Here is a 121,896-nt window from a genome sequence, read left to right as displayed (position 1 = left end):
GGGTTCAGGCTCTGATCCAGAGTGTTCACTGAGGGAGGGAGAGAAGTGATGAGAGTACCAACGCTCCCGAAGTAGGTTATCCAGACGGATGGCCATCGCAATGAGTGCATCCAAGGAGAGCTTTTTGTTGCAACAGGCCAGTTCCATCTAGACCTCCTCGCGCAGACCTCTTCTGAGTAGTGTACGAAGCGCCGGCTCATTCCATCCACTGGATGCTGCTACTGTCCGGAAGGTGAGCTCGTACTCGGCAGCCGTCTGGTCCCCCTGCCGTAATTGGAGTAGGCACTCACCTCCCTATCTGCCCTCCGGGGGGGATGATCGAATACACATTTAAACAGAGCCATGAACCCCTCATAAGAATCTAGCTCCTCTTCTCCTCTCTCCCAGACAGCCATGGTCTTTTCCAACACCCGCCCAGTCAGTAGAGAAATAACCATGGCAACATTGGACCTCCTGGTGGTGGGAGCTCCCATTTGGTGCGTAAAGTAGAGTGAGCACTGAAGTAGGAAGCCACAGCATTTAGATGGGGTGCTGTCTTACTTATTCTGTTATAATCTCCACCCGGCACAGCCAGAAGAGGACTGGCCACCCCTCATAGCCTGGTTCCTCTCTAGGTTTCTTCCTAGGTTTTGGCCTTTCTAGGAAGTTTTTCTAGCCACCGTGCTTCTACACCTGCATTGCTTGCTGTTTGGAGTTTTAGGCTGGGTTTCTGTACAGCACTTTGATATATCAGCTGATGTAAGAAGGGCTATATAAATACATTTGATTTGATTTTTGATTTGATTATTTATCCGGGATGGACAAACGGGCATCACTGACCTGAGCAGGTTGATGAATGGGCTGTTGTGCTGACTCGCTGGGTCGACTGGTTGTAGAGTATCCTCCGCTAGTTGACGACAATGCCTCCCAGGTGTGTTCGAGACATTGCACACTGCAAAGAACCTCTTCCATAGCCATCCCCAGTTGTGCCAGCTGGTCATGGTGTTGACTTAAAAGGTATCCCTGCTCGTCCACGGTCTGGGAGATATTCTGTTTTCCTGCTGCTTCCATTGTTTGAGTCAATATTCTGTAACAGAGACACTGAGAGTCAAGAAGCAGGTGCAGTTGAAACATAAAAAAATAAAACCATGAAACGAGACAACATAACAGTAGGGTCTATGCATAAACACAGGAACAATACTTCCTGAGGAAAGAACCAAAGGGATAGACAGATATAGGTGAGGTAATGGAGTCCAGGTGAGTATCATGATGACGTGAAGGTGCACGTAATGATTGATGCCAGGTGTGCGTAATGATGAATCCCAGGACCGGTCGTAAGTATACCGGCGACGTCGAAGGGAGGGGAGGAGCGGGAGTAGACGTGACAATTTGTATTTTGTTCATTATTTGGGCTGATATACAGCCAGAGCAGTGGGTGGTGGCATGCGCCTGTGACATTTGTTTGCAGACCGCCATAGTATCAAAGAAGACCCCGTTTGTAATCTGACATAAACATTAGAAGAAGAAGACAACGAGTGTTAATTTTTCTTTACCATATATTTGTCTTTATATAACAAAATATTGTTAAATAGGAATAAATAATTTAAGCTGTTTTTGGATTGAAATGGCTAACTACTGTAACGTTATTTATTTACTTACATCAACTTACATCAACCTTTTGTTTAGCTAATGATAGCTAGCTAGATAATGGTTTTTGTAGCTTTCTGTTTGTATGTAGCTTGCACTTCCATGGAATCCCTCGAGGAGTGTTATTTTATCTTTCCAAACAGGCAAAGTACTATGAAGGCACTACTGATCTCGACAAGAGGCGCAACAATCGTAGGGGGCAGAAATTCACTATTCAGGGTAACGTTAAGCAGTTAACTTCTATTACATAACTGGAAGGATTTAGCTATGAACAAACATTTTTCAACAACCATTTTCCATCTAGGTAGTTGGTCATCTAGAAGTTGCTAGTTATACACTTAGTTATGTCTGTCATATTGAGGAATCTAGCTATAAGTTAACCCTGATCAATCAAATGGATAGGTCTAAGCAATTATGGTCTTTCCAACTGCCCTTAACTAGGTGTCTTTGCTAGGCAGACACACAGTCAGAGAAAGGGGGAGAGAAAGAGAGGATGAAAGTGAGAGTGAAATAGAGAGGTGGGAAAAGAGTGAAAGACAGAGAGAGATGTGGGGAGAGAAACAGATAAAGACAGTCATACAAAATTACTTAGACTTGAGTATTTCAACAACTCTTCAAACTTGTTCGGCACATGTACCTATGGTGGAAGGATGGCCAGCCACACAGGAGGGTGATTTTCACTGAGGAGAAGGAGGCCATGCTGACTGAGATGCATGTTGGCCGTTTCAGAGTGAAGCTCATGATTTCCAAAATAAACATACACTTCTTTTAGCATGGGATTGTCAAGGATGTGGACAGTTGGGCAAGTGAAATAACCTTTTGTTTATTCGATCACATTCTATTATATCTGAAATGATTATGATTTCGATGAATGTCATATTCGAGAGAATACAATGATTCAATTTATCACCTTGTGCTTAAAGGTCAGTACCTGTCTAGCCTGACAGAGGTTTGAGAGGGTGAAGACTGTTGCATAGGAGTTGAAGCCCATCAGTTGTTTCATCATGGCACATGGTCGGTAAGTGTCACAGTTCAAGTTTTGCCCTGATAAGTTTTTTTGTACTGGTTGCTTTATTTGACCACAGCAGAGTTCAATATTATAGATTGTGTGTCATTATCCTTACAAATATGAAAATCTGCATACTGAATGACACAGATACGGGTAAGAATGAAGTAATCTTCTCTCTAAGACTTTATATGTTAGGGGTGGACCTCATCAGACCCTTCACGAAATCCAGGAATGGCAACTGCTGGTGTCTGACGGTGACCGATTATTTTACCAAGTGGGTGGAGGCAATACCCACTAGGGTCTGTAAAGGAAGAGAACGTGCTTAACTCTTAATTCTGGGTCGGGAGGCCCAAAAATGTATTTTCTTTTGCAGGATACCCATCAAGGACGAGACTGGCGAGGCCACCTCCAAGGCGATGATGGATATCTTCAACACCCACGGTTCTCCTGACGTCATCTTGAGTGACCGAGGTCGTCAACTCTGGAACGAGATACAGATGTTATAGGTTATATTCTGTCACCAATGGTTTGTTTAAGTTTTTTTTACAATTAGTTTTAGTTTTTCAATGGTACATAATGAGACATTTCAATATCTTCCATTGTCAATAGATATCCCTTTCCTACCCCCTCCTCCAGGTTTGGATGAACGGACCAACCAGACCCTCAAGACTGCCAAGGGCAAGTCCCTTGACTGGTTCCAGGAATGGTGGGAGGACATTTACATTTAAGTCATTTAGCAGACGCTCTTATCCAGAGCGACTTACAAATTGGTGCATTCACCTTATGATATCCAGTGGAACAACCACTTTACAATAGTGCATCTAAATCTTTTAAGGGGGGGGGGGGGGGGGGGTGTTAGAAGGATTACTTTATCCTATCCTAGGTATTCCTTAAAGAGGTGGGGTTTCAGGTGTCTCCGGAAGGAGACCGGACAACCTGGACAACCTGAAGGTAATTCTCTTTACACACAACATCAGCGTCCAGGCCTCCAGAGCACTCACCCTATTGCCTGCTGTATGGACGGGAGCTGCACCTGTTGACTGAGGTAAACAATGCAATTGTATATACAATTATTGGATATACTGTAGTATTTCAACTTTGTGATTGACTTAATGTTGTTTGTATATTGCCATTTTTGTATAACATGCTTTCAGATCACTGAAACTCCATCTGATATGGTGGAAGCTATCGAACCAGATCAGAATGCCTTCAAGGACCACCTTCAGGCACAGGCTGAGAAGGATGTGGAGGTTTTTTGACCCGGTAAAAATTATTGTCTGCTGTAAATCTATTTTCTGGCCCTCTGAGAGATACGTAAGTGATGTATTTGTAATAATATGAAATATAAATTGCATTTATTTCTATTATTAATCAAGGTGAGATTGAACATGGACAAGGCGCAGGAGAAACAGAAGGAAAGCTACCGGAGGATATTCAAGGAGGGGACCAAGAGCGTCGACATCTGGGCGAATGACTTGGTTTTGAAGAAGGACGAATGGAAGGCAAGACCTGGGAAACCTTGCTTCTCTTTCGCTCCTACAGTAGATGGGGTCACCATCAGTTAAGGTGAATATAAAAAATCTCAGATGATGACTATTTGTATTTTCCTCCTCGTGGTGGGCGGCATCGCCATGCTGTCAGCAGTACCAACACTGGCCCGGGGGTTTCTCCAAATAGTCAATATGAAGGCTAACTACTGGGTCACGCTAAGTAACCACCGCTGCCAGGTAGGTACTGTTAAGGTGTATGACTCAAGTGGATATGACACCACCCCTGAGTTTTTCTCAACTCACCGCTCTCATCTTTTCCAGGGACCATCCCTTACCTCCCTCATCCACCCCACTGACATAACAAATTACAGATGGGTATCCTTTCTTTTCTGTCTGCCATTAACAATATTGCATGTCTAATCAAACTTTTAAATTAAATCATTGAATAACTGTATTTTTACAAACCTGATGAACCTGTAACCTGTGTGTTTGCTTGTTTACGTCTCTGTCTCCTCCCCTGTTCCCTTTACTCTGCTCCTGTTCTCCAGGACCTAGGGGTTCTGCCTAACACCCAGAAATGGATCCAGCTGGAGTCCTCCATTACCAACCACCCTCCAACTTTTCATTACATCATCTACAGCTACTGTTATTGTCATGTTGTCATTATCTGCTAAGAAATGTTCTTGCTCTATCATACTGGGCACATAATGTGAGATACACAGATTAACAAAAAAACACTAGCATTGTAAACACTCAGAACAAACAGAGCACCAGTACCTGGACTTCACTATCTCCCTCTTTGAGACCCCCTTCCGAGACTGACTACCTGTTGAGAACAAGTGACAGGCAGAACCTTCCACCCACACAGCAATGTTCTGTGTAGTTGGGTAGTATTTCAGGCTATGATTGCCATGTCAGTGTACAGAAAATCTCTGAAAGTCAATTGACACACCTGTACCAAAAAAATATAAAAGCTTATATATTTAAATCTTAAATATTGGCAGGTTGGTTTTCACAGCTGTTTCACAAGATGTTCATTACTGTAAATTGTAACGTATCCTTTGATGGTATTTGTTAGTTCAACATTATTCATTGCTGTATCCTAGGACCCACAATAGATATATTCAAACACAAGGGTGTACTAATGAGCTATACATTTTTTTGGATCATAATAGAGGATAAGGGAAGGCCAGCTCAAAATGAAAACATGCCAGCCAGACAAGCCAATGTATGGGCGGCAGGTAGCCTAGTAGTTAAGAGTGTTGGTTCAGTAACCGAAAGGTTGCTGGTTTGAATCCCCAAGCTGACTATGTGAAAAATCTGTTGATGTGCCCTTGAGCAACGCACTTAACTCTATATGCTCCTATAAGTCGCTCTGGATAAGAGCGTCTGCTAAATGACTAAAATATAAACATTTAAATGTAGGAATCAAATGTATTTGCATATGAATGGAGTGGAAGTTAGCTGACTTTGTGATCTAAGATAAGTAACATTAATGAGTCGGGGGGCCAACACTTTTTGTTTTGTTTTACCCTGATGCCTGTTTATTCATAAAAAGTAGATGATAGTAAATATCATTAATGACAATGGTTAGCCTATGTAAATGAATAGGAAAACTTTAAAAGCATATAAATAGGACTACATTTAGCCAAATTGAGAACAAATATAACATAAGGAAAAGTCAAAGGATCCTAGTCAATCTATTGTTTGTCAAATCAAGAGTAAATATAGGCCTTCATGTGTATCAAATCTGTCGGCAATTGTGGGCTAAATCATTGACAAATATAGCTGAAATGTTTAGTCTTTATCATGATCTGTCATCAAAACAGACTGGGGTGTTTTCGGTTCCGTTTAGACTAAGGATATGCGTAAGAACGCAACTGCACTGAAATGAATAGCCTGATTCAATGTGATTCTCCAGAATAACAAAGTGTTTATCTGTTAAATTGTTTGGTCTATGGATAGACCCATACCAATTCTATCTTTTTGGTCTTTTGCTGTAGGCATAGCCTACAACTAATATTCTAAATTGTGGAGCTTTTAATGAAACAACCTTATTTTCCTGTGATAATGATACTTGCTTTTCATTTAAAAATGAATGTTTTCATAAGCCTATAGGTCTACCAAGAAACCATGTTGAGTCTGAGCAAGAAACCATGTTGAGTCTGAGCAAGACCTTCGATAGGCTAGTAGACTATGCAGAAATAATCGTGGAATTAATCATTGTTATAGCCTAGATCGCTTTACATAATCTGGACCGTTGTTTTTTCTAAGGCTAAGTAAACAAGGGGTAGCATATGCTTTTTACCTGTCTCTATAACAAAGGTTAGGCCTATATCCTCACATACCCCTCAATTTGAGCCCTGCATTTAACCAGACATCTCCACAGAAACGTATAGCCTAAGGATTGCATGGTGACAGTAATTGTGTCTGTTAAATCGGTAAACTGGGTACTCTGAGGGAAAAACGAGGTCAAATCATGACAAAACTATTTTTCTAAGTCTGAGCTCCTTTTCCCAGTTCCCAGTTGTCAGAGATTGCAGAGTTATGAGTTGTTTTGAATGCGCCACTATGGATCTAGGCTACCTCTTATTTCTGAATAGGGCTACCTCCAACAAAGAAGCCATTGTGTCTGTATAGATGTGAGAAATAGGCATATTTACACAGTAATGGTTGCTGGCTGCGATATCAACTAGCCTAATATTTTTTTATTGAGGTGTTATGCCTATTTTAGATAAATTGACAAATTAAATTGATTAGATTACTCTGACAATTAAAATTATTTTTTACAAAATCATGTACTGTACATGTAGACGTTTGTAAGTGTTTCATGGTGAGATCTTTAATAATAAACGAAACAGATACTTAAACTAACACGTGACGCGTAACACATGTAGACGTTTTTAAGGTATTCATGGTAAGATCGTTCATAATAAACTTACAAGCAAACTGACACGTGACGTGTCAGTGCCATGTTACATGACGTGAACACTATGGCACACGGCGTGAACACTATGACTACATGACGTGTACGTGTCACGTGACGTGAACGCATTGGCAGTTTGACGCTTTAGAAAAAAAGTTTTCTCCGTTGACAGTCTATGTTAATTCATGGTGGTATTTTATGGCGCTAGGAAGCCATTAGGTGACTTTGTGAGAGGTATCAGTGGCTTCACGAGGCTTAATTATGTCTCTTATCACCCCCCATAACCTCTGAGCGAATTTATGTAATGCGCCCAGTCGTTTTCCAGTGCTTTGTCTTCAGTATTTCTTGATGTGCATCAGTTCTAGTGTATTAATATGTTTTATGGAAAATGGGTTAGAAATAGGGTTCTCCATAATGATAATCTAAATAGCCTACCTACAATTGGTAAAAAGTTGTCACAACATGAGCAGGTGCTTCTCTCTCTCCTCTCGCTAACGTGACTCAGCCAATAGCTGAAATGCTCCCTCAACACAAACACGCCCCTCCGACCCTCCCCACCACTCACTCACTCAGCAACAGCTGCCTCACATTCAACAACAGGTCACAATGAAATATATATTTTTAAGAGAAATGCCATGGCGGTCGCGGTGCAACTTAGAAATAGCCCAAAAATCCGCGACAAATACATTTTCAACCGCGACACCGTTTTCAAATTAGGCCAATTTACCAGGAAAACTGTGAACCGAGCAACACTGATCAGGGTAGCTGGGAAGTTGATACCATTGCAATTGCATTACTTCCACCAAGTGGAGTCCCCACAAAACGTTAAGATACTCCTACCTGAGGTCTAACAAAACAACTGTTTATCTCTAAGTTCTCCCATATATGGAATGGATGGTTGTAAAAAAATTTTTTTTTGCAGAAGTAGTTACATTTATAGATATGACACCCCCTTAACTCAAATTGCTAAAATGTGGAATATGAGTAGTCATTTGCTCTAAAATCAGAAACAAACAACATTAGGATATCTTAAAGCATTTGGAATTATATGCCTGTAACACACAGATACAATAGGCAGAAATATCAACTATGAATATTTGTGATGATTGTAAACATCACATTTTGGTAGCTGTTCAATAGACAACTTACAAGTCAAATCTGCTCTCAATCAGTGCTGTATGGTCCTGTCGGATAAAAATACATACAGCAACATGTTTTTGATGTTGTGGCTATTGTAAATCTGCTCTAAGGATAACACCACCTAAAATTTTAAAAAGTACAGAATGCCTGGCTGTAGAGTGGTGGGCCACATATGCTTATGTAACCCAATATTGAAAGCTCTGATATTTCTCAAATTTGGAATACAAGTAGTCAGTGTTCTGCCCTACATACCCCAATAAACAACATTAGGATATATTCATGTATCTTGGAAATATACACCTGTAAACACATACAATAGGCGGAAATATCAACTATGAATATTTGTAATGAATTTAACTTTTTGGTAGCTGTTCAAAAGACAACTTTCCAAGTCAAATGTTCTCATTCAGTACTGTGTGGTCTTGCCTGACAAAAATGAATACTTTACACGTTTCTTGATGTGGCTATTATAAATGGGCTCTTAGGAAAACCAGTGGGATTGTCTTTATATGGCTGCCATGATAACAATATGGCTGCCATGATAACATTTGATGGAGGTTAAATCACCTGTAAATATGAATTGTGTAAATTAGGCTTTTTTTCAGTATAAAGACTTAGTATATATCAATTTCATTTTGAATCCAATATGGCCAACAAACACCTTCGCCTGTATATAAGTAGCCCTTGTTCATTTTGTATTGTGTTATTCTGTCTTTAAAGCCATCATTTTTGTAACTCTTCCTGTTGAAAAGTGATATCCCAAGTGTAAAGACATTTTCTAGTTTTGAAAGGACTGTATGGCTGGTTTTAGTGAGAATGGTGATTGCTGCCAAAGTGCTCCTGTCAGAGAGACTCAGATTTAGGACTTCTATTTAATCAGTTTTATTATGGCAGTTCAATGATCAGAGGACATTGTTCCTAGAACCATACATACTACTACAAAGGAAGCAAGTGGCAGTTATTAAGTCAACATATCCACAACAGACAGGCTTCAATTAGCCTAGTTTACACAGTTCAACAATACACATTCACCACATAATGCTACCCCAAAAGTGCGAACAGCAGCAATACTCAAATGGCATAAATCTGGCCAATATGTTACCCTCTAAATGCTAAAACAATATATCAAATCAAATCAAATGTTATTGGTCACATACATGGTTAGCAGATGTTAATGCGAGTGTAGCGAAATGCTTGTGCTTCTAGTTCCGACTATGCAGTAATATCTAACAAGTAATCTAACAAATTCACAACAACTATCTTATGCACACAAATGTAAAGGGAAGAATAAGAATATGTACATATAAATATATGGATGAGCGATGGCCGTGCGGCAAAGACAAGATTCAGTAGATGGTATAGAATACAGTATATACATATGAGATGAGTAATGTAGGATATGTAAACATTATTAAAGTGGCGTTATTTAAAGTGACTAGTGATACCTTTATTAAGTCCATTTATTTAAGTGGCCAGAGATTTCAAGTCTGTATGTTGGCAGCAGCCTCTATGTTAGTGTTGGCTGTTTAACAGTCTGTTGGCCTTGAGATAGAAGCTGTTTTTCAGTCTCTCGGTCCCAGCTTTGATCCACCTGTCCTGCCCTCGCCTTCTGGATGATAGAGGGATGAACAGGCAGTGGCTCGGGTGGTTGTTGTCCTTTATGATCTTTTTGGCCTTCCTGTGACATTGGGTGCTGTAGGTATCCTGGCGGGCAGGTAGTTTGCCCCCGGTGTTGTGGTGTGCAGACCGCACTACCCTTTGGAGAGCCTTGCGGTTGAGGGCGAAGCAGTTGCCGTACCAGGTTGTGATACAGTCCGACAGAATGCTCTCGATTGTGCATCTATAAAAGTTTGTGAGTGTTTTAGATGACAACACATTACTCTACGTCAAAGTGTAAGTAGAAGTACTTGAATGGCAGTAAGAACTGAAATTGACAATATGCTACATGCTAAGTAGCAATAGGCAAACAATAGGGCAGTAGAGCATCAAAAGTAAGGTTCAAACATCATCTGATAAGTAAGAAACTATAGCACATATCACAGCACACAATAACAGACTACATCAGATAGAGAACAGACTTCAATCAAATGACACATACTGGAATGTCCTGGGATGATGGCTGCCAGACAATGAATTGTTTGGTGTGTGTGTCGGCCATCTTAATATGGTCAGCTGGTGACCACCATTGGATAGGCACTTTGCCACTTTGGCAGTGAACTTGGTATTAAACATGGGATAATCCGCAACACCAAGTATAAATACAGACAAAGTATACGCACTAAAGGGTCAAATATGTATTGAGCAAAAGTTGTTTTTAGACAACTGCAAATTTCAAGGAGTTGGTTTGATGGGAAGTCGTGATGTTATCGGCCTCCCCCTTGCTTGAAGAACAATAGAGGATCAATAGACAGCGAAATAGGAAAGGCCCACCCCCCCCACTTGTGCAATGTCATGACTTGTGGTGTGGTGACAGGACAACAACCTCTCCCTCAACATCAGCAAGACAAAGGATCTGATCATGGACTACTGGAAACAAAGGGGTGAGCACACCCCCATCCACATCGATGGGGCTGTAGTGGAGCAGGTCAAGGTATTAACATGGTCCACACACACCCACACAGTTGTGAGGAGGGCACAACAGTGCCTCTTCCCCCTCAGGAGGCTGAAAAATGTGGCATGGGTCCTCAGATCATCAAAAAGTTATACAGCTGCACCATTGAGAGTATCTTGACTGGCTGCATTACCGCTTGGTACAGCAACTCCAAGGCAAGACGCTACAGAGAGTGGTGAATACGGCCCAGTACACAACACTGGGGCCGAGCTCCCTTCCATCCAGGACTTCTATACCAGGCAGTGTCAGAGGAAGGCCCAAAATAAATTCAGACTCCAGACACCCAAGCCATAGACTGTTCTCTCTGCTAACGCACAGCAAGCGGTACCAGTGCACCAAGTCTGGAACCAACAGGACCCTGAACTGCTTCTAATCACAAGCCATGATACTGCTAAACAAGACTGTTAAATAGCTAATCAAATGGCTACCCGGAATACCTGCATTGACCTGTTTTTGCACTAACTCTCTTGCACCGACTCTATGGACACACACTGGACTATACCCATACAATCACATAGACTTACATATTGGATGGCTGTCATTCATATTCCATTCAGCTGAATGTAACATCGATAGGTTTATGCTACTACATGATACTGAAATTTTCCCTACACCCATCATGTTGCTACAACCTAGCCTATGAATGAAAGTTTACTACATCGGTGCACAGGTCGAGATACATTTTAGTAATCAAGGTGACAGACAGTGGTACATTCGATACCGTCTTGCAAACGCTTGCCTGCATCTAGCTGATCTAGGGTGTAATCATTAGTCCAACAGTTGCAAACAAGAGTTTCAATTGGACAATTTCAGGTATGTATCCCTGTTTTGTTCCGTTAAAGAAAAGATTTTAAACAGAATTGTCAGAATGAATACATCGCTGATCACACGCCAACACAGTTCACTTTCATAGCAGCCAAATACAAACAGCATGATCACTTTGCTCTTTGTATAATTCCTTCACGCTATCTTCCTCTCACCTTTTCCCTTCGCTTGTGGATTACAGTTCACAACAGATCAGCTGTCTGAGGCCAGGCGGAAAAACCTTTCCAAGTCAAACCTTCATATTATAACCGCTAACCTCTACACACAGCCTATATCGTTGTTACACTATTAGCTAATGTCATAGTCAACATAGCTAATATAACCCACTACAATCATGCAGTACAGTGTACAGTCAGCTAGCAGTTTAGCAGTTACACAGGTGGGCCCAGGTAGCAATAAATTAATAAAACCAAAAGCTTATCTTGACTCGGAAGAGTTCCAGTGTTGGATAGCCATAGCCAGCTAGCTAACATAGCATCCCTGTCTGTTTGAGCCGGGTGTTTTAGTAGGCTAAACTAGCTAGCTGCATTCGCTAGCTAAGTACAGTACCAGTCAAAAGTTTGGACACACCTACTAATTCAAGGGTTTTGCTTTATTTTTACTATTTTCTACATTGTAGAATAATAGTGAAGACATCAAAACTATGAAATAACACATCTTGAATAATGTAGTAACCACAAAACAAATCAAAATATATTTTATATTTGAGATTCTTCAAAGTAGCCACCCTTTGCCTTGATGACAGCTTTGCACACTCTTGGCATTCTCTCAACCAGCTTCATGAGGTAGTCACCTGGAATGCATTTCAATTAACAGGTCTGCCTTGTTAAAAGTTAATTTGTGGAATGTCTGTCCTTCTTAATGCGTTTGAGCCAATCAGTTGTGTTGTGTTAAGGTAGGGTTGGTATACAGAAGATAGCCCTATTTGGTATAAGACCAAGTACATATTATGGCAAGAACAGCTCAAATAAGCAAAGAGAGAGGATAAGTTCATTAGAGTTACCATCCTCAGAAATCGGCAATTAACTGCACCTCAGATTGCAGCCCAAATAAATGCTTCACAGAGTTCAAGTAACAGACACATGTCAACATCAACTGTTCAAATTTGAGATTTTTGGTTCCAACCGCCATGTCATTGTGAAACACACAGTAGGTGAATGAATGATCTCCACATGTGTGGTTCCCACCGTGAAGCATGGAGGAGGAGATGTGATGGTGTGGGGGTGCTTTGCTGGTGACACTGTCTGTGATTTATTTAGTATTCAAGGCACACTTAACCAGCATGGCTACCACAGCATTCTGCAGCGATACGCCATCCAATCTGGTTTGTGCTTAGTGGGACTATCATTTGTTTTTCAACAGGACAATGACCCCAAACCCACCTCCAGGCTGTGTAAGAGTTATTTGATGAAGGAGAGTGGAGTGCTGCATCAGATGACCTGGCCTCCACAATCAACCGACTTCAACCCAACTGAGATGGTTTGGGATGAGTTGGACCGCAGAGTGAAGAAAAAGCAGCCAACAAGTGCTCAGCATTTGTGGGAACTCCTTCAAGACTGTTGGAAAAGCATTCCAGGTGAAGCTGGTTGAGAGAATGCAAAGAGTGTGCCAAGCTGTCATCAAGGCAAAGGGTGGCTACTTTGAAGAATCTCAAATATAAAATATACTTTTATGGTTACTACATGATTCCATATGTTATAGCCACCCTGGTTATATCATAGTTTTGATGTCTTCCCTATTATTCTACAATGTATAAAAATAGTAAAAGTAAAGAGAAACCCTTGAATGAGTAGGTGTGTTCAAACTTTTGACTGGCACTGTAGATGATGAGTAGCTTAGTCAGAAATTCCCAGGAATGGTCAGTGCATCTCCCCTGACCCGTATGGTAAATGTAAGGAAGAAGAAAAGCCTGTCGATATTATATTGTTGTTTGAGGAGACTCTGCCTGAATATGTGAAGCATGGATATGTGAGGTATGCGGGGAGAGCATGTCCAAACCATTATAGTGTAGAAATTGTAAAGGATATGATCCCGTGTCACATGTTTGCAGACGGGAGAAGTATATTGTTGCAACTGTGGTGGGGATCATATTCTGGACATCCTTGAGTGCACTGTAGAGTGAAGGAGGTCGAGGTGTCAAGGATCTGGGCTGCGCAGCGGATCTCCTATGTGGAGGCGGTGAAGAGAGTCGAAGGGGCAAGAGGCAACAGTGTTGAAGATATGGCGGTGGATACATTGCAACCAGTTGCTAGTGTTTTAAGTCAATCAGGTGATCTGGATACACTCATTGTGAAGAAGGTGGATTTTGTGGCATTTATAGCCACAGTGATTAATTGTGTCTAAAAAGTCCAATAAGCTGGATATCATTATATCTGCAGCTGATACGTTTTTGGGGCTCCAAGACTTTACAGCAGAAGCACTACAAGGACTTTTGTCGATAGGAAATGTCCCGCCCTCACAGGAGGCTTCTGAGCCTGTGTTGGGACCTGATTATAATTATATATTTTTTTTTACAGAAAAGCAGGTTGATTTTGTTTAGTTCACTTCTTTTTGTTTGGTAGTTCGTATGATATTTTATTTATTTTTACCTAAAATGTTTTCCTTTTTTGGGATACTTATTATCCACCAGCACAGTAAGGTGCGGAATGCACATTTAATTGTTGCGAACGCCAATATGCCATAGAGAGAGAAGAATCAAATCAAGAAGAAGGAGGAGAATAAGAAAGAGAAGGGGTAGAAGAAGTAGGAGAAGGAGTAGGAGAAGGAGTAGGAGAAGGAGTAGGAGAAGGAGTAGGAGAAGGAGAAGGAGTACGACGGAAGTGAAGCTAACTTTCTGCGGAAGTCCATAAAAGAAAACAAATCCATCTATCTGTGCAAATAGGGTGTCTGTTTCCGATTTAAAACCGGTGAAGACCTCTCAAACGGTAGCTATTTTCCACAACAGTAGCCATTATCGCGACTTAAACAGCCCCGCCACGAAATACTTCATACACTGTAACATAAAATTGAATAATAACTAGCTTGTTACTATGACTCAACTTCGTAGTTAGCTGCCTAGCAGCAAATGTTAGCTACTAACGTTAAACTACCAAGGAAGCAAGCATACCTAGCTAGCTAGCTAATAGTTTAAAGGTCTACATAATCAAGTCCATTTAGCTATGCATAGTAGGCCTGTTTATTGAATTCTGGGAATTTGATAAATCACGTTAACGATGATTGTTAAAAAGAAGTTTAATCAGAGTCCAGCTAGCTACAGTAAATGGATCAGATGAGGAGTTATCCTACACGAATTCATGTTTATAATGTAGCTATCTTACAAACAAAACGCATGCATGAAACGTACAGAAAATTAGTGCCTGTTTAGGGGGGAAACGGACACATTGTAAATTCTAAGTAATAATGACTGACAGGAAAGAGGTAGATTTGGATGATATGTGTAGCCAAATTATTTCCTGATTTTCTTTCCCAATTTTGTACATTAGATGGAGTTCCTGTTTGGGAAGAGGAAGACCCCAGAGGAGATGCTGAGGCAGAACCAGAGGGCACTGAATCGGGCCATGAGAGATCTGGACAGAGAGCGACAAAGACTGGAGCAGCAGGAGAAGAAAATAATAGCTGACATTAAGAAAATGGCCAAACAAGGACAAATGGTGAGATAATGAGGGCAAATATAAGGGGCTGTTTAAAGGGGGAAAAGACTTCACGCCTTTATGTAAATTGTCATGCATCATTGTCAATTGTCTCACACTTATCCACACACCATTCTAGGATGCTGTCAAGATCATGGCGAAGGACTTGGTTCGCACAAGGCACTATGTGAAGAAATTTATTATGATGAGGGCAAATATCCAGGCAGTCAGTCTGAAAATCCAGACTCTCAAGTCAAACAACAGCATGGCACAGGCAATGAAAGGAGTTACCAAAGCCATGGCTACCATGAACAGACAGGTGTGTATCATTTCATTGTTTCATGATTCCTGTTAAAAACACGATTCAATTCTGTATCGAGACAACGTGCCAGTAGAACTGTAAGGCACTTAAAAAGCCTCAAACTTTTGTAGTCATTTTTGTTACCGGTTGAAATGTGCTAATACATTCCATTGGCTCATAACATAACATTCACTTCCCCTACACAGATGAAGTTGCCACAGATTCAGAAGATCATGATGGAGTTTGAACGACAGAGTGAGATCATGGACATGAAAGAGGAGATGATGAATGATGCCATAGATGATGCCATGGGTGATGAGGATGATGAAGAAGAGAGGTAGGGGGTTCATGACAGAGAAATTCCAGCCAAATCCTTTAAAGGATAGGTACACTTTAAATGTCATGTCATAGAAGTGTCCAGACCTTTTTTTTGCGATTTCACTTGGTTTTGAGAAACTTATACCACCGGCGATAGACTTCCTAATGCTCATTCTGCAGAGGCACAGATAAAACATGAACCATGAATGCTGATTGGTTAAAAGCGCATTCCAGCCGGTGTCTATTCCACAAGTTACCACCGGTTAAATCTATGATGTTAAAATGCCTATTTACTCTGTTCCATTTGACTGCGCAATCCACTGTCTCATCAGCCCAGGTAGGGAAGTTATAAACTTGATCTCCACCATAAAAAGCATCTAGACATTCTCACATTTCTCTTAGACTAACATTTAGTTTTCAACATCGGAGATTTGTATAAACTATACTGTCTCTCTCTGACATTTGCAACATTGTTTCAATATTCAACTGTCCCATAGTAATGAACGTGTCAGGAGTCGGGACGAGAGAGAGGCAGGCAGTTTCTCAGCCAGTTGAAATCATGAATTAGCTGGCATAATTTTTATGGATATATACAAAGAAATTTGAATTTAAAAAAGGTAACACGAAATTAAGTGCAGCTAGTTTGCAGTCTTTCCAGCTTCAGCTTGAAGTCAGTGTTAGCTGTGTTGTTGGCTAGCTCCTCTGAACAACAGTGTCCTAACGAGAGAGCACATTTTCTATGCCTGGCAAAATCGTGCCTCATTAGCTCATTGTTATGGATGTATCCAAATAAATGTAACTAGAAAACAGCTTAAATTTAAACAAATGCAGCTGCTGCTGTTATTCTGTCTTCACTGTTTGACGTGACTGTAAGTTAGCCGTAGTTGGCTAGCTAGCAAGCAAGTCATAACGTTGCCAGCCAATATGGTAATGGAACATTTAGAATGAACGACTGGGTCACGTCCATAGATACAGATCAAAAAGACTGAACGACTGGGTCCGTTCAGTCTGGCAACCGAACCAATAAAACGAACGACCAACCGGCTTGGGTAGCAACCCTAGATTTGTTTCGGGACTATATCTTGTGGAAGGATGAAATAGTATGAATAAATTCATCAAAATAAAGTTTGATTTGAATATGTTGGTAATCCGTTGTATAAAAGTGATAATGCCCGACCAAACACTGGCTTCTCGGGCATTATCACTTAATTCGAAACGGCAACACTATCAGTATAGTGATGTAAGTCTTTAGATGTTGTACACATGACATTGTGTCATTCCAAACCTTTTTTTTATTCCATTTTGAACTCGAGTGATACTTTTCCGTGTGCGCATGCGCCGGCTACATGGAGAAGTTATCATTCAAGTCCAACAAAATGGAAAATATCTATACTGAGAGAATTGCCATTTCTAAAAGGATGTATTTGGGTGTTTTTGGAGCCTTTGTTAATGTTTTATCTGCATGAAGAAGTCTATTGCGGGTGGGGTAAGTTTCTTAAGACCAAGTGAAATCGCAAAAAAAATGTCATTTACATCCAAAATACAGATTTGGTTAAAAAAAAATCTAAAAATGAAAACCTACCCCAACTCAATATGAAGACATCGTTATTTGTTAATCTTATTTTAAATTGTACAATTTATACTTTTGGCATACTTATGTTAGCTAGTAAATCTATGGAAACACTAACTCTGTTTTATTTTCAGTGATGCCGTTGTGTCCCAAGTGTTGGACGAGCTGGGTCTCAATCTCTCTGACGAACTCTCAAGTAAGGAATAAACTGAAGTTATTGTGCTTGCAGTTAGTAAGATTTACAACTGCATTCACTTTACTAAAATGCTGTAGTAGTGATACAGCTGGTCATCTCTTCATCACAGTTCCTATTGATTGATATAAATCATTTCCTTCCTGTTCATTTAGATCTGCCATCCACGGGAGGTAGCCTCTCAGTGGCAGGTGGGAAGAAAGCTGAACCCCAGCCAGCTCTGGCAGATGCAGATGCTGACCTGGAAGAGAGACTGAATAACCTCAGGAGAGACTGACACACAACAGCACTTTGGCTGCCTGGTGTTAATACAGCTAGATGTACTCAGCAACTTAGCTTTCTGTATCTATACTGAACAAAAACATAAACGCAACGTGTAAAGTGTTGGTCCCATGTTTCATGAGCTGAAATAAAAGATCCCGGACATTTTCCATACGCACAAAAAGCTTATTTCTCAATTTTGTGCACAAATTTATTTACATCCCTGTTAGTGAGTGTTCCTCCTTTGCGAAGATAATCTATCCACCTGACAGGTGTGGCATATCAAGAAGCTGATTAAACAGCATGATCATTACACAGGTGCACCTTGTGCTAGGGACGATAAAAAGACACTTTAAAATGTGCAATTTTGGCACACAATACAATGCCACAGATGTCTCAAGTTTTGAGGGAGCATGCAATTGGCATGCTGACTGCAGGAATGTCCACCAGAGCTGTTGCCAGAGAATTGAATGTTAATTTCTCTACTCTAAGCTGCCTACAACGTTGTTTTATAGAATTTGGCAGTACGTCCAACCGGCCTCACAACGGCAAACCGTGTATGGCGTTGTGTGGGTGAGTGGTTTGCTGACGTCAACGTTGTGAACAGTGCCCTGTGGTGGGGTTATGGTATGGGCAGGCATAAGCTACAGACAACAAACACAGTTGCATTTTATCGATGGCAATTTGAATGCACAAAAATGCCGCGACGAGTTCCTGAGGCCCATTTTTTTTAAGGTATCTGTGACCAACAGATGCATATCTGTAATCCAAGTCATGTGAAATCCATAGATTAGGGTCTAATGAATTTATTTCAATTGACTGATTTCCTCATTAACTGCAAATCAGTCAAATCAATGAAATTGTCTCATGTTGCTTTTATATTTTTGTTCAGTATAGATTTCCTTGTGTGGTGGAGTGGTGGATGAACACTGGAGGATTTCAGTGAGTAGTCCATGTTTTTACGGTATATGGCTTTTTGTTTGCAGGTATTGTTATCTTTTATCAATGACTGATCAGAATCATTATCCATACACAATTGTTCCAAAAAAAAAAATTGAAGCATTCTCTTTTAAAGGGAATATTTTAATGAAGTGAGTTTGAATACACCCAAAGGCATGTTATTTTTGCTTCATGGGTAAATGTAACATTATTTAAAGGAACCCAAAGTTAGTGAATTTAGACTATTCTAATAAAGTAAACCTTTTGTATATTTGATGTACAAGCATCACTACATTTGTACATTCTTACCTTTCATAGAGGTGTGCCTAAGAGCATTCACTACACATTGTCAGATATTAACATGATTTTGTAATGGTTTTACGGTTTGTGGTTTCTTGCTTGCTTTTGATTTACTTTGTATAATTATATTTGTGGGAGTTTGTATAACCTAGGTTTAGAATTAGTAATGGGACTGCGGAATGGATAAACATTTAAAAAAAAGAAGTGTTGAGTGTGGTAAAATGTGTGTACAATTTGGTAAATTTTTCTCCATGTCAAATGTCCAAGAAGGGGGCACTTACTCGATGGTGCCTGATAGAACTGAAATAGCCTTTTATCCATAAAAGTGTAGTCATCATGAGTTCCTGATAACATAATATTTATCGAAAGGTTGATTGAGGGTGTGGTTTATATTTGTAAGAAATGTCCTATTTTGCCTTTATTCAATAAACATTTTTCACATTTGACAGATGCTGGAGCTAATCATCTTCCCTCAATACCTAGAAATGTGATAACATTAATTTACATACCCTGCCCAACCCATGTAACGACACAGCGAGCTGGTGTCAGCCAGACTAACCCCACCCCCCCCTTGACCAACAAGATCAATCTCATTATAGCAGTGGTAATTATACACTAAGCTCCCATGGTGTAACCTTGCTTGCCTCTAAATTCTCATTGCTTATATGCCAATGTTGTTCAAACTCAGGTATCCCAATAGTATAATTCAAGGGGTTTTCAAAAAAAAAAGTTTGCACTCCAATTCACTGACGGATATGGCTCCATTATTAATTACCATTATCAATCAATCTCAGAGCTTGTTAATCTACAAATCGATAACTGAGGACTAGGCTTAACTGTTAGATGTTTTTTGTTTTATTCCAAAACAAACTTGTCAATTATTGTCAACATACAATCATTATCATAGAACAATAATATTGAATGTACTCAACACTTGAACGTTTAAATAAAAAAAAATAAAACAGCCATGTTTTTATATTTACATTTGTTTCTGAAGACTAATTTCACATCATTTGAAAACCACTCTGTATTTTGTGGTCTGTAGCATTGGAGGCCATTGTGCCAAAAGTAAAATGTTTAAGCGATAACACATCACCAGGAGCTACAGGTAACTACCAAAATAATGGAAACACTTGAGTAAATGAGGGATACAAAGTACTGTATATTGAAAGCAGGTGCTTCCACACAGGTGTAGTTCCTGAGTTAATTAAGCAATTAACATCCCATCATGCTTAGGGTCATGTATACAAATTCTGGGCAGGCCATTATTTTAGCTACCATGGCTAAATCCCCATAGGATGACAATGCCCCATCCACAGGGCACGAGTGGTCACTGAATGGTTTGATGCGCATGAAAATGATGTAAACCATATGCCATGGCTGTTGAAGTCCCCAGATGTAAACCCAATTGAACACTTATGGGATATTCTGTTGCGGCGCCTGAGACCGCGTTTCCCACCATCAACAAAACACCAAAGGAGGGAATTTATCGTGGAAGAATGCCATCACATCCCTCCAATAGAGCTCCAGACAGTTGGGCTGCATTAGCACACACAATCCAACTGTAATATTTTTTTCACTAGCTGGTCTTTTGACCAATCAGATCAGCCCTGAAAAATAGTTGATGTGAAAATTCTTTGATGTGATTGGTCAAAAGAACAATTAGTATAAAAAGATCACAATTCTGGCTGCCTGTGTAAACAGCCATATAGAATCTATGCCAAGGTGCAGTGAAGCTGTTCTGGCAAAAGGCTCTATTAAGACACTATGTTGGTGTTTCCTTTATTTTGGCAGTTACCAAGATTGTTAAATATAGATAGAATTTAAGAAGGAAAACACCTAGCATTAAGTTTGAGTGCTCTAGCTGATTAGGCTAAACTCTAATGCCAACAAAACCCATGTTTTCTAAACTTCACCATAGGACTGATGTCTATATCTCAGTTATCTACTGCAAGTAAGCGTATTCTGATGTACTGGAAAAATACACCAAAAAATGTAAAACTCAAGCAAATTCATCACATTAGAGAATGGGCTGGAGACAAGGCAGTTGTCTGAACAAAGCAGTGCTTTTTGAATAAAGCAGCCAAATTGTCATGCTTTTGAAATTCAAAACAGATGTTATTTCTCTTCTCTGAATTGCACTAAGCGGAAAGGATGTCGTTTCATTTACAGCTCTACCGTGTTAATAGTTGATATCGTTTGGACCAAATGTGTCATGCAGACTCACATAATAAAATTATGAAAACAGAACAAAGAAGCATACTGTAGAAGATCAAAGGTTCTCAAATTAATTGAAAAGCCAATGTCTACCAAGAAGCAGTCAAACAAACTTGTTTTCATGAAGCAAAGTATGGACAACGCAGAATATCAATAATTTTTGCATCAGAGGAGGACTTTTTAAAATCTAATATTTACTGCATTTGTAATAAAAAAAACATACATGCCGAGAAAGGATCAAACACCTTATATCCACACTTTAGTGCACAATGATAAAACCTTTCGCTTGAAGCGGTGTCCACATAAGGAAATATTATTACAGTAAATACACAAACAGGAAAAATTAATTACAGTTTCAATCAAAGCAAAACCCAGAGCATGTAAACGCCAATGGTGCTTCCAGCGCACAGGGTTAGTTGTAAATTGTACAATTCAAGCACTGCCATTCAGTCAAATCAGAAAACCGCCACTTCTCTTCTTACCCTTTAGATCACAGTCCCCAAGTTACTCAGTCAGGTGACAACTATGTAATAATGTAGTAATGATCAAAAGCTACACATTTTAGTGATGATGCAGTAATTAAGGATGACTAGGTACATTACACCAAATTCCAAAACATTAGAACATGTGCTCCCCAATTATGCTTCACAGAACGTGCTTATTACTAAATTGCTACAGTAGAGACATACTAAGTAACTATTGTGGTTTACCTTATAATCACTTAGCTGTTAGTAGGGGGACTGTTATCTGTCGAGGGGTACAGCTTTTCTTTCAGTTTGAGTAGCATGGGCAACAAATGTACCATAGATAACAAATTTGGTAGCCATTTTCCCAATGTACAGCAGCTCCTTCTCTAAGACAGCTGGCAAGTGACAACACGGAGGACAATGGTTTACTTTTCCACAGACTATTGAGAGTAGTGCATGCTACGCCAGTGACAGCCTAATCCCACAAAAGAAAAGAGAACCTTTCTGGGGAGAGAAGAGGGCTCTCTCTTTTGCTTAACACACGCAGATACCACCTCACTTCCGACAGGTACGGTGTGGCGTGTGTTTTTTGGGCACCTCGATGCGGCAGCGGCTTCGCTGCCAAGGCAGGTCAAAGTTCCTACAGAGGAAGACAATTCAGAAATACACATGTTGACTGGAGGAAGCAGGGAAAGGTTACTGGGAAAATCCGACCCCCATAACCTAAAAAGCATTTCACATTTGGTTATCATTCAGTTGGCACAGCATGTGTTAAATAAAGAGAGTCTCAATTGTTTTCAGACTCAATGTATAGAACATTGTCTCAATATGCACACATGCAGACATGTTAATAATAATAATGACTGTTGGAATGGATAAATGTATAAAAAAAACAGTGTTTAGGAAAATTGTATTGTATAGAGATTTTGTATTTTTTTGTCCATTTTCTTTAAAGGACTTGCAAAACTACCGGTATATAAATATCCTCTGGCAATAGCAGTGGTATAAAGTACTTAAGTAAAAATTATTTAAAAGTACTACTTAAGTCGTTTTTTGGGGTATCTGTACTTTACCATTTATGTTTTGGACAACTTTTACTTCACTACATTCCTAAAGAAAAGTATGTACCTTTTTCTCCATACATTTTCCCTGACACCCAAAAGTACTCATTTACATTTCGAATTCTTAGCAGGACAATAAAATGGTCTAATTCACACACTTATCAAAAGAAAATCCCTGGTCATCCCTACAGCTTCTTATCTGGTGGACTCACTAAACACATGCTTCATTTGCAATTGATGTCTGAGTGTTGGAGTGTGCCCCTGGCTATCCGTAAAAAAAAAAAAATTTAAAACAAGATTATGCCATCTGGTTTGCTTAATATAAGGAGTTTGAAATAATTTATACTTTTACTTTTGATACTTAAGTATATTTGATCAATTCCATTTACTTTTGATACTTAAGTATATTTAAAAGCAAATAATTGTAGACTTTTACTCAAGTAGTATTTTACTGGGTGACATTAACTTTTACTTGAGTCATTTTCTGTTAAGGTCTCTTTACTTTTACTCAAGTATGACAATTGGTTACTTTTTCCAACACTGGTCAATAGGTAACTTACTTGAATTACAATGTCTTCAAAATAGCATTAATGTTTTTTGAATTTACACCAGTTTGCATTCCTATTGCCCTCTTTTGTAAATCATTAGGCCTATGCCCCCTTCTTCGAGAACAGAGGAAGGAATAGGCATCAAAATACTTGCCTATGAGTGCTTGGGGTGTAAAATATTCACAGTTTGCTTAAGACTTTAAAGACATACTTGGGGGAAGAATAAATACTTGCATTTTGATGAAAGGTCTTTCTGTGAAACTCGCCCTGCCCCGCCACCTGCACCATGGTACCATCTTGAAAAATAAATTACGCATAGTACTGGATGAACTCAAGCTAGTGGACATAGTGATTTACATACCTAACTTATCCCCTAACTCAACTATACAAAGAAATGTCCAGTGACAAGCCTAACAAAAAAGCCTGCTTATATAGTCCTACAAGTGAACCTATAGGAAAATGTCAAAACCTGAATAAAAGATCAAATAGACAAACAAATAACATCTCTGCATACGAATGGTATATCACACAAACTATCTCCTTTGAATGAAAGATACACAAAAAAATGCATAGATGTGTTTGTTTGGACCAAGTGCTTGGAAAAGGGTGCCATGATGTGTGATAGGGTTGTTCCCTGCATGTTGAACAGAACCTACAATGAGCGTTGTAGTTGAAAAAGACTGACAGGACTACTGGTGGATGAAATCGAAAATACCCAAAAAACTTACTGTTGAGTAAGCTTCGGCAATGGCCGGCCAAAGGCCACCACAGGTAGGAAAGGGGTGATGATTATGGACTCGACTGGAGAAAAGAAAGAAAAGGGAGTCTCAAAATCAAGACTGTGTCTGCATGCAATGAAAACATTGCTCGTAAAACTTCAGTAAGTAAATGACAGTATTAAAGGCGTAGCAACTTTATGGTTCTGTAAAAAACAACGGATCCATGTTTAGACAGCAGATGAAGTGGCCAGTCATACCATCCTCAGTGTCCGGGTAAAATGAGGAGACCTCTGGCTCACTCTCCTGGATCCCCTTCTTCTTGTTCATGCGCTGCTGGAGGCGCTGAAACATGCGCTGCTCACGGATACGCTGAATGTCCCATCTACAAAAAACAGGATTCAGTGATAAAGAGGGATAATGAGAGAGCAAGGAATGGATGAAAACGTTAGTGGTTCGATATAGTAAATCGAGATTGCATTACAGACACAAAAAAGGAGCCGTAGTGAGTGAGGTTAGAGACTGACAATGATGAGGCATTGAGAGTAACTTGGAAGTCAGATAACCCATTTGTACCTTTTTCTTCTCTTCTCATCCAACTCCAGCTTTGCATGGCGCTTCAAAAAGACACTGTCGTCCAACATCTTGGTAAAACAACACAAACACATGGTTGATGTGGTTAAGGACCATTTGCAGGGGTAAATGCTGAGTTGAATATTGTGTGGCATTACTGGCTTTATTTCTGACTCTCAGTTTAAATTGTAAAGCCTGTGTGCTCTCCTCTCTCACCTCTGGGATGTCACTGGCAGCCTCCTCATCCAAGGGCTCCATACTGTTTTCCTTCCAGGATGGAACTGGAAAACAGAACAGTGTAAAAAAAGACATAGGACTAATAACAATACTATTTGGATTTCTACATTATTATTCATTGCGAGGCAATATTACACAGCTTAACACTTGGAACGGAACAACTGGCATGTGTGGTGGGACTACTCACTGGCTACAACCTCCTCTTTCTTCGGGGATGGGGATGGCTCACGTTGGGGGGAGGGGGGCGGCTGATGCCAGCGACACAGGTACATCTCAGTAGTAGACATGAAAGGGAGCTCCTCCATCTGATCGGTGCGCTCCGGGTCCTCTTTGCTCGGGTACAGAGTATCCCTCTCCACCGGTGACCGACCAAACCCCATCTTCTCTGGGGTCTCTTTACTGCGCAGCTCCCTCTGATATGGTGAGCCAGCTCCACACTCTGACTTAGGGGAGGTGAACTTAGAGCCTTTCCCTCCTCGTGACTTCTGGATTTTTGAGTCCAGGAAGCAAAATTTCCTGCATGAGCAGAGCAGATGTATTAGTGAATAGAAGATAGTTTGACTGAGGATAAGTGAATGCAGAGTAGTGTTTGGGGTCTGTTACCTCTTGAGGCCTTTGCCGCCTCGACTGAAGGGGATTGTCCTGGGGGTGGGAGTCTGTGGGCTGTCACACACTTCTAGATCCCACAGGTCCTCTTTATCTGGGGTCCAGGGCTCTAGTGGCTGAAATAGGCGCTTATCACGTGGGTCCTTCCTCGTCAGCTGCAAGCGACGCTCCATGCGCTCAATACGCGCCAGCAACTATGTATGCAGACATGTTTCTTTAAATGATTTGGTTCTAAACAAATGACAGCGTTACTGTCATCTACAAACAATTAGACACTTTAATATACTGTGCATACCGTCTCCTTGTCTGCTTTCAGCTCATCTATCTCCTTGTCCTTGGACTGCAGCTGTTGTTGCTGTTGTTCAATCAAGTCCAGCTGAAGGAGGAGAATCTGCCGGAGGCAGGTGGCCTGTGTGTGGGGGTTAGAAGGGGTTTTTCTGATGTTCCTCCACTTGCCCTCTGTGCTGAACTCAATGGATGCAGTGTTGACAACTCCTCCAGGGGAGACCCCTCTGGTGCTCTCATCAGTACCAGCATCCTTGGAGTTATTGTTTGAAACCAACTCTTTATTATCCATACCGTCACTCAGAAAGTGTTTACCTTTCATTGGGATTCCCTCACCCCCCATTTGTCTGACAGAGGATGACGGCACCCCTGTGCTTTCCCAATTGTCACCTTGAACCAGTGCCCCTCCTGCTTTATTTTGTGCAGCCACCACTGGGGCCCGAATTATGTATTTCTGGTCTAGGATTTTAGTTTTGCTGAGGTTCTCCCCTCCAGTGTTGTGGATGTCCCCATGTACGTCATGGACATCTATGACAAAGTCACAGGTTTCTCTCTTGATGGTTATGGAGTTCACAACATTTGCATTTCCAACTTGTGATTTGTCAAAGTCAATTCTCTCAGTGTCCAGCTTAAATCCTGCATTAGCGAACAAAGTGGATCTCATAGTCATGGCGAATACAACTCAGGTGTTATTGAACTAGCATTACAGAATAGCTGCTTATTCTGCAAAGCAGTCAAGTGTCATTGATGCCTATTCCTGTTTCATTGAGCCTGGATCAGTCTTCTTCCTGTAATATAAATAAGTTATCATCAGTATTGCAACCAACATTCATTGACTGCTATCGGGTCTAAATAAAATGTGCTGTCTAGCAAGCTAGCTAGGCACAATGTTGCTCAATGACTGGCAACCTCACTAGTTACTACAACTGATTGACACATTAAATACTGCACTGCGCCTGACTGCTGGGCACCCTTTCACCAGCTAACGTTAGCTAACTATCTAAAACTATACAACATTTCAGCTAGCAAGCTAACTGTACAGGACAAACAAGTTAGCTAGCTAGTTAACGAACACTGAGTCTCCCAGCATCTAGTTAGCGTTTAACGTTTGTAGCTAACGTTAGGTAGCTAGCTAACTAGCTTGTTACGCAGGGTATATTATTTAAAAATTGGGTAACAAATATTGCTTGCACACCCTCATGGTCCTGCCGAAGGGTTGGTAACTAGCCATTTTTACTGAAAAATACAAGGGTGAACGGGGGTAGCAGTTGGCTAGAGTGGTTCGTGCTTCTAGCAAGTGTTAGCTAGCACTTCGATATTTCCTCCATTTTAGTCCATCACGCATTGCCATTGATGAAAATCATAGCGAACAGTATTTCACTGCACTGCCACTGACTCGCTGCATGCGAAAGGGACTTGGAGGAAGTACGTAACAACCTACTGAAAATAAGTTATCATAAGTTAGCATATAGTTTCACCGAGCATGGTATTTTGTGTTATCCCTCATTTTCGTAATAGTTCTCAAACTCACCTAGTATGTTCATGTTCCACTCTTGCATACTTGTTTAAAGCGCCCAACATGGCGCATGCGTAGTTACGGCAAATGGTCATGTTTTCGTGTTTTGGGAAGAATAAAGTTGAAGAAAAGCATCAGTAGATGACATCGATGAGCTGGAAATAGGCTTGGACCACAGAGTTTTTACTTCCCTCTGTAAATATATTATAGTTTATTGACCTTTGTCAAAGAGGGTCCATACCACAGGAGGCTGCTGATGGGAGGATGGCTCATAGTAATGGCTGGAACAGAGCAAATGGAATTGAATCAAACACATGGAAAGCATGTATGTGTTTGATGTATTTGATATCATTCCACTGAGCACGTCCTCCCCAATATACTGAACAAAATAATATAACAGCAACATGCAACAATTTCCAAGATTTTGAGGTTACAGTTCATATAAGGAAACCAGTCAATTGAAATGTATTAATTAGGCCCTAATCTATGGATTTCACATGACTGGGCAGGGGCGCAGCCATGATGGGCCTGGGAGGGCATAGACCCAGCCAATCAGAATTAGTTTTCCCCACAAAAATGGATTTTTACAGATAGAAATTCTCCTCAGCACCCCCTCAGACAATCCCGCAGGTGAATAAACCATAAGCTGGATGTGGAGGTCCTGGGCTGGCGTGGTTACACGTGGTGTGCAGTTGTGAGACCGGTTGGACGTACTGCCAAATTCTCTAAAACTACGTTGGAGGTGGCTTATGATAGAGAAATTAACATTAAATTCTTTGGTAACAGCTCTGGTGGACATTCCTGCAGTCAGTATGCCAATTGCTTGCTCCCTTAAAACTTCACACGTGTGGCATTGTGTTGTGTGACAAAACTGCACATTGTAGAGTGGCCTTTTATTGTCCCCAGTACACACATATGTGTAATGATATGCCACACCTGTCAGGTAGATGGATTATTTTGGCAAAGGATACATTCTCATGTAAACAAATTTGTGCACCAAATTTTAGAGAAATAAGCTTTTTGTGCATATTGAACATTTCTGGGATCTTTCATTACAGCTCATGAAATATGGGACCAACACTTTACATGTTGCATTTATGTTTTTGTTCAGTATATATATATATATAGACCTATGTTTTGAAACCTCTTTGCCTCTGTAACTGTAGCAAACATGTTCTTACATGTCAGGTGGGTCAGGTGATTCTCTTCAATTACCAATTTCTCACACCTGTGCTTCTTTATCTTGTACTCGTAAACATTTCCATGTTTTTTAAAACTTTTAATAGTGGAGAAGATGAGGGCTCAGTTGACATTTGGCCTGCAAAAAGCAGTCATGTTCCGTCTGATGCAATTGTATACATGTATGTTTATGCTTCACAATAAAACCTATTTGAAATGATATTCAGCGTGCAAGGTAGAGATGAATGGGGAATGTTTTGTATTTTTTGCGTTCTCTGTGATGCATATTGTGAGACGCAGGTGGGCTTAACCTTGTCACACCTTTAGCAACAATATTAGACTTAAAAATAATCATCCAGCGATCATACACTGTTTACCAGGGGGCAGGGCTACCGACGTAAAGGCTCATCTGAAGAGGGTGCTGGCTAAGGCTAAAACTGGCGAGCATAGAGAGTATAGGGATATTGTTATCCACGTCGGCACCAACGATGTTAGGGTGAAACAACCAGAGGTCACCAAGCGCAACATAGCTTCAGCGTGTAAATTAGCTAGAAAGATGTGTCGGCATTGAGTAATTGTCTCTGGCCCCCTCCCAGTTAGGGGGAGTGATGAGCTCTACAGCAAAGTCTCACAACTCAATCGCTGGTTGAAAACTGTTTTCTGCCCCACCCAAAAGATAGAATTTGTAGATAATTGGCCCTCTTTCGGGGACTCACTCACAAACAGGACCAAGCCTGGCCTGCTGAGGAGTGACAGAATCCATCCTAGCTGGAGGGGTGCTCTCATCTTATCTATCAACATAGACAGGGCTCTAAATCCTCTAGCTCCACAATGAGATAGGGTGCAGGCCAGGCAGCAGGCTGTTTGCCAGCCTGCCAGCTTAGTCTGCCACTAGCACAGTCAGTGTAGTCAGCTCAGCTTTCCCCATTGAGATTGTGTCTGTGCCTCAGATCTAGGTTAGGAAAAACGAAATATGGCGGTGTTCGCCTTGACAATATCACTGGAATAAAGACCTCATCCATTCGTGTCATTATTGAAAGAGATTGTGATATCTCACATCTCAAAATAGGGCTACTTAATGTTAAATCCCTCACTTGCAAGGCAGTCATAGTCAATGAACTAATCACTGATCATAATCTTGATGTGATTGGCCTGACTGAAACAACCCTGATGAATTTACTGTGTTAAATGAGGCCTCTCCTCCTGGTTACACTGGTGACCATATCCCCTGCGCATCCTACAAAGGTGGAGGTGTTGCTAACATTTACGACAGCAAATTTAAATTTACTAAAAAATAAATGACTGCGTTTAGTCATGAAATCTATGCAGCCTACTCAATCACTTTTTATAGCTACTGTTTACAGGCCTCCTGGGCCACATACAGCATTCCTCACTGAGTTCCCTGAATTCCTATCAGACCTTGTAGTTATGGCAGATAATATTCACATGGGAAAGTCCACAGACCCACACCAAAAGGCTTTCGGAGCCATCATCGACTAAGTGGGTTATGTCCAACATGTCTCCGGACCTACTCATTGTCACAGTCATACCCTGGATCAAGCTTTGTCCCCTGGAAAAAATATTGTGGATTAAAAAAAATATCCTCATAATCCTGGACTATCAGACCACCATTTTATTACATTTGCAATCGCAACAAATAATCTGCTCAGACCCCAACCAAAGATCATCAAAAGCTGTACTATAAATTCTTGGACAACAAAAAGATTCCTAGATGCCCTTCCAAACTCCCTCCACCTACACAAAGACATCAGAGTACAAAAATCAGTTAACCACCTAACTGAGGATCTACATTTAACCTTGAGTAATACCCTAGATGCAGTCGCACCCCTAAAAATGAAAAATATTTGTCACAAGAAATTAGCTCCATGGTGTACACAAAATACTGGCGCTCCAACAAACTGGAAGTCTTCTGACTAGCTTGGAAAGACAGTACCGTGCAATATCGAAGAGCCCTCACTGCTGCTCGATCATCCATTTTTCCAACCTAATTGAGGAGAATAAGAAAAATCGAAAATGTATTTTTGATACTATCGCAAAGCTAAATAAAAAGCAGTATTCCCCAAGAGAGGATGGCTTTCATTTCAGCAGTGACAAAAAGATCCAAAGCTCAGTTGTCCTGAGTCTGCACAGGATTGCCAGGACCTAGGATCAATGGAGCCACTCAAGTTTTTTTAAATCCTGGTCATGGCCTCTATAAACCTTCAAGCTGCATACTGGACCCTATCCTAACTAAACTACTGAAAGAGCTACTTCCTGTGCTTGCCCCTGCAATGTTGAACATAATAAATGTCTCCCTATCCTCCGGATGTGTACCAAACTCACTAAAAGTGGCAGTAATAAAGCCTCTTGAAAAAGCTAATTATCGGCCTATATCGAATCTCCCATTCCTCTCCAAAATGTTTGAAAAAGCTGTTGCGCAGCAACTCACTGCCTTCCCGAAGACAAATAATGTATACGAAACGCTTCAGTCTGGTTTTAGACCCCATCATAGCACTGAGATTGCACTTGTGAAAGTGGTAAATTGCCCTTTAATGGCGTCAGACCAAGGCTCTGTGTCTGTCCTCGTGCTCCTACACCTTACTGCTGCTTTTGACACCATCGATCACCACATTCTTTTGGAGAGATTGGAAACACAGTTAATCTTGATGGTTGTACAGTCGTCTCAAATAAAACTGTGAAGGACCTCAGCGTTACTCTGGACCCTGATCTCTCTTTTGACAAACATATCAATAATATTTCAAAGACAGCTTTTTTCCATCTTTGTAACATTGAAAAAATCTGAAACTTTTTGTCAAAAAATGATGCAGAAAAGCTAATCCATGCTTTTGTCACTTCTAGATTAGACTACTGTAATGCTCTACTCTCTGGATACCCAGATAAAGCACAAAATAAACTTCAGTTAGAGCTAAACACGGCTGCTACAATCTTGACTAGAACCCCAAAATTGTATCATATTAGTGCTAGCCTCTCTACACTGGCTTCCTGTTAAGGCTAGGGCTGATTTCAAGGTTTTACTGCTGACCTACAAAGCATTACATGGGCTTGCTCCTACCTATCTCTCCGATTTGGTCCTGCTGTACATACCTACACGTACGCTATGGTCACAAGACACAGGCCTCCTTATTGTCCCTAAAATGTCTAAGCAAACAGCTGGAGGCAGGGCTTTCTCCTATAGAACTTAATTTTTATGGAATGGTCTGCCTATCCACGTGAGAGACGCAGACTCGGTCTCGACCATTAAGTCTTTACTGAAGACTCCTCTCTTCTATTACGGGGGCTGAGTCACTGGCTTACTGGTGCTCTTCCATGCCTTGAGTGGGTTGAGTCACTGGCGTGATCTTCCTGTCCGGTTTTGCGCCCCCTCGGGCTCGTGCTGTGGAGGAGATCTTCGTGGGATATACTCAGCCTTTTCTCAGGGTAGTAAGTTGGTGGTCTGTTGATATCCTGTGTGGGGTCTGTGCTTTGGCAAAGTGGGTGGGGTTATATCCTGCCTGGTTGGCCCTGTCCGGGGGTATCGTTGGATGGGGCCACAGTGTCCACCGACCCTCCCCCGTCTCAGCCTCCAGTATCTATGCTGCAATAGTCTATGTGCTGGGGAGCTAGGGTCAGTCTGTTATATCTGGTGTAATTTTCCTGTCTTGTTTGGTGTCCTGTGGGAATTTAAGTATGTTCCCTCTAATTCTCTCTCTCTCCCTCTTTTCCTCCCTTGCCTTAGGACCTGAGCCCTAGGACCATGCCTCAAGACTATATGGCCTGATGACTCCTGGCTGTCCCCAGTCCACCTGGTTGTGCTGCTGCTCCAGTTTCAACTGTTCTACCTGCGGCTATGGAATCCTGACCTGTTCACTGGACATGCTACCTTGTCCCAGACCTGACGTTTTTGACTCTCTCTCTCGCTCTCTCTGCCACACCTGCTGTCTCGACCTTTGAATGCTTGGCTGTGAAAAGCCAACTGATATTTACTCCTGAGGTACTGACCTGTTGCACCCTCTACAACCACTGTGATTATTATTTGACCCTGCTGGTCATCTATGAACTTTCAAACATATTGAAGAACAATCTGGCCTTAATGGCCATGTACTCTTATAATCTCCACCCAGCACAGCCAGAAGAGGACTGGCCACCCCTCAGAGCCTGGTTCCTCTCTAGTTTTCTTCCTAAGTTCCTGCCTTTCTAGGGAGTTTTTCCTAGCCACCATGCTTCTACATGTTTGGGGGTTTTAGGCTGGGTTTCTGTATAGCACTTTGTGACATCTGCTGATGTAAGAAGGGCTTTATAAATACATTTGATTGATTGATAGCATATTAAAACCATTACAACACCATCTGTTATATTTACGACAAATCATGTTTTTCCATCTCAAGGACCATTTTAGATTTAAATATAGCTGCATGCAACTCAAAATGTGTTACATCACTGAAAACATTAACCTTTTACTTAACTTCCATATCTTCTAGTTTGAGCATTAAGCTGTTCACTTCTCAATTGTTTCCCATCCAGCCTCATTCAGATTAGCCTAATAGCCCAGAAAGGTTTACACTGGTCATATCAAGGGTAGTTACCGCTCATCTAGAGAGCAATTTTAACCACCCTATTATCTTACTCAGCAGAGAAAAACCGACTTAATAGTTCTGAATTTATTAGAAAGCTTGCTTATCGGAAGTATGTGTATGTTATTGTCATTAATTGCCCTAATTTAGTGGAACCTAGGTGTTATTCTGGTCACGACACAAATCACCTCTGAGAAACTGTATAAAAGGACAAATGTCTTGTAGCAACTCACAAAAAGCTTGCATTTCTCAGTGAAGAATCTCCATTCTCAAGGCAAGATACTTTTCAAAATATACCCTGTTCCTGTTCAAACTATCAATTTCTACTCTATACATAAATGCTTGTTTCTAGCTTACTGGATGTGTAATACATGTTTACCTTAATAAGTAGCAGTTATTTAGAAATGAATCACAAACAAAAAATGTATATTCTGCATTGTAAGTGTAACACATTTTCCTCAATTTCAGATGTTTTTTTTTTCTCTTCCTGACTTTCTATGCCTCTCTCTTCTATTCTTTCCTCTACCTTGTTTAGTTTTGTCACCATGAAGGTAGCATTGTTTGTACTGGTGCTCCTCTGCGTGGCTGGAATGCTGCATGCTGAGGCCTCGGACCAGTCTGGAGAGAACAGGTAAGATTCCCATCCTACATTTTAGATGTCTGCTCATTTGATGTTGATGTGGTGTCCCCTGCATTATCTAATATCTCCATTCCTCTCTCATGTTTGTGTTTATGTCTTGTTGTCAGTCTCACAGAAAATGGACAGGGTTTGGGTAGAAGATATGCTGAGTCAACCATTGCCAGTGACATGAGCAAAATCATGGACTCCATGGTTCAGAAGAATTTTGTCAACTTCCTGCTCAACCAGAAGGAGAAAAAGAGCATGTAAGTAAAATTGACCATAGAGTTTGAAATGACTATAATTGCTACAGTTCAGATCTTGATATATTGTAGAAACTGAGAGCAAATTCAGTCACTAACAACGACTATAATAGAATCAAAAACTATCACAGGTCTAATGTCACTCCGGAGGAAGATCCAGGGGCTCGCTTGTACAACAATCTCCTGAAAAAGCTTGCACTGTGCATCCGCAGCAAGGGACACAGATCCATGTGAGTTCATTCTGTGAAGATATTAACTTCAAAATGAACTTCAATATGAATTGTTGCCAAATGATTTATTGTGTCATCTTATTATAAGATTTTCCAATTTGTTTCCTCACTACAGGACCCAGTGATGTTTTAAAGAATATCAGCAAATTACCAACATAGGCGAGAGAATGATGCAAAGAGAAGCCTCAAGTCAACCACAACATTATGACAATTTAGAGAAAAAATGATGCTTTCTATTTTGTTATGAATCCAGAATGTCTTACCTTTTTCATAAATCATTTCTAAGGGGAAATTAAATGATTGAACTATTAAACAAAGATTGGCCTCACTGGGTAGTCATTTCATCTAGCATTTAGCATGAGAAACATTTCACGAAAGTAACAAATGAAATGGCAAAAAATCGTACACAGTAATATTTTCACAAATGTCACACCTTTAAAAAAGGCTCCTACTGGTCATACTGAAAGAATATCACGGTCCTTTGCATTTCTTGTGAAGAAGAAGCTTCATAGACCACTAAATAGGCAACAACTAGAACCGAGTTTGCTACATGGCTTTATTATAATAATTTTTGTCCAACCGGGGTGTTAGAACAAAAATGGGCCTCCGCTCATTAGTCTCTTGCCGAGGCAGTAAGTGACAGTATTCAACTCTAGATGAATGGCAATGTCTCTCAACGGGCAGAGCGCACCTTTTCGGTTGGAAGAGAAGACGCGGGCAAATTAATGGAGGTAGGACGAAAGAAGATGTAACATATTATTAATAAATATGGAGTGGGGGATTGCACAAGCCTTCTGCAAGATCTGCTGAAGGAAAGAGAACGTGAAGACAGTGAGGGTGAATTAATTGTGGTGGCAGGTGCAGTGATGACCGCCGGGAAGGAGCTCAGTGTGGAGAGATAAGCGGTGTAGTGAGGAAGGTTGGCGCCAAGTGGAAAAAGGGGGATAATTGCTATAGTAGATCAGAGATGGAACCTGACAAGAGTATGGATGTAGTATCTACATCGGGCCTCATCCCGAGGATGAAAATGATGATTCTGGCCCAGTGGGAGTGATATTTGTGGAGAATGGATCCTTGCATTTTAGCTGATCCATATGTGGTATCAGGTTGTGTGGAGAAAATGTTGGGGACTGTTGAGTTGGTGAGAATAACTCGGAGTGGAATAGCGATGATTTATTGTGTTTCTTCAGTCCAAAGAGAGCGGGCACTCCGGATCACACGATTGGGGACAAGAAATGTGACTTACTTTGCTCTCCGGAGCAGGGAGCCGTTGAAAGGAGTGATAGCGGGGTGGCTTTAAGTGTTGAGGATCAGTTGAAATTCAAGATTCCCGGTGTCTGTGACGCCCACCGTTTGTTGCGGTGGAGAGAGTGGGGGAAACGGAGAAGACATTGTCTGTCCTGCTGAGTTTTGATGTAGTCTTTGCCCGACAAGGTCAAGTTAGGAAGTGTAAATTATCCCGTGAGAGCTTGTGTTCTGAAAATACTTACTTTATGGGCATGTTGTAGGAGGGGGATTCCAGTTGGATTAATTAACACTCCAAACAGCCTACCCGACCGCTCTGTGGTGTCCGCATAGTCCTAAAGCACACCCTACGGCGTTTAGTTTCACATTCCAATGATAAAAGGGGGGGGCAAAAATGCAATTTCAGAATGTGGGGGGAACACAGTTCCCCAGTGAAAGTTGCGCCCCTTGTGTTAGTTGTCGGGGTTCCCATGGGCCTGGAGATTGGAGGTGTCCGGTGAGAGAAAAGAAGGTTGAGGTTGTCAGGGTTAGAGTAGTACAGAAAGTGTCATATGCCGAAGCAGTGAAGAGAGTGGTAGAAGAAGATGGTTACAGGGTGAGGGATACTGAGAGGATTCCTGTGAGTAGGCAGAAACCAAGAGAGCATGATGGGAAGAATATGTGCTTCAGTAAGGTGGGCTTTTTAGCATTTATAGCCATGGTTGTCACTTGTACTGCAGAAATTGATTGGATATCACACAGAAAATAGAGGTTGTGGTGGCAGCGACTGAGAAGTACTTGGGATTGGGAGGATTTACTGCAGAACAGTTGCAGTAGGTGTTGCATGGTAGTGTTCTGTCCTCCCAGAGCCATTGGTCTGGAGTAGGATTGGATAGGGTTAAATAGTGGAATGGGGTGGTGTCTTTTTAATATATATTTATTTAGAAAGGGCTAATAGTAGGCAGGGCAATTTTTATTTTCCTTTTTCCCAATTTTGTATTACCTTATCAATAATTTTATGTAGGTAGGCCGTGAACGGCCTCACACACCAGTACAGTAGGTAGCGGTGTATCCACCTAAAAGTTGGATGTTATCCACCAACTAAATCCCAAACAAGAAGAAGAAGAAGCCATGGATGCCCTGGTGACAGTTAGTACAGAGATAGCCAAGGCCCTGACAATAAAAGAGGAGTACCAAGGCACTCTTCATATAATTAATTAAAATGCCTTTATTAGTATGGCATGTTCAATAGAAACAAAGTTGTTTAAAAACCGACGCGTTTCGGCTGCATGGCCTTCGTCAGGGAGTACAGAAAAAGGAGAATACAATGTCCTCTTTTGAAAGGCTTTTCCAATTAGCCCTAATTAGAAGAGGGAGTGGTTACCAAATTGAACACACCTAGTAAGCAATAATATACACATGAAAAGGTGAAATACTGTAGCTATGTTATCATGAGCATACAACTCCAAGCTAGAAGCATCAGAACACCCAGAGAGGCAGTTCCAACCCTAACCATGACTGGGAGAAGTGTCCAGAACAAGAAAGTAATATATTCCACAGTACACTAGACCACAGCAAAACATGAACAACAGTCCAAACATAGCTGAGGGCAATTGAGCAAAATGTCCACTAGATGACAGCAAATGGACCCATCACGACCCTACAGGAAGGGTGAGAAATCCATATCTTCATTTAAACCAGGGTACTTAGTGGCCTGTAGTTTGTAAATTCAAAAACTTTCCCTTTGGTTTAACTGTTTAAGACGGTCCCCTTTTCTAATAGAGGCCGGAACATGATCAATACCCATAGCTTGTAGGGAGGCAGGGTTGCTATGGTGTAAGGACTTGTAGTGCCTTGCCATGGGGTAGTCTTCATTGCCATGCAGCCGAAACGCGTCGGTTTTTAAACAACTTTGTTTCTATTGAACATGCCATACTAATAAAGGCATTTTAATTAATTATATGAAGAGTGCCTAGGTCCTCCTTTCTTTTTGATGACCAATTTACACCTTTTACCAAAGAGCACCTTCTATCTACCAAAATATACTATAGTGTACCTTAGTAGCGCTTCCCTTCCTCCTCTTTCTAATAAAAGAGGAGTGTTGTGTATTTTGACATTGAGACAGCTTACGATACCATGTGGAGGGAAGGGTTGTTGATCAAGTTGAGTGCATTGGGGGACGTCTGTATAACTGGATCATGGACTTGTTCGATAGAGTCATACGGGTGAGGGTGGGGTCAGAATTGTCAATGCGGTTTGAAGTGGACAGTGGTACTCCACAGCGAAGTGTCATTACTCCTGTGCTGTTCACCTTGATGATATATTACATATTTAAGGAGGTGGGACAGGGAATGGGTGTGGCATTGTATGCTGATGATGGGGCTGTATGGAAGAGAGGTGGGAATGTGAAATATGTGATGAGGAAGATGCTAGATACTGTGGGAGTTGTGGATGATTGTTCTCTAACATGGGGGTTTAGGATGTGTGTGGCCATGTCCTGCTTTATGGTGTTTTCTAGGAGGAAGGTTAAATATGTTAGGCTGCAAATGTAGGGTCAGGATATAGATAGGGTGTCTGGATTTAAGTATTTAGGTATGTGGTTTGATAAGAGGCATATGTGGAAGAGACATGTTGAGTATATTCTAATTAAGTGTAGGAAGGTGCTGAACCGCATGAAAGCAATGGCAGGTTATGGTTGGGGGTTGGATAGACAAACACTGTTGTATATGTACCAGGCATTGATCATGTCATGTTTGGATTATGGGTGCTTTTGTATATGGATCGGCAGCCCAAACAGTACTACAGCGGCTGGATAGGATACAGTCAAGGGCCCTGAAATTGTGTGTGGGTGCCTTCAGGACGACATCTGTTAAGGCTTTGCAGATGGATAGTGGGGAACTGCCACTGAGGATAAGGCAGGACAAACATCATTAGCCTACTGGACGAGGTTGAAAGGGAGTTCAGAAGGACATCCTGCGGTCACGGCAACCTGGGAATGCTGGGAGCGAGGAGGGGATAAGCAGAGGGCATACGGTAGTAGAATATTGACTGGGGGAGAGAGATAGGGCTGGCAATTGCATTGGGGAATGTTCCTGCTTGGCTGTTTCGAAAACCAAGTGAAGATGTGGACATGATTGAGGGCAGGAGAGAATGGGGTGAAGACTTGAGATGGTGTGTGGAGAGATGTATAGATAATTAGCTTTATTTGTTTTTGAGGATATAAACAGACGGTTCAAAGGATCCAGTCAGTGAAAGGGTGGGGGCTGGGATGTATATCCCATGTTTCAATGTTAGAGTATGTAAGTGGTTAACTGATTGTGTCAATGTATGCGGCAGAGTTGATGGCCATGATTATAGGTTTGAGGCTAATCTGAAAACAAGGCTCCCTAAATTTGATCAGCATATCGAATGCGCGACCCGGGCTGGCAAAACCCTGGATCATTGTTATTCTAAACTACCGCAACGCATATAAAGCCCTCCCCGCCCTCCTTTCGGAAAATCTGACCACGACTCCATTTTGTTGCTCCCAGCCTATAGACAGAAACTAAAACAGGAAGCGCCCGTGATCAGGTCTGCTCAACGCTGTTCTCGGATTCCATGCTTCAAGATTGCTTCGATCACGTGCACTGTGATATGTTCATCATAGCGTCAGACAATAACATTGATGAATGCGCTGATTCGGTGCGCGAGTTTATTAGCAAGTGCATCGGTGATGTTGTACCCACAGCTTCTATTAAAACATTCCCCAACCAGAAACCGTGGATTGATGGCAGCATTCGCGCAAAACTGAAAGCACGAACCACTGCTTTTAATCAGGGCAAGGTGACCGGAAACATGACCGAATACAAACCGTGTAGCTATTCCCTCCGCAAGGCAAACAAACAAGCTAAGCGTCAGTATAGAGACAAAGTAGAGTCGCAATTCAACGGCTCAGACACAAGAGGTATGTGGCAGGGTCTACAGTCAATCACGGACTACAAAAGGAAAACCAGCCCCGTCACGGACCACGATGTCTTGCTCCCAGACAAACTAAACAACTTCTTTGCTCGCTTTGAGGACAACACAGTGCCACTGACACGGCCCACTACCAAAACCTGCGAGCTCTCCTTCACTACAGCCAACGTGAGTAAAACATTTAAATGTGTTAACCCTTGCAAGGCTGCCAGCCCAGACGGCATCCCCAGCCGTGTCCTCAGAGGATGCGCAGACCAGCTGGCTGGTGTGTTTACGGACATATTCAATCAATCCTTATCCCAGTCTACTGTTCCCACATGCTTCAAGAGGGCCACCATTGTTCCTGTTCCCAAGAAAGCGAAGGTAACTGAGCTAAATGACTATTGCCCCGTAGCACTCACTTCCGTCATCATGAAGTGCTTTGAGAGACTAGTCAAGGACCATATCACCTCCACCCTACCTGACACCCTAGACCTACTCCAATTTGCTTACCGCCCTAATAGGCCCACAGACGACGCAATCGCAATCACACTGCACACTGCCCTAACCCATCTGGATAAGCGGAATACCTATGTAAGAATGCTGTTCATTGACTACAGCTCAGCATTTAACACCATAGTACCCTCCAAACTCGTCATTAAGCTCGAGACCCAGGGTCTCGACCCCGCCCTGTGCAACTGGGTCCTGGACTTCCTGATGGGCCGCCCCCAGGTGGTGAGGGTAGGTAACAACATCTCCACTCTGCTGATCCTCAACACTGGGGCCACACAAGGGTGCGTTCTCAGCCCTCTCCTGTACTCCCTGTTCACCCATGACTGCGTGGCCATGCACGCTTCCAACTCAATCATCAAGTTTGCAGACGACACAACAGTAGTGGGCTTGATTACCAACAACGACGAGACGGCCTACAGGGAGGAGGTGAGGGCCCTCGGAGTGTGATGTCAGGAAAATAACCTCACACTCAACGTCAACAAAACAAAGGAGATGATCGTGGACTTCAGGAAACAGGAGAGGGAGCAGCCCCCTATCCACATCGACGGGACAGCAGTGGAGAAGGTGGAAAGTTTTAAGTTCCTCGGCGTACACATCACGGACAAACTGAAATGGTCCACCCACACAGACAGCGTGGTGAAGAAGGCGCAGCAGCGCCTCTTCAACCTCAGGAGGCTGAAGAAATTTGGCTTGTCACCAAAAACACTCACAAACTTTTACCAATGCACAATCGAGAGCATCCTGTCGGGCTGCATCACCGCCTGGTACGGCAACTGCTCCGCCTACAACCGTAAGGCTCTCCAGAGGGTAGTGAGGTCTGCACAATGCATCACCGGGGGCAAACTACCTGCCCTCCAGGACACCTACACTACCCGATGTCACAGGAAGGCCAAAAAGATCATCAAGGACAACAACCACCCGAGCCACTGCCTGTTCACCCCGCTATCATCCAGAAGGCGAGGTCAATACAGGTGCATCAAAGCGGGGACCGAGAGACTGAAAAACAGCTTCTATCTCAAGGCCATCAGACTGTTAAACAGCCATCACTAACATTGAGTGGCTGCTGCCAACATACTGACTCATCTCTAGCCACTTTAATAATGAAAAAAAAATATGTAATAAATGTACCACTAGGAAGTCAAGTCCTTATTCTGGGCTAAAGGGCTCAATCTTAGGCAAAGGGAGTGGGATGCTGGTAGTAAGGGGAGGCAATTTTATAGCATGCATCAGTCAGTAAATGAAGAGGTGGGGAGTATGGGATGTGGGAGAGAGGAAGTTGTGTGGAGTAGACTACGGTTTGGGCACACAGGTTTGAATGCCATGTTGTGGATGATAGGGAGACATGAAACAGGTCTGTGTGATGAGTGTTTAGTGGAGGAAACGGTGGAGCATGTGTTGATGTTTTGGGAATTGTATGACATAGATGGGGAGAGATTGTGTGAAAGGGTTGGGGTTTGGGTGGTGTATTTCGGGGGAGGGAAGTGGTGTCTAGGGCTCTATTTCTCCTTCTTAGAGGAACAGGACTAATTAAGAGAATTTCATGTAGTTAGACCGTGACTTCCCTCACACTCCAGTACAGTAGGTGGCAGTGTATGCACCTTGAAAGTTGGATGCGTTTTGCAAACGCAATCCCAAAGAAGGAGAAGTTACTTCCGGGTAAGGAAGCAAGCGTAGTCAGTTAGCTCTCAAATGTCACAAAGAGTGTAATATTAGTCGATTTCAGAGATGTGTGCATGGAAAGTATTATTGAATAGCTACGGAATGCCGACACTCATCACGTGGCTGCAATAGCCAAAAAAGCATTTTGCGAACTAGCATGTTACTTTGACCGTTCAACTGGAAACTAGCTAGCTAGCATAACAGTAGTAGTGTCATCTTTTTGCTAGCTAACTTTAGTCATTTTTTTGACACAAACAAGATGCATAGGAGAGGAGTAGGTGCGGGAGCTATCGCCAAAAAGAAGCTTGCAGAGGTAATTTGTTTGCCGTCATGTCGTCTATAGATGAATGTGCCCATCTACAAAATGTAAATAATCAAGTCATGACATTGCAGTCATGTTCATTAGCAGCAAGAAATACAAACATCTTAGCCAAAACAATATATATTTTCTGTAGGTCAAGTATAAAGACATACTTCCGGTGTCATTTATGAATGTTCTAGCAGAGGATCAAATTGTTCAGGTAAGCCCAATAAGTCGTGTGGGTGTGCAAGTGTGTCTACTTTGGAATGCTATTTAATCCATGTAGGTAATCAACTTGCTGCCATTGTAGAAAGATCTAACCATCATGGTCTTTCAGATGCCAAAACAGCTGAAGACCTTCAAATCTAACTTTGAGGAATTTGCCAGAAAGCACAAACAAGAGATCCGTAAGAGTTCCCAGTTCCGGGTTCAGTTCCAGGAGATGTGTGCCACCATTGGAGTCGACCCACTGGCCTGTGAGGATCACAACTGTGTCGTTTTTTTTGCTCTAGCAGCCCATTAGCTAAGGGTATTGAATGTTCCTTAGTAATTTTTTATGCATGCTCCATAAGGTTCATGCGTTGTATATATTCAATGAATTGAAACGCAACCAGTTGAGGGTTTTCTGTGTCATTGACAGCTGGCAAAGGCTTTTGATCAGAGATGCTTGGTGTGGGTGACATCTATTACGAGCTGGGTGTGCAGATCATTGAAGTATGTCTGGCCCTGAAACACATAAATGGGGGTGAGACTTCTTTGGAACATAGTCATAGCAAAACACTGCATTTGTAATGTGCCTTTCATTTATGTTTTATCTCTGTTTTAGGACTTATTACTCTGGATGAGCTCTATCACAGAGTGTTGAAGGGAAGGGGGAAATTTGCTCAGGATGTGAGCCAGTGAGTACCATCAGACAAATATTTGAAATGATACATTCAATTGTGTCTCCTAAGAAATGCAGAAAGTCAACATTTATGATCATATTTAATACAATAATGCACACAACTATTCATACACTTTTGTGCAATTTCGTTATGAAGTTGAAATTGTATCTCTATTCTCCACTCCAGAGATGACTTGGTGCGGGCCATAAAGAAGCTGAAAGCCATGGGGAACGGCTTTGGGATGATTCCTGTTGGAAGCTCTTACCTTGTGCAGTCAGTGCCAGCAGAGCTCAACATGGACCACACTGTGGTACTTCAGCTGGCTGAGGTAATCCTTAATTTCACCTTTTGAATCTGTATCGTGTGTCTACCTAATCAGAAGAAGGGCTACGTTTCAGTGAGTGAGATCAGAGAGTCTCTCACGCGAGAGCGTGTCTGTCATGTGCTGGTAAGTTTAGGAGAAGGCTGTGTTGTAGTCTTGGTCTTGTCTCTGTGTCGGATATATTTTTACTTGGTCTTGACTCTCTCTCGTACAATGAGGACTCGTAATTTCTTGCCAGAGACCAGCGGAGGGAAAAATTCCTAATTATCAGCTCCCATTGTCAGCCCATAAAACTGCTTCGCCAGGCCAAATATCCACACTCCTTTCATGACACATAAATATCCTTTACTATCGTTGAGAAATATCATTAAACTTTGTCAGAATTTCCTTGATTTGGTGGTAGAGAAGAGTGGGGGAGATGGTGAACGTCCAAATTTCACACAATCAGTAAGGGGAGACTTGGGGAAGTTGTAACATATTTCATCCTATTATCTATTATAGATCTGTCAGTGTTAGTGGCAGGTAGCCTAGTGATAAGAGCGTTGGGCCAGTAACCGAAAGGTCGCTGGTTCAGAATCTGCTGTTCTGCCCTTGACCAAGGCAGTTAACCCCCAAAAACAGATGCTCCCCGGGAGCTGATGACATGGACGTCGGTTAAAGCAGACCCCTGGACCTCTGAGGGATTGGGTTAAATGAGGAAGACACATTTAGGTTGAATGTATTCAGTTATGCAACTGAATTCAGTTATCGGCATGCATTTTTTCACCACTCAGTTTCTAAAGAATCCATATGTACTTCTGAAATATGAACACATTTTGAACTCTTATTATGGTGGCGATTTGACACAATTACAACCATTGTCTTGAATTGGACTCACATTTTTCTGGTCTTGACTTGGTCTCGCTGCCCTCCCGGGTCTTGGTCTTGACTCGGTCTCGATTTGCTCTGGTTTATGTGGTCTCGAACACAACACTGGGAGGAGGATATTTTACAGAAGGAAATTGTTAGCTACACACTAATTAGGATTGACAAAGGACCATAGAACCATGGTTCTTGATTTTTGTTTTCGCTCCCCACCTATGGAGCCAGATACTTGCCAAAAGGTTGAACGTACGTATCGTTAGGATTGTAAGAAAAGCCATGCGTAAAAGTGAACGTACATGTGAAAATTAATCTGTGAACATAAAAACACCATGTTACGATTACGGACTAACATTTTAGGCTTGAACAAATATTGTGTTGCAATTCTGACGTACAATAAGAGCTTTCAGAGTTTTGGCAGTTTTATCTCGCCAACAAAAAAAACGTACACCAAACGGCCTGTGAGGAGTGCTACCCGAACAAGCATAACACATGTTTTCAAGTTAAAAGTCTCCATTCTCTATTACTCGTCAGTTGAGTTTACTTCACATTTAGGTAGCTAATGTAATGGATTTTTTTGCCAGAGCAAGTCTAGATAGCACTAGCTGTACTTTGCCTACAACAGTGAAGTTTCAGTCCGCTAGGTGTATCTCTACAGCATGGACATATCTCTGGGTGACGTGGACATCCCCATGCATGCACCTTATCAAAATATGACTAATTCAATATTGCACCGTCCCATTCTCTGGGTTCTGTCTGCAATCATAACCAGTAGTATCTACCAGTTATAATGAAACTCATGGACCAGGCAAGGAGGGCATTAATCGGAGATAACCCTGAAGGAGGTGCAAAGTTCCGGATGTTCTAGACGACCAATTCTCATAGCTTTTAGCCGTACCCTTATCTTACTCCTCTGTTCTTCTGGTGATGTAGAGGTGAATCCAGGCCCTGCAGTGCCTAGCTCTACTCCTATTCCCCAGGCGCTCTCTTTTGATGACTTCTGTAACTGTAATAGCCTTGGTTTCATGCATGTTAACAATAGAAGCCTCCTCCCTAAGTTTGTTTTATTCACTGCTTTAGCACACTCTGCCAACCTGGATGTTCTAGCCGTGTCTGAATCCTGGCTTAGGAAGACCACCAAAAATTCTGAAATCTCCATTCCTAACTACAACATTTTCAGACAAGATAAACGGCCAAAGGGGGCGGTGTTGCAATCTACTGCAAAGAAAGCCTGCAGAGTTCTGTCCTACTATTCAGGTCTGTACCCAAGCAATTTGAACTTCTACTTTTAAAAATCCACCTCTCTAAAAACAAGTCTCTCACCGTTGCCGCCTGCTATAGACCACCCTCTGCCCCCAGCTGTGCTCTGGACACCATATGTGAACTGATTGCCCCCCATCTATCTTCAGAGCTCGTGCTGCTAGGCGACCTAAACTGGAACATGCTTAACACCCCAGCCATCCTACAATCTAAGCTTGATGCCCTCAATCTCACACAAATTATCAATGAACCTACCAGGTACCACCCCAAAGCCGTAAACACGGGCACCCTTATAGATATCATCCTAACCAACTTGCCCTCTAAATACACCTCTGCTGTTTTCAACCAAGATCTCAGCGATCACTGCCTCATTGCCTACATCCGTAATGGGTCAGCGGTCAAACGACCTCCACTCATCACTGTCAAACGCTCCCTGAAACACTTCAGCGAGCATGCTTTTCTAATCGACCTGGCCGGGGTATCCTGGAATGATATTGACCTTATTCCGTCAGTAGAGGATGCCTGGTTATTTTTTTTGAATGCCTTCCTCACCATCTTAAATAAGCATGCCCCATTCAAGAAATGTAGAATCAGGAACAGATATAGCCCTTGGTTCTCTCCAGACCTGACTGCCCTTAACCAACACAAAAACATCCTATGGCGTTCTGCATTAGCATCGAACAGCCCCCGTGATATGCAACTTTTCAGGGAAGCTAGAAACCAATATACACAGGCAATTAGAAAAGCCAAGGCTAGCTTCCTGCAACACAAACTCAAAAGAGTTCTGGGACACTGTAAAGTCCATGGAGAATAAGAACACCTCCTCCCAGCTGCACACTGCGCTGAGGACAGGAAACACTGTCACCACCGACAAATCCACTATAATTGAGAATTTCACTAAGCATTTTTCTACTGCTGGCCATGCTTTCCACCTGGCTACCCCTACCCCGGTCAACAGCACTGCACCCCCCACAGCAACTCGCCCAAGCCTTCCCCATTTCTCCTTCTCCCAAATCCAGTCAGCTGATGTTCTGAAAGAGCTGAAAAATCTGGACCCCTACAAATCAACCGGGCTAGACAATCTGGACCCTTTTTAAAATTATCTGCTGAAATTGTTGCAACCCCTATTACTAGCCTGTTCAAACTCTCTTTCGTGTCGTCTGAGATTCCCAAAGATTGGAAAGCAGCTGCGGTCATCCCCCTCTTCAAAGGGGGGGGGGGACACTCTTGACCCAAACTGCTACAGACCTATATCTATCCTTCCCTGCCGTTCTAAGGTCTTCGAAATCCAAGTCAACAAACAGATTACCGACCATTTCGAATCCCACCATACCTTCTCCGCTATGCAATCTCATTTCAGAGCTGGTCATGGGTGCACCTCAGACACGCTCAAGGTCCTAAACGATATCCTAACCGCCATCGATAAGAAAAATACTGTGCAGGCGTATTCATTGACCGACTCTGTCAATCACCACATCTTCATCGGCAGACTCGATAGCCTTGGTTTCTCAAATGATTGCCTCGCCTGGTTCACCAACTACTTCTCTGATAGAGTTCAGTGTGTCAAATCGGAGGTCCTGTTGTCCGGGCCTCTGGCAGTCTCTATGGGGGTGCCACAGGGTTCAATTCTTGGACCGACTCTCTTCTCTGTATACATCAATGATGTCGCTCTTGTTGCTTGTGAGTCTCTGATCCACCTCTACGCAGACGACACCATTCGGTATACGTCTGGCCCTTCTTTGGACACTGTGTTAACAACCCTCCAGACGAGCTTCAATGCCATACAACTCTCCTTCCGTGGCCTCCAATTGCTCTTAAATGCAAGTAAAACTAAATGCATGCTCTTCAACCGATCGCTGCCTGCACCTGCCCGCCAGTCCAACATCTCTACTCTGAATGGTTCTGACTTAGAATATGTGGACAACTACAAATACCTAGGTGTCTGGTTAGACTGTAAACTCTCCTTCCATACTCACATCAAACATCTCCAATCCAAAGTTAAATCTAGAATTGGCTTCCTATTTCGCAACAAAGCATCCTTCACTCATCCTCGACTTCGGCGATGTCATTTACAAAATAGCCTCCGATACCCTACTCAATAAATTGGATGCAGTCTATCACAGTGCCATCCGTTTTGTCACCAAAGCCCCATATACTACCCACCACTGTGACCTGTACACTCTCGTTGGCTGGCCCTCGCTTCATACTCGTCGCCAAACCCACTGGCTCCAGGTCATCTACAAGACCCTGCTAGGTAAAGTCCCCCCCTTATCTCAGCTCGCTGGTCACCATAGCAGCACCCACCTGTAGCACGCGCTCCAGCAGGTATATCGCTCTGGTCACCCCCAAAACCAATTCTTCCTTTGGCCGCCTCTCCTTCCAGTTCTCTGCTGCCAATGACTGGAATGAACTACAAAAATCTCTGAAACTGGAAACACTTATCTCCCTCACTAGCTTTAAGCACCAGCTGTCAGAGCAGCTAATAGATTACTGCACCTGTACATAGCCGATCTATAATTTGCCCAAACAACTACCTCTCCCCCTACTGTATTTATTTATTTATTTTGCTCCTTTGCAAACCATTATTTATATCTCTACTTTGCACATTCGTCCACTGCAAATCTACCATTCCAGTGTTTTACTTGCTATATTGTATTTACTTCGCCACCATGGCCTTTTTTTTGCCTTTACCTCCCTTATCTCACCTCATTTGCTCACATTCTATATAGACTTATTTTTCTACTGTATTATTGACTGTATGTTTGTTTTACTCCATGTGTAACTCTGTGTTGTTGTATGTGTCGAACTGCTTTGCTTTATCTTGGCCAGGTCGCAATTGTAAATGAGAACTTGTTGTCAACTTGCCTACCTGGTTAAATAAAGGTGAAAAAATGTATAAATGTGTGCCACGTTTTCATCGGTCTGTACATTGAGTCTGGAGCAGGATACTTGTTATTTGGCCATTGGCCCAGTTGTACTGCAAGGACTTCTGATCGGTCAACCCCAGGCTAGGGTGTGGGGTTATAAGTGGCATCCTGCTTCTTTGTTCTGTGGAGAAAAGCTGAGGACAGGGGGAATGAACATCTACCATCTACAGTTGAAGTCAGAAGTTTACATACACTTAGTTTGGAGTCATTAAAACTAGTTTTTAAACCACTCCACACATTTCTTGTTAACAAACTATAGTTTTGGCAAGTCGGTTAGGACATCTACTTTGTGTACGACACAAGTCAATTTTCCAACAATTGTTTACAGAAAGATTATTTCACTTATAATTCACTGTATCACAATTCCAGTGGGTCAGAAGTTTATATACACTAAGTTGACTGTGCCTTTAATGCCTTTAAACAGCTTGTAAAATTCCTGAAAATTATGTCATGGCTTTAGAAGCTTCTTGACATCATTTGAGTAAATTTGAGGTGTACCTGTGGATGTATTTCAAGGCCTACCTTCAAACTCAGTGCCTCTTTGCTTGACATCATGGGAAAATCAAAAGAAATCAGCCAACACCTCAGAAAAGAAATTGTTGACCTCCACAAGTCTGGTTCATCCTTGGGAGCAATTTTCCAATGCCTGAAGCTACCATGTTCATCTGTACAAACAATAGTATGCAAGTATAAACACCATGGGACCACGCAGCCATCAGGAAGGAGACGCGTTCTGTCTCCTAGAGATGAACGTACTTTGGTGCGAAAAGTGCAAATCAATCCCAGAACAACAGCAAAGGACATTGTGAAGATATAGATACAAAAGTATCTCAACTGTGAAGCAGGGGGGTGGCAGCATCATGTTGTGGGGGTGGTTTGCTGCAGGAGGGACTGGTGCACTTCACAAAATAAATGGCATCATCAGGATGGAAAATTATGTGGATATTTTGAAGCAACATCTCAAGACATCAGTCAGGAAGTTAAAGATTGGTTACAAATGGGTCTTCCAAATGGACAATGACATCAAGCATACTGCCAAAGTTGTGGCAAAATGGCTTAAGGACAACAAAGTCAAGGTATTGGAGTGGACATTACAAAGCCCTGACCTCAATCCTATAGAATATTTGTGTGCAGAACTGATCAAGCGTGTGCAAACCTGACTCGTGTACACCAGCTCTGCCAGGAGGAACGGGCCAAAATTCACCCAACTTATTGTGGGAAGCTTGTGGAAGGCTACCTGAAATGTTTGACCCAAGTTAAACAATTTAAAGGCAATGCTACCAAAAACTAATTGAGTGTATGTAAGCTTCTGACCCACTGGGAATGTGATGAAAGAAATGAAAGCTGAAATAAATCATTCTCTCTACTATTATTTTGACATTTCACATTCTTAAAATAGAGTGATGCTCCTAACTGACCTAAGACATGAAATTTTTACTGGGATTAAATGTCAGGAATTGTGGAAAACTGAGTTTAAATGTATCTGGCTAAGGTGTATGTAAACTTCCGACTTCAACTGTACCTCCCAGCATAACATCTATGATTTGTCCTCTTCAAATAAATCTATTTTTCTCCCCCTGATTCACTTTGGGGTCTGTGTTATTGGAGAATGGCAACTACTAACACTCAGGACAGGTTATATTAATCAATATTTTGTTTTGTCTTATTTATTGATATGGATATAGCCTCTGTGTGATTGGGGTGAGCAACGCAAATGGCTATAACAAGCCTACATACCGAGTGGAATTCACTAATACAACAGTCAAAATGTCTAATATAAGGCCTACAGCCCGTGCTCTTAAAATCTGGGAAAACGTGTGATTCATTAGGTTACATGATCACCACAATACCGCCACGCAGCTATAAATATGTATTATGCAATTATATGGCAATTATATAACACAACAGCATGGCATATTTAGAGAGCGGAATAGGCCTAGCCTAAATCATATTTACATTCTATTTTGCAGCTCAGGCGGTTATTCTAGACAAGGTTCTTCTTTATATTTATCATTCTCACACAAGTAATTTGCTGAAGGCACAAGCCTATACCACATAATCTACTGGTATGTCATTATTGGATGCAGTTCTAAAAGAAGCTCTAGACTTTTATTTTATAAATGAAACCTGAAGCTGCAAAGCAACGAACATCTGGGCTAGAGTTGCTTGATTGACGAGCTACATTCAGTTCATGTCCTTTGCAGATGCCCATATTACTGACAAAAGTTTGTACGCATAAAAAAAAGATTAACCGAGTAAAGGGAGACGTAAAGTAAGAATTGGAAAAGTGTAAATGTTCATTCATAGTCGTAACACAGGTTTTGTACGTTTACATTTCATGTTTCACACGTCTTTTCTTACTATCTTAACAATTTATGTATGGATTTTCTTATGATCCTAATGATATGTACGTTCAACCTTTTAGCAAGTATCTGGCTCCTTACCCACCATCCTAACACACTCCTTGTTGTTCTAGGAACACCTGTTGAAAGAGGGCTTGGCATGGTTGGATTCCCAAGCTTCTGGAGAGCCACAGTATTGGCTGCCAGCCCTCTTCTCGGAGCTGACTTCCCTTGATGTCACACCTGAAGAGGCCAATCAGATGACGCCTTAAGAAAAATAGCATTTTTGGGAAGTCGGGGGGACTTTTTGATGAACAATGTGTGCTTGTTGCAAATGTCCTGAATTGTAGTGGGGTGTATATAACTTCAAGGGTAGGTACACATCTTGCTTCCCATCAGTGATTGTGGTGATGAAAACTAGGTTAAATGTTATGTTTTCTGTGGCAGTTGTCAATCATGGATTTGTTATACAGTTTCATTCTATGCAATGACCTTTTATTAAAACAGAGTAATTCTTTGCATATTGCAGTTCATGATACAAAACAATGTGTACTTCCATGTCAACACAACTGTGAAGACAACTTTATTTGTTGCTTCCCACATGAATCCCATTTGAACCATTTCATTTTCAGATGGCATCATTTGACCATTAATTGTTTGACTCTATTATGCAACACGTTATGTATACATATTTGCAGGAGGTTTAAGGGCAGAAAGTCAGTATAGTGTAATTACGCAAAGTAAACAGTTCAGCAGAGATTATAACGGAGTAAACATAGGAAACCATTAAATAGCAAAGCAATACATTCCTATCACCCAGCAATGGAGGCAAAATTCTACTCCAAGACCAAAATGAAGTGCCATCAAACAAATCTCTGATATAGTATGATACATTTCAGGCTAAATAAATTAGCTACGGATTTACCAGACATTTAATTCTTAACTTATTTGACCAGGTAAGAGGACATTTACCGTAATGAACATGTTATTTATATAATATCCTAGATTGGTTGTTAGCCCATATTTATTTGCCCTCCCCCCTTACTAAATAATTAGTAGAGTATCAGCTTTTTAAATTTTTTGAATGAGTAGTCAACTCACAAACAACTCTCCGGTTTGTGAGGAAGTAGCATCTCTACACCTCATGGCTGTAGACGTGGTCTTCATATAAAGCCTGCTCCATTCCGTCACAGATGAGGGTGCAGAAGGGGCACGCTCTGTGGCTGTGTTCGTGCAGCTCCAGCTCGTCCTGGGTGATGCCAGGGAAGGACTCATGGCAGTGACGACACTCCAAGGACAACTATGGGACAGGTAACAGTTTAACTTTACGTCCGTCCCCTCGCCCCGACCCGGGCGCGAACCAGGGACCCTCTGCACACATCAACAACAGTCACCCACGAAGCATCGTTACCCATCGCTCCACAAAAGCCGCCACTACTTCAAGGTCTCAAGGCGAGTGACGTCACCGTTTGAAAGGCTATTAGCGCGCACCACCGCTAACTAGCTAGCCATTTCACATTGGTTACACAGGCACAGGTCTTAAGTGGTAATAATATTGTATCTAGACTGGATCGCGTTAACTGTACCGTAGGACAGAAATGATTGTGGATAGAGCAGTATGAAGTCAACCCTTCGATCCCAAATCACTTGTGTATGTTGTTGTAATCTGTATTAATACCATGTGTACCATAGGAATGACTTGACATACCTCTTCCTCCAGGTTTGTAGCCGTGCCTGCAAACAGAATCGTATGTCAGTCATAATTGAACGTGTTATTTTTTTCAAGGTGTGTCCGTGAGGCACAAGTGGTGTTCGTTTAGGAATATTTAGGTGAGGCTTCCCAATAGCTGGACAATTGGGATTACCTGGGGTTTCATATGGGTTCCCAAAGTGGAGAGAGTCAGCCTCTTGCTGCTGCTCCTTATTGGGGGTAGGGTCAGTTGAAGAGCCATAAGGGTTGGGATACTGCATGGGCACTGGAGCAGCCTGGACGTCATCAAATTCCTTGCGAAGTCTTTCAATATCTCTTTTGAGATCCTGCCAGACGGAATATATTGGAAAAACCTCAAGGTAAGCAAATGTCCCTAATTTTATTGTAAAGTAAATAATTCAATGACTAGTAAATAGTAGCACAATTCATAGAAATCACCTGATTCTCTCTGGACAACTCCTCTTTCTCTACTTTAGCGATCTCTGCCATGTTTTCTTTCTCCTCAATGATTTCGTTTAACTCTGAAAGTTGCATCTGAGAGGAGAAAACAGGCAACTTGTGATCAGCCAAGAGAACAAGGTTAGTGTGTTCTCTGTTCATTTCTTCTCACGGGTCAACTAACTTCATAGAACAAACAACATATTGGTTAGCAAAAATTGTCGCTGGATTGGAAACTTTAATAGTGTAAGATTCTCAAAGCACCTCTAGTTTGCTGCGCTCCTGCTTTGTCTGATCAGACGTCATGGCCGTGCTCTCCATGCACTCCTTGAGCTCCTCCAGTTCCCTTTCTGCTTGCTCTGCACGTTTGCGGGTATTGTTGGAAGCCTGCAACTCCTTGTGCAACTGTGTCTGAGCCTCCTCCAGCTGACCAAGAAGGGCTTGGTATTGCTCCTGTAGACACACAATACTACAGAATTACATTGCACAATGGTTTGTAGGGGGAAGGACATGGTCCTTTTAGCAACTTGCTCACACCTTCCAATCACTGTCCACCATCTGCAGTGGCTGCTGCTCCTGCTCTGACAGGCTTCTACGTAATGCCTTGTTCTCAGTCTTCAGGTCCTGTAGATCATGTGTGACACCACACACTCTGTGCAGCGCTGCAGAAAGCTTCTCCTTCTCACTGCTCTGGAGATCCACCTGGAAAGGGTCATGAGATTATATTATTGTTTTTCTCCAATCAAAAGAAAGCACTCTGACATTGAAATACTTGTTGGCCAATTCATTCAAAGAGTTTGCGTTACAGGTATTCATTCACATTTGATTACTTTGTGGAGTTTGCTGACCTGTAGAAGCTGAATATGATCCTTCAGTTTGTGGGACTCCTGCTCAGATTCTTTGAGTCTTGGGCTCAGCCTATTTACACAGACACAGGGGCATGTGGAACCACATAGTGTAAAGAAATATCCTAAAAGTGATGATATGACTGGAAAGGTATTGTACTAGATAGCTATGTCCCCATGAATAACTCGAGACAAGAATGACTCACTGTGCAATTTCCACACTTTGGACCTCAATCTTTCCTTTCAACTCCTCTCGCTCCTTCTTCAGCTGTTTGATCGTGATCAACGCTCGTTCATATTTCTCACAAATAGTTGTCAGAGACTGCAGTCATTTGTGAAAAGAAATGGGAAGTTACATACATGACAGGGAGACAGAGAAAGTGGGGGGGGGGAAGAATAGAAGTATTATTGAAATAAATATATATTTATGGTATACATACAGCTGTCACATGTTTTGACACTATATTCATCAAATATGTTTCATGAATAGGGGTCAGAGACTGGAGCCATTCATGGAAAGAAACAGTTAGAAACAAGACAAGGAGACAGAAACAAGACAAGAAGACAGAGAAAGTGGAAAAAGTTGGTTGTTGCATTGAAAAGCATTGATGGTATTCAGCGATGGTATTCAGCTGTATAGCCTATAGCTGTCAGATTGGATGTTTTTTTTTACTACTACTGACAATTAGCTGTAGTAGTACTGGTAGTTTAGTAGTCCAAAATGGGAAAGTTGTTTGCGACAGCTACCTCCTGTCCTCTCTGTGATTCATCCATTGATTTAGCATTCTGTGCCAGTTCTTCATGCTCTCTAGTATTCTGTTGCTGCCGCTCCAGTTTGCTCACTACCTGTAACAGTTCCTCTTTGGATTCCTACAGAAACAATATACAATTCATCACCCTCTCAACCTGATTTAGGGGCTAGAAAGAAGACATCTGTTGGAACAAACAACTTGGAAACAAGCCTTAAGGTGGTCAACCTCTTGCTGTTGCTCCTTTAGGGCAGAACACTTCTTCTCTTTCTTACTGCTCTGGAGATCCACCTGGAAATGAAAATCTATGATTGGATTGTCTGAGTTTCGCATTTTAAAACGCTGTGGGTTACAGGCATTTGTTCACATTATATTACTTTGCTGGTTGTGCAGACCTGTAAAAGCTGAATGTGAGCCTTCAGTCTGTGTGACTCCCGCTCAGATTCTTTGAGCCTTGGGCTCAGCCTGTATACACAGGAGCATAGGGAACCACATCAAGTGACACAATTGTCAAAACATTGCAAAACCAGATGATATCATGAGAGAATATTTGATTTTAAAATCACTGGAGCGGTGTTCTGTAGGGGAGACTATGTTGCCATGCATTGAATGGATTGCTCCAGACAAGAATGACTCACTGTGCGATCTCCACACTTTGGACCTCAACTTTTCCTCTTAACACCTCTCGTTCTTTCTTTAGCTGTTTGATCTTGATCAACGCTCTTTCATATTTCTCACAAATAGGGGTCAGAGACTGCAGCCATTCATGAAAAGAAATAGCAAGTTAGATACACGACCAGCAGACTGAAAATGAGGAAAACAAGTAGTAGCGTTGAAAAATATTGATTGTATACATACAGCTGTCACATGTTTTGACACTAAATTCCCCAAATATTTTTCATGAATGGGGGTCAGAGACTGCAGCCATTCATGGAAAGAAACAGTTAGAAACAAGACAAGGAGACAGAAACAAGACATGAATACAGAGAAAGTGGAAAAAGAGGTTGTTACAATGAAAAGCATTGATGTTTTTTTTAGATGCATAGCCTACAGCTGTCAGATCAGATATTTTGTTACCACAGATACAAATTCACTCTATTAATAGAATAAGTATTAGTAATCACAAATGGGAAATTGGTTTGCAACAGTTACCTCCTGTCCTCTCTGTGATTCATCCAATGATTTGGCATTCTTTGCCAGTTCTTCATGCTCTCTAGTATTCTGTTGCTGCCGCTCCAGTTTGCTCACTAACTGTACCAGTTCCTTTTTGGATTCCTACAGACACAATATACAATTCATCACCCTCTCAACCTGATTTAGGGGCTAGAAGTACAACTGCTTGTGGAAAGAAAAGACATGCAAACAAACCTTGAGGTGATCAATCTCTTGCTGCAGCTCCTTTAGGGCACATGTCAGAGTCTCATTTTGCTCTTTCAGTTGCCCCAACTCCATGGTCAGCTCTTCTTTCTCCCTCTCACTTTTTCCCACCTGTTCCTAGATTCAGAGATGCTTAAATCATGTCCATAACCTCTTAATTTGTTTGGATAGTTCCATCTATCCATAAAGTATACACTGAGTGTACAAAACATTAGGAACACCTTTCTAATATTGAGTTGCTCCCCCTTTTGCCCTCGGAATAGCCTCAATTAATCAAGGCATGGACCATTCTTGATACACACGGGAAACTTGAGCGTGAAAAACCCAGCAGCGTTGCAGTTCTTGATACACTCAAACCAGTGCACCTGGCACCTACTATCATACTCCGTTCAAAGGCACATCTTTTGTCTTACCCATTCACCCTCTAAATGGCACACATACACAATTCATGTCTCAAGGCTTAAAAACCCTCCTTTAACCTGTCTCCTCCCCTTCATTTCACACTGATTTGAAGTGGATTTAACAATCAATAAGGGATCGTAGCTTTCACCTGAATTCACCTGGTCAATCTGTCATGGAAAGAGCAGGTGTTCCTAATGTTTTGTAAACTCAGTGTAGTTCCACCAAGACAAGTTATGTTCAAAAGCATTGATGTTTCAATATGTTGTTTCTTAGTTGTCAGATGGTTTGTGATCAGTGTGTTAAAGACACAAAATGGACCAAATATTACCTCCTGCCCTCTGTGTGAGTCATCCATTAGTTTAGTGTTCTGTGTCAGTTCTTCATGCTTTCTTGCATTCTCCTGCTTATTCTCCGTGTTCCCATCTGCCTGGTATAGTTCCTCATTTGACAGCTGCAGAAATAATGTTACAATTCTGTTGCCTCACATTTTTATTCTCACACATGACTAGGGGCTAGAAATGACCCGCTGTTGGAACAAATAACTTGAAAACAAACCTTGAGGTGATCAATCTCTTGCTGTTGCTCTTTCAGAGCATTTCTCAGAGTCTCATTTTGTTCTTTCAGTTGCCCCAACTCCATGACCAGCTCTTCTTTCTCCCTCTCACGTTGCTCTACCTTTTCCTAGATTCAGAGATGCAAATCATGTACATACATAACCTCCTATGGATCATTTTAGCAAAATAAATTTGCGAGGAACATCCTCACCTTGACCCAGTCACTAAGCAAGCCAAACAGAGTGTGCTGCATTTGTAAGACAAGTATTTCAAGCATGGTCTTCAAAACACAATCAATGTTAGATATGGTGGATTGTGTTGTACCTGAGTTATGATAACCAAGAGGTCATTTTCAAGGCTGCAGTCTGTGCTTTGTTCCCCTGGGGTTTTAAAGCAGAAGGGGGTGCTGGCTCCTCTAACTTGGCCATTGCTATCAACATAGCAGAACTGATAGAATGCTGAGTCATCCTTTGGCAAGTAGTATGCTATCAGAATCACAATATCATTGTCAGTGTAATCCCCTGCATAATATTGATCACTTTAATATCAAATAAAAATGTAAAGTTAACATTGGCCTACAGGTATCATATAAAAAAAAAAGAAGTAACTTACACACTGAACAAAAATATAAATGCAACATGTAAAGTGTTGGTCATAAGCTGAAATAAATGATCCCAGAAATGTTCCATGTGCACGAAAAGCTTGTTTCTCTAAAATGTTGTGCACAAATCTGTTTTACATCCCTGTTAGTGAGCATTTCTGGGATGTCAACGTTGTGAACAGAGTGCCCCGTGGTGGTGGGGTTATGGTATGGGCAGGCATAAACTACGGACAATAAACACAATTGCATTTTATCGATCGCAATTTGAATTGACAGAGATACCTTGACAAAATCCTGAGGCCCATTGTTGTGCCATTCATGTTTTAGCATGATAATCCCAGTTCTTCCTTGGCCTGCATACTCACCAGAAATGTCACCCATTTGAGCATACTTGGGATGCTCTGGATCGACGTGTATGACGACATGTATGACAGCGTGTTCCAGGCTCCGCCAATATCCAGCAACTTTGCACAGCCATTGAAGAGGAGAGGGTCAACATTCCACAGGGCACAATCAACAGCCTGATCAACTCTATGCGAAGGAGATGTGTCGCGCTGTATTAGGCAAATGGTGGTCACACCAGATACTGACTGGTATTCTGATCCACGCCCCTACCTTCTTTAAAAAAAAAAAAAAAAAAATCTAAAGCTATCTGTGATCAACAGACGCATATCTGTATTCCCAGTCATGTGAAATCCATACATTAGGGCCTAATGCATTTCCTTATATGAACTGTAACTCAGTAAAATCTTTGAAATAATAGTTGCATGTTGCGTTTTATATTTTTGTTCAGTATAAATTGATCACAATAATTCATATCAAAGTTCATGTCAGTTGAAAAGTTTGAGGATAAAATCCACACATAGTCTTACCAGTAAAAAGCACTTGTTTTCTGACTGTCTCCAGTCCTATCAGATCCAATGATGGTTCTACCCACACAAATGTGTGATAATCCTTTGTGGTGCTCCAGCCCACCTGCACAATGATACACCAGTTATAACATATTTATGACTGACAACATATAGAGAGACATTCCAGACTGGATATTTATTGTGTAATATAGGTTATTTACTTTGTGGAAATACAAACTATATCATAATCTCAGATTGAACCGATCACACATGAACAATGTTCCCTCTTAACTGCGAGTGGGTGCGCAGCTCCCCGGGACTGCTGTGCAGAAGAAATATCAGCAGATGCAGAGAAGAACTTCACTCAACTTTCTAGAGTTTTCCCCCTTAGTTAACACTATCAACGTTTCCCTTTAACTGTGGGAATTGTGATCAAATCCACGCAATATTAGCCACTTTCGATGCAACATACCGACACAAAACTAACTTTGCAAGGCTTAGTATACAAAACGAACTACGCATCGGAGTAGGATTCTATTGCATTGACACTCACGACTCAGCTGTACTCTACACAGACCGTTATGGCATAACCAAACAGAGCTGCAGTAGTACTATATGCAAATAGACCATTGCCATATATGGATCTGTGCCATTGACTTTGAACTGGACTATATTTACAGCATAAGCGGTCGTCAGTAGATGTGCTTGTTTTGAGATCAAAGCGAGAGCTTCATGTAGCCACGTCTGCACATTTGTACATATCCTTTGCTAGTTAGTTATTAGCCCAGTTATAGATCATTTGTAGTCAGCAATGGGGGAGTGATTTGCTCCCTAAAAGAAACGTGTACATTTCTAAAAGAAAGTCTGGTAAAGAGCTTTTTTTGTCTTAAAGGGGCAGTGTTGTTTTTACGTGTACATTTCTAAAAGAAAGTCTGGTAAAGAGCTTTTTTTGTCTTAAAGGGGCAGTGTTGTTTTTTGAGACAGGTGTGAATAAGATAAGTAGCCAATAGATAGAAGGTAGCATAATTTGTCTGATTCTCTGTAATAATGGTATGGGAATAATAATGCATTTTATTTTGTAAAGTGGTTTCCAGGGTTGGGAAGTAAAGGATTACATGTAAGGGATTACAAAAAAAGGTCACTGTAATCCGTTACAAGAAAACATATCGTAATCAGATTACAGATACTTTTGAAAAACTAGATTACTTCGAGGATTACTTTTAAATTCAGAAAGGATCCTTGTGAAAAACAATATTTGACACTTCTCTGTTTTCTCAATGTCATTCAAATCAGCCTTGAAAAAAGGCGCAAGTTTAAGTTTGTTCCACCTGAGCGAGTCTGACCACAAGTCAGAGACCACTATGATGACACACCAAATGTGTTTGATGGATGGCAGGAAAAGCGCAGGAATAGGCTTTTGTAGGCTACAGTCCAAGCTATGTCTTCCAATGGTGCGACTGCTGTCAACATCCAAAGATTATCCAACTTGAATAAACGCTTGGAGGTAAGGATGACAGCAGTGGTGTAGTCTACGGCGATACGGATATCACTTATTATTGTTATCTACATAGCGCATTGATGTGAATCACACTGCTGCTCTCTCATTTATCTATTTGCACCTTATGGATTGTGGTTGTTGTGGATTGCTGTTCACAAATCTAAATGTGTATTTGAACCCAATAATGGTTGAATTCAAGAAGTTTAAGCTGCATATCAATCATTGTTTTTGAAACCAGTAGACAGACAGTGAAAATGCGCTCTTGCAACAGCTGCATAGTGCGGATCCCAGCCTATGGAATGAAAGTGGGGCTTTTATTGCTCAATCTAATTCATGCTGATAAAATAAATAAACCCATAGGCCTAATGGACACATGCTCAAGCTTGCATACTTTTGATAGACTTAAAGTGGCAATCTGTAGTTGCTACATCCATTTTTGGACTTACAAATATACATATAAATGTTGTATATATCTATATATCCATTGATTCTTAAAGAATATAACTTATAAATGCCTCATGAGTTTAGTTAAACTGTCACACTCCATGAGAACCCGAAATATAAGCTTGTTTTACTCTAATGTTTGTAAACACTGTAAACGTAAACAAACACTGTATAGCCTCATAACATGGTTAAAACAATCCTTTTGATATTGTGGATGGCCAGTCCTTGCATCAATAGCTCTGTCTATTAATCTGAGAGTGGTTACCATTTACCCAGGTCTTCCCTCAGCTTTTTATCAAAAAAAGAGGCGGGGCAATCCATTTTGTTATTGTTTCATTTGTGGATTTGCCCTTTAAACAGCTGCATATTATCAAGATATGAAAGTGTCACCAACAAAAAGGTAAACAATAGGCCTATAGCAAATGCAACATATGGCATTCATTTTTCACATGTAAATAGCACTTTTCAGTAGTGCTCAAAGCATGCCATTCCATGAGTGCAGCATTCATTTTTCAACTCGAATCAATGAGCCCAGTCAGTCCTCCATGACAACAAAATCATAAACAGAGTAGAGCTGGCTAATAAGTCCTTTGTTTTGGGGTTAAGCTCAGATAAAACAATTTGGCTAATCTATACTTCCATATTTCCAAATCCTATTCTTGAAGATCAAGGGGTATAACATTTATTGAAATGACTAATTCTGATAGACATTGGTTTTTAATGTAAATATATAATTTAATCGTATTATTATATGTAGTAGATAACGATGGGTTATGTCATCTAAAAGTAACTGAATGTAATCAGATTACGTTACTGAGTTTAGGTCATCCAAAAGTTACGTTACCGATTACAATTTTGGACAGGTAACTAGTAACGGATTACATTTAGAAAGTAATCTACCCAACACTGCATCAAACAACACATTTTCAGTCACCTTGTCTGGAAGGACAAGTGGATAAACAGGGTAATGTCAAGCGCTGCATGTTTTGTTCAAAATTCATGGAATGTAGGCCTACATTGAACACCACGCCTTGACTGCTATTGTAGGCTGAATAATAGAACAGCTATTTCCATGTTAAAATGTTATGGGATGTATTTTCTCCTTCGTTTTTTTTTGATAGGCCACTCTAGTAGGCCTACATTATGATCAAATAGCCACAGTAGCCTACTTGCCCACTGTCTGAAACTAATTTAAAGTGGGTACAGCATCAGTGTTCACAGTAAGCACATGCTGGAAATTACACAGATTTGTCATAACATTCAAGTTTGCACTCAGCAGACATGAAATTTGCTCAATGCCAGGAAAAATTTAGCGGGAACATTGTTCATGAATATTCATGACAAATTGGTCTATAATCTCACCTTGAATATCCCCACCCAGTCTCTGGGATTCGGTTGGATTGCTGCTGTCAGAGTGTAGCAGCAAGTCAAGGCAACATTTGACACATATGAGTTGGGGATTTCCTGAAACACAACCTGGGAAAAGTTGGTTGACAATTCCATGTTGGCTGCAGTTTCGAAGCTCTCCATTCTGAGTTCTGAAATTGAGAATATAACAAAAAGAAAACACGTAGGCCAAACATGAGCAAAAAAAAACTAACAGCGGGTGCAACTTGCATAAACCATTATTTATGTTGTCAACTGAACACTTATGTATCTTCTCTGGCAGCACACAGTGTCGATGGGTGGTTGTTTATTATAAGGCATAGAAATTGCAAACACTATTGCGTTGTTTGCAAAACTAAGTTTCACTTTCCTTTAAAATAGGTTGTGCAATGTTTATGCTTCCCACCAGACCATATTTAACACAGAATGATTTTATTTTATTGTCAAACATACACTTCTAGCCCAATAGATTATTCGAGATTGTTTTATTGTTTTATTATGCTTGATCAAGCCATAATAAACCATACAATGCCACAAATAAAACACAGGAAAGAAAACTCATGTGAAAGGTAACGCAATTCTGTCATTATTACGATCACATGTGTTATGCAGTTTAGCAAAAAAAAAATGTAACTTACATGAAGTTTGGACTGCTACTGCCTGTTCAACTCAGCGGTGTCGCAACCATAGATTGTGTATATATAAAGGTCGCAACTCAGACGTCAACTCAGAATACTGTTCCAGGTATTCATTTCAAGTGTGCACGAACGTCATCAACCGTAGGCCTCTTTGGGAAATGTAGTTTCTTCTGATTGGCCAATCAGAAGTGGATTTTGGAGTTTAAAAGGCCAGTCTACTGTCAGCTAGGGCTTATACTAACTTTCCCTTTTATCTCGACAATGGAACAAAAATATTCAAAGTGATCAGTTACCTAGATTACTAGCCTAATCATAATAAGATTTCACAATCTTGTTCGCTTGTATCAAATAGACCTGAAGAATAAAAAATGTCACTAGACCCAAAACAATATGTCTGTAACAGTTACATTGTATTATGCTCCGTTACACATGAAAATGGAGGTTATTACAACAACCCGTTTTGATCTTTTTAGGATGCCTATTTTAAGATGGGGAGATTTCACAATATGAAATTGGAGATAGCCTCTTCCCTCATTTAAAATGCGATAGTGACCTGTCCCCGTTATTAAAGGGTTGGTCTTATGCTGTGACTGTGTGGATATTGCTGATGTCAGTTAACGGCATGTCACTAGTCAATATAGCACTATCCAATTGGAAAGGGGTTCAGGTAGCCTTGTTGCTGGACTGTTTCTGTTTTCATCAATGACAATTCAGCTGAAGCAAAAAATAAACTGTCACCCAGGATAGATAACAGGATGGGGGATAATCAGGATCAACTTTCAAATCCCTGCACCAAATCCCAAATCCCTAGCTCACTCAGATATGTGTATGTAGCATGCAGCCAACAGGCTTCTCCTCGGTTAATCCGTTGTTTTCTGGGGCAACGAACAACAGTGTTACATATAGATGTGTTGGTTCAATTATGGAACAATCTCCTGTGTTTGCCCGAAGTCTTGGTCAAGCTGGTGTGATTGAAGGTGCAAGGATGCTTCCTTCTATTGGCAAACAATAGCAGATGAAAAAAGGGCCATAGAGGATGACAACCAATGGAAATTTAAAAGGCATACACTGGGTAGAATTTTGCTATAGCAGAAGCAGATACCATGCCATAACATAATCACTGGCAACACATTGGTGCTGCTATTCCGGTAACACTAGCCCACTGCTCTCCTTCTGCTTCCCTGGTTCCCTTGGTTCAGTGGACAAGAGGAGATTTCCTGCTGGGCGCTGTATCAGATACTGTAGGTGTGACTCGTGTGTAGCCTAGTTGGACAGACAGCAGCTCCCCAATGTATTAACCAGCTTAAAACACACTGCGTAACCCTAACCTTTCTGATGCTAGCCAGGATAGTGTAGTATTAGACACAGGATGGTGCATTGAAATGCTCTTTGCACCTGTTGCAGGCCGGTGATGGCTTTTTCTCTCACTGCTCTGAACCATATTGGATTTATGGAAGGATTTATTCTCATGGTGGTTTATTGATTTTGAGGTTGATGTATTTTATTTATTTATTTAACCTTTATTTAACCAGGATAAGCCCATTGAGACCCAGAGTCTCCTTTTCAAGGGAGACCTGGCTAAGAAGACAGAAACAATCAATACATTACAGAACTAAAACATAAGACAATACAATAAAATTCAACATGATCCAGCCTAAAATAGGCATTTTACACTCCTCTGTAATGGTCTCCCATCAAAAATGTGAATTAATTCAGTGGCACTAACATATCTAGATGAAGAATGTATTGTAGACTATTCCATACCTCTGGTGCACAAGACGAGAAGGCAGTCTTGCCTAATACTGTAAATGTCCTGGGGACTTTAAGTAGCAACCACCTGGCAGACCGGGTATGGTAACTGCTGGTGGTGAAGGAGACCAGACTACAGAGGTAAAGAGGGAGTTTACCCAAAAGGGCATTGTAGATGAACACATAGAAATGTAGCTTTCTGCGCATATAAAGTGAGGTCCAACCCACCATTTGGTATAAGGTGCAATGGTGGGTGAGTGACTTGGCATTCGTAATAAAGCGCAAGGATGCATGAATAACAGAGTCCAGTGTCTATAAGACAGAGGAGGCTGCATGGATATACAACAAGTCACCATAATCAATTACAGAGAGAAAAGTGGCCTGAACAAACTTCTTTCTAGCCATAAGCGGGAAGCAAGCCTTATTACGAAAACAAAAACTTAATTTCAATCTAAGCTTCCTCACAAGATTATCCATATGAACTTTTAAGGGCAACTTGTCATCCAACCATATACCTAGGTATTTGTAGGATAACACTATTTCAATGGAATAAGCCACCAGATGTGACAATGCTAACCTTCTCTGCCTGAGTGCTCTTGTATAAGTCATGAATTTAGACCAGTTTGAGACCATAAATGGAGGCCTGCAGTGACTGAAAAGCAGTCTGGAGCTCTTCAACAGCCTGAACCAGAAAAGGAGCACATTAATAAAGTTGCACCTACAGCTGAAGTCGGAAGTTTACATACACCTTAGCCAAATACATTTGAACTCAGTTTTTCACAATTCCTGACATTTAATCGTAGTGAAAATTCCCTGTCTTAGGTCAGTTAGGATCACCACTTTATTGTAAGAATGTGAAATGTCAGAATAATAGTAGAGAATGATTTATTTCAGCTTTTATTTCTTTCATCACATTCCCAGTGGGCCAGAAGTTTACATACACTCAATTAGTATTTGGTAGCATTGCCTTTAAATTGTTTAACAAACGTTTTGGGTAGCCTTCCACAAGCTTCCCACAATAAGTTGGGTGAATTTTGGCCCATTCTTCCTGACAGAGCTGGTGTAACTGAGTCAGGTTTGTAGGCCTCCTTGCTCGCACATGCTTTTTCAGTTCTGTCCACAAATTTTCTAAAGGATTAAGGTCAGGGCTTTGTTATGTCCACTCCAATACCTTGACTTTGTTGTCCTTAAGCCATTTTGCCACAACTTTGGAAGTATGCTTGGTGTCATTGTCCATTTGGAAGACCCATTTGCGACCAAGCTCTAACTTCCTGACTGATGTCTTGAGATGTTGCTTCAATATATCTACATAATTTCCCTTCCTCATGATAACATCTATTTTGTGAAGTGCACCAGTCCCTCCAGCAGCAAAGCAACCCACAACATGATGCTGCCACCCCCGTGCTTCACGGTTGGGATGGTGTTCTTCGGCTTGCAAGCCTCCCCCTTTTTCCTCCAAACATAACGTTGGTCATTATGGCCAAACAGTTCTATTTTTGTTTCATCAGACCAGTGTACATTTCTCCAAAAAGTACGATCTTTGTCCCCATGTGCAGTTGCAAACTGTAGTCTGGCTTTTTTATGGCGGTTTTGGAGCAGTGGCTTCTTTCTTGCTGAGCGGCCTTTCAGGTTATGTCGACATAGGATTCGTTTTACTGTGGATATAGATACAGTTGAAGTCGGAAGTTTACATACACTTAGGTTGGAGTCATTAAAACTCGTTTTTCAACCACTCCACAAATTTCTTGTTAACAAACTATAGTTTTGGCAAGTCGGTTAGGACGTCTACTTTGTGCATGACACAAGTCAATTTTCCAACAATTGTTTCCAGACAGATTATTTCACTGTATCATAATTCCAGTGGATCAGAAGTTTACATACACTAAGTTGACTGCCTTTAAAAACAGCTTGGAAATTCCTGAAAATTATGTCATGGCATTAGAAGCTTCTGATAGGCTAATTAACATCATTTGAGTCAATTGGAGGTGTACCTGTTGATGTATTTCAAGGCCTACCTTCAAACTCAGTGCCTCTTTGCTTGACATCATGGGAAAATCAAAAGAAATCAGCCAACACCTCAGAAAAATAATTGTAGACCTCCACAAGTCTGGTTCATCCTTGGGAGCAATTTCCAAATGCCTGAAGGTACCACGTTCATCTGTACAAACAATAGTACGCAAGTATAAACACCATGGGACCACGCAGCCGTCATACCGCTCAGGAAGGAGATGCGTTCTGTCTCCTGGAGATGAACATACTTTGGTGCGACAAGTGCAAATCTGTCACGACTTCCGCCTGAGGTCGGTCCCTCTCCTTGTTCGGGCGGCGTTCGGCGGTCGACGTCACCGGTCTTCTAGCCATCGCTGATCCATCTTTCATTTTCCATTGGTTTTGTCTTTATTTTCTACACACCTGGTTTTCATTATCCAATTACATGTTCATGTATTTAACCCTCTGTTTCCCCCATGTTTGTTGTGCGTGATTATTTCTATGTTCAGTTCGGTTATGATGGCTGGTTTTTCGACAGGTTTTGTGGTCACCCGTGAGTAATATTTACTGTTGGTTATTGGTCAAGTGTATTTGTTTACCTTGTGCCTTTTTTGTTGTTGAGTAAAGTAGGTTGCTCACTCATTTTGCTCTCCTGCGCCTGACCTCATGCACCAGCTACACTCACCTTCTGACAAAATCAATCCCAGAACAACATCAAAGGACCTTGTGAAGATTCTGGAGGAAAGATCAGAAGATTCTAAAGCCATGACATCATTTTCTGGAATTTTCCAAGCTGTTTAAAGGTACAGTCAACTTAGTGTATGTAAACTTCTGGCACACTGGAATTGTGATAAATTGAAATAATCTGTCTGTAAACAATTATTGGAAAAATTACTTGTCATGCACAAGGTAGATGTCTTAAACTGACTTGCCAAAACTATAATTTGTTAACAAGAAATTTGTGGAGTGGTTGAAAAACGAGTTTTAATGACTCCAACCTAAGTGTATGTAAACTTCAACTGTATATACAGACTGTCATCAGCATATAGGTGCAACTTTGCTGGTTGCATCCCATTAACCAAATCATTAATAAAAATTGAGAACAACACGGTAGCTAAAATGGAACCCTGGGACACACCTCTATTAATCTTAAGAAAGCTAGACTTGTGATTGTCAGCACATGCACTTTGTGTTCTGTCAGAAAGATAGTTCCTAAACCAATTTACTGCCCCTTCACTTAGACCAGTGATACTGAGTCTAGCTAGCAACAATTCATGGTCAACTGAATCAAATGCCTTTGATAAATCAACAAACAGAGCAGCACAATATTGCTTTTTATCAAGTGCATGTATTTTTATCAAGTGCATGTATCCGGGTGAAGTTTCTTTCTGACCCATTTTATTTGATCAGAACCTTGTTGGCCTGTGCTGCTTCATTCAAAGATAGTCTGTACACCCTGGTGGGTAGGCTAAATGCCTCCTGTTTTGAAAATGTTTCAAAATAGTCTGCCCGAGGAGAGTTTTGAAGAATTGTGATTAAATAATGCAATATTTTACTTGCATTAATGCTGTTTGCTCAGCAACCTGAACCTCCGTATGATCCTGCAGTAGTGTTTGAGTCTCAGTGAACTGGACGTCAGTGTCAACCTCGCCTCCTAGATGGAGCAAACTGACCTAAATCCTTTTTCAAAACTCTCCTCGGGCAGACGTGTCACAACTACTTGAATCTAGCAAACCTGATTCAAGTAGTCAAGGGTTTGATAATTATAATTAATGTGTACGTTGGCCATTATGACAACCTGAACCTCCTTGCCATCCAAGTGAGAGGATAAACACACAAGTACACCACAGAGTACATTTAATATCTGCACAAGTACAATGTAATTACTGGGTGTACACAGAATTTAGCTAATTAAAATCAAATCAAATGTTATTTGTCACATACACATGGTTAGCAGATGTTAATGCGAGTGTAGCGAAATGCTTGTGCTTCTAGTTCCGACAATGCAGTAATATCCAACGAGTAATCTAACCTAACAATTTCACAACAATTACCTTATACACACAAGTGTAAAGGAATGAATAAGAATATGTACATAAAACAAATATATGAATGAGTGATGGTATAGAACGGCATAGGCAAGATGCAGTAGATGATATAGAGTACAGTATATACATATGAGATGAGTAATGTAGGGTATGTAAACATATAAAAGTGGCATTGTTTAAAGTGGCTAGTGATACATTTGTTACATCAATTTTTCCATTATTAAAGTGGCTGGAGTTGAGTCAGTATGTTGGCAGCAGCCACTCAATGTTAGTGATGGCTGTTTAACCTTCTGATGGCCTTGAGATAGAAGCTGTTTTTCAGTCTCTCGGTCCTTGCTTTGATGCACCTGTACTGACTTCGCCTTCTGGATGATAGCGGGGTGAACAGGCCGTGGCTCGGGTGGTTGTTGTCCTTAATGTCGGTGACATCGGGTGGTGGAGGTGTCCTGGAGGGCAGGTAGTTTGCCCCCGGTGATGCGTTGTGCAGACCTCACTACCCTCTGGAGAGCCTTACGGTTATGGGCGGCGCAGTTGCCGTACCAGGCGGTGATACAGCCCGACAGGATGCTCTCGATTGTGCATCTGTAAAAGTTTGTGAGTGTTTTTGGTGACAAGCCAAATTTCTTCAGCCTCCTGAGGTTGAAGAGGCGCTGCTGCGCCTTCTTCACCACGCTGACTGTGTGGTTGGACCATTTCAGTTTGTCAGTGATGTGTACGCCGAGGAACTTAAAACTTTCTACCCTCTCCACTACTGTCCCGTCGATGTGGATAGGGGGGTGCTCCCTTTGTTGTTTCCTGAAGTCCACGATCATCTCCTTTGTTTTGTTGACGTTGAGTGTGAGGTTATTTTCCTGACACCACACTCCGAAGGCCCTCACCTCCTCCCTGTAGGCCGTCTCGTTGTTGTTGGTAATCAAGCCTACTGAAGCCAAATGAAGTGTATGCTGGGGGTGCTTACTTGTAATTAATGTGTACTTATATTGTATGTTACCCATCCTGACCCTAATTTTAAAGCTTCCGGAAGCGCCATCCAAGTTTAAGAATAAACAGACTAGTACACCACAGAGTACATGTAATATCTGCATAAGTACAATGTAATTACTAGGTGTTACACTTCATTTGAATTAGCTAAATCCTGTGTATCTTGAGGTGTACTTACTTTGTAATTATTGTGTACCTACAAAGTATGTTACCCATTCCGATAATCTAATCGTCAGCTTCTGAAAGTGCCATCCAAGTGAGAAAATAAACACACTAATACATCGCAGAGTACATATCTGTAATATCTGCATAAATACAAGGTTGTCGCTAGTTCTTACACAGGATTTAGCTATTTAAAGTGAAGTGTAACTTTATAGTTACCTATGAGCAATTTCTATATAATTACGTGTTACTCATTACCATGTGAAAATACCTACAAATAAAAGACGAGCTTCTACTTTTGTCAACTTTATTGCAATATGTAAAAAGACCTTACATTTCTTATAAAATAATAAGGATTTTTATTGTTAGGTTAATAATTTGATTAACAAAGATATAAACTGCTCAAAAAAATAAAGGGAACACTTAAACAACACAATGTAACTCCAAGTCAATCACACTTCTGTGAAATCAAACTGTCCACTTAGGAAGCAACACTGATTGACAATAAATTTCACATGCTGTTGTGCAAATGGAATAGACAAAAGGTGGAAATTATAGGCAATTAGCAAGACACCCCCAATAAAGGAGTGATTCTGCAGGTGGTGACCACAGACCACTTCTCAGTTCCTATGCTTCCTGGCTGATGTTTTGGTCACTTTTGAATGCGGGCGGTGCTCTCACTCTAGTGGTAGCATGAGACGGAGTCTACAACCCACACAAGTGGCTCAGGTAGTGCAGCTCATCCAGGATGGCACATCAATGCGAGCTGTGGCAAGAAGGTTTGCTGTGTCTGTCAGCGTAGTGTCCAGAGCATGGAGGCGCTACCAGGAGACAGGCCAGTACATCAGGAGACGTGGAGGAGGCCGTAGGAGGGCAACAACCCAGCAGCAGGACCGCTACCTCTGCCTTTGTGCAAGAAGGAGCAGGAGGAGCACTGCCAGAGCCCTGCAAAATGACCTCCAGCAGGCCACAAATGTGCATGTGTCTGCTCAAACGGTCAGAAACAGACTCCATGAGGGTGGAATGAGGGCCCGACGTCCACAGGTGGGGGTTGTGCTTACAGCCCAACACCGTGCAGGACGTTTGGCATTTGCCAGAGAACACCAATATTGGCAAATTCACCACTGGCGCCCTGTGCTCTTCACAGATGAAAGCAGGTTCACACTGAGCACATGAGCACATGTGACAGACGTGACAGAGTCTGGAGACACCGTGGAGAACGTTCTGCTGCCTGCAACATCCTCCAGCATGACTGGTTTGGCGGCATCTTCCTGTACAACGATGGGCTGGCTCGCTTCTGCACTACTTTCTATTTCTACAAGGATGATGTTTGCATGCATCTGACAAGCTATGCCATCCAACAAGCCCAGTGAGAACTTTGTCCGTGATGACGACACTGGCAGCAAATGTTAAGCAGGTGTTCCTTTACTTCAAATACCTCTCGAATTTAACTTTACCTTCATTTCTTTGTATAATTCATCTCATTGGGAATTCCCATCCACAAGTGACTGCTAAGCCAATGCTTCCATCTCAGTTCCCTCCTCCCTGTCGTTCCAGGAAGCTGTCCACCTTGAACACGCACCTGGAGGCCATGTGTTACGACACAGAGAAGATGTGGTTGGACATTGAGGACGTGATTATTAAGACGCTCGTTTCTGCCCACCCCGTCCTCAAACACAACTACCACACCTGTTCCCCTAACCACGCTGCTGGCAGTGCCTGCTTTGAGATCCTGGGCTTTGATGTGCTGCTAGACCATCAACAGGCCCTGGGTGCTAGAGGTGATGCCCTCTTCTTGGGTTAGGAGGACGTATTGATATGGGTCCTATATCCCTAAAGTGTCTTTTGAGCTAAGAAATGTGTTATGCTAAGGCATTTTGCTAGCATATTATTTTAAAGCTAGAAAGCAAACTAGGTATATTCATCATGCTCAATTATGTTCATGGGTGTGTGTGTGCAGGTGAACCACCCCCCCCAGTTTCCCCACTGATTTGCCCGGGATTAGAAGGATGGCCTGCTGTAATGACACCCTGGTCCTTCTAAATCTGTCTGCCCGTGACCGCCATAAGATCGCTGAGGAGGATAAGCGCAGGGTGAAGGAGAGGCTGCTGCAGAACTGGTCCAGAGAGGCCCGGTACAATCAGAACAACGTGATGGGTAGGAAGACCATTTGGAACTTTGTCTTTGTGGAATTTCAATGTGCTTGTATGATCAGTTTGACCATGTAACAACAAGCTATGATGGGTCATATTATGAATTATCATGGTTATAGACATGTAACAAACAAAGTGATTTGGACCAAACTCAATCCGGTATGTATTTTTTTTTATGCATTCAATCCATTCATTCAGTTGTGGTCAGTTGAGGTCATTTTTGTGTTGTGAGGAGATGTGTCAGTCCGAGGCAGCCAGTGTGTAGCAAGTTCAGATGGACGAGGACAAACACCCAGGTGGCTTCCGCAGGATCTATTCCCGCGAGGGTGGAGAGAAGTACTTCAAACACAGCAGCGCCCTGTTTCAAGAGACTGCCACCTCCAAGACCAGGGAGGAGTGTGCCACATAGACATCCCATGTTGAGGCAGGCAAACATTTTCACACACACACAGACACACACACACACTCACATACAGACTTGTAGACAATACCATGAAAACACTCAAACAGAAAATACAAAATCTTAGTTTATATTCACTTTTTTCGTTGTTTCATGTACAATTTATTTCTGTGTGTGACTGTGTACTTAGGCAGCAGCTGCAGGTGCTACGTCTGAAGCAGGTTCAGAAGGAGAGGGAGCAAAATGGGAACTGTAGATGAGACTTCCTGGTGGAATCTGGAGGAGAGGCCAACCCACACAGAGTACGAACCCAACAGACCAACTCCCAACAGGTTACTGTGAGTCACATCACCCTGCCATCAGTTTTGTATGTACGTGGGGGGTGGGGGGGTGGGGGGGGGTCCTGTATCATTGCTAGATCTGTGACATGTTACCTATGGTTTTCTATGTATTATTACCTACAGAAGCCTAGCTGTCCTCAATCATAGAGGGAAGTCAGTCTCATGGCATCATTGGGAGTGGCAATCTTACTTGTAGTTGCAGGGCCTTTCAGCGGCCACAGGAGGGAGCCAAACTTCTTTCCCACTGAACAACTTACATACATGTCCAACTACCACACCATAAGATGGCCATTTAACACATCTACGTTAACATCTCATTAAATACTGAAAAATGATTATACATTGTGATGAAATGTTTCCTTACTATATGGTGTGAATTGTGTCTCTCCAGCTCTTGACCTTGCTCCCCCTGCTTCCTGCAACCTACTTACTCCCCCTGCTTACTGCCCTACAGTGCAGCACCTCTCTGAGGAGGCGGAGAGGGTGAGTGAACTGCTCCAACGGGACCAAGTCTATCAGCTGCTGCAGGGGGGGACACCCCAATCCTGACGCCATCCCCCCCCCCCCCCCCCCCCCCCCGCCACGAGCAGAATGACCTGCCCCTATAAATACATGAACGAGCCAATAAGGTTAGGCTACAGCTTCGTAGAGATTTAACTGGTCCGTTTAGTTTATTGTTTCCCTATCAGGGAATTGTGTCCTCCATATTTGTCCTAATATGGGATATTTGCATTTATTATGGATCCCCATTAGCTGCTGCCAAGGCAGTTACTCTTCCTGGGGTCCAGCAAATCTACAACTCAAAATCCATGTCCACGTGTGTATATAGTGTGTATGTTATCGTGTGTGTATGCATGTGTCTATGCCTGTGTTTGTCTCTTCACAGTCCCCGCTGTTCCATAAGGTGTATTTTTTTATCTAATTTTACTGCTTGCATGAGTTCCATGTAGTCTTGGCTCTATGTAGTACTGTGAGCCTCCCATTGTCTCTTCTGGACTGTGAAGAGACCTCTGGTGGCATGCATTGGTGTCGGTGCTGTGTGCCAGTAGTTCAACCAGACACCTTGGTGCATAATTTAACATTTATTTAACAAGGCAAGTCAGTTAAAGAACAAATTCTTATTTACAAAGACGGCCTAGGAACAGTTACCTTGTCAGCTCGGGGATTCGATCTAGCAACCTTTCGGTTACTGCCCCAATGCTCTAACCACTAGTCTACTTGCCGCCCCGCACAAATATGGGCACTGCATTGTCTCAAAGTTACCAGTCTGGGCAGGGGCCCCCAGGGGCACGCTCAAACTGAGTCTGCCTGCCTACAGTAATACACCCCTGAGGATCCGGTCATAGAGATGGTCTGCCAGGTGCCAGGGGACCTGAGGAGGACCAACAGTACCCAGCGTATTCCATGGACAAGTGGGCTCAACCACTGAGCATCCATGCTGCAGCTCTTGTCCTCACTTTATTGCGTCATTACCATACCGCCACTGATCTCAAATTGTAGATTGTACTTATGGATAATCATGTTTATTATTTTGAGGGCATAGTATTGATTTTCTCTACCTTTCTCTCTCTCTCTCTCTCTCTGTCAGTGGTGCTCGTCAGTGCGGTATGAGCTCATCCCATGCAGAGTCCAGGGCCTGGGCCACAGTGTCAAATCTCTCCCAGCTCATGCCTGGATGGCTCCACTGCACCCCCCATGTCCTCTGGCCCCAAGGCTCTCCAGAGCCTGTTTGTCACTTCCACCCCAGCCCCACTGATCCAGCGGGCTGACATCCCCCACCCCATCTACAACCCCTCCCGTAAAGTCCCCCAACACGGACAAAGGCGTTAGGGAGCAGGGATGTCACTGGTCCTTCCATAGTGCCAAAAACCACGAGCGAGGGAGAGCAAACGAGCTTTCCTGGCAAACTTTGCATAAGTTGTTCCCCAAATACTCTCCATATACTGTATACATTTCTTCATTTTTTTTTACATCCTCAAAATGAAATTAATTTCTATGTTAGGACTGAGGTTCTGATAATTGATTGAGGTGAAATGGTGAGAAGAGAAATGGAGTGAGGCCTTATTGTGAAAATATGGAAGCAATGGTGCATATTGTGACTTAGGTATTGCATGGTTCTTGGTAGAAAGATGTGTCATTTAAATGTCTATGCAAACACTGTGGATTTTACAGAATGGAATTTAAGTGAATACTATCTGTGTCTTATCAAATACCTTGGGTTGTTAAATATCACCATAACCACTGAGACAATGGTGAAAACTCTTCAAAATATTATTTCAGGAAATCTGGACATTTTACTCAGTTATGTGAAATCTGAAAGGAAGAGATGGGTGTGACCAGGTAGTCCTATAGCAAATGTGTGCGACTTTGCTACTAGGTTTTTATCATATTAGTTTTTGTTTATAATTCTGCAATGGTAACCATAATCGTTCATTTGTGCTAAGTCTTAAAAGAAAAAAACGCTGGGGCCACTGAAATTACCACGAAGCGGGACTAACAAATACTCCTCAGATTTCACTGATTTTAATTGTAGATTAACCCATAGTATTTTCACATGGCAATTTGGGATGTGGTGTACATTTGTTTATTGCGCATTATTTTATTTGAGTTGGTGAGAAATATGTTATGCATTCATCTTTGCTCATGTTTAAATGAGGATATTTGTTAAATTCAGGATAATATTGATAATAGTGCTAGGCTTATTATCAATATGCTCCATATGATTAGTCAAACAGTTTAGCAAATAATAAGTGAGAAATCTTAGGCGTTTTTATTGTAACACCCCAGTTTTGCACCATTTTAGGCTATCAAATTATAAGTGAAATCATTGGAAATGCAAACGATAGGCTATTTGAATGAAAATGAAAGCTTCTCTCTTCTCTTTAACAAGGCTCCCTAGTGGCGCAGCGATCTAAGGCTAGGCATCTCACTGCTAGAGGCGTCACTACAGACGCTGGTTCGATCCCGGGCTGTTTCACGTGATTGGGAGTCCTAAAGGGCGGCGCACTATTGGCTCAGTGTCGTCCGGGTTAGGGGAGGGTTTGGCGGGTGTAGGCCGTCATTGTAAATAAGAATTTGTTCTTATTTGCCAAGTTAAATAAAGGAAAAATAAAAAAAGAATCGCACTGTTTGATTTGTTTAAAATGTAGCTCATAAACATTGTACTAGGCTAGGTCTACTGTACTTAATTGGAAATTCGATATGTCGATTGGTTTAATTTTACCTCAGTGAGGATTTGGAAAGAAGGCTATTTAGAAGAGATGATTTAACGATATATTTATTGTTCAATTGGAATATAGAATACGCTGAATTTCTACTCGCGTGATATACTGGATCTCTCAAGATCTAGGACTTGTGACTATTGGATAGTTGGCATAACAAAAGTTTAAATTACAGTTTAGTTATAGCCTACTTTTATATAACGTGCAACAAACACCCTTTATCGCAACATTTCACATCTCAATAAAAGCACATACATTTTATTGTAACCATGTGCAAAAAATACTACTCAGCCCCATTTCTTTCATTCTATTTTTACCAATGACCTGCATTAAACAAAGCCTGTGTGTCCATGTACGCTGATGAGTCAACCCTATATGCGTTAGCAACCACAACTATTTATTTTTTAAAGTTTTAAATGTAACCTTTATTTAATTAGGCAAGTCATTTAAGAACAAATTCTTATTTACAATGGCGGCCTACCCCGGGCAAAGCCAGACGTAGCTCGGCCAATTGTGCGTGCTATGGGACTCCCAATCACAGCCAGTTTGGGACTGTAGTGACGCCTACTGATATGCAGTGCCTTAGACCGCTGCACCACTCTGGAGCCCAAACCAATGAAGTCACTGAAACCCTTAACAAAGAGTTACAGTCAGTTTTGGAATGGGTGGTCAGTAATAAACTGCCTGAATATCTCTAAAGCTAAGTATTTGGTACAAATCATTCCCTAAGTTCTAGACCTCAGCTGAATCTGGTGTAGCTGTTGAGACTAAATTACTTGGTGTTACCTTAGATTGTAAACTGGTCAAAACGTATCGCTTCAATGGTTGTAAATATGAGGAGAGGTCTGTCCGTGACAAAGAGATGCTCTGCTTTTTTGACCCCAAACTCCACAAAGCAAGTCCTGCAGGCTCTAGTTTGATCTTATCTTGATTATTGTCCAGTCATGTGGTCAAGTGCTGCAAAGAAGAACCTAGTTAAGCTGCAGCTGGCCCAGAACAGAGCGGCAAATGTTGCTCTTCATTGTAATGAGAGGGCTAATAAATCTAATTTTATAGGTCACATACACGTGATTAGCAGATGTTATTGCGGGTGTAGCGAAATTGACTACAAGAAAAGGAGGACTGAGCACGCCCCCATTCTCATCAACGGGGCTGTAGTGGAGCAGGTTGAGAGCTTCAAGGTCCTTGGCGTCCACATCACCAACAAACTAACATGGTCTAAGCACACCAAGACAGTCGTGAAGAGGGCACAATTAAACCTATTCCCCCTCAGGAGACTGAAAAGATTTTGCATGGGTCCTCAGATCCTCAAAAGGTTTTACAGCTGCACCATCGAGAGGATCAGCGGAGTGGAGGTGATGTTTCCTACCTTCACCACCTGGGGGCGGCCCGTCAGGAAGTCCAGGACCCAGTTGCGCAGGGCGGGGTTCAGACCCAGGGCCTCGAGCTTAAGGATGAGCTTGGAGGGTACTATGGTGTTGAATGCTGAACTGTAGTCAATAAACAGCCTTCTTACATAGGTATTCCTCTTGTCCAGATGGGATAGGGCACTGTGCGGAGTGATGGCGATTGCATCGTCTGTGGATCTATTGGGGCGATAAGCAAATTGAAGTTGGTCTAGGGTGGCAGGTAAGGTAGCGGTGATACAATCCTTGACTAGTCTCTCAAAGCACTTCATGGTGACAGAGGTGAGTGCTACTGGGCGATAGTCATTATGTTCAGTTACCGTTGCCTTCTTGGGTACAGGAACAATGGTGGCCATCTTGAAGCATGTGGGGACAGCAGACTGGGATAAGGAGAGATTGAACAAGCCCGTAAACACACCAGCCAGCTGGTCTGAGACGCTGCTAGGGAGACAGCCTTGTCTGGGCAGACAGCCTTGCGAGGGTTAACACGTTTTAAATGTTTTACTCACGTCAGCTACGGAGAAGGAGAGCCCACAGTCCTTGGTAGCGGGCCACGTCGGTGGCACTGTTATCCTCAAAGCAATACTATGCATGTCAGTCTCTCTTGGCTTAGAGTTGAGGAAAGACTGACTACATCACTTCTTGTTTAATAGGAAACATTAATGTGTTGGAAATTCCAAATTGTTTGCATTGTCAATTACACACAGCACTGACACACACACACACACACCTCACCAGGCATGCCACCAGCGGTCTTTTCACAGTCCCCGGGTCCAGAACAAACTCAAGGAAAAGTACAATATTATACAGAGCCATGAGTGCATGGAACTCCCATCTGATATAGCGCAAGTGAACAGCAAACATGGTTTATATATATATATTTTTTTAAAGTAACACCTCACGGAACAATGCCTCTCCCCCATGTGACCTACTTGTTGTGTGTATGTACTGACATGTATGTGTAACTAAATAGATGCACACACAGGCACACTACATGTTAATGTTTTTAAATGTATGTAAATTGTAAAGTATTTTGTCTGTAATGTATTTTTCGTTATGGAACCCCAGTAAGACTAGCTGTCGCCATTGGCATCCTAATAAAAAATAAAAAATATATATGATTTGTGATCAGCAATGTCAAATCAAATCAAATTTTATTTGTCACATGCGCGGAATACAACCTTATAGTGAAATGCTTACTTACAAGCCCTTAACCAACAATGCAGTTTTAAGGAAATACCAACAACAAAAAAAGTAAGAGATAATAATAACGAATAACTAAAGAGCAGCAGTAAATAACAATAGCGGGGCTATATACCGGTACAGAGTCGATGTGCGGGGCTACATTGGTAATCGAGGTAATTGAGGTAATATGTACATGTACACTACCGTTCAAAAGTTTGGGGTCCCTTAGAAATGTCCTTGTTTTCCATGAAAACATACATGAAATGAGTTGCAAATTAATAGGAAATATAGTCAAGACGTTGACAAGGTTATAAATAATGATTTTGAATTGAAATAATAATTGTGTCCTTCAAACTTAGCTTTCGTCAAAGAATCCTCCATTTGCAGCAATTACAGCCTTGCAGAACTTTGGCATTCTAGTTGTCAATTTGTTGAGGTATTCTGAAGAGATTTCACCCCATGCTTCCTGAAGCACCTCCCACAAATTGGATTGGCTTGCTGGGCACTTCTTACGTACCATACGGTCAAGCTGCTCCCACAACAGCTCAATAGGGTTGAGATCCGGTGACTGTGCTGGCCAATCCATTATAGACAGAATATCAGCTGACTGCTTCTTCCCTAAATAGTTCTTGCACAGTTTGAAGCTGTGCTTTGGGTCGTTGTCCTGTTGTAGGAGGACATTTGCTCCAGTTAAGCGCCATCCACAGGGTATGGCATGGCGTTGCAAAATGGAGTGATCCCTTTTACCCTGTACAAATCTCCCACTTTACCACCACCAAAGCACCGCCACACCTTCACATTGCCTCCACCATGCTTGACAGATGGCGTCAAGCACTCCTCCAGCATCTTTTCATTTTTTCTGCGTCTCACGAATGTTCTTCTTTGTGATCCGAACACCTACAAGTTAGATCCGTCTGTCTATAACACTTTTTTCCAATCTTCCTCTGTCCAGTGTCTGTGTTCTTTTGCCCATCTTAATCTTTTATTTTTATTGGCCAGTCTGAGATATGGCCTTTTCTTTGCAACTCTGCCTAGAAGGCCAGCATCCCGGAGTTGCCTCTTCACTGTTGACGTTGAGACTGGTGTTTTGCGGGTACTATTTAATGAAGCTGCCAGTTGAGGACTTGTGAAGCGACTATTTCTCAAACTAGACACTAATGTACTTGTCCTCTTGCTCAGTTGTGCGCCGGGGCCTCCCACTCCTCTTTCTATTCTGGTTAGAGACAGTTTGCGCAAGAATAGAACTAGAATAGACTGACGAGTTTCAGAAGAAAGTTCTTTGCTTCTGGCCGTTTTGAGTCTGTAATCGAACCCACAAATGCTGATGCTCCAGATACTCAACTAGTCTAAAGAAGGCCAGTTCTATTGCTTCTTTAATCAGAACAAACATTTTCAGCTGTGCTAACATAATTGCGAAGGGTTTTCTAATGATCAATTAGCCTTTTAAAATGATAAACTTGGATTAGCTAACACAAGAGTGATGGTTGCTGATAATGGGCCTCTGTACGCCTATGTAGATATTCCCTAAAAAATCTGCCGTTTCCAGCTACAATAGTAATTTACAAAATTAACAATGTCTACACTGTATTTCTGATCAATTTTATGTTATTTTAATGGGTACATTTTTTTGCTTTTCTTTCAAAAACAAGGACATTTCTAAATGGCCCCAAACTTTTGAACGGTAGTGTAGGTGGAGTTATTAAAGTGACTATGCATAGATAATAACAGAGAAGCAGCGTAGAAAGGGGGGGGGGGGGGGGCTATGCAAATAGTCTGGGTAGCTATTTGATTAGATGTTCAGGGGTCTTATGGCTTGGGGGTAGAAGCTGTTTAGAAGCCTCTTGGACCTAGACTTGGCGCTCCGGTACCACTTGCCGTGCGGTAGTAGAGAGAACATTCTATGACTAGGGTGGCTGGAGTCTCTGACAATTTTTAGGGCCTTCCTCTGACACCGCCTGGTATAGAGGCCCTGGATGGCAGGAAGCTTGGCCCCGTGATGTACTGGGCCATATGCAGTACCCTCTGATGCATTTATGCTAATTGGGCAATTTTATATTCATTGGCCTAGTGTAAAAAAAAAAGTGTCTACTGAAGGTTAATGTAAAAAAGTCTGAAAGTGTGGATTAATTAGGGAGTTAATGCCAGGAAAGAGGGACACACACACTATTTAAATTCATTTTATCCACATTCATGACCCAACAAAGCCCAAAGGTGTGCAGTTAATGAAAACTGTAATGTATTGAAATGCTTTATGTTAGTTTACCTATTGTTGATAGATTGTTAGCATGTTTTAGCTGCAATAAAAACGGGCAAATGTAGGACTAGAATCTACTTGTCACATTAATTCGAGGAAGAATCATTTCAAACTGCACTATTAGACAACATCAAATTCAAAAGATCAGAAGATAGCCTACATAATATACATCATATTTAAGAATTTCCTAGAAAATAATGATAATGATAGAAAACGTATTTTCATTTATAATCGTGGAGGTTAATTGGGTTATTTCGATAAAAAAAATACTTACCTTTACGATAATTGAATTGAACTAAATAACTGTCAGTTTTCTAGAATAACCTATGTTCGGTTTGGGTACCCCATTTTCGGGAGATTAGGCCGATATCTCTCTGTGCAACCTTTTGCAGAGGGATTAGGTTGCATTGGGGTGGGGGGGGGGGGGGGGGGGGGGTTATGGTTTTATTGCATCTATAAATGTCGGAAATCCTTTTTGTCAACGAAATGAAATTGAACAGGGCACCATGCAAATAGTTGCTGGGGATAGGCCTAGCCAAGTTAAATAAAGGTTAAATAAAAATAATTAAAAAAGAGAAATGTTCCATTCATTTGATATTTACTTTTCACTTCATATACCTGATGTTTTCATACAGGGATATCTTTGGTATATATCTCTATTTTAACAAACAACTATTTTATATGTGAGCAAAATCTAAAAATGGGTGGCTCAATAGGCTTTAACGGAGGGAAATATAACACATTTTGCTTGCGTTTGCTTGAAAATGTGTGCTAACGCTATGAAGGTAGGCATACCTAAGGGAGTCATAAAGACTGCACGGTTGATTATGTTGATATATAGTTTAACTAAATGTAGGCTAATGCAAAAGTAGACTAGGCCTAGCCAACTATTATTAGCCGCTTACATGAGCTACCTAAACTTTTAAACCTTTTATCAATCCTTTAAGTAAACGTATAGTAGGCTACTTACCCTATAATACAATGTAAATAGTTATCAAACTTGTTATAGATTAGCCTATATGCTATAGTGTGGAACTACAATTGGGGAAACGCCTTTTGAATTGAATTGATAAGGCATGATCATCAAATTCTCTAAATATGATACCAACCTGAAATATTATAGGTCTAGCCATTTCGCTTTAAAGACAATGTAGCTTCCAAAAATTGCTTAAGATGCATACCCGTCTTTGAAAGAAAAAGATGGCGATGAAGAAAAAAATGCCTTCTACTGGAAAATGCTATAAATTTGAGTCTCTTTATGAAAATGTATAACTTTGTGATGGAATTTTACGACTGCCTGGGTTCTGGGATTGGCTGAGGTTGGTCATGTGGACTCTGGACAGGGAACTTTTTTCCCCATGAGGTTGTATTGCAGCTGTCTGTTTTCTACGGCTCATTCAGTAACACCTTCGTTTTCTTGGCTTTTTGTCTTTGCTATGGTTTAATTGTGTCAAAGAAATGTGTCCAGTAACTGTGCAGCTCCATCAACTGAGAGATGGAGTCAATGAGGAATCTCTCATCCAATGCTAGACTATGCTAATGTGGCCATCTCTGAATTGTACCGTCAAAGAAGACTCAATATACGCCAGGACAATGGAATATTTATTTTATTTTCAACAGAGGGACTCGTTTAGTTATTGTTATTTACCGTATGCTTTATACCAAAGGAACAACAATTGAATATCTAAAAAGAACCAAGATAATCGCATCCGGAATACCCACAAGCGAAATGATGGATTATAAACAAAGGTAGGTCGTCAAGTCTCAATAATTTCCTATACCACCACAATCATACTAGAGTAGGCCATTAGAGGTTCAAATTGGATTCGATAACAAACAGTTACACAAACATTGGTAGACCTCAAAATGGCTACAGTGTCTTCAGTGTCTTTAAAGTATAGCATTGTTTCCATTTGCAAAACCTGGTTGCTATACTGATAATGTGTTAGTGGCAAAATGGCAGCAGCATCTTTGGCGGGTGACGAAGGTTTCAGATAAATAGGTAGGCCTATATGATACCTCTTGGAAGCTGCCACAAGTATTCTGCGTTTCGACCGGCAGTCCAATTCATATTAATTCTTGCCGCGTTCATATGCTAGTCGGAACTAGGAAACTCTGAAATGTCTGCATTAATTCAGCTTTATGCTGAATTTTCTTCACCTCGTCTCATTTATTGCTCTTTGACGCCATCTAGGGGTGATAATAAGGCCTACATTTGGTGGCGGTGGCACCTCCAAAAAGGCTTCTTTCCCGAAGAAATCCATAAACTTTTGAGTTAAGGGTGTATTCGTTCTCAATTACTGCATTTCCATGATTTACCAAGGTCAATAAATGCATTCAGTAACACACACACACACACACACACACACAAATACACTCAATTGACATATTGGCACATATTCTTTCTTTTTTTCTTTCGTTTTTTATAATAAAATTAAACAAAAGCAAGCTGATATGCATTTTGCACAGAAGCTATTGAAGTTGAAAAGCTGTCATTCTGCATACAGGAGGATACTAAGCTAAAATGTTTGATTAGTTGTTGAAACAAAGGCCTAATGCTGTTGATGGAAAATTGAATGAGTACACATATAAACTATTAACTTGGCTCAGCAAAGGCCCGCTTTTCTTGACGTTGATTTCAGAAATGGCTTTTGCATTTGGCTACTTGTGATAGATAATACGAAATGGTTTTGAATGAGAAATTTGTGTTGACATGTAATTTTCAACAAGGAAAATATAATTTATTGGAAAAAGGAAATGCGTCATGTTGTAAAGAAAGTAGCTTTGTTTATTTTTTTATTTTATTTATTGACCGTTTTAGTCATCCAAAAAATAACGATAATAGCGTAACAATAATACATATTCATTTAAATAATATAGGCCTACTGATAATATACTTGATCTTGATCCGTTGGAAAATCATTTTGCCTCTGTGTGAGCATCTGTGCGTTGATTTGTAAGTGTAGACGTCTTGATCGTGTTTTACTCCTTATCCGCCCAGTATGGGAACACCTAGAAAGCATAACGAACACGTTAATTTATACGTGAAGGAATGATGAAACATAAATGTTATCCAACAGTTTAAAATAACAGCTGCATGAAAGTAGAGATTCATTCAGCTGCAACAATATAATCCCACTGGGCACACATACACTGGTTGAATCAAGCGTTGTTTCCACGTGTATTCAATGAAATTACGTTGAACCAATGTAGAATAGACGTTGAATTGACGTCTGTGCCCAGTTGGATATGGCCACTTTTCATTGTGCAACTAGGCTACTTCTTAGTAATCAGTACTTTACATGTGTGGCTAATTGAAAGTGACAACCAGAGAACAACAGCATAATTCGTCTCAAGTAGGCCTACATTTGATTATTTGTTTTAAAGGTGGTGGGGGAGATGGGGAGGGGAGGGGAGAAAAAGAGCGGTGCTGTCAGTATTATATTATTTATTTACATAATTTGTTTGCATCGAAATTAAGAACGAAAACGAAATACTTCAATTTTGAATGATCGAGGTTGCTCATTTGATATGTGCCTGGGCGCTACGTTTCCAGTCACTGGTGACCCCTGTACGCAACATGAGCCTCCCAGGAGGGCAATATTGCAACCGCAGACGTTCGCTATTGGCCAGACGTTGATCAGATGGTACAGTTCCCTTCTGCCCTATTCAGTGGCATCACGCAAGCCCCCTTCAGCTAGAACCAAATCTCCGATAAAGTAATGGCAAACCCACTTGGACTATAAAACATTACAAATCATATTCCTCGGAGCATACCGTTGTTCATCCAATGAGTTCCTATTTTGTCAACTCAACTTTTCCTGTTTCTCGGCCGGGAGGACAGGAGTCTCTCCTGGGTCAGATACCATTATATTCCTCCGGATATACTGACCCTTTAAGACACTTTTCTAACGCTACATATGGAGCTGCCAATATGCAAGAGAAGGCTTACCCAACCTCATATTACCAGCAAACCTCTGGTGTCTACGGTCGCCCCAGCACCAGCGCTCCCTGCGACTACCCAGCTGGAACTTTTTACAAGGACAGTGACCGTTCGTGCGCTTTCGCAAGTCGAGAGGAGCAGCCGCTCGTATTAACTCAGGATCAGCGCAGGTCAGAGTGCCTCGAGCAAAATGTAAACATAACCACTGCTGTGGACGACAAGTCTTCTTCTTTGCTTTATCCGTGGATGCAAAGGATGAATTCTTTCACCGCCGGTGAGTGAAACTTTTTTATTTGTAAAAATTGTTTTAAACTTCTGACCTGTTTACAGTCAGCATGTTGCCTATCAATCATGTGACTACTGTAACAGCGTTGCCTGTCCACAATATGCATTCAGATTTGAGTCCATAAGTAACTATTTCTTATGCAATTAAGACGGGAAAAAATCATTTCAATTTTGAAAAGAGGAATAATTCTACAAGACATTGTGCATGATGATTTGGATATGTATTGGATTCAATAGCCCAGGACGTGATTCACGTGAAAAATATCTGAACAGATAAACTCGTTTTGTATCGGAAACAAAATGTTGCTAAGCTATGTCAAAATACAGTAGGCTATCATGTGAATCAAAAATCATTACTATAGGCTAATGGCGGCAAATTTAATACATCCAATAATAATAGTAGTCTATGATAATAGTTATTAATAGGGATTATAACAGTATAGCTTATAAAAGTGATAATAGTGTAAAGGTTATAATCAATATTTTTGCCTGTCTATCCCTTTGTTTCTTACATAATGGCTGACTGTTATTAGCGTTCCTTTTTTTTTGCAGGGGCCTTTGGTAGCAGTGGGCGCAGGGGCCGTCAGACCTATACTCGATACCAGACACTTGAGCTCGAGAAAGAATTTCATTTCAATAGGTATTTGACCAGGCGTCGTCGAATCGAGATTTCGCATGCTCTATGTCTCACTGAACGCCAGATAAAGATTTGGTTCCAGAATCGCAGAATGAAGTGGAAAAAGGAGAACAAAGTTATGAATCCTTCGAAACCCAGCGACGAAGAAGAGGAAAACAAGACAGATTAAAAGACACTGAATAAATAAGCTACACAAGCCATAACTGTTGTAACATGAATTGAGAGCTGTTGAATTATTGTTGTTGTTTTTCAGAAAATAGCTGCATAGGCCTACACATTTTTGTGAAATATGTCAATAGGCCTAGACTAATATATTTGCACGATTAAATAGCGTATGTAGGTTAGAAACAGGTTAAAAATACTGTATGCAAGCCTATTCTTATTTGATCGTATGTGTTTTTAGTTTTGTAAATATTGTTGCAGTAAATATTGTTTGACTAGGTCTGTGCAACAACAGACCTAGTCAAAATGACACGATAATTCAATAGTTTGCTTCAAAAAATGTCCTTAATATCGATACAAGCTTTGTAATAGCCTAGTGTGTGTTGTATATTGTTCGTTTTTGACTTTTACATCGCTTTGTCATGTTCAACTGAATAATGTTTTGACAAGTTATTTATTGTGCACTTGCACATCTGGAAGCATATGTTTTGTCATCTTTTATAAATACAAATAAAGCATTGTTTAGTTGTGTGAATATTTCATAGAAAGTTTTATTGCTGTACAGGCTGGTTTCATAATTATTGTATTATTATTATTATTATTATTATTTCCTGTAAATATTGACCTAGTTCAGCAAGCCCAACCTTTAGTCTCTCTCTTTTAACGATCAAATTGCTAATGTATTACTATAACAGATTACTGGGATACATGTCTGAAATACCTGTTATAAAATAGTTTAGCCTACTTTTATGTCCGAGAATGTTCTAATAAATTAAAAAATCCTGCATAGCGTCCTCACTGGCAGTTATCTCCACTGCCAGTAGATGACGCTGTCTGCCTACTTGGATCTCAGGGCGCAATGGGGAGGCACCATTGACTTGAGCATAACGACCATAATTTCGTCATCATTTGTAACCATAGAGCATGAATTACCTCTTGAAGTCATCAGTGAGAATTTACGACTGGTCAACAAAGGCACGTGATTCCCGAGCGCTCTCCCATATTTGGCCGCATACCTGGCAAAGTTCAGTAGGCTTCATTGCTATAATTCATGATTACATCATAAATCGTGAAGCAGAGGATTATAGCGACAAAGATCTACAAATCGAGTCTTTAAAAACAACCAAATGAGCTCTTACTTTGTTAACTCGTTTTCAGGGCGCTATCCGAATGGCTCCGACTATCAGTTATTAAATTATGGGACTAACGGCGCTGTGAACGGTACGTTTAGGGATTCTGGCACCATGAACTCCGGGTCTTTCGGCTGCAACTACAATGGCATGGACCTAACCGTAAATCGCACCAACACTGGTAGCCACTTCGGGGCTGTTGGGGATGATACCCGTGGTTTCCCGTCCACGGGCACGGACGCCCGGTACAGACAGCCGACCTGCTCGCTCTCGTCTCCACATCCACACCCCCTGCCTTGCGCCACCCCCGAGTCTTTGGAAATAAAAAGCCCCTCTCCTCCATCTGACCGGACCACGACCTCGGGCGGCAATAATAATCTCAACAAAGGCAACAACAGTCATTTCACAGAGATAGAGGATACCGCCGTTGTCTCTGAGTCCGAGGAAGGCGCACACACAAGCAGTTCCAGCAGCACGGCTGCCCGGGCGCAACAACCACAGCAGGAGTCCAACGCAACCTCCACGACGTCAAACGATTGCCAAACGCCACAAATATTCCCTTGGATGCGGAAACTGCACATTAACCACGGTACATCTTCTACTGTGTTTTGTGGTGGTCTTGCTTTGTAGTGGATTGCATGCTTGCTGTTGTGTTTTCCTATAATCTAAATTTGTAGCATCATAAATCTGTCAAGTGTTGCATGAACTCGGTAAGGTCACTAAAGATGGTATATGGCAACGGATGGGGTAGCAGTTTTATGATCATTGTTTTTTGACGGGGTCCAGTGCAAGATAACACATAATAATTGGTAACCTATGCAGGAGATTTGAATTGAAAACAGTATGAATTAAGAAAATTACTGTTCAAATATTGAATTTAAATGTTGGTCAATTGGTGGGTATTTATATTTATGGCTGGAAGCAAGTTCTATTTCTGGTTCTGTAGCTACAATACGTGCATGGCACTCGCCCGCTTGCAGCCTATTCCACACCCATAATTGCTCCATATTTTGCCTGTTCTGTTGATTAAACATGTTTATTTTTGTAATGTTTGAAATTATATTTCCCCTATGTGTTGTCCACTTCTAATATGGATTTTTCATACAATTTAGAAATGGCTGGACCAGATGGGAAAAGGGCCCGAACAGCGTACACCCGCTACCAGACGCTAGAACTGGAGAAAGAATTTCACTTCAATAGATACCTAACCCGGAGGAGGAGAATAGAGATAGCCCACACTTTGTGCCTCACGGAACGACAAATAAAAATATGGTTCCAGAATCGAAGGATGAAATGGAAGAAGGACAATAAACTGAAAAGTATGAGTCTGGTTACAGGAGGCAGCGCGTTCCACAACTGAGCTCGAACTGCAAGTGATGATAAGGGGGAATCCGGAGTGTAAACTAAAGCCCAGCACCTTTCGGCATGTTGTGATTTTAGACGGAAAGATGTTCTGTGGTCTTAAACAGGCGTTTAGTTTTCCATTGTGTTATGGTAGCCTGTAGAACTTATCTTTGGAAATAGGGAAAAAAGAAAAAAAGACTCATTGTCGAAGGGTTTAAAGCCATGTGCTCTGTTTTATCTCTTGGAGGTTGTCATGTTTCACGCGAGCTCTTATATTGTGTAAACCGTCTAACAGGTGTAACGTGTACAGTAGACTATGTTTCCACACCATATGCTGCTCTTCATTGAATGTAAACCTGTAGATGATCATTCAAAGCGCTTTAGTGTACGTTTTAATGCTGTATTTATGCTTGATTATCGTGGCCAGAGCCTTATGTTTTCAAGGAGGTTTAAAAATACAAGTAAATATGTTATGTAGACTATACCAAATGCACAAATATATCAATTGTAATTGTTTAGAACTAAGTACTTATTATGTTGCATACTAATGTGAATGTAGGCTATTCAACATTTCAATGTGATCCATTAGTAGTGGACAAGGAGAGAGTGGTATTCTGTGGATTAGCCTATAAGGCAACAGTGATGGTAAACATTTTGCCAATTAAGCTTTTTGTATTTGTATGTGAATCTATAGAGCTGGAAATAAAGTTTCTCTCCATCGCTTGATATATTTGAAGCAAAGTATTGCAATTCATTCATCTCTTCATTAAACATATTACAAAATAAGACATTAGCCTCACAAATGTTGAATGCAATATTGAACATATTCTATCGACACAAATGGGCTTTAGCCTAACACTCGTGAACGTAAACCATTCATGCCATTTTGTACTACTTGTGTCAACAATTTAGACCTAGCCTACTTCACCTTGCCACGTTCAAACAAATTAACTTCATAAAAAACATTTTCTATAGCTTTTGTGCTGTTTTAAATTAGTATATTATATAATAACACATTAACAAAAAATAATTTCCATAGACGTTTCTATGCATATTATCGTTTTGAGATTACTTTTTGGGGCTAGGTTTATACGTGGATTACATTTGAGTCAGGTTTGTTGTTGATTTAATGTGGCAAGTATTTGCATTGTTTTAGTCCAACCTATATTGCCACTTATAAAGTGCCCGACATCATTTCAAGGCTATTGGAGTCATTACTTTTGCAAGCTGGCCTTCTTTACCAGAAAAACAAACGCTTACCCTTTTAAACTTACCCTCTAACGATTTCTTTGGGTTGAGTTGCTCTTCTGTTTGCTTGTATTTAGATATTCGTTTCCCCATCAAATGTCCCAAGATGTTGGCTGTTTTACAGGTGCATGGCTCGAAGTTAGTAAATGTCTCCGTACCATAGAACATATAACCCCTTTACTGACTTTGAAAGGTCACGTGGGGTCCATAAAGTTCGTTCTATGGTTTTGGGGAGTAGGCAATGTACTATATAATTCACATTCTTTAAGGAAAGTGACGGTTTAACTGCTGCGAGGGGATTAGAAAGGGTTGTGGACTGTATAGCACTAGTCTTGGGATTGAAAGTTCATATCAGAAATGCAGTGATAAAGTCAAATAAGTCTTCCACTTTATAGGATTATAATGAAAAAAATTATTTATGTTATTCATGTTAGAATTAGCCTCAAAATACATTATTTTAAGAATCCATGGATTATAATCGAATTATTGGCTACCTAAACTCCAGCAAATAAGAATGAATGAATTGATTTTGTGCTGCGTAAAGCTAGAAAAACTGGGGGAAATTCTGTGGCTTTATGAACAGGGCACTAAGTAATTACATTTCTACATTGACTTAATTGAACCTCGTGCAGTCAGTGTAGAGGTTCTGATATGAGAAGGAAAATTAAAGTCAACAATTGCTTTGATGGAAAGGCAATGTAGGCTTTACTATACTGCATATGGCTCAGACTGAATTCAGAAAATTCGGAAAAACTCTTGATGTGAAATTCAAGTCTGTATACTAAAATTGGACCGTCTTGATAAAAGCGTATAGCCTAAGGTATAGACAGGAACTTGAGCAGGTGTCGATCTCCAAGATAAGCCGTTGAACGTGCGTCCAAAGAGAGGATAGGTGAATCCACTGATAACTTTGGGGATCAGACCTCAGACGATTCGAACAAGTTATGCTGGATATATGGAGATCTAACAATATAAATGTTAGGCTTTATGATTCTATAAACTCATCCTGATTGTATAGGCTTGTGTATGCCAAACTTGGAATTGCGTACGACTTGTGTACTTGTAAACTATTTTACATTGTAATTAGGCCTACGCGTTGCTATAGGTGCATTCTCGCCTTTGCTATATAATGCATCATGTCCTTTCAAAGTTTGATATTTTTCCCATTGCGTACCTGACCAAATTGTATAAATTCAACCATGCAATCGCAGTTTTGCGTAGTGATATCCTATCAAATCTAGGCCAATATGAAAACACTGTTTTTGACATCTGTAGCTGTAATCTAATAATCGAAAATTCAACTAAATGCAATATTCCAGAAAATGTCGGAAACTTTTTTTGCTTAAATAATTAAGCAATATGTTATTAAAAATAAAGATGCTAAAGCACACACGCCAATGTTTTCCATTGGGTTGAAACAGTTCCACTATTCATAACTGTTAAATAGCCATTTAACCAGGGTAATGAGTATTGAATATTGACAGAGGTAATCTGTGCACGGATCTCGTTAATAATTCATAGACCTGGGATCATAGCGAGGTCACTAGACGAGAGCCACAGTCCACAGATGCAAAGCCGAGGCTCTAACCTACAATACCAATAGGCCTGTTTCTCAGACACCATCCTCGAAATACATAGGCCTACACGAGACAAGTCTGAATCATTTTTTTTCATATGTGCTTTTGGAAGCGTAAATCCTAGCCTATGGAATTGTACCTTATGTATTCTGTATGGATTCATGCATACATAATTAATGTTTTGTGTTGAATTGGCTGTTTCGTTTTTTTACATTTCTAGGCCTACTTATTATTTAAATAAAATACAATTGCATGGATATTATTTACACATGTATTAGTTTTTTTGTGTGTGTGAAAATGATGTAGTTAGGAATCAAGTTTCATATTGAAAACGCATTGGGAGATCAACATGTGTTCTTTCTCTGAAAACATGTCTTGCATGTGCAATCGAACAAATATTTGTATATGCGTGGATAGATGGCATAATAATCTTGCCTCACAAAGTGACCTCAAAGTAAATCTTAAAACATGCGATTTGAGCAGAGAGGCCTATGCGTTTTCAGTGACGTGTTGTAACGCCACCTGCACACCAGCAGAGCGCGCTTCAGACCGGGTTCACTGTTATGGCTCGCAATCTATCTCGGCCTATGAACATGTTATAGCCTACAAACAAAACAATAGGCTACTGTGTGTCCAATGGATCACATTTATGACGTTTAGATTACTCAAATATTGTTTAAAAGTTTGTAAATTAAGTGTAAAAAGGTCTGATTATACGACAATGGCCTATATTTCCAATGTGGGGCGATACAATTACATTTTCTCGAGTAACATGTAAAAACCTTCTGGATCAAAAATAATTTATTTTATTCGGAATTCTGTTTTAATTAATGCACGGTGTAGGCCTATGCCCACTGTTTGCTATTTAACTCTAGTAAATCACTATACATTTCATTGCTCTCTCTAGGCTCAGAATTCCTATATCTCTTAGGCCTACATTATTCAATATCATCGAACAAATCAGAAATTGTTAATGTGTGAGGCCTTGAGGAAGGGGTGAAACGCAGGTCACAACGTCTAACAAATATTAAAATGCCATGGGATTCGTGAGGCGCACGGATCATCAAAGGCTTCATGTCAAAAAACGAGATTAATCAGAAATCTCTTGTGTCCACCTCTTAGGGGGCAGGATTTTCACGATGAAAGATCACCAGTAGGCCAACTACATGCTTTTTGAATAGGAGAGACAAGTGGTGTTTGCATGGGAAGGCAGGACCAAACAAAAATTAGGACCCAGTGGCCATATGATGTGAACCTTTTCTGGTTGAAATCTGGTCGACGTTTTATACCAGATCACAACTAGATTAAAACGTATTTTTCATTACATCTTTTTGACGTCATGAAAAATAGGCCTACATCTTATTTTCGTTGATATCTGGTTTTTAGTTGTAATCTGATTGAACTACTGACCAGTTATCTAAATGATACTCAAATAGACACCAATCTATATAAACATGTGCATGTGTTTGTGGGCCATGCACGCATTGGAGATAGCCTAAGACACTAGAGCTATTACAATTGGAGTAATCTTCTTTTTCAGCAGGGTTTTCATGATTCAGTTTAAGCACAGTTGGAAAACAACAGCTGGCAGAGCGCACCAACGCGGGTTAGGGTCCACTGCACCCAGTCAACACGCTGGACTCGGGTCTATTCCGTTTGAGACTCGACATGGACTTGGATTCAAGGGGCTTCATGCAGGCGAACTCTTCCCGAGTCCGGCAGAATCATATTACTCTGGGTTCCGGCTACTGGGTTCCGGCTAATGGTAGGCTACTCTCGGGCCGTGTACACTTCAGTTTATCCTGCCCGATTAACTTTTTCAGTAGTTGGGCCATTTTAGGTTTTTATTGGGCAGGTGATGAAATACCAATTTTACAAAACATTTTTTTTTATAGATTTCACCTCAGAGTCATCGAATTTATCAAAACCAAAAACGTGTGACAGTCTCTGCGGTCCTATAGCTATCAGAGATGGTCCTTAATTTAGCGAATCTCCGATACTATAAACGCTTTTGATTTTACTACAGTCTATATGGCAGTTTTTCGTCGTTGCAGTCCACCCAATTCAAAAGTGCACATTCACTTCCATAACATTTGTTCTAGTCTACCAGCAAGAAAGATAAACATGCACAACAATACAAGATACCCTTACAAAAATTCACTGCCGTTAAAATGCAGTAACACTGCAGTACAATTAAATCATGATTGTTTAATTAATGCTACCTGGTAGCTTGCTGTGTGTGTTGGTTTCTAATGGTAATCTTTTGTCTGTCTTAGCTAATTGCACTACTAACTGTAGTTCCACTGAATGCAATTTTGATGTTCTATTATAACTAACTAAATTCGTTATCAGAATGTAACAAATAACACATAGGCCTATGCCTTTTATTTAAATATCCTACTACAATCCACCAGGACAAAACCCTTTTTGTATCGCATTTATTTCCATCAGTAATTAGTAAAAAAAAATTATTCACCTGAATTTGACACTGATAATATGATATATTTTCTCTTAATAAAGATTTTAAGCAACATAATGTGTGTACTAATTAAATTTTAATTTCAGTAGCTAAATAAGGAGGTAGACATATCTACGGAAGTTCAGAGAGGACATATTAAGACAAAAACTATTCCCTCGTTATGTCAGGATCACAACTTATTTATCTCATGATCACTACATAACGAAAGTTGTTTTGTGTAGATCACAAGATCATTTTCTCATGATCAAGACATAACAAAACTTTTTTTGTCGAGATCATGAGATAAACTCTATAAATAGGAGTGTTAATATTGTTGATAGATTGATAGTATGGCTGAGGAGGCAGAGCCTACAGTGGATCAGCACATACGTTTTTATTGATTGCTACACTAAGGGATGGTACATTTCATGCTAACATCATGCTTTTATTTGTGTTTGGAGCTAGAATGTTAGCAAGCTAAATTACCCCTGCCTCGAGCTAAGAGCTCGTGGGGGAGCTAAGCCCCCCGTGGGGCATTTAAGCCCTGAACAATACCTGACAGGCAGCACGTCTCCCAGGCTGTGTGCCCCCCCCCAAGACCACAGCCAGTCGCATGCAAGCAACAACGCAGCTAACTTGGCTAGTCTTGTGAGCTAGCAACCTAGCTAGTTAACTAGGTAGTCTTGTTGGGTGTTAGCTTGCATAACTGATATGTGTATAATTGTAAGGGACACCATGTTTTATGGATATTATTTACATTTACAGAGTAGGTGAGCTCCATTCCTGACAGGCTGATCAGATTCAATTTCAGCCTCAGAGCTTGATCAGATTCAGGATTATCAACCTGTTTCATATGTAAAGCTCCTTGCAGGCATTTTAGCAGTCAGTGCATTATGTATATGATCAAAAGTGAGTGCGCTCTATTGCTGGCAGTCTGATTAGATTCAATAGCAGCCTCAGAGGCTGATAAGTCAGGATGCCGCCTTGTAGGCTGTCTGCAAGGAGCCTTACATATCAAACAGCCTACAAGGCAGCATCTTGATTTATCAGCCTCTGAGGCTGCTATTGAATCTGATCACCCTGCCAGGAAGAGCTCACCAACTCTGGATGATATGCATCAGCCTATAAAGCGCTGATAGCTAATCTGCCTGCAAGGAGCCTTACCTAGAAACAGCCTACATAACAGCATCCTGACTAATCAGTCTCTGAGGCTGAAATTGAATCTGATTAGCCTGTCAGGAATGGAGATCACCCACTCTCAATTTGAATATTATCCACAAAACATGAAGTGTCCCTTGTAATTATACTCATATCAGATATGCAAGCTAACAACCAGCATAGATAACAAGCTAGCTACCTAGCTAGCTCACAAGCCAAGTTCGCTGCGTTGTTTCTTGCATGTGATTGGCTGTGGTCTTGGGGGCTGCACGAAGCCTGGGAGACAGTACAGCCTGTCAGGCATGTTCAGGGCTTAAATGACCCACGAGTTCATTGTGATCAATGCAGCCACAGGGCTCCTTGATGAGGTGGTTATCGTGTATCTGAACAACTGAATGGTTGATGTGTGGTATTTTTGCTTATCTCGTGATCTCGACAAAACTTATAGTGATCATGAGTTAAATAAGTTGTGATCTCGACATAATGATGGAATAGTTTTTTTATTCATATGTCCTCTCCTGACTTCGGTACATATCAGTTCAAGCTAAAACTTGGATTGAAATCTGTGCCTTGCGCGCAGCAATAGATATATTTTACTTTTGTAAGTAAACCGGCAGTTAGTTCGGGAGAAGAACGTCAAGGAAATATTTGCTAATTAGCTAACATTAGCCAGCTAACTTGCGTTAGCTGGCTTATTTTAGCTAGCTAACATTAGCTCTCTGGCTATTCCTCCATAGACATGGTAAGTTTTAATTTTTACCTTTTCTAGCTAGCTAGCTAGCTAACATTTTGACATTTTTATATCTGTTTGGTTAATGACAGTAAATGTGTGTATGTGTATGTGTTCTCTCTGTCTGTGTGTGTGTGTGTGTGTGCGTGAGAGAGAGAGAAAGAAACAGAGAGATGATCACAATAACTTTAGAAAACTTTGTCACGTCAACGTTGTCATGCAAGCTGTGTGCATGTGTGTGGGTGTTCTGTGTGAGAAAGGGGGGGGAAGAGAGATGGTCACAATAAATTATGGAAAAGATTGTCATCATGTCAACATTGTGTCAATGCTAACTGTGTGTGTGAGTCAGAGAGTGTGTGTGAGAGAGACATTAAAAACTAGCCTAATCCTTGAAACATGTACCCCCAATATGAATGGGAAGTTTTTCTTGATTCATCAGGGACCCTTGTATTTTTGTGTGTTTTGTATTTGACAATACATTTTGCATATCCCTGCTCCCCCTCAACACTCATTCTAACGTTACACCTCAACTGCCTTTTTCAATTCTTGATTCTCTTTTTGCAGGAATTTTCTCGCTTGGATGGAAGAATGGAGGACGGAACAAAGGGAAGGAGTACAGAAGTTGTCCAGCCTGCTGATTAAGAAATGTAAATAGACAGCAAAACATAGGCTCTCTCTCTCCATTTGTCTTCCTGACTGACAGATTGCTGAGGGGCATCATAGTCAATGTACTTGCGAGGCTAATTTAGTCAAGACCATAGCTAATGGTTAATTAATCAATGTTCGTCTCGGTCTTTACAGTTCCTGAAACGTCAATTACCTGATGCGAGGGGAGAATCTCAATTGCATACTCCTGGCATCCTCTCTGCTCGATTCACTCTCAAAACCCATTGGAGGAGAAGATCAGAAGGGAGGGACCGCTGGCTTTCTTATCGAATGGGGTTTGAGAAGGAGGCAAGGAGAGAGGAGAGACAACGTGAAGAGTATGCCATTGAGATTCTCCCATGGCCTCTACAGCACTGCTTGGCCACCCACTCAGTTACCTATTCTGCCACATCACAGGGAAAGGAGAGAGCAGAATCACTCCTACTTAAATCCATAGTCATTGACAGTAAGTTGTGAAACTGTTTTTGATACGCTGATCTTCAATGTGTATTGATTCCTACTAAACAGCTTGCTGATTATTAAAGTTCTCTACATCAGGTCTCACTGAGATTGGATTCCCCAAGAGACATGCTATTCAGCTGCCCTTCTAATAATATATGTTTTTAAAGCAAATAAAATCCTATTTTAATTTGCCTTCTTTTTCAGGTGCTGAAACCTTGTGTCCTGATTCAACAGACACCGACCTTGGTGAGTCTTGTAAAGTTCCTCCCATTTCTCTTGCTTATTCTTCCTGTCGCTCACTCAAACTCACATACGTGCGCAGTTGGAGGAGTAGAAATTTGTCTATTACACCGATTTCTAACAGGGTTTGTTGCAGGAATGATCAGATGGACACAACTTTTAAAAAAGGAGAATATTTAATTGTCTCTTCACACATAAACCTCTATCTGGGACAATGTCCTTATCAAGGTGAGACCCAAATGGAGACACAGGAGGCAGATGGTTGGAGTCTTACAATGTTTATTAATCCAAATCCAAAGGGGTCGGCAAGAAAATTATCATGGACAGGCAAAGGTCAAAACCAGATCAGAGTCCAGGAGGTACAGAGTGGCAGACAGGCTCGTGGTCAGGCAGGCACAAAGTCCAGAAACAGGCAAGGGTCAAAACCGGGAGGACTAGAAAAAGGAGAATGCAAAAAGCAGGAGAACGGGAAAACCACTGGTTTACTTGGAACATACAAGACGAACTAGCACAGAGAGACAGGAAACACAGGGATAAATCCACTGGGGAAAACAAGCGACACCTGGAGGGGGTGGAGACAATAACGAGGACAGGTGAAACTGATCAGGGTGTGACGGCAGTCCTCAGGATTATGGAGCGATGTGTTTATAAAAAGTTGTTTGAATATTACAACATATATTATGAAGGGTATAAAAAAAATTACACATTTTTTATCCAACTACTGTCTAATTTTGATATCCTCTTAAAATGTTTCAGAGTGATGACCAATGATTTAATGTGCCACTTCAATATGAAGGGACAGAGGAGCAAACATGCCTTTGCTACCACTCCTGTGTGATCCATTGTAGTTGGTAAGTAAATGTGAGCAGTTGAGACATTTGACATAGAAACATTGACATTTTTTGTAGATTCTTTTAAAGATATTTTACTGTGCGTTTCTGTTCTGTCCTGTCCTGCATGCCCACATTATGCCAATCGTTATTTTATTTTCTTCTCTTTTCATACTTACAGTAAGTGTCATGAAAATCCAGAAAACTCAGAAGGTTGATGTGTTTGCGGGGACTCTGGAAAGACAAAAAATTTACCCTGACCGCCGTGGTAGAGGAGGACGCAAAGTATGTATATGAGCAAGTTGCTATTTTTTGAAGACATCTCTAAGCTATAACTGCCACACACTTCAACAAGTACCAAATCAAATCAAAGTTTATTGCTCGCGTACACAGATTTGCAGATGTTATCGCAGGTGCAGCAAAATGCTTGTGGGCTCCCGAGTGGCGCAGCGGTCTAAGGCACTGCATCTCAGTGCAAGAGGTGTCACTACAGTCCCTGGTTTGATTCCAGGCTGTATCACATCCTGCTGTGATTGGGAGTCCCATAGGGTGGCGCACAATTGGCACCAGTGTCATCCGGGTTTGGTCAGGGTAGGCTGTCATTGTAAATAAGAATTGGTTCTTAACTGACTTGCCTAGTTAAATAAAGGTTAAATAAAAAAAATATATAATTCTAGTTCCAACAGTGCAGTAATAACTAGCAATAAAAAGATAAAAACAATACACACATAATCCATAATAAAAAATAAAAAAGTTATATAGGATGAGTGTTCAATGACTATATACATAGGGCAGCAGTCTCGAAGGTGCAGGGTAGAGTATCGGGTTGTAGCCGGCTAGAACAGTGACTAAGGTTCAGGACAGGTTATACATGTCCCAGTCTGTCATATCAACATGTTTCAAGCTGACCACCATTGTCCCTGTTACCAAGAGCTCCAAAATAACCTGCCCAAATGACTATCGCCCTGTAACACTCACATCTGTAATTATGAAGTGCTTTGAAAGGCTGGTCATGACACACATACGGTACACACCATCATCCCAGATATCCTACACCCACTCCAATTCGAATATTGCCTAAACAGATAACACCATCTCAATTGCACTTCACACTGCCCTCTCCCACATGGACAAAATGGAAATAACTATACTGAACAAAAATATAAACGCAACATGCAACAATTTCAACAATTTTACTGAGTTACAGTTCATATAAGGATATCAGTTAATTGAAATAAATTAATTAGCCCCTAATCTATGGATTTCACATGACTGGGCAGGGGCGAAGCCATGGGTGGGCCTGGGAGAGCATTGGCCCACCCACTTGGGATCCAGGCCCACCCACTGGGGAGCCAGGCCCAGCCAATCAGAATTAGTTTTTCTCCACAAAAGGGCTTTATTAAAGACAGAAATACTCCTCAGTTTCATCAGCGGTCCGGGTGGCTGGTCTCATATGATCCTGCAGATGAAGAAGCCGGATGTGGATGTACTGGGCTGGCGTGGTTACACATTGTTTGCGGTTGTGAGGCCGGTTGGACAATTGCGCGCTCCCTCAAAACTTGAGACATCTGTGGCAATGTGTTGTGTGACAAAACTGCAGATTTTAGTGTCCTTTTATTGTCCCCAGCACAAGGTGCAGCTGTCTAATGATCATGCAGTTTAATCAGCTTTTTGATATGCCACACCTCTCAGGTGGATGGATTATCTTGGCAAAGAATAAATACTCACTAAGAGGGATGTAAACACATTTGTTCAGAAAATGTAAGAGAAATAAGCTTTTTGTGCATATTTAACATTTCTATGATCTTTTATTTAAGCTCATGCAACATGAAAAACATGGGACCAACACTTTACATGTTAAGTTTATATTTATTTCAGTATATGTGAGGATGTTCTTCATAGTCTACAGCTCAGCATTCAACAACATAGTCCCCTCCAAGCTCATCACCAAGCTGGGAACCCTGAGATTGAACCCCTCGATCCGCAACTGGATCCTGGACTTCCTGACAGGCCGGCCCTCAACACGTGGGCCCCTCAGAGGTGTGTGCTTAGTCCCCTCCTGTACTCCCTGGTCACCCACGACTGCGTGGCCAAGCACGACTCCAACACCATCATCAAGTTTGTTGACGACACGACGGCGCTAGGCCTGGTCACAGATGGCGATGAGCCTACAGAGAGGAGATCAGAGAATTAGCAGTGTGTTGCCAGGACAACAACCTCTCCCTCAATGTCAGTAAGACCAAGGAGCTGATCGTGGACTATAGGAGAAAGAGGGGAGAGCACACCCCCGTCCACATCGACTGGGCTGTTGTGGAGTAGGTCGAGAGCTCTGGGGGCCCATGAGCCTTTCTGACGTTGGTATATATTTTTTAAATTTAATAAATAATTGACAGTAACCCTCCAAAAAGTCATTCAGAAATATTTTTCATTTCCCTATGTAGTAGGAAGCTAAGTATTTGTTTCTCGGGCTTCAAGAATGTGACTGATCAAAGTGCCTCAGGCAAAAAATATATAATTGAAAGTAAGGGGATATCGGTGAACAAATACCGTGGTCGAGGCCACAACTGTGCCAGTGCAATGAGGGGAGTTTTCTGAGGTGTTCAAAAGTGCATATCAGACCGAGAGCCTAATGTTTCTTAGGTAGTTTAGAAAACTTCTCTCTGCAGAAGCGACAGTTACAGGGATGTGTAACGGTCGTCTGTTGAAGAAGGTGTGGACCAAAGCGCAGCGTGGTAAGTGTTCATGCTTTTTATTGAAACTGAACTAATAACAAAATAACAAAGATAATAACCGAAACAGTCCTGTCAGGTGCAAAACACTAAACAGAAAATAACTACCCACAAAAACCATGTGGGAAAAAGCTACCTAAGTATGGTTCTCAATCAGAGACAACGATAGACAGCTGCCTCTGATTGAGAACCACACCCGGCCAAACACAAAGAAATACAAAGCATAGAAAATGAACATAGAATGCCCACCCAAATCACACCCTGACCAAAACAAAATAGAGACATAAAAAGCTCTCTACGGTCAGGGCGTGACAGGATGGTTAAAAACAGCTTGATTGTCATAGCAACATCAAGGAAACTGGGCAGAAGGGAGTGGTGCTTCAAATACAGCAGTTCTGCAAAAATCTTTAATTGAGCCTCTTGCATTCTCCTTAATAATAAACTAATATTAACTGTATAGGAAGCTCTGGGACAGGTTATCTGGATTCTAGACAGCCAATAAATTGACAGATGCAAACAGATTATCATTTTTAGCGGACACCCAGTTCTTGAGGGCACAAAAATATAACCGGTTTGCGCTTTTGTCCATACTGGTGAACTGGCGTTTGAGTTGTGTGGTTGCAATATCAACAGTCACTTGTCTCTGGTATATCTTGGCATGCATCATTCAAGACTAAGTTTAAATTGTGTACAGTGCAATGGACATATAATGTACAATGTCTCAGGAAAGACTGTCTGGGTTGTCAATACTCAGTATAGAAAACAGTAGGCCCGCAACCTGGACATATAGGCAGTGAAATCATTTGCACACAAACATTCCGGACCCTGACTTTGAGGAGTTCCAGAGAAAGGGGGTGTCCGGAGAAACTGTGTTACGCCAGTGCTATGGGGAGATAGTCATTTAGTTCAGTTATCTTCATCTTCTTGAGGACAGGAACAATGGTGGACATCTTGAAGCAAGTGGGGACAACAGACTGGGATATGGAGAGATTTAATATGTCCGTAAACACTCGGCTTTGGATGCCGTCTGTGTCACGGCCGTCAAAAGGAGGAGACCAAGGCGCAGTGTGGTATGCGTACATTCTTCTTTATTCTAAGAATGAACACTGAACAAAACTAACAAAATGAACTGTGAAGCTATACAAATGAGTGCTGAACAGGCAACTACACAGAGACAAGAACCCACAAATACCCAAGGGAAATGGCTACCTAAATATGGTCCCCAATCAGAGACAACGATAAACAGCTGCCTCTGATTGGGAACCATAATCAGGCCACCATAGACTTACAAATACCTAGACCTACTAAAACCCCTAGACTTACAAAACCCCTAGACAATACAAAACTAGCATACCCACCCTAGTCACACCCTGACCTAACCAAAAATAAAGAAAACATAGATAACTAAGGTCAGGGCGTGACAGTCTGGGCAGACAGCCCTGCCAGATTTAACATGTGTGTGATGAATGGGTTAATTCATCAAGTCAAATTATATCTAACTTGATTTGCCACATGCGCCGTATACAACAAGTATCGTAAGAAATGCTTACTTACAAGCCCTTAACCAACAGTGCAGTTCAAGAAGAGTTAAGAAAATATTTACCATAAGCTAAAGTAAATAAAAAAAAAATGCATATATGGGGGTACCGGTACCGAGTCAGTGTGCGGGGGTACAGGTTAGTTGAGGTAATTTGTACATGTAGGTAGGGGTGAAGTGACTGTGCATAGATAATAAACAGCGAGTAGCAGCAGTGTACAAAACAAATGGGGGGTCAATGAAATAGTCCGGTGGCCATTTGATTAATTGTTCAGCAGTCTTATGGCTTCGGGGTAGAAGCTGTTAAGGAGCCTTTTGGTCCTAGACTTGGCGCTCCAGTACCGCTTGCTGTGCGGTAGAAGAGAAAACAGTCTATGACTTGGGTGACTGGAGTCTCTGACAATGAGCTTTCCTCAGACACCGCCTATTATATATGTCACGCCCTGATCTGTTTTGCCTGTTCTTGTGATTGTCACCACCCCCCTCCAGGTGTCGCCCATCTTCCCCATTATCCCCTGTGTATTTATACCTGTGTTCTCTATTTGTCTGTTGCCGGTTCGTCTTGTTTGTCAAGCTTACCAGCGTTTGTTGCAGTCATCTCCTGTCTTTTCCCAACCTCTATTTTTCTCGCCCTCCTGCTTTTTGACCGTTGCCTGTCCTGACCCTGAACCCGCCCACCTGACCACTCTGCCTGAACCTGAGCCTGCCTGCCATCCTGTACCATTGACTCTGTTGCTGTAATAAACATTGTTACTTCGACACGGTCTACATCTTGGTCTTACCTTATCCTGATAATATAGGTCCTGGATTGCAGGAAGCCTGGCCCCAGTGATGTACTGGGCCTTACGCACTACCCTCTGTAGTGCCTTATGATCAGATCCCGAGCAGTTGCTATACCAGGCAGTGATGCAACCGGATGTTCTCGATGGTGCAGCTGTAGAACTTTTCGAGGATCTGGGGACCCATGCCAAATCTTTTCAGTCTCCTGAGGGGGAAAGGTTTTGTTGTGCCCTCTTCACGACTGTCTTGGTGTGTTTGGACCATGATAGTTCGTCGGTGATGTGGACACCAAGGAACTTGAAGCTCTCGACCCACTCCACTACAGCCCCGTTGATGTTAATGAGGGTCTGTTTAGCCCGCCTTTTCCTGTAGTCCACGATCAGCTCCTTTGTCTTGCTCACATTGAGGCACCACACTGCCAGTTCTCTGACCTCCTCCCTATAGGCTGTCTAATCATTGTCGGTGATCAGGCCTACCACTGTTGTATCATCAGCAAACTTAATGATGGTGTTGGAGTCGTGTTTGGCCACGCAGTCATGGGTGAACAGGGAGTACAGGAGGGGACTAAGTACACACCACTGAGGGGCCCCAGTGTTGAGGATCAGCATGGCAGATGTGTTTTTGCCTACCCTTACCACCTGGGGGCGGCCCGTAAGGAAGTCCAGGATCCAGTTTCAGAGGGAGGTGTTTAGTCCCGGGGTCCTTAGCTTAGTGATTAGCTTCCTGGGAACTATGGTGTTGAACGCTGCGCTGTAGTCAATGAACAGCATTCTCACATAAGTGTTCCTTTTGTCCAGGTGGGAAAGGGCAGTGTGTAGTGTCATTGAGACTGCATCATCTGTGGATCTGTTGGGGTGGTATGCGAATTGGAGTGAGTCTAGGGTATCCGGGAGGATGTTGTTGATGTGAGCCATGACCAGCCTTTCAAAGCACTTCATGGCTACTGACTTGAGTGCTACGGGCGGTAATCATTTAAGCAGGTTACCTTTGCTTCCTTGGGCACAGGGACTATGGTGGTCTGCTTGAAACATGTAGGTATTACAGACTCAGTCAGGGAGAGGTTGAAATGTCAGTGAAGACACTTGCCAGTTGGTCTGCGCATGCTTTGAGTACACGTCCTGGTAATCCATCTGGCCCCGCGGCTTTGTGAATGTTGACCAGTTTAAAGGTCTTGCTCACATCGGCTACCAAGAGCGTTATCACACAGTCGTCCGGGAACAGCTACTGTTCTCATGCCTGCTTCAGTGTTGCTTGCCTCGAAGCAATTATAAAAGGCATTTAGCTCGTCTGGTAGGTTTGTGTCACTGGGCAGCTTGCGGCTGGGTTTCCCTTTGTAGTCCGTAATAGTTTTCAAGCCCTGCCACATCCGCCGAGCATCAGAGCCGGTGTAGTACGATTCAATCTTAATCCTGTATTGACGCTTTGCCTGTTTGATGGTTAGTCTGAGGGAGTAGCGGGGTTTCTTATAAGTGTCTGGATTAGTGTCCCGCTCCTAGAAAGCGGAAGCTCTAGCCTTTAGCTCGATGCGGAGTTTGCCTGTAATCCATGGCTTCTGGTTGGGATATGTACGTACGGTCACTGTGGGGACGACGTCGTCGATGCACTTATTGATGAAGCCGAGGACTGAGGTGGTCAATGGTATTGGATGAATCCCAGAATTTATTCCAGTCTGTGCTAGCAAAACAGTCCTGTAGCGTAGCATCAGCGACATCTGACCTCTTCCGTATTGAGCGAGTATCTGGTACTTCCTGTTTTAGTTTTTGCTTGTAAGCAGAAATCAGGAGGATAGAATTATGGTCAGATTTCCCAAATGGAGGGCGAGGGAGAGCTTTGTATGCGTCTCTGTGTCTGGGGTAAAGGTGGTCTAGAGTTTTTTTCCCTCTGGTTGCACAGGTGACATGCTGGTAGAAATTAGGTAAAACGGATTTAAGTTTGCCAGCATTAAAGTCCCCAGCCACTAGTATATTCTTGTTTGCTTATGGCCTTATACAGCTGGTCTTAGTGCCAGCATCGGTTTGTGGTGGTAAATAGACAGCTACAAATCACCTGTCCTGTAAAACACATTTAAAAAGAGATGGTTGAAAGAGACATTGAATGTTGTTTATCCTGTTTATGAGCTTACTTGTTGGTTTGCCAAACACGGAACAGTTAAGTTTAAGATGAAACTGTGGTTGGTGTGTGTAACATTATAGTTACACGTATAGTTACTTTATGGGTTATGCTCACAGTAAAGGTTTACTTGTGATTGTAAACTGTCATCTTGATAGCTACATTACGTAATAACAGTAGACAGAGTTTGAATGTAAACACACCTTTGATAACCGATTGTGGAATGTTTTATTAAAGGGGAGATGTGATTAATGGGTTAATTCATATTGCAACTTGTGCACATGTGCTTGAGGGCAGTTGGGAACATAGCATTCAGTCGTTTGTTACTTGGCATTTATGTTATCAAATGTGGTAACACATTGAAAATAATGGATTGAAGTCTCTTATACACTGCTCAAAAAAATAAAGGGAACACTTAAACAACACAATGTAACTCCAAGTCAATCACACTTCTGTGAAATCAAACTGTCCACTTAGGAAGCAACACTGATTGACAATAAATTTCACATGCTGTTGTGCAAATGGAATAGACAAAAGGTGTAAATTATAGGCAATTAGCAAGACACCCCCAATAAAGGAGTGGTTCTGCAGGTGGTGACCACAGACCACTTCTCAGTTCCTATGCTTCCTGGCTGATGTTTTGGTCACTTTTGAATGCTGGCGGTGCTTTCACTCTAGTGGTAGCATGAGACGGAGTCTACAACCCACACAAGTGGCTCAGGTAGTGCAGCTCATCCAGGATGGCACATCAATGCGAGCTGTGGCAAGAAGGTTTGCTGTGTCTGTCAGCGTAGTGTCCAGAGCATGGAGGCGCTACCAGGAGACAGGCCAGTACATCAGGAGACGTGGAGGAGGCCGTAGGAGGGCAACAACCCAGCAGCAGGACTGCTACCTCCGCCTTTGTGCAAGAAGGAGCAGGAGGAGCACTGCCAGAGCCCTGCAAAATGACCTCTAGCAGGCCACAAATGTGCATGTGTCTGCTTAAACGGTCAGAAACAGACTCCATGAGGGTGGTATGAGGGCCCGACGTCCACAGGTGGGGGTTGTGCTTACAGCCCAACACCGTGCAGGACGTTTGGCATTTGCCAGAGAACACCAAGATTGGCAAATTCGCCACTGGCACCCTGTGCTCTTCACAGATGAAAGCAGGTTCACACTGAGCACATGTGACAGTCTGGAGACGCCATGGAGAACGTTCTGCTGCCTGCAACATCCTCCAGCATGACTGGTTTGGCGGTGGGTCAGTCATGGTGTGGGGTGGCATTTCTTTGGGGGGCCGCACAGCCCTCCATGGGCTCGCCAGAGGTAGCCTGACTGCCATTAGGTACCGAGATGAGATCCTCAGACCCCTTGTGAGACCATATGCTGGTGCGGTTGGCCCTGGGTTCCTCCTAATGCAAGACAATGCTAGACCTCATGTGGCTGGAGTGTGTCAGCAGTTCCTGCAAGAGGAAGGCATTGATGCTATGGACTGGCCCGCCCGTTCCCCAGACCTGAATCCAATTGAGCACATCTGGGACATCATGTCTCGCTCCATCCACCAACGCCACGTTGCACCACAGACTGTCCAGGAGTTGGCGGATGCTTTAGTCCAGGTCTGGGAGGAGATCCCTCAGGAGACCATCCGCCACCTCATCAGGAGCATGCCCAGGCGTTGTAGGGAGGTCATACAGGCACGTGGAGGCCACACACACTACTGAGCCTCATTTTGACTTGTTTTAAGGACATTACATCAAAGTTGGATCAGCCTGTAGTGTGGTTTTCCACTTTAATTTTGAGTGTGACTCCAAATCCAGACCTCCATGGGTTGATAAATTTGATTTCCATTGATAATTTTTGTGTGATTTTGTTGTCAGCACATTCAACTACGTAAAGAAAAAAGTATTTAATAAGAATATTTCATTCATTCAGATCTAGGATGTGTTATTTTAGTGTTCCCTTTATTTTTTTGAGCAGTGTATTTAGATATAACTAAGGACATTAAACCATGAACATACATTTAGCCAACTGTGTACACAAAGCTTATTCAGAAATGCCCTTTGTAAGTTTTCTTTTAAAATCTCAAATGAATCAAGTGGTAGGAATGAGCGGATTCTCTTCACTGCAGATCTGACCCATCACACCACTCTTCAAGAGGGCCATTATGCTTCAGATCGCCTTCTGTGCTCAGAGAACCTTGATGAGGATCTACCCCATCACACCACTCTTATTAATTTTTGTATCTTTATTTAACGAGGCAAGTCAGTTAAAGAACAAATTCCTATTTTCAATGATGGCCTAGGAACAGTGGGATAACTGCCTTGTTCAGGGGCTGAATGAGAGATTTGTACCTTGTCAGCTCAGGGATTCGATCTCGCATCCTTTCGGTTACTAGCCCAACGCTCTAACCACTAGGCTACCCTGCCGCCCCAATTAATCAAATAAAGCAATGGGCCTTTATACATGCTGTATCCCAGTCTTTCTTTGCATGTAATGTCTGTGAGTGAATTATGAAGCAATTACTGTATGCAGATGTGCAAAAAATGGGGATGTAGATTTGTTTTAAATGTTGCAGATTTAAACATGAATTGGTACCTATGGATACACATAGAAATGTAAACATTCAATATCCAATTTTATCCTACTTTTTATAGTGGGTAATAAGCTGTAGTCAGGTGGTCATTACCAGATTATGATGAGGTCTTAACTATGACCAGTACATCATATAGCACATAATATAGTGGTCAGAATTGTAACCAGATGGTCCTATGGTGGTGAGAAAAAGATGTCATATTCTGGTCACTAAAAAGAAGACAAAATGCTTTCCCCCTGTTTTCTTCACTCCCAAATAATATAATTTGACTTTTTTCTTTCTTCCCACCTTCACATTAGGGCTGGGCGATATTGACAAAATATCATATCACATTGTTGATGGTATTTGATGTTTCTGAATAACATCTTTCTAAATTATAGTCACGCTTGTTGGCATTGGATGAAGCTCAATGTTAAATTCAAATCTCCCTACCATCATATCTAAGCCAATATGGTGCCAATGTCGATGAACATTTGCAAATCAACTTCATTGGAGGTACACAACACACTCCCCGCCTCTCTTCATGTGCCGTCCGACTGTTACCGAGAAACACATACCGGATTTTTAACAGGGCCATTTACCAGGACATTAGGGAAAAAATAAGAAATGTGGGCCGAATGTCTAGCCTCTGATAAGAACGAGACTACATCGTCCATAAAGTGACCATTAGACTTGCCAGCTATCGGACTGAATACGTTTGTAGGGGCAGCGGTTTTGACTACCCTTTTACTGCAGTGGGGGAAATCAGGGTCAAACATAGTGTTTCTTGGTAGTCTTAAACAAATCTACTTTCAAACAAAAGTATACACCTCACACACACGGTTATGGGCTTTAAAAAAATAACACACCTGTTCCATGTCAGACATAGAATTGAAATGTATTCAGTTTTGAGTTTGCATCCCAATATTACACTTTATATATGTTAGCAGTTGATGTTACTCTTCAATAACACAGACCCCAAAAGCAAATCAGGGGAAGAAAAATAGGTTTATAGATGGTAGATGTTCTTGCTCCTCTGTCCTCAGTGATTCTATCCTGAGTGATTCTCTCCACAGAACAAAGTGACAGGATGTAGTTTTATAACCCAGCCCTAGCCTGTGGTTGACCAATTAGAATTCCTTGCAATAAAACTGGGTCAATGGCCAAATAACAAGTATCCTATTTCAGACTCAATATATAGACAAATTCCTCCCATGTCTCTGCATAAATCCCCTATTACAGAAAAAACACTATTTCCATTGATCGTTAGTACTCTATTGACTTTTAGTCCTCTTGACCTTTAGTACGGTATTGACCTCTCGTCCTCTGCGTTGTGTATTTATCTTCGAAATATTCTTACATATACATCACAGAACACAAAAATATAACACAACCGTTTGACATAGAACCACTGGATTTTCTGTGGTAAAGAAATCTTTTTTTTAAATTAATTATGAAAATGAAAAATATTAATAACGTTCCACCCATGAGGCCTAGAGGTCGATTTGGTAAAAAAAAAAAAAATATCAGGTTGGCTAAATCCAGTGGGTGTCTTTTTAGACCCACCTAGAGTTGCTTGGCCACAACTCAGTAGGCCCTCCATGGATGCCTTTCAAAACCCATTTTGAAAACCCCACCTGTTTAGTTTGGGTTGTCAGTGGCTCCTTTGTTAGTTTCCTTTTTCTGTTGAGCAACGATTTTGGGTTTCTTTTCGGGGAACGTCACAAAATGTGGGCTCATCCGGGATGTTGTGTCCCAGGTTTGTTGTAGTCGCACAAATCACTCTGAAGCAGTGGAAAGTTGCATTAACAATAAAAAAAGGAGAAAAAAAGCCATGGACTTCGAAGTGAAAAGCATTTGAAGAAAAACCCACTTGGGAAGTACTAGACCGATGTACCGAGGCAAATGTGATCCTCTTTGCTAAGCATTTTAATAACACGTGTATAACACATATTCAAAAGCAGTAGTCAAAGAGTTGCTCGAGGCTGCTTTGGTGGAGGATGGAATCCTCTCTGAAAGCTAGACTGATGACAAGGGTGCTACGGGCAGTGGAGTCCCATAGACGTGCAACTGCGGGAGGTAGAACGAAGGGAGGGAACATTATTTATAGTGAGGGTTACATGGGGAAAACCAGGCCTCTCTGAAATGGATGGCCCTCCCTTGAGCAAATATGTTTTACCTAAACTCTTCCTGAATGATTGAAAAAAACTAAACGAGTGACTCTCATATACCCAAAATAATATTTAAAACAAAGTGCATAGCAGAGAACATCCTTACCGTTTACCCTTACTTCTTGGACAGACCAGAGCCTTATATGCCGTTTTAGAAACTGTTCCGTAAGCATAACATGGCCACGCAGGAATTTTGATAGCGGGACAGAAGGTTGTGGGTTCACAGACCACCGTGGACAAGAGTAGGGGTGGAAAGATCTCCTTTTATAGTAAAATAATTGCATTCATCTATCATTGTATTTGCAGGTCAGACATAAACGTTTAATGTAATTCTACATCATTTTACATATTAACAGAATCATTTTTAATACCACACAAATTACAGAATTTACAGGCTAAGAATGGACAGAGAGATAGGCCTAATGTATTCATCTTATAATATTTCTCCAATGCCAAATCAGTCTGTCTTGTTTGTAACAAAAGTGTCCGTGTTTGCAATTACGTCTGAGACGTCATTAGGAATCTGAGCATGGTACTTTCAAAAGTTAGGCCTACCTTTCCACCCCATACAGTAGGCCTACCGATGCAGAAAAAAATGTAAGCTTTCACTGCTGGCTACTCTTCTTCAATGGCTTAACCCAAATGAGAGAAAGTCACAAGTGTTTCCCTAAAAGCTGTCTGGGTTTAAACAACTTTTATTGTACAGAAAGTGAATAGCTTAATCAATTGATAGTGACAGAATTACATTACTTCCCAAGCAAAGTACATTTTTTTGTCTCCTCAGCTATAGAAGGTGGTAGCACATCCTCTGAATATCAAAGAAATGAAACATTGACATCACCATATGCATTGCAGTCATGTCTTTCCCTGGTATTTTACAGCTGATTTCCAGCATAAAGCATTACGGAACAAAGTGCTGTTATACTGTTGTCACGTTCTGACCTTAGTTCCTTTTTTATGTCTTTATTTTAGTTGGTCAGGGCGTGAGTTGGGGTGGACATTCTATGTTGTTTTTCTATGTTTTGTTCTGTTGTTATATTTCTATGTGTTTGGCCTAGTATGGTTCTCAATCAGAGGCAGGTGTCAGTCGTTGTCTCTGATTGGGAGCCATATTTAGGTAGCCTGTTTTCTATTGTGTTTTGTTGGTGGTTGTTTCCTGTGTTAGTGTTTGCACCATAAGGGACTGTTTCGGTTGTTTGTTTGTACTTTTGTTATTTTGTTCAGTGTTCTGTTGAGTTATTAAATATCTCATTATGGACACTTACCACGCTGCACATTGGTCCGATATTTCCTACTCCTCCTCAGACGAAGAGGACGAAAGTCGTTACAGAACCACCCACCAGAAAAGGACCAAGCAGCGTGGTAACCAGGAGCAGAGGGTTCTGGACTCCTGGACATGGGAGGAAATTTTGGATGGCAAAGGACCCTGGGCACAGCCGGGGGAGTATCGCCGTCCGAAAGAGGAGCTGGAGGCAGCTAGAGCGGAGCGGCGCCACTACGAGGAATTGGCGCGAGGTAACGGGCACGAGAGGCAGCCCCAGATTTTTTTGGGGGGGGGGGCACATGGGTAGATTGGCGGACTCAGGTAGGAGACCTGAGTCAACTCCCCGTGCTTACCGTGGCGGGAGAGTGACTGGGCAGGCACCGTGTTATGCGGGGGAGCGCACGATGTCCCCAGTGCGCATGCATAGCCCGTTGCGCTACATCACAGCTCCTCGAATCGGCCGGGCTAGAGTGGGCATCGAGCCAGGAAGGATGATGCCGGCTCAGCGCATCTGGTCTCCTGTGCGTCTCCTCGGCCCGGGGTATACTGCACCAGCCCTACGCACGGTGTCTCCAGTTCGACAGCACAGCCCAGTGCGGCCTATTCCAACTCCCCGCACTTGCCGGGCTACAGGGGGGATCCAGCCAGGACGAGTGGTGCTAGCGCTGCGCTCGAGACCGCCACTGCGCCTCCACGGTCCAGTGCATCCGGTGCCTCGGCCAAGGACAAGGCCTCCTGCATGTCTCCCCAGCCTGGTGAGTCCTGTGCCTTCTCCCAGAGCCAGGCCTCCTGTGTGTCTCTCCACTCCAGTGGGGATCCATGGCAAGAAGCCTCCAGTGATAATCCATGGCACGAAGCCTCCAGTGATGATCCATGGCACGAAGCCTCCAGTGATGATCCATGGCAAGAAGCCTCCAGTGATAATCCATGGCACGAAGCCTCCAGTGATGATCCATGGCACGAAGCCTCCAGTGATGATCCATGGCACAAAGCCTCCAGTGATGATCCATGGCACGAAGCCTCCAGTGGTGATCCATGGCAAGAAGCATCCAGTGATAATCCATGGCAAGAAGCCTCCAGTGATAATCCATGGCAAGAAGCCTCCAGTGATGATCCATGGCACGAAGCCTCCAGTGATGATCCATGGCACGAAGCCTCCAGTGATAATCCATGGCAAGAAGCCTCCAGTGATAATCCATGGCAAGAAGCCTCCAGTGATGATCCATGGCACGAAGCCTCCAGTGATGATCCATGGCAAGAAGCCTCCAGTGATGATCCATGGCACGAAGCCTCCAGTGATGATCCATGGCACGAAGCCTCCAGTGATGATCCATGGCACGAAGCCTCCTGTGAGGTTCCATGGCATGAGGCCTCCAATGAAGGACGTCAGCCCGGAGCCTCCAGCGACGCCTTCTAGTCCGGAGCCTCCAGCGACGCCCTCTAGTCCGGAGCAGCCAGAGTCTCCCTCCTGTCCGGAGCAGCCGGAGTCTCCCTCCTGTCCGGAGCAGCCGGAGTCTCCCTCCTGTCCGGAGCAGCCGGAGTCTCCCTCCTGTCCGGAGCAGCCGGAGTCTCCGTCCGTCAGTCAGGAGCTGCCGGAGTCGCCCATCACTCCGGTGCTGCCGGAGTCTCCCGCCTGTCCGGCACTGCCGGAGTCTCCCGTCTATTCGGGGCCCGCTGAAAGGTCCCCAGTCCGAGGTCGGCGGCGAGGGTCGCCGCTCCAAAGGCGCCACATAAGTGGGCCAAGACTATGGTGGAGTGGGGTCCACGTCCCGCACCAGAGCCGCCACCGCGGTGAAATGCCCACCCAGACCCTCCCCTATAGGTTCAGGTTTTGCGGCCGGAGTCCGCACCTTTGGGGGGGGGGGTACTGTCACGTTCTGACCTTAGTTCCTTTTTTATGTCTTTATTTTAGTTGGTCAGGGCGTGAGTTGGGGTGGGCATTCTATGTTGTTTTTCTATGTTTTGTTCTGTTATATTTCTACATGTTTGGCCTAGTATGGTTCTCAATCAGAGGCAGGTGTCAGTCGTTGTCTCTGATTGGGAGCCATATTTAGGTAGCCTGTTTTCTATTGTGTTTTGTTGGTGGTTGTTTCTTGTGTTAGTGTTTGCACCATACGGGACTGTTTCGGTTGTTTGTTTGTACTTTTGTTATTTTGTTCAGTGTTCTGTTGGGTTATTAAATATCTCATTATGGACACTTACCACGCTGCACATTGGTCCGATCCTTGCTACTCCTCCTCAGACGAAGAGGAAATCCGTTACAACTGTAGATCACTTTATATAATCGGATCTGTTTTATTTTCTTCAAATTTTTAAGCTAACAATGGGTAGGCCTGTGCTTTTTTCCATTTTGTTTAATTAAAGGTACTCCTGGTTTTAACTTCACAGCCCTTCACTGACACGGAGGTAGGCTATTTAAAGCGTGCATGGTGGGTTGAGGAATTGGCCGACAAAATCTATGTACAGTACATTCGGAAAGCATTCAGACCCCTTAACTTTTTCCACATGTTGTTACGTTACAGCCTTATTCTAAAATTGACTAAATTGTTTCCCCCCCCCTCAATCTACACACAATACCCCATAATGACAAAGCAAAAACTGGTTTTTAGAAATGTTAGCAAATTTATAAAACAACGGAAAACTGTAATATCACATTTACATAAGTATTCAGACCCTTTACTCAGTACTTTGTTAAAGCACCTTTGGCAGCTATTACAGCCTGGAGTTTTCTTGGGTATGACGCTACAAGCTTGGTACACCTGTATTTGAGGAGTTTCTCCCATTCTTCTCTGCAGATCCTCTCAAGCTCTGTCAGGTTGGATGGGGAGCGTCACTGCACAGCTATTTTCAGGTCTCTCAAGAGATGTTCGATCGGGTTCAAGTCCGGGCTCTGGCTGGGCCACTCAAGGACATTCAGAGTTGCCTTGTCTGTGTGCTTAGGGTTGTTGTCCTGTTGGAAGGTAAACCTTTGCCCCAGTCTGAGGTCCTAAGCACTCTGGAGCAGGTCATCAAGGATCTCTCTGTACTTTGCTCCGTTCATCTTTCCTTAGATTCTGACTAGTCTCCAAGTCCCTGGCGCTGAAAAACATCCACAGCATGATGCTGCCATCACAATGGATCACTGACTGAATAGTGCCAGATTTCCTCCAGACGTGATGCTTGGCATTCAAGCCAAAGAGTTCAATCTTGGTTTCATCAGACCAGATAATCTTGTTTCTCATGGTCTGAGTGCTTTAGGTGCCTTTTGGCAAACTCCATGTGGGTTGTCATGTGCCTTTCACTGAGGAGTGGCTTCCGTGTGGCCACTCTACCATAAAGGCCTTGATTGGTGGTGCTGCAGAGTTTGTTGTCCTTCTGGAAGGTTCTCCCATCTCCACAAAAGATGTCTGGAACTCTGTCAGACAGACCATCAGGCTCTTGGTCACCTCCATGACCAAGGCCCTTTCTCCCCCGATTTCTCAGTTTGGCCGAGTGACCAGCTCTAGGATTAGCCTTGGTGTTTCCAAACTTCTTTCATTTAAGAATGATGGAGGCCACTGTGTTCTTGGGGACCTTCAATGCTGCAGAAATGTTTTGGTACCCTTCCTCAGATCTGTGCCTCGACACAATTCCTGTCTCGGAGCTCTACGGACAATTATTTTGACCTCATGGCTTGGTTTTGCTCTGACATGCACTGTCAACTGTGGGACCTTTTATTAACAGGTGTGTGCCTTTCCAAATCATGTCCAATCAATTGAATTTACCACAGGTGGACTCCAATCAAGTTGTAGAAACATCTCAAGGATGATCAATGGAAACAGGATGCACCTGAGCTAAATTGAGTCTCACAGCAAAGGGTCTGAATATTTATGTAGTAAGGTATTCTGTTTTAAATTTTTAATACATTTGCTGAAATTTCCTTTTGCCTTTTGCCTTTTGGTAGACAGTCATTGTAAATAAGAATTTGTTCTTAACTGACTTGCTTAGTTAAATAACGGTTAAATCAATATAAATAAATGGACAACTTTTTTTTAAATAAGTTTTGTATTATTTACTAATTATGATTTTGATTTGGACAATTTATGACTTTGCATAATATGGCATGGCCCAATGCCACACGAGTAAATCGAATCCCTGCATGAATCAATAGAATTTATTTCCATGATCTGTGAATTTGAGGTTTCAGGTTTGTGCTGTTGTCTAACCTGGCAGAGAACCACAACGAAAAGCTTACTATTTTGTACACCGCAGGTCAAAACATCAACCACTGACTCATATTCAGTTTTGGAGAGGTAACGTTTATATTCCAGAAAATTCGTGCTCAAAAGTTCATGGACCCAAATTGCATCAATTTCTTTCGGTAACCATCTGCCTCTTGGCTGTACAGTTTAGCTTAGACATTGAGCCTACTGGAGGTGAGGATCAGACGTGCTGCTATGAGATTGTTGTTAGTGGATCGATACCCATTAGGACTGTGGCGGTGCTTTGATCTATCGTGTTCATCTTTTATTTGAAAATATTCAATCCCCTCGATTCATTCGTTAGGGAAAAGATGTATTACCCCAGACAGGATAGCTCATGTTTAATTACAAGTGAAAGTAATTAGGCTATAACACAACATAACCTAGACATTGACCAGTCATTTGATCAAATACGTCAGGACTGCCAATCTAACGAGATTTTGCCGAGATATGTCTGTGACCGTTCAGACCATGCACATGGATGTGTAGAATTTAGCTATCACATGGATACCGTAATTCTATTGAATTGTTGTCAATCTCCCACTATTTCCCTTTACATTGTCATTAGAAATGTAGGCCAATATATGATGATACATGCCTATACCATAATCTTTCAGTGAGGTAGTGATCAAATAGGCTATATTTGTGTGGTATAATAGCCTATTCTTCAAATCTCAAGACAAATTATTGCCATATACCCTGTCCTGAGAATACTATAATAATAGTTTTCAATATTATTTCATAATAAGCTCCTATTCTGGAGGAACGATGCATCATTTCGAAAAGATGCATAAATATATGTGGTGTCGAAGTTTGACAATTATTTATTTCAAGATTTAAACTTAAATGTTAAGTCTCTGTTATTGCCAAGTTGATGTAACCCGAGACCTCCATTCATAAAGTCTTTATCAGTCATTGATCAGCCCAGATGAAGGCTGGAGAAAGACGACGAAGAGCACCGATTAATCTTATCACTTGTAGATTTGAAGATGAATCGCACATACATCCATTAAAAAAAGAGTCTCGCAGAAATGGCAGCTGGCTCTGATATTGGGTCACATATCACTAGTCTATAAATCAAAACGGACGACTGGCAGACTGGAAAGAGAGGAAGACAGCATAGGAAGCAATGTATACATCATCTATTCTAAAACATCAAAATCAATTAAATAGAGATAGATAGTCTAGCGAGCCCATGGATCTCTCCTCTTCTGAAACTTCAATATAGAAAATCCAACAACATGATGTAACATTCCTTGAATTGGACTATACATTTTCTGCAATGTCACAGAGTAAGCTACATTCATATAATACCAATCATATCCTCCCCCCCGAAAAAATATTGTCGATATAGGCTACTTATAATACATTTGCAGGATCTTCTTCAGGCTATGTACACTTTTAAGAATATGATTTTTACACCAGACGGCTGTAAATGACAGTGGTTGGCCTGACCAATGCATCTACTCTGCAAACTCTTCCTCGAGTATTTCATGAATCACGTGACAGAGATGGTGGGGGTCAACTATGGTTGCTCACCAGACTTTCTGACATATGATTTAGGAACTTGCTTCAGAGCAATACAACTTTGTGTTTTATATTATTTGCAGGGTGCTGCAAATATGAAATAAACATACCCATTGTTTCTTCTTTGCCTTCAAGAACAAAGATAAGAACTCTCATATTTCTTTGGCAGACGGTCTGGTCTCATATAGATGTGCTGCAAGGCAAGTATATATATATATATATATATATATATATATATATATATATATATTTAAAAAAAATAATAATAATATCCTGAACAATGCCCACATCTTAGGCCTCTCCTGAAACGTTCAATGGGGCCATTTATTTCTCTATCAGAAAAGGGTTGGTTGGTTACAATTTGATCAATTCTAATTGATGCCATATATATACAGTATCAGTCAAAAGTTTGGACACACCTACTCATTCCAGGGTTTTTCTAAATTTGTACTATTTTCTACATTGTAGAATAATAGTGAAGGCATCAAAACTATGAAATAGCACATATGGAATGATGTAGTAACCAAAAAAGTGTTAAACAAATCAAAATATCAAAGTAGCCACCCTTTGCCTTGATGACAGCTTTGCACACTCTTGGTATTCTCTCAACCAGCTTTATGAGGTAATGCTTTTCAATTAACAGTTTATTTTTTATTTTTTCAATTAACAGGTGTGCCTTGTTAAAAGTTCATATGTGGAATGTCTTTCCTTCTTAATGCGTTTGAGGCAATCCGTTGTGCTGTGACAAGGTAGGGGTGGTATACAGAAGATAGCTCTATTTAGTAAAAGACCAAGTCCATATTATGGCAAGAACAGCTCAAATACGCAAATAGAAATGACAGTCCATCATTACTTTAAGACATAAAGGTCAGTCAATGCAGACCATTTCAAGAACTTTGAAAGTTTCTTCAAGTGCAGTCTCAAAAACCATCAAGCGATATGATGAAACTGTCTCTCATGAGGACCGCCACAGGAAAGGAAGACCTCTGCTGCAGAGGATACGTTTATTAGAGTTACCAGCCTCAGAAATTGCAGCCCAAATAAATGTTTCACAGATTTCAAGTAACAGACACATCTCAACATCAACTGTTCAGAGGAGACTGTGTGAATCAGGCCTTCATGGTCGAATTGCTGCAAAGAAACCACTACTAAAGGACACCAATATGAAGAAGAGACTTGATTGGGCCAAGAAACATGAGCAATGGACATTAGACCGGTGGAAATCTGTCCTTTGGTATGATGAGTCCAAATTTGAGATTTTTAGTTCCAACCGCCGTGTCTTTGTGAGAAGCAGAGTAGGTGAACGGATGATCTTTGCATGTGCGGTTCCTACCGTAAAGCATGGAGGAGGAGGTGGGATGGTGTGGGGGTGCTTTGCTGGTGACACTGTCTGTGATTTATTTAGAATTCAAGTAACACTTAACCAGCATGGCTACCACAGTATTCCACAGCTATACGCCATCCCATCTGGTTTGCGCTTAGTGGTACTATCATTTGTTTTTCGACAGGACAATGACCCAACACACCTCCAGGCTATGTAAGGGCTATTTGACCAAGAAGGAGAGTGATGGAGTGCTCCAACAGATGACCTGGCCTCCACAATCACCCGACCTCAACCCAATTTGAGATGGTTTGGGAAGAGTTGGACTGCAGAGTGAAGGAAAAGCAGCCAACAAGTGTTCAACATATGTGGGAATTGTTGGAAAAGCATTTCAGGTGAAGCTTGTTGAGAGAATGCCAAGAGTGTGCAAATCTTTCATCAAGGCAAAAGGTGGCTACTTTGAAGAATCTATTTAGATTTGTTTAACACTTTTTTGCTTACTACATGATTCCATATGTGTTATTTAATAGTTTTGGTGTCTTCACTATTATTCTACAATGTAGAAAATATTAAAAGACAATAGTAAAAATAAAGAAAAACCCTGGAATGAGTAGGTGTGTCCAAACTTTTGACTGGTACTATATATATATATATATAGGATTAGTTTACATTGTTATGTGACAAATTATTATTAAAAACGGCAAGGCCTCCTGCTGCCCTTCTCATGCGATGCCAATTGGTAACAGGGGGGGATTAAATACAATAAACAGGATTTGCAAATCAAATGGATTTACTAATGTTCAAACAACTAATCATAGACCACGAGGCAGCCATGTTCACGTCAGCAATTATATCCTATATTAATTCATGTAAGGCAAGTAAACTATAATACATACTGTATATATTTCTATTCCGGACTCTGACATTGCTCATCCTAATATTTATATATTTCTTAATTCCATTCTTTAACTTTTTAGATTTGCGTGTATTGTTTTGCATTATTAGATATGACTGCACTGTTGGACCTAGGAACACACGCATTTACACCCGCAATAACATCTGTTAAATATGTGTATGCTACCAATAAAATTGGATTTGATTTGATTCTTATTTACGGAATGAGATCCTGGTGATCGGCGAATAGTGTTTCCCAATAGGCGATGTGGCCATTACTCTTCTTCGCTGTCTAGTCAGCTGCGTAGGCTAAAAGCTACCCATGTTCTCCTACGACCTCTCCCATAGTGGGCGCCTCCCGCAGATGTGTTTATAGGCAACCAATCATTGGAACTGGATTATAATACTCCCTTGTGTTTTTGAAAGGATAGAGCTCTCGTTATTGATTCTAGAGGCATTGGATGTGAAATGAATCATATTTAGTCAGTAGTTCCGCGATCTACGTTATGGCTACACTACGCTAAAATAAGGTAAGCCGAGGGCTGAAAAATGCTTGTAAATGGTTGGCTATTTTCTTTTTGATTTATGACCATATGACTCGTGCGCGGTTCAAGCAGAGTTCATAAAGCTGTATGTCTCCATATCAAACGATATTTGTTTTCTCTTCAAAACAACTGTGTCTAATCTTATGTTTGACCTATTTTGGTTACTTATAACAGCATACCCGTTATAGCATAATCGTTATCATGAATTTAGAGACCTTGATTTTCTTCATGTTGAAGATTTCAATGGAAATGTAAATAAACGTTATTAGACATTTACAACATATATCCTACCATTAACAGTTATTTTTCTTTTCTTTTTTTTAAATGAACTTTTATTTATTCAGGGTAGCTCAATTGAGAGCTCATTCCCAATGATGCCCTGAGTACACACATTTTTCTCACAACAGGAAGAACAATTTACATTACAATTAAAACAAGAAGAATAAAAATAACCACAAGGCACAACCTCAACATCAACATTTCAACAAATAAACCACTACAATGGCAAGCCTAAATAAGTTCAGGAGTAAAAATGTCTTTAACAATTCACATAATAAGTTGCATGGACTCACTCTGTGTGCAATTTATAGTGTTTAACATGATTTTTGAATGACTACCTCATCTCTGTACCCCACACATACAGTTATCTGCAAGGTCCCTCAGTCAAACAGTGAATTTCAAACACAGATTCAACCACAAAGAACAGGGAGGTGTTCCAATGACTCGCAAAGAAGGGCACCTATTTGTAGATGGATAAAAAATAAAATAAAGCAGACATTGAAAACCCCTTTGGGCATGGTGAAGTTATTAATTATACTTTGGATGGTGTACCAATACACAGACACTACAAAGATACAGGCATCCTTCCTAACTCAGTTGCTGGAGAGGAAGAAAACTCTTCAGGGATTTCACCATGAGGCCAATGGTGTTTAATGGCTGTGAACATTATGTCCTGAATACAAAAAAGCATTATGTTTGGGGCAAATCCAACACATCACTGAGTACCACTCCATATTTTCAAGCATGGTGGTAGCTGCATCATGTTATGGGTATGCTTTAGCAGTCTGGCTATTTAGCAGTCTTATTTATTTTTTAAGAACAAATTCTTATTTTCAATGACAGCCTAAGAACAGGGGGCTCCTTGTTCAGGAGCAGAACGACAGATTTTTACCTTGTCAGCTCAGGGATTTGATCTTGCAACCTTTCAGTTACTAGTCCAACACTCTAAACACTAGGCTACCCTGCCGCTTGGGGGTAGAAGCTGTCTTGGAGCCTGTTGGTCCGAGAGCCGATGCTCCGGTACCCTTTGCCAGACGGTAGCAGAGTGAACAGTCTATGGCTTGGGTGGCTGGAGTCTTTGGCAATTTTTCGGTCTTTCCTCTGATATCGAGGTCCTGGATGGCAGGGAGCTCGGCCCCAGTGATGTACTGGGTTGTCTGTACCACCATCTGTAGCGCTTTGTGGGCAATGGCGGCGCATTTGCCATACTAAGGGGATGATGCAGCCAGTCAAGATGCTCTCGATGGTGCAGCTGTAGAATTTTGTGAGGATCTGAGGACCCATGCTAAATCTTTTCAGCCTCCTGAGGGGTAAGAGGCGCTGCCATGCCTTCTTCACAACTGTGCTGGTGTGTGTTGACCACGTTAGATCCTTTGTGAAAAAAAGACTCACAGCTATAATCGCTGCCAAAGGTGATTCTAACATGTATTGACTCGGTGGGATGAATATTTATCTAATCAAGTGTTATATTCGTGTTTACATTTATTTTTATTTTTACAAATGTAATAATTTGTTTTTCACTTTGACATTGCAGAGTATTTTGTGTGGATAGTTGACAAAAAATGACAGTTAAATCCCTTTTAATCCTACTTTGTAACACAACAAAATGTGGAACATGTCAAGGGGTGTGAATACTTTCTGAAGGAACTGTATCTGATATTGAATAAAGAAATGTGTAGTCTGCCAGTGGCAAGTTAGGGTTTTGTTTATGTTTTTCTGTAAATGGGACTTTATGATCGAGACTATTGACAGGCTTATCTTGTTTTTTTTTTTGTGTGGAGTTTTGTTGGATAAATATCTATAGATAGTTGTAATAATGTTATTATTATGCAATAGCTATATTCATATGTCTTTAATTAGTTTTATTCATTTGTCTATTCATTTAACACAGCATTGTACGAGATCTTCAGTTTCTTGGCAATTTCTCGCATGGAATAGCCTTCATTTCTCAGAACAAGAATAGACTGACGAGTTTCAGAGGAAAGTTATTTGTTTCTGGCCATTTTGAGCCTGTAATCGAACCCACAAATGCTGATGCTCCAGATACTCAACTAGTCTAAAGGCCAGTTTTATTGCTTCTTTAATCAGAACAACAGTTTTCAGCTGTGCTAACATAATTGCAAAAGGGTTTTCTAATGATCAATTAGCCTTTTTATATTTGGATTAGCTAACACAACGTGCCATTGGAACACAGGAGTGATGGTTGCTGATAATGGGCCTCTGTACGCCTATGTAATTATTCCATAGAAATGTGCAGTTTCCAGCTACAATAGTCATTTACAACATTAACAATGTCGACACTATATTTCTGATCAATTTGAAGTTATTTTAATAGACAAAAAATTAGCTTTTCTTTCAAAAACAAGGACATTTCTAAGTGACCCCAAACTTTTGAACGGTAGTGACATTGCCTCTAAGTCGGTTGAAAGTGTCCTATTCACGTCATGATGCTATTGAGATGATAAGATGGATTCATGCTGTCACCCCCCTTATCTAGGGAGTTTTTCCTAGCCACCGTGCTTCTACATCTGCATTGCTTGCTGTTTGGGGTTTTAGGCTGGGTTTCTGAACATCGGCTGATGTAAACAGGGCTTTATAAATAAATTTGATTGTTTCATTGATTCTGTCTTTTTTCATAACCTTTCAGGACAGCATCCAAGAGGTCATTGGAAGAAAACTATCACGTGACTTCTGGGTGCAAATGATCCTTCAGAAGGTCAAAAAGGCCCCAATAGCTGGTGAGGCCTTTCTTGGCAATGCTGAAAAATATACCTACCATGACTTCATAACTACTACACTGAACAAAAATTTAAACACAAAGTGTTGGTCCAATGTTTCATGAGCCGAAATAAAAGATCCCAGACATTTTCCATACGCACAAAAAGCTTATTTCTCTCAAATTTTGAGCACAGATTTGTTTACATTCCTGTTAGTGAGCCGCCTCCAACATGTTTTAGAGAGTTTGGCAGTACATCCAACCGGCCTCAAAACCACAGACCATGTGTATGGCATTGTGTGGTTTGAGCGGTTTGATGATGTCAACATTGCGAACAGAGTGCCCCATGGTGGCGGTGTGGTTATAGTATGGGCAGGCATAAGCTACGGACAACAAAGACAATTTTATTGATGGCATTGGAACACCTCCCTTTTAATGTATTATCGCTGCAACTCCCCAACGGACTCCCCTATGGTTTCCCCAATGGGCATGGGGAGGTCGAGTCATGCTTCCTCCGAAACATGACCCGCCAAAGAGCGCTTCTTAATAACACCCGCCAGCTTAACCTG

At 41.6% G+C, this 121,896-nt stretch overlaps 6 protein-coding genes and 1 pseudogene across 12 annotated transcripts; 5 read left to right on the top strand and 2 right to left on the bottom strand.

Annotated features, from left to right (window-relative positions):
• Positions 1-14,393: 14,393 nt before the first annotated feature.
• On the top strand, positions 14,394-18,083 carry LOC120029756 (charged multivesicular body protein 2a). Its single transcript, XM_038975025.1, has 6 exons — positions 14,394-14,551; positions 15,110-15,277; positions 15,396-15,575; positions 15,764-15,894; positions 17,580-17,641; positions 17,794-18,083. The coding sequence occupies exons 2-6, from the start codon at positions 15,110-15,112 to the stop codon at positions 17,913-17,915; spliced, it is 663 nt and encodes a 220-aa protein (XP_038830953.1). The 5' UTR covers positions 14,394-14,551; the 3' UTR covers positions 17,916-18,083.
• A 3,446-nt stretch (positions 18,084-21,529) lies between these two features.
• Positions 21,530-27,446, bottom strand: LOC120029898 (male-specific lethal 1-like 1). Of its 2 annotated transcripts, none has more exons than XM_038975208.1 (9): positions 27,380-27,446; positions 25,859-26,636; positions 25,561-25,757; positions 25,145-25,473; positions 24,937-25,001; positions 24,724-24,791; positions 24,408-24,532; positions 24,160-24,232; positions 21,530-22,462 (listed from the first exon to the last, which is right to left on the bottom strand). In XM_038975208.1, exons 2-9 carry the CDS (start codon positions 26,516-26,518, stop codon positions 22,378-22,380), a joined length of 1,602 nt encoding a protein of 533 aa, XP_038831136.1. In that variant the 5' UTR covers positions 26,519-26,636; positions 27,380-27,446; the 3' UTR covers positions 21,530-22,377. The 2 variants fall into 2 exon arrangements, with proteins under 2 accessions (XP_038831136.1, XP_038831135.1); XM_038975207.1 differs by lacking the exon at positions 21,530-22,462 and adding an exon at positions 23,496-23,727.
• Positions 27,447-33,659: 6,213 nt separating this feature from the next.
• LOC120029528 (gastric inhibitory polypeptide-like) lies at positions 33,660-34,230 on the top strand. The gene is made up of 3 exons (XM_038974790.1): positions 33,660-33,745; positions 33,862-33,999; positions 34,128-34,230. The coding sequence occupies exons 1-3, from the start codon at positions 33,660-33,662 to the stop codon at positions 34,228-34,230; spliced, it is 327 nt and encodes a 108-aa protein (XP_038830718.1).
• A 7,311-nt stretch (positions 34,231-41,541) lies between these two features.
• Positions 41,542-50,973, top strand: LOC120030073 (annotated as a pseudogene).
• Positions 50,931-62,060, bottom strand: LOC120030071 (calcium-binding and coiled-coil domain-containing protein 2-like). Of its 6 annotated transcripts, none has more exons than XM_038975389.1 (21): positions 61,947-62,060; positions 61,285-61,460; positions 58,002-58,104; positions 57,495-57,593; positions 56,853-57,013; positions 56,530-56,655; positions 56,303-56,425; positions 55,564-55,689; positions 55,348-55,470; positions 54,834-54,949; positions 54,591-54,660; positions 54,424-54,486; positions 54,194-54,316; positions 53,653-53,768; positions 53,450-53,519; positions 53,139-53,303; positions 52,866-53,054; positions 52,602-52,697; positions 52,318-52,489; positions 52,161-52,186; positions 50,931-51,823 (listed from the first exon to the last, which is right to left on the bottom strand). In XM_038975389.1, the coding sequence occupies exons 2-21, from the start codon at positions 61,450-61,452 to the stop codon at positions 51,545-51,547; spliced, it is 2,514 nt and encodes an 837-aa protein (XP_038831317.1). In that variant the 5' UTR covers positions 61,453-61,460; positions 61,947-62,060; the 3' UTR covers positions 50,931-51,544. The 6 variants fall into 6 exon arrangements, with proteins under 6 accessions (XP_038831317.1, XP_038831319.1, XP_038831318.1 ...); XM_038975391.1 differs by having other exon boundaries at positions 50,931-51,752; XM_038975390.1 differs by lacking the exon at positions 57,495-57,593.
• Positions 62,061-83,625: 21,565 nt separating this feature from the next.
• Positions 83,626-84,869, top strand: LOC120029893 (homeobox protein Hox-B6b-like). Its single transcript, XM_038975202.1, has 2 exons — positions 83,626-84,052; positions 84,616-84,869. The coding sequence occupies exons 1-2, from the start codon at positions 83,626-83,628 to the stop codon at positions 84,867-84,869; spliced, it is 681 nt and encodes a 226-aa protein (XP_038831130.1).
• Positions 84,870-85,989: 1,120 nt separating this feature from the next.
• LOC120029890 (homeobox protein Hox-B5b-like) lies at positions 85,990-87,352 on the top strand. The gene is made up of 2 exons (XM_038975197.1): positions 85,990-86,581; positions 87,105-87,352. The coding sequence occupies exons 1-2, from the start codon at positions 85,990-85,992 to the stop codon at positions 87,350-87,352; spliced, it is 840 nt and encodes a 279-aa protein (XP_038831125.1).
• Positions 87,353-121,896: the final 34,544 nt, after the last annotated feature.

The sequence above is a fragment of the Salvelinus namaycush genome, chromosome 35 (genome assembly GCF_016432855.1).
Source record: "Salvelinus namaycush isolate Seneca chromosome 35, SaNama_1.0, whole genome shotgun sequence".
NCBI classification, from domain to species: Eukaryota; Metazoa; Chordata; class Actinopteri; order Salmoniformes; family Salmonidae; genus Salvelinus; species Salvelinus namaycush.
Note: the sequence above shows the minus strand (reverse complement) of the source record. Positions and strands in the feature narration are given on the sequence as shown.

Excerpts from the sequence above, each read along its gene's own strand:
- LOC120029756 (XM_038975025.1), top strand. The coding sequence starts at position 15,110 with ATGGAGTTCCTGTTTGGGAAGAGGAAGACCCCAGAGGAGATGCTGAGG. Across the intron at positions 15,278-15,395 it reads TGGCCAAACAAGGACAAATG|GATGCTGTCAAGATCATGGC; the intron begins GTGAGATAATGA and ends ACACCATTCTAG. Across the intron at positions 15,895-17,579 it reads GAGGATGATGAAGAAGAGAG|TGATGCCGTTGTGTCCCAAG; the intron begins GTAGGGGGTTCA and ends TTTTATTTTCAG.
- LOC120029898 (XM_038975207.1), bottom strand. The coding sequence starts at position 26,518 with ATGACTATGAGATCCACTTTGTTCGCTAATGCAGGATTTAAGCTGGAC. Across the intron at positions 24,792-24,936 it reads CTGCCAGTGACATCCCAGAG|ATGTTGGACGACAGTGTCTT; the intron begins GTGAGAGAGGAG and ends TGTTTTACCAAG. Across the intron at positions 24,533-24,723 it reads GATGAGAAGAGAAGAAAAAG|ATGGGACATTCAGCGTATCC; the intron begins GTACAAATGGGT and ends TGTTTTTTGTAG.
- LOC120029890 (XM_038975197.1), top strand. The coding sequence starts at position 85,990 with ATGAGCTCTTACTTTGTTAACTCGTTTTCAGGGCGCTATCCGAATGGC. Across the intron at positions 86,582-87,104 it reads GAAACTGCACATTAACCACG|AAATGGCTGGACCAGATGGG; the intron begins GTACATCTTCTA and ends CATACAATTTAG.
- LOC120030071 (XM_038975389.1), bottom strand. The coding sequence starts at position 61,452 with ATGGAGAGCTTCGAAACTGCAGCCAACATGGAATTGTCAACCAACTTT. Across the intron at positions 54,487-54,590 it reads CTCACATTCAGCTTTTACAG|GTGGATCTCCAGAGCAGTAA; the intron begins GTCTGCACAACC and ends TTTCATTTCCAG. Across the intron at positions 53,304-53,449 it reads ATCATATTCAGCTTCTACAG|GTGGATCTCCAGAGCAGTGA; the intron begins GTCAGCAAACTC and ends GACCCTTTCCAG.
- LOC120029893 (XM_038975202.1), top strand. The coding sequence starts at position 83,626 with ATGAGTTCCTATTTTGTCAACTCAACTTTTCCTGTTTCTCGGCCGGGA. Across the intron at positions 84,053-84,615 it reads GATGAATTCTTTCACCGCCG|GGGCCTTTGGTAGCAGTGGG; the intron begins GTGAGTGAAACT and ends TTTTTTTTGCAG.
- LOC120029528 (XM_038974790.1), top strand. The coding sequence starts at position 33,660 with ATGAAGGTAGCATTGTTTGTACTGGTGCTCCTCTGCGTGGCTGGAATG. Across the intron at positions 33,746-33,861 it reads GACCAGTCTGGAGAGAACAG|TCTCACAGAAAATGGACAGG; the intron begins GTAAGATTCCCA and ends TCTTGTTGTCAG. Across the intron at positions 34,000-34,127 it reads CAGAAGGAGAAAAAGAGCAT|GTCTAATGTCACTCCGGAGG; the intron begins GTAAGTAAAATT and ends AAACTATCACAG.